Raw genomic sequence first — 144179 nt, forward strand, 5'->3', positions numbered from 1 at the left:
CGTGATTTTCTGCCGCCCTGTGCTTCACCGTGCTATCAATACTGGCATGAGGTGCAATTCCATGCTGGCTGTAACATGCATTTCTCAGGTGCCTAGTGATCACAAACATTCCTTCATATGTTTGTTGATTGTCTAAATGTATCCTTTAATGAACTGTTTGTGTCCTCTGCCCATTTTTAACTGCTTCATTTGTTCTTTATGGTGGATGTGTTGACATTTTCTATAAATCTTACAGATTGATCCTTTGTCTAACACATCTTTGCCAATTAATCCCCCTAGTTCTTTAAAAAACAAAAACCTCTTGTGGTGAAATATTTGATCCATGTGGCCTCAGTCATCAATTTTGTCAGTATGTTCGATAGCGTATCTAGGCCACACATGATGGACTTGATACTGAGGGTTCTGCTGGTCTGATGAGGTGCGCTTCACCAGTTTCCAGGCACTGGAACCAAGAATGCAGGTCTCTGGCCTCAGGTAGAGCAGAAATAGTAGAGATGGGGTAAAAATAAGGTGGCACAGGCTACTGGGTGGCTAAGGATGGGATCAGGCCATGTTTGTGGTCACCAGGAGGATGTGGAGAACAAGCAAGGATCCCACCTTTCTTGTCACAAGCCATCAGTGTGCCAGGCCACTGTCTAGATGAAATACTGTTGGCAAAATTCCAAAATGGCCAGGCCAGGTCAGGCCAGCTAACAATTCACCTGTCTGTCTCCTTTTTGGCTATGTTTGTATGTTTTCAATTTCTTCTCTGCACTTCCCTATCATTTCTCCCATAGCACAGGGCTCTGGAGCATCACCTCTGTTTGTTTCAGTAGTTCTCTGAGGTCTAAGTAGAGGGTCTGCAGAGCATGCCTCCCTAGCTTGGCATCTTGTGGAAGTCCTCCCAGCTCCTCCTTTCTTGCCTTCTGCTGCTGTGGGCAGGGGCTGTGGCTCCAAGTGCATTATACTCTGATGTATTGACACCTTCAATTTTCAGTTTATCGCCATGCAAAAATTTGGTCCAGTTGTGAGGAATTGTGATTTCTTTACATTGAGGTATAATCCGTACTATAATCTTTGATTTTTATCAAAATGCTTCCAGTACTATTTGCTTTCCATGTAAATGTTAGTGGATAATAAACCTGTGAATACATCTTATGCTAAATTCCACTAACAAAGGTCCATTGGTTTCAGAGTCTCTGTTAGAAGCAGATTGTTTACATTGGAGTGATCTCTTTTCATAGAATTATTAAGGAAAAAACTCAAACATGTTTAATGTGTCTGCTTTTCATGCTTTACCAATATACATGGTGATACTTTTGTTCAAAACTTTATTTCTAAATGATTATTATCACTGGATATTACATTTCTTTTGACAAAAATCTGGTTTTGCTGCATTATTTAACGAGCAATTAAGACATAGTGTTCTATTTGAAGCTTCAAGAACATGAAAAGTCCAAAAACTCACTGTTATTGGGTCAAATTTGACCCACAGTGACCCTATAGGACTGCAAATCTTTACAGGAGTAGAAAGCCTCACCTTTCTCCTGTGGAGAAGCTGCTGGCTTTGAACTTCTAATGTTACAGTTAGCAGTTCAACACATAACCCACTATGCCTAAGTACATCATTCAAACTGCTAACTTATATTCAAAGATATTGTCCCTCTCCCTGTGATATAGAATTCTAGCCTTAGCCAAGAACCTCAAAAGCATAATATCCCAGAAGTTTAAGCCATGCTATAAAAATTCAGGTTCAATTAATTAACACCCACTGTATAACCAGTTGATAATCTCCAAGATTTTCTTCCATCCTAGAGAAAAATCAATAAAATTATAACAATGAGTAAATATTAAAAAGAATTATCTAGCATATGAGGTCAAGAGGGGAAAGTCAAATGGACATGCCATCAAAGTTATGTTGGACAGGATCCAAAGAGCAACCCAGGATTAGCACATTTTATAGGAGTGGTTGGATTCTTCCAACAAATAAGTAACTTCTATAAAGATCGTTGTTCAAGTCTCAAGACTGTTCGATAGAAACAGCCACAGGTGTCCTTTGCTGATCCATCAGCCCAGAATTAGGGGAAGAGAAAGGGGACAGCTCCCTTCTGTCTACATGTTTCAATCTCAGGGGTGGGGGGTGTCCCTTAGCTCGACCCTTCTTATTCTTTGTATATGTTCCTGCTTCATCTAGCTGTGTTTTCCATAGGCAATCTGCTCCTCCCTGCCTCCCTGGATTAGCAAGGAGATTTCTCAGACTACTTCAGCTCCATGATTCCTTGTGACGTCAACTTGGCAGTTTGGTGTTCACAAAGTGAAATGTAGCGTGTTCAAGATGGCATTAGGATGATTTCAAGACTTAGGAAGCCCCCCAAAACAAACAAACAAACAGGGATCTGTCAGGAGTGCCTTTTGTTTTAGGAAATAATGCATACATTTCAAAGCTCACATGTTAATGAGGTGAAAGGATGAATAAAAATATCTGTGTTATGAAGTCCTAGCTTTTAAATACCCTAGAGTTTGTCCTCTAATCTTCTGCTGTTGTTAGTTGTCACTGTGTCTGATCCACTTCATAGCGAAGTTATGTACAACAGAATGGATCTCTGCAGACGAGGGGATTGAAAATACCGTAGGTTGGGTCATGAGCATTTAATCCTGCAAGTAACATACCACCAAAGACTTCACTCAGTAATTGATCAAACATAAAATCAAGATACATTAATGATTATTGAACATTGAAAATTAAAAGTAGGAAAAAAGAGGAAGGAAAAGTAGATGGAAAATATGAACTTGGTGATAGAAAGCTGGCAATCGCATGATAGAATTTTGCAAGAGCCATGACTTGTGCATAAAACATACCGATTTTCAACAAAACAAAAGGCAACTATACACATAGACTTGCACAGATGGAATACGCAGGAATCAAATTGACTGTATCTGTGGGAAGAGACACTGGAAAAGCTCCATGTTAGCAATTAAAACCAGGCTAGGGAATGACTGTAGAAGAGACCATCAAGTGCTCACGTGTAACTTCAGGATAAAGCTGAGGAAAACAAAAACAAGTCCACAAGAGCCAAAATACAACTTTGAGTCTATCACACCTGAAGTTCAAGAATATCTCAACAAAAGATATGAGGCATTCATTGGACATTAATGACAGAAGACTTGATAAACTATGGGAGGACATAGCTTATCATCTTGAAGAAACAATATCATCTTGAAGAAAGCAAAATATTATTAAAACAACAGGAAAGAAAGAACAGATCAATGTGAATGACAGAAGAGACTATGAAATTCGCTCATAATTATAGAGTAGCTAAAGCAAATGGAAGAAATGATGTAATCAAAGGGATGAATGGAAAATTTCAAAGGGCAGCTCAACAAGATTCAGCCAAATAGTATAATGAAATATGCAGACAGAGTTAGAAAACCAAAATTGAAGAACACGCTCAGCATAGCTGAAATTGAAAGAACTCAAGAACAAATTCAAACCTCAAGTTGCAATCTTCGAAGACTCTATGGGCTATATTCAATGATGAATGAAACATCAAAAGAAGATGAAAAGAAAACACGGAACCAAAAGAAACTAGTTGACATTCCGGATATTCTACTATTTGAGGAAGTAGAATATGAACAAGAACCAGTGGTGCTGAAGGGAAAAGTTCAAGCTGCACTGAAAGCATTCGCCAAAGCATTCGAGGAGTAGATGGAATACTCTGGACTGAAATGTTTCAACAATCTTGTAAAGCACTGGAAGCTCTCACTCATCAATACAAAGAAGGTTGGAAGGCAGCTATTTGGCCAACTGACTGAAAGAGAGAATATTTGTAACCATTCCAAAGAAAAGTGACCCAACAGAATGCTCAAATTATAGAACAACATCATGGATATTGCATACCAATACAATCTTGCTGAAGATCCTTCAACAATTCTTTCATCTTCCTTGGATCCACAGTCAACGCTCATGGAAGCCACAGTCAAGAGATTAAAAGAGGAGCTGCATTAGGTCAATCTGCTGCATAAGAGTTATTCAGTGAAACGCGCTGTTTGCTCTCTTCACTGCTTCTTCCATGAGCATTGATTGTGGATCCACACAAAATGAACTTCTTGACAACTTTCTCCATTTCTCATTATGCCACCTATTGGTTCAGTTGAGAGGATGTGGATCCCCCTTATATTGAGTTGTAACCCAGACTTAAAGCTGTAATCTTTTATCTTCATCAAAAAAGGCTTCAAATTATCCTAACTTTCAGCAAAGACATTATTCTAGGACAGTGCTAGTTATCCCATATGCCATATGTCATTTATCCCATATGGAAAGCAGGTGTAAAAGAACTCAGGTATTAATAAAAGTTTAGCTGTTTCTTCCTCTTAAGACCCTAAAAAACATTCCACAAAAGTAACACATTGACTATTGCCAACAGAGTCACATTCAGTACCCTCCTGTCAGTTGACAGACATTCACCAACTTCATCAGAGTTTCTCAGTCAGCTCCTCTCTTTTTTTTTAACCTGTATTTATTTTTGTAAGATTTGACTGACCTCTGTCACTTGTTTAGTGCCACAAACATTTACAGAATGCATTTTATCTACTAAACACATACCAATCAAAACAAAAGGAAAAAGACATATCTCTCAAGTATCACCAATCTTCCAAGGAAACATTTTCTCTTTATTTCTCCTTCCATCATTAAGGGAGATGACTGCACATAACTAATCTGGCATCAATAAGAACTAAATTAAAAATAGACAACCACTTGTCAGCAGCATTTGTCTGTCGGTTTGTCCTATTATTCCACCAAGTCTCTAACAGCCAGCAGGGTTACCCATGGTTAACAAGCTTCAATGGAACTTCAAGATTAAGAATAGACAAGGCAGAAGAAACAGGCTATCCACTTCTGAGGCATTACTGTAATAGCATAATATTGTCATGCACAGTGCAGACAAAATGATGGAATAGGCTGTCAATTTCTAATGGATTAGCTTATAAAATGTTATGAATATCAGTGAAATATTAGATAAAATGACAGAATATGATCCCCTCAGGTAGGAATTCACTCAAAGGACCACCTGAGAAGGGCTGCTTGCTCCAAACAGAATCAACCATAAAGATGTGGCTGGAGCAAAACTGTGGGGCCCTTCATTGCTGATGAGCGCAGCCCCAAATGAGAAGCAACGACTTCAGACATCCACTCCAGAATGTAAAATGCAGGCAGGATAAATTAGGAAAATACGAAGTTGTCAAATATCAAATGGAATCATTAGGAATCGATATCCTGAGCATTAGTGAGCTGAAATGAACTTGTATTGGCCTTTGTATCAGTACAATCATGTGTTTTACTGTAGTAGGAATGGCAAATTAAATGGTGTTTCATTCATCATCAAAAAAGACATTAGAAGATCTATAGTGGAGTACAACAAATGCTATCTGTGAGCGGATATCTACACCTATCATTGACATTTATGTACCGCCTGCTGAGACTGGTGATGCAAACCTTGAAACATTCCACCTGTTTCTTCAATTTGAAATTGATTAAGCATGCAATGAAATTGCAGTGGTAATAATTGTCCACTGAAATGTGAAATTTTAAAACAAATAACAAGGATAGTAGTTGGATAATATGACCTTGGTGACAGAAACCAAGCTAGAGATCACATGAGAGAATTCTGCAAGACCTTTAGCTTCTTCATTACAAGAATTCTTCTCAACAATTATGAGTGACAGGTGTACATACAGAGCTCACCAGATTGAATACATAGGACTCAAGGTGACTGTACCTATTGGAAGAGTTGAGGGAGACGCTCAATATTAGTAACCAAAGGAAAGTCAGGTGTTGACTGTGAAGCAGACCTTCAATTATTCTTTTGTAAGTTTAGTTGAAGAAAATTAAAAGAAGTCCATCAGAGCCAACATATGCCTGAAAGTATATCACAACTGAATCTCAGGAAATCCCAAAATACAAATTTGACACATTATACTCTCATGAAAAGCCTTGCCGCCTATGAGATAACACTAAGGACATTGTACATGAAGTACAAGTTCACTAGAACAACAGGAAAGAAAGATTCAAAGTGTATGTCAGAAAAAACCTGAAGCTTGCTCTTGAATATAAAGTAAGTAAAACAAATGGGGGAAAATTATTAAGTAAAAGAGTTGGATAGAAAATTTCAAAGGGAAACGAGAAAAGGGGGAAAATAATAATTATAATGAAATGTGAAAAGACCTTTACTTAGAAAGGAAAAAAGTCAACATATAACAAGGAGAAAAAACTGAAGATTTAAAAAATGGAAGCCATGAGTTAGTTGCAACAGTGAAGAATTCAATGGGCAAAATATTGAATGGTGCAGAAAGTATTAAAAGAAAATGTAAGGATTACATATAGTTACTGTTCCTAAAAACACTGGTTGTCATTCAAACATGTAAAGATGTAGCATATTATTTACAAGCAATGATACTGAAGGAAGACATCCAAGCTGCCCTGAAGCCACTACTCACAACCATTGAGTTGGTACCAGCTCATAGAGACCCAATAGGACAGGGTAGAATTCCCCGGTGTGGTTCTGCGGATGTCGCTCTATATAGAACTATAAATCTCCATCTTTCTTCCCGGATAGACTGGGGATGTCCAACAGCTGAGCTTGCGGATCACATCCCAGCATAAAACCACTCTGCACCAGACTGCAGTAATTGAGGGGATGAAAATTTAAATGCTTAAACAACCTAAGGAAGCACTGACACCACTTATTTGCCTATGCCATGAAATTTGGATGACAAATATCTGACCAACTGATTGGACAAAACAAAAACAAAACAAATCGATTGCTACCATCCAGTTGACTCCAAATCATATTGACTCTTTAAGACAGGGTAGAATTGCCTCTGTGTGTTTCCAAGACTGTAATTCTTTATGGGAGTAGAATGCCTCCTCTATCTCCCAAACTGACTAGAGGAGATTGATATTTACACTCATTCCCTCCAAAAGTGACACAACAGAATGTAGAAATTATTTTTTAAAAACAATAATATCACATGAAAGTAAAATGTTGCTAAAAATAATTCAACAGTTGTAGCAGTCCTTTGACAGAAGCTGCCAGAAATTAAAGCTGGATTTACAGGAGGATGTGACCACGGGACATTGTAGCCAATGGCAGATGTATCTTGGTGAAACAGAAAATACTAGAAAGATGCTTACTTGTATTTCACTGACTCTTCAAAGCCCTCTGACTGGGAGGATCATATATAACTATGGGGAAGATTAAGATAATAGGAATTGCAGAATTCCCCCCTGTGCTCATGTGGAAACTGCACATAGACTGACTGTCAGTCATTCAAACAAACCAGGGACTACTGCCTGGCTAAAAATCAGAAACACTATACGTGTCAGGGTTATATAATTTTATTACACTTATTTTTGTGTTTGCTGACTAAATAAACTGAGAAGTTGGCCTATATGAGGAATTTGGCACCTGAAATGGAGGGAGGCTCATTACGCTACAATATGTAGGTGAAACCACCTTGCTTGCTGAAATCCAGGCGAACTTGAAGCAATTGCTGATGAAGATAAAGGACTACAATTTTGAGTATGGATCCCTAGACATTGTAAAGAAAGCCCAAATCTTCATAGCTGATCTAATAGATAAGATAATAGAATGACAAAAGATTGAACGTGTCAAGGACTTCATTTTACTTTGGCCCACAGTCACTGCTCTTGGAATCAGCAATCAAAAACTCAAGCAATATGTGGTGTTGGGAAAATCTGATGCACAAGATTTCTTTAGCGTGTTGAAGACCAAGCACCTCACTTTGAAGACAAAGGTGTTCCTGACTCAAGCCACAGTCTTTTTCAATTGTCTCATATGCATTTAGAAGTTGACCAACCAATAAAGTAGATCTACTGGTGCACTTGAATCATGGCGTTGGCAAGGAATACTGAAAGTACCATGCACTATCAGAAGCACAAACACATCTGTATTTGAAGTACAGCCAGACAGCTCCTTGGAAGTGAGGATGAAGGGATTTCATCTCGCATGCTTTAAACGTGCTTTTTCTTGGTAAAGTGAAGAATCAAAAAAGAAAAAGATGCTCAAAGAGATGATGGACACAGTGGCTTCACCAATGGGCTAAATCATAACAATGCTTGTGAGGATATTGCAGAATTGGACAGGGTTTCCTTCTGTTATGTGTGGGCTGCAATGAGTCACACCCAACTAAAGGCACCTAACAACCAAAAATTAAATATTGGATGGGTAAGGCCTTCATTTAGTAAATATTCATTACCTAAGAGGTGGCATCAAAGTCCATGGAAAATTAAATTAAAAGCTAAAAATGAAAAATGTAAATATTCCCCTCCAGATTCCTTAGCCCTCAAACCTAAACAGTGGTCTGAGAGGCTTAAAGAAAAAAGGAGGAAAGTGACACTGAAGTGAACTTGGAGTCTTGTGACAAACAAGTTCACTTCAAACAATTAAAAATATATATAAATATTATTTCTCCAATAAATTCAAGACAATTTTAAAGAGATGACACCATGCATGTATTTGATCCTTAAAGAACTGAGGGTCTAAGGAATTTAACTATGTCAATGCAGTAATTTTACATTAGTAACTGAAGAAAATGGCTTCCCATCAAGATGTTTTAAATACTACGTAGCAAAAATAAGTCAGTTACGGTATCTTCTTGTTTCTGCCTGGAACACACATCTAAAGGATCTTTTGATTGCAATATTTTAAAAATAGGCACCAACAATGGCCGAAAGTCACCCTTGGCTGGTCTATTAGGCAAAAGACAAGATTGTGAGGTTGGGGACTATCTTATACTGGGTTCTTAAGAGAAGCAAAACCCGTCCCCACCCCCAGCCAGTCCTGGGGCTTTGGGGCTTGGCTCAAGGGAAGTCCCTCTGGAACATGGGGGTACAGTGAATGGTATGACTCTTTGCTGGGCATGCCTACACAGTAGGGTATGCTGGGCCCCCCTAGGGTTTCCCGTATGGGCTCCAATAAATTTGTTCCCTTTTGCTTTAAAAAAAAAGAGAGAGAAGCAAACCAGTGAAGCATCTATATGTACATAGTGAAAAACAACAACAAAGCAAAACAGCACTGTCGTAAAATCGATTGTGACCCCTAGCAACTCTGCATAAAGGTTTGGGGACTATAATTTGTGATGGAAGCAAATACCTTCATTTTTCTCCTATGTAGCAGCTGGAGGGTTTTGAACCAATAACCTTGTGGTTAGCAGTTCTACATGTATTTGAAAGTTCCACCAGGGCTCTATATGTACGTATACATCAAGTTTATATCAGGGTAAAGGATTACACAGCTGTATAAGCCAACAGTTCATAAGTCAGATGTTAGATTTGAGGTTTCTCCTGACTTGTTTAGCTGCAAGGGCTGGTGAAACCAAGATTGGCAGGAAGATGACAAGCTAGTAGCTACTGACATAAATGAATCTAAAGGTATCAGATCAGGATTGTTAATTCCAGAGTCAAAAGATTCCAAAAATGAGCAGGCAATATGGAAGGTTTGTGCCCAAAGAATTTGAGGTCACTGAATCAGATGAAGGAAAAGCATGCTAACTTTTCCACCGTGTCTGCATATACTGGAAGCAGGCCATCCCCTCATGAAGGTCTTATCATAGGGGATTCCTAGGACTTAACTGCTGAACAACAGAGAGTTCTAGCCTAGCCAAGTTGACACAAAACCACATCTGTCATAGGAACCTGGACATTAATCAATAGCATGGCACTTGCCAGGCGTCTGGATTAGTTATAAAGAAATCTTGGAAACTTCTGGGTATAACTGAGAGAGACATCAGGCAAAGGAACCAGGACTGAGCAGTTAAGTTGGGTAAAGCTAAGGCTATAGAAAAGGATTTGTAAATAATAACTAACATATAATGAACTCTAAAGAAACATATAAGTGAGTTTAATAAGCTGAATCCTAGGCCAAATGTTTGGGGCTTCTGTTTATGACACTTGACACATTGATTAACCTCTCCGTGCCTAGGTGTCTTCATTTGTGGAGAAATAACGCCTACCTCAGAATTTTTTGGTAAGGATTAGTGAGTTAACATACGTGCCAACTTTCAGCTGTGCATATATGTGTGTTATTGTTTGCGTTGATCCAAATCATAGCGAGTCAACTTACAAGGAAACCAAAACCGAACATTTCCAGGCCCTGCATTTTCTTCTTGGGTGTGTTCTTATTATTGTTAGATGCAGTCATGTCCGTTCTAACTCACTGCGATGCTATGTACAACAGCTTGGTCTGGTCCTGTGCCATCCTCAACGTGACGTTGGAGCCCACCGCTGCAGACCTCTGGGTTAGATCATGTTGTCAAGGGTCTGCCTCTTTTTCTCTGAAACCCTGCTTTATCAAGAATGATGTCCTTTTCCAGGGACATGTCTCTTCAGATAGCATCTCCAAAGGACATGAGGGGAAGTGTCTCCATCCTTGCTTCTAAGGAGCATTCTTATTGTACTTTTCGCCCTCTATGGTACTTTTGATATTCTGCGCCAACACCATAATACAAATGCAGTGGTTCCTTTTCGGTCTTCGTTGTTCTATGTCAAATTTTCACATGTCTATGAGAAATGTTGACTCTCACTGTTTTTACTGATCTCACTCTGCTCAGAGAATATTCAAAGTGCCTTATTGAATCAACCTTAATGAAATCGCTTTGGCAACTGAGACAAGGTGAAGTAAATCAGTTTATTCAACCCCGCATTGTTAGTAAGTGGTGGAGTCATAATTAGACTCAGCCTCACATATCCTTAGGTTATTTATCATGCTTCATCGAAATAAAATGTTTATTTATAAAGCACTCAGAAAAATGCCAAGTGGATATTTAAATGGAAGTTTTATAAAGGGCAACTGATTTTTGTCCAAGTAATTTCTCCAAATGACAAGCATATGAATATAAAAGAAAGTAAACTCAAGTCAACATTGAAGTTTACATTAAACATTTTATTTTCTATATTCTAAAAGTATACTCAAGAAATAAAGCATCTACATCCCAGAATGAATTATTTATTCTGAAAGAAAATAATTAATGAGTTTTTCTTTTTACAAGTTATTTCATTTTCAAACAAATCTAGTGAATATATTTTATGAGAAAAACATTTTAATTATTTTCCTTTTATATGCATGCTCTTGGATTGATTAATACTTCCTCACTTTCTTTAAGTACAATATTACACATGCAAAGCGGTGGTCTGTGAAAGAGAAGAAAAAGAGAAGAAATATCTATTAGTAAAACAGCAAATTGTATCTCCTTTGCATATAAATGCTAGAATATACTATGCCTGTGACTGGTTACTTCTCCAAATGCAGATAGTGGAAACAAATTTATAGAACTGTTTTAATTCTGCCTTATTTTACAATGTAGTAATGTCATAGAATCAATATTTATGAGAAATAACAACAAAAAGCTCAGTTTAAACCTGCTCTTTCCTTGCTGCTTAATTGGAGTATTTACAGCGTATGGAAGATACACTTTAATGTGGACAAAGTTAAACTTGAACTCATCCTTACTCACCGGAGAACTACTTCTACAGCCTTCAAAAAAGACTTGTGTAAATTACATAATGGATGCCTGTCAAAATGGCTTAATCTTCTTCAGGATTGCTGTTAGGTGCATTGGGAGTGGGCCATGCGTCATAGCAACTCTGGGTGTAACAGAAGCAAATGTTGCTCAGGCCTGTGCCATCCTCCCGATCACCGTTGCTGCTGTAGTTGCTGGAGTCCACTTTTCTAGCTGCTCTGAGTCCATCTTCCCACACAAGTCTCCCTGCGCCCCTCAAACTCCGCCTTACTCGGCAAGATGTCCTTTTCCAGGAGCTGCCACATCCTGATACAACGTCTAAAGAACATGGCTAAATTCTCACTATCCATGTTTCTAAGGAACATTCTTGTAATACTTCTTCCAAGATAAATTTGTTAAATAATCTGGGATTGCATGGTATAATTAATATTTTCAAAAACACATCATTAAAAGGCATTGTTTTCCTTCATTGTTCTGTATTCATTGTCCAGCTTTCACATGCATCAGAGGTGACGACAGGCACCAACTTTTGCTACCTACCAAACTGAAAAGTACTAACATTTGAAAGTGTTTTTAGGAGCCCTGTTGGTGCAATTCTTAAAACTTTCACCTACTAAGTGAAACGTTGTTGCTTCCAACCCACTAGCCAACCCAGGGGATAAATATGTGGCACTCTGCTTCCATAAATATACACAACCTTGATGGCCGTATTCTGTCCTATGGGGTTACTCTGCATTGGAATCAATTTGACAGCAGAGTTTAAAATATTTTGTATCTTGAAGAGACTACGTATTTATTATTTGAAGATTTCTGACAAGTCAAGTCTCTAGGGGGAATTAAGCATTTTGTTTAGCTATTTAACTCTTCATTAATGTCGTAAAAGGAGCCCGAATGCACAGTACTGCAACTCTGGGCTGCTAACCAAGAGCTTGATGGATCTACCAATCACTCTGCAAGAGAAAAGCCCCGGCGACCGAGCAATGCTTGAAGCCCGGGAAACCTTACAGGACAGCTCAATGGAGGGATGGGAAAGGCATGAAAAGGGAAAATAGAAGTAACAGTGTACAGATATTTCCCATAATTTAGGAAATAATATGAAAAGAAAAGGAAAAATAGGACCAATCAAATTACACAGGGGCTAGTAGTTCATCCTTAACTCAACACAGGTACAGCTGTAGCCCAGCAGACACAGCTCCCCCGTTTCTTTCCACTTCAGCGACAAACTACTTGAATACAACTTAAAAGTATTGAACTGACTCCTAGATGCTATTCCTTTTATAAATGAAGCAGTTTTCTATATCGACTGAAGTATTTCAAGCAATAAAATATAAACAGAATTCTTTTTAAGTATAAAGTTGGGTAGAGGATAACATAGGATATCTAATTTAGATTATACAACTAGAAATTTAAATGGCTATGTTATGAGAGTAAATACAAATGACAGTATTTAAATCTTCAAAGAATTTCTAGAAGTTGGCCCAAAATAATGCTTTTTAAATGATCAGAGATTAGTCTCTCTTTAGAATAACTACCTATGTTTGAAACTAACCAACCGCAAAACAAAAGGAAACACATCAGCATTTTTCCAAAACTAAGCAGTGAGTGGAGATAAGGCTATCCCTCTCTCAAACAAAGGCACAAGTTGGCCCTAACACGACACAGATTTGAACTGTCTGGCTCTCTTCTGAGTGCGAAGAGAACAGAGACCGGGACGATTAAGGAAGAACTGAGCACCTGGAATAGGGCGTGTTGCTCTAACAGAGAGTGAATATGCAGAAGCAGTCTGGAAATCGGGTAATAAATAAAAGACGGCACAATCTGGGTGGTTTAATAATAGAAACTTAGATTCGCTCTAAGAGGCATTTGGTGGAACCCAGACATCGCAGGCAATCGTGGAGAAGAAGGCTCAGAAGACAGAGGGGAGAAGACACGGCAGAACCAGGAGAGCAGCGGGAAATGACAGAGCAAGTAACTCATAGAGCAAGCTAGCTGCATGCTCTCAGGTAGGCGGCCTGTCGGTGGACCTCAAGGCAACTACCAGTGAAGCCAGTGAACTTGGTGACACTCACTCCAGCAGGTCGTGGACCTTGGAAGAAAAGTCTGAACTGCTGAAGACCCAAGGGAATGGGAAGTGGAGTCGCCTCAGTCACAATGAGTAGGGCCTTGACTTCTAATGACTCAAATGAGAGAGTCAGGGCCTCCGGGATTTAAAGGTGTGGGGCCATGTTGCTGAGTCAGAGCATCACTAATTTAGTTCTGGGAGTGGGAGTACCCTTCATGAGCCCTTGGGTGATGGGGAAAGAGCCACTCTCAAAGCTGGAGGCGGCAGGAATGCCAGGCGCAGAGGGCACGCGGATAAGGCTGGTGGGCACTGAGAGTAGGGTTGGACTAGTAAGGGACTCCCCACTATTGGGGAGCAAAATCAATGTCCCGGGGACCCTGAAAGGTGAAGCCAAAGTCCAGAGCTAAGTGACCTCCAGTTAGAATCCAAAGAAGGTGGCCAACACCCAGACTTTGTAGGGTCAGACTCCTGCCGTGGTCTCAGAGAGCAGAGGATTATTTCTGACCCTTGGAAACTGATGTGAATTATTCTTCCAGGGTTTTCATTTGCTTGGTGATCATGATTCCTTTGTTCCGTGTGATTGCTCTGTTTTCATGAAAATGTCTATCTTAAGCCTGCTCCATCATTATTCTTTGGACTATGTTAGCAGGATAAAAGACGACTTATGTCCTATATTTCACTGATGCAAAGGAATCTGACCCAGAGATGGGATTGGACATATAAATGATTTAAGACTTCTGATGTGATAGGATAGGATGAAAATGTGTTGCACTTGGAAAGGACAAGAATTTTGGAGGATGCCAAGGTTGGGATATCATAGATTAGATTGGGCTTCCCCAAAATACTCATGTCAACTTGGCTAGGTTATAATTGTCAAATTTTCAGTATTTTTGTAGTAGCGCTTGGAAAAGCATAAATAGCCTTGACAGGAGTGAAGCCATGTTGAGCTGACAGAAGCCATTGTGAACTATAAATGAACTAGCTATAAACCATAAATAAACTAGCTGATATTCGGGAGGCAGGCTCTGCTGACAAGTGCAATGGGCTGCACCCAAGGAAATGTATGGGAGAGCTAAGAGTTTGGAAGAACTAAGAGCAGTGATTGTTCAACTAAGAATGGCTAACCACAATACCCTGCTTCTGTACTCTGCTTGCTTGCATACCTGCACATTGCAAAAGTATAAAAAACCTTTGGAAAATTAGACAGGCCACTGTTCAGTCTCTTCTCAAGAGGGCTGATAGTCCCTGCGCAGGTAATAACACTTTTTCTTTTGAACTTGTGGCAGTCTGGGTTGTTTCTTTCTGGGAACGGAGAGTAGGCTACAACATTTAGTAATTATTCTTTCTTTGGTGGTCTGGTGTAATTATCATACGCGTTGTAAATTCTAATGTCTATGCTGTTGATGAGATAAATTAGAGGTAGTTATGTTAACGAGGCAGACTACAATATATACATTCAGGTTGTATCTTAACTCCATTTCTTTTGTGATAAGATGTAGATGAAACAAATGAGCCCAAATCAAGGTGACTTCAGTTCTACCAAGAAAGAAGATGCAGCTGTGAAACACTTTCTTTTTTAGACTAGGCTATGGTACCCAGAAAGTCCCCCACCCCAGGAAGATTGCTGAGGACTTCCCCCAGAGCAGACAGGGAAAGCCTTCCTGAATAGGAGCCTGGGTGTGTCCTGGTGATGCAATGGGCTGTGATTGCGTCATGCATGGGCCGCAGCTCAAACCACCAGCAGCTCTGGGGAGAAAGACTGGGCTTTCTACTTCAGTAAACAGCTACAGTCTCAGAAACCCACAAATCTTCACTGAGTCGGCATTGACTCGACAGCAGTGAATTTGGTTGGTTGCTTGCTTGCTTTGGGCTTTCCCAGACTGTGAAAGTGTAAATTTATGTTTTTAAAAGACATCCACTTTGGGTATTTTTATTGTCACAGCACTAGATAGCTAGCACATCCAGGTAAGAGCTGGCGTGATGGTAGAGGATTAGTCATTCGGAGACTAGAAATCATTTTCGGAGCACATGGTGGGTTTCAATTGCTGACCTTGCAGTTGGCAACCCAATCTTTAACCCACAGAGCCAGCAGTCAAGGAACACATGCTTCAGCAGACAGGGAGTTGGATATAACACACGTTTTCTGCTTTTCCCTCCCTCCCCCTATCCCTCACAGTAAAGGACATAGAGTGCCTGCTGAAAACCAGGACGATCAGCGGGTTCGCCACCATTTGTCCCAAACAATGCACAGCATCTGATGAGGTGGAAAATTGGAAAACAGCCCTCCTTCTCCTCAATGTCTCTCAGATCACCAGATAGCAAGAAACTGATTTAAAATGCAGACAATAGGCATACACACATATTCACCACAATACCCTTTATAATAGCCAGACCCTGAGAATAAAACTAGGTCATAACAATCAAGGAATAAGTATGTTAAATATTTCACAGGCTACATGTATTACATGTATAGATTATATAATGCAGCCATCAGTTTACAGTTAAACATTGTTTAGTTGTTTATAATTATAATCTGGAGTTGACATAACTCCAGGTACATTACATACAAGTGACCCATGTGTAACAGTGATCCTGGAGTAATTGCAGGGCATCATCGGTCTGGCAATTCCCACAGACTCTATTTGCTTTGCAATGTTTATAGTTAATTACAGGATTTACTTGTAAACTTGTGATCATGAGTTTGTGCAACAAAAATTACAGTTGCTTTTTTCAGTTCTAGGATTGTATATGAATTAAATTTCAAAATGTTTAACAAAATAATACTTGATTACATTAACTAATAACTCTTTGTTCCTATAAAAACAACAACACAAAATAAGAAAGAGAGAGAAGAAAATAAAAACATAACATTCCCAAGGTTAAAGATACTGGGGTAGAGAAGGTTTGATTTGAATCATTGAAAAGACATTTCTGAGTTGAGTGACATTACACATGTGATTTAACAGCCCCAGATCTCTCCTTTCTTAAGTGAAAGTGGGAGGGGAGAAGACTATCTCTTAGAGTTGTTGCCAGGATTGCAAAAAATAGTATTTAGAATATAGTAGCTGCTACGCCAAGTTGATTATTCAATTTGAAAGCAATTTACTAATGTAAAAAAACCTCAATCGTATTCCCACATGTTCAAAGTCATGACATCATCATCCGTTGGGGCACAATATATCCCTCCTTAAATCATTCCCAGCATTCAAAACAGACATCTTGCAAAATAACTCAAATTTCTTTGCGTACTAATTCCCTCAAAATGTTAGACTGAGTTTGGGGCAATGAGTTCAGAAGATACACGAGATCTTATTAGATGCAATTGTGATCGAGGCATTTTTTCTTTTTCCCGTACGTATTAGCCAATCCTGAGCAGTCTTATGTTCTAAACGTTCCTCATGGGTTAGCACACTGATTAACAGTTATTGCAGCAGAGGGTACTGTGATAGAAGTAATTAAAGAGAATGGATAAAAAGTTTAGAAAGGATCCAAGAATCAAATTGCTGCATGAACATAGGAGTATTTACATGGTTAAAGAATGGAACTTGTCGTTTCACAGAAGCATTACAAAAGAAGCATTCTCATTATTATTTCAGCAATAGAAATTAATCCACTTTGCATAGTTATTTACTGGGTCAATCTGTTGCTTGAATGGTGTATTTACAAAGAAAAGGATGATTAAGGAAAGCTAAATTTTCCAATAAGGAAAAGGAAGAACACTGAGGACACTGTTGGTAACAGCATCAAGCATGAGTCAAATGCATAACTTGTACACATTATGTCACTGAAAAATACATCTACGAAATTACAAGAATACAAATGAACTTCAAAATTCCATGGAAAAATAAAAATAATGAATTAAAAAATAATGGATTTTTTCACATATTTTAAAAGCCCCGTCATATACAAAAGGAAAGGAAACATTTCATAGCAAACAGAACTAATGGTAAAATGCATTTGTAATGTACATTTGAAATGTGCTTTCCTTCCAAGTTCGCTGTGCTCTTTATTGATTATTGGGTATTTATGTAATTACTCTAATTACTCACAGTATAGTGAAAATATATGTGCTGCCATTTTCATAATTACAACCTGAAAATTCTTGATTACACTACGCAATTATAGCATTACGATCTAGAATTATACAATTACTCTCTAGAATTATGCCACAACAACTTAAAGGAAAATTAAAAAGAGAATAACTTATTGTATCAACCATTTTAAAAGAGATTGGATAAATATAGTAAATATCATTTAAAACAGACATTTTAGAAGTAGTTTATGAATTTTAAAATCTTTTTATTTTTTGGTCCTGCATGAAGAATTCAGAAACTTTATATTTTGAAGAAAAAGACTTTATAAAATAAAAATTTTCTAAAAAATCTAGGCATCATAGCAAATGTGTAGTTAGGCAAAGCTTATTTCTAATCATATTCAAACCAATCCTCTCCACTTTTCTTATTATTGCTTTTGCATGTCTATCTAGATAAGATAGGCAGGATAAAAAATCTGGGGGAGAAAACAATGGGACAGATGGTTCTGGGGGAATATGGGAGAGGGGAAGGCAGGGAAAAGGAAAGGGGGTACCAACAAACTCAGGGACAAGGAAACAAGTGATCTAAAATCAATGACAAGGAGGGCATAAGATGCCTGATGGGACTTGATCAAGTGTAATGTAGCCAAGAGGAATTACTAAAATCCAAATGAAGGTCGAACATGATAGTGGGACAAGAGGAAAATAAAAGGAAATAGAGGAAAGAACTAGGAGGCAAAGGACATTTATAGAGGTCTAAATACAGGAATGTACATATGTAAACATATTTATATATTACAATAGGGAAATAGATCTATGTACATATATTTATATGTGAAGTATTAAGGTAGCACACAGACATTGGGCATCTACTCAAGTACTCCCTCAATAGAAGAATCTTTTGTTCTAAAAACCTGCTATTCCGTGATGCTCACCATCTGGACACGATTGATGATGACAAAATGGGTACATAAGCCAATGTGATGCAGTAGTCTTATAGTGCCTAACTATCAAAAGATATAGCATCTGGGGTCTTATAGGCTTGAAGATAAACACGCAGACAACTAGCTGAGAAGCAAGCAACAAGCCCACATGGAAGAAGCACACTGGCCTGTGTGATCCTAAGTTGTTGATGGGATCAGGTGTCAAGTGTCAAAGACCCAGAACAAAAAATTATAACTAAATGAATGAGGGGGAGGGCAGAATGGAGACCCAAAGCCCATCTGTAGACAATTGGACATCCCCTTAGAGTCACAAGGAAGAGATGAGCCAGTTAGGGCACAGTATAGCACCAACTAAACATACAACTTTCCTCTAACTCTTTAATGCTCCCTGGCCCCTCCCTACTCCATCATGACCCCAATTCTACCTAACAAATCTGGCTAGACCAGAGGACATACAACACAGGGAATCCAGGACAGATAAACCCCTCAGGAACAATTATGAGACTAGAGATACCAGGAAGGTAAGGGAAAGATGGGGGGAAAAAGGGGGAACCGATCACAATGATCTGCATATAACTCCCTTCCAGGGTGATGAACAACAGTAAAGTGGTTGAAGCGGTCAGTGTAAGACATGAAAAAAATAATTTATAAATTTTCCAGGCTCATGAGGGAGAGAGCGTGGGGGAGGAAGGAAATGAGCTGATACCAAGAGTTCAGGTAGAAAGAAAATGTTTTGAAAATGATGATGGCAACATATGTACAAATGTGCTTGACAGAATGGATGGATGTATGAATCGTGATATAAGTTGTAAAAGCTCCCAATAAAATGATTAAAAAGAAAGAAAGCAGTATTAAAAATATAATTGTATTTTCTTACTCTTATTTTTCGATAAAAGCATATATGATAATAACAGTAATTATTATTTAAAGGAATTAGCAAATAACCACACCTATGAAAAGTCTCTACTTAGGTATCAGGAAAAATTTACTTTATTTTCAATAAGGTCTCTGGGTGAGAAAAAAAAAGTCCATCATTTTCCTTAATATGGAATACATGCATAGTTACAATTTTGTAAAAATGTGTATAAACAAGAAAATTCTAATAAATTATATGGTATCACTGTTTAAGCAACTGCTAAAATTCTGGTATATTTTCTTTTCAATATTCATCATTTCTCCAAGTCTTTGTGTACAATCTAATTTTTTTATTAATAGCTTTTGGGATAATTTGCTCTTTTGAGACTGCCTAACACTTTATACGTGGATATTCCATAATAAATATTCTAATAGTCATTTCTAAAACATAAATTTATATTAATTCTTTCAGAATTCATCTTTCTATCAATTATTAAATATAATAATTGGTGTGAGTATTGGTATATTTTAATTAATTTTTCCGGTTCTTAGTCCATTCTTTTCCTTTAAAATCTATATGTTCTTTCTAATAATTGAAGTTTTCTTTTATATCTGCAATGATTTCTTCTGTTGCGTATTGCCTTCTCAGTCGTACCTGAAATCCACACTCTGAACCCGGATTTCCTCCCCTATTATAATCACCCAATCTGCTCTATTATTTATTTTCTCTCTTTTGACCTTGATGATTATTTTATACAATTTGTTTTTCTCATGCTTGATTAGTTATAGCCTTTAATGCTTTCATGGTTATACTAAATCGCAACCAAATCCCATTTTAACCACATTTTGTTGTCATATTCTTCACATTTTTAAAAGAATTATAGTTTTCTTAACTATCAGTGAGAACATTGAGACATGTTTTATGTAATTTACTTTCATTTCCTGTAGGATAATGTTAGTATGTACACCCTCTCTCTAAATTTTAATTGCTATTGGTCTTCTTATTATTGGGAATTGTTGTGTTGGGTGGGCCTCATGGGGTTTTTATGGTGGCTGTCCTGTTCACTTCTGCGTAATGATGAGAGAAGTAGGGAGGACTGGCATTCGCCAATGTACTCAAAGGGCTTGCTATCCTTGACTCTGTGTTTGGAACTAAATTCCTCTTTCTCTTATTCACTGAGTGCTGCGAGAGAAATAATCCGGCTAAGTTTCTATTTTTTGGCCAAAATTTACATTGTGCGCTTTTGCTGCTCCTCTTATTTATATTTCTATTACATTAGAATTAGACTGTATTCTCTGGCAAAATGAATCCCTTAAATATAAATTTCAAAAGCAGAGTATAAAATTAAATCATCTTTACCTAAATATAAATGCATATTTTAAATGTTACAGAAATAGGGAGTCTTCACATCTCTTTTATTTCTAGGAATAATGTTCATCTTTTTCTACCATTTGATAGGTAAAGTTTTTAATGTTTCAGCTGAAAAATGCTCGTATATTTTTGTATACTCACAAGCATTCCACAGGAGGGATAAGAGCAATAAAATTAATAACTTTATTGAATGACTAAATCTAATCATACGAAAAGTTAGGCACTTTACAAATATTTTCCAACTCTTTTGTGTTTCTATATGCCTTGTTAGTTGAACACACTTATCATATTATTTTTATTCTTCTTACTTTCTGCAAAATTGTTACTTACAGCATGCCTTAAAAATAATGAGGGTTCCATTACCGACCATCACAATCAAGGGAATATCCCAATAAAGAGAGTGGCACATGATTTCTTTTCATTTATCGGTGCATATATTTACACTGTCCTGTGTCTATTGAGTGTGAAGAAGCATTATGAAAAAGCGTGAGATGCTGTGAGAGCTACGGAAATGTCACCCACAGACACTAAGGAAGCACATGGCTATTGGAAAAGTGGTAATGGTAGACTTGCTTGAATCAGAGTTGTAGTAAACCTTCAATTTGTATAAAACACAATATAGGTTAAGAGAAACAAAACAAAAAACAACAAAATAAAATTTGCACTTAATGAGTCCACGATTTATAAAGAGCAAAGATCAGTTGATACATCTGAATTATGGGTTTGGTCAAGCATATTGGGTAAACCATGGATTTCCAAAGGCACAAACAAGACTGTTCTAGAAAAGCACAAACAGAAAATGCCTTAAGAGTGAGGAAGCAGAGACATCGTCTCAGATACTTTCTTAAGAACATGTTACTAAGAGAGACCCGTCCCTGGAAGAGGACATTATCCTTGGGAAAATAGAGCTAAGTGAAAAGAAAGGAGACCCTGAATGACATAAATTGACACATCAAACACAAACACTAAATCACATTAATGATTGTGAAGACAGCACAGAACTGAACATTGGTTCGTTCTGTTATGCATAAGGGCGCTGTGAGCTAAAACTAACTCCATGGCACCCAACCACATGAGTCAGAGAACTTTGATCATGATATCACAAATGTAAATATAGAAACATGGAATATTTTAGGCAATCTTCTAATATTCATGTAATAAATTTTCAATAAATATTCCCATACATGAGTACTTAAACCATTCTTTAACAAATCAATTATCTTCAGGTTAAAGCATTTCAAACCACACCTTTGCTTCCTTACCTTTCTGGATACGTGAGTGATCTTAGCATAAGACGCTGGATCATGTATTTGCATGTGGGACATTGCAGATTTGAGCTCTGGAAATATGTCAGACTAATGCTTGAAATATTTGATACATCATTATAAAACTGAGCAAGAACACTGACTTGTTGAACTTGATAAGATGATTCACTCTTCCTAAATAGAAAATATGATATGTTTAGCATATTAATCATTGGAAATTCTAATTTCTAAGATTCTATAGATCAGTACAATATTAACAGTGCATAAGAAAGATGTGTCATCTATGAATTGTGTGTTGAATATGCTTTAGAATAATTTAAACAGTAATTGAAAGCAAAATAACATATGGATTTCTATGTTGAAATATTTGGAGGATGATCTTTTGGGGGAAATGTAAACATCTTGCATTTCAGATGCAAACACATCACTCTCAAGTCCATGCTGACTCAAAGTGAGCCTGCCGGACAGAAGTGGCTCCCGGGGGGTTCAGAGAAGATAATTCTGCCAGGACTAGAAAGGTTCCTCGTTCTCCCTCTGAGCAGCAGGTGGTTTCCAACTGCTGACCTTGTGACTAGGAGACCATTGCAGAGCCCATCACACCAACAGGGGTCCCTCCTTTCAGACCAAATGACTAAATCACACATATGTCGACATTGAGGAATTCCTTTTTTGCTTTTAGTTTTAAAGATCTCTCAAAAACTAGCACAGTTCCTCGAAAGACTATGTTGAAATACTAGTTGTTGCTCTGTTGTGCTTTACCAAATATTTATGATCTGAAGAAAAACTTATACAAGCTTAAAATCAAAAAGAAATAATAAAGACAATACATGAAAAAACTGAGGAGCCAATCATGCAAACACCTTTCTCAAGGTCACACAGCTAGAGAATGCAGATCTGAGTTGTGAACTCAGTCTTCTCAACACGTGAATACTCCGCTTCATATCCCACCCCCAAGAGCCAGAATCATGGCATCTGGTAGCTGGGACGGACAAACGGGGCCTGCTGGGTAGAGTGGCGACATGCTGATTGCTCACTCGTCATCACCCCTGTTGGTTGAGGAAACTCAGGGAAAATGATAATAAGCTATGAGGGGGATGGAGAAGAGGCAAAGAAGTCATTTTAAACTCTGATGAAATAATTTTCTATTTCAAATAATAACTTGCTTGAGTAAAGATGACCATTTCACAAGCATTTCTCTCCTGTCTCTCCTTCCCCTCCCAAACCTCTGCCCCTTATTTCCTCTTCTCCGTGCCCCCCATCTCTCTCATGCACACAGTAACCACGAATGGTACACCAGTACACAAATACACCAGTAATCCTGTAACCCCATATTTGTCCTAGACTTCCTCCATCATAATTTCTCACAGATGTTCAGGGAAGGGAAAGCCAATGAATGTTATCAAGCCATTCAAAACCCATCTTCTGGGTATGACCATAAAGGTACCCCCCTCCCCCAAAAAAGAGGAACCTGATGAGGGTCTGGAAAGGAATATGAATGATTAAAAAGCAAACGGTAAGATACATATGGCTGCATAATTAAGGAGGACACCACGTCGCTGTCAGTTTGTCATACTGAGGTGACTATGGTGTTGCTGTGATGCTGGGAACAATGTCACTGGCATTTCGAATGCCAGCAGATGTCACCCAAAGTGAGCAGAGCTTCCTAAGAACACACTACAAAGAACAAATAGGTGTCCCCTTTGAAGGAAGTAGCCACTAAAAATGTGATGCATAGCACCCCAACATTGTTAGAGCTGAAGGGCGAGTGAATAGAAACAGATCATTGCCCATGATAGTGGCAGAGGATGAGCCCCTGTAGTCAGAAGGCAAAATATGACTGAGCAAGAGTGGCTTTCTCAAAGTCAAGTCTACTATATTGATAGGAACGGAGCACAGCCTTCAGGACCGTCATTGGCATATGGGGTACAGCACAAAGTTAGAAGAAACAGGTGCAAAAATAGGAGACATTTTGAGGATGCTGCAGAACTGGACAGTGTTTTGTTCTGTGTCTCAAGGATCACCATGGCCCCTCACGACAGCAACAGTACCAGAATCAAAGGGCGTTGCTGTGACGGTGGAGTCCTGGCTGCTTCATGAGTTATGTGTTGGGCTGCTAACCCCAGGTCAGTAGTTCGAACATACTAGCTGCTCCTCAGGAAGAGAGGAGACGTGAGGCTCCCAGAAAGATTTACGACCGTGGCAAACCCAAAGGGTAGGTCTACTATGTTCCATCTGGTTGCTCTGATTTGGAATCAACTAGATAGCAGTGTGTTTTCTTTTGGTGGCACTGTGAGTTAAGCATTGGACTGCTAATTTCAAGACGGGAGACTCAAACTCGCCACCCACTTTGTGAGTAAAAGATGAGGCTGTCTGCTCCAGTAAAGATGTACAGCTGCAGAAAACCTATACTGGGACCCTTACAGTCTGATAGACTGGGTGGCAGTGGACTTGGTTTAATATAATTAACAATGTGTTCCAGTTTTATTATATATTATTACATATTTCCTGTAGTAGATTTTTTAATGGTCTTGTTTTCAATACAGAAAACAAGTTTATTTAAAATGTTTTGGCTATTTTAAAAATAATTTAAATCCCAAAGCACAGAAAATAAGTAGAGAAGAGTTATCAATTTAAAAATAGAGAGCCATCAGCCTGGCTGAAATTATATTACCCTGAGAGATTTAAATGTATATGTTTTCAGACCTTCATGAGAAGTATGTTAGTTCACATTTTAAAATGAAATGCATCCATATTTCAGAACATTCCATAGAGCACATAATGAATGTAAAGCAAACCAAATCTCTTGATTTCATTGTCACCTGAAGAAGTTTGTCATATCAGTGCAAGGAGTGCAATCTGTGCACCTTTCCTGAAGTCAAGTACTTTCCAAGCCTTTCAAAGCACCCTCTCCCATTCCCTGACTGGCCCTGAATACATACCTCCCCGTTGAATGCTTTCTCGCATCTTCTCCATTGTCCCTACGGCGCCTAAAGATGGTTCTTTTCTAAAATATATTATTCAGAGTAATGCCTTTGCTCAGGTTCCTTCCAGTATTCTGTCATCTCATTCAAAACCACAACTGTCTTCTTCAGTTTGGGGCCTCATTATTTTGCAAAATGTACAACATATTTGTTGCTGAATTATATATGATGAATACGGAATTAATAAAAGAATTATATATCCATTGCTATATAAAGTTTATTTGGACACTGTAGCGCAGGATAGAATTATCACACAGGGTTTCCAAGAATGTGTAACCATGATAGAATTAGATGATCACATCTTCCTCCCACCAAGCTACTGTGTGTGGGTTCAATCTACCAATAGTTAGGTTAGCAACCGCTGTGCCACAAGAACTCTCAATTATCTGTAAACAGGGGTCTACAGTGCAGTGCATTATTTCTATGACTCTTCTAGTCGTAGTCGTTCTGACGCCCCTCAGATGTCTTTTTCCTGCTAAGTCTGGGTGAGAGAGGGTGGAGGAGACACACTGGAATACAAGATTAAGGCTGGGAGAGATTGTAACAGAATTAATTATGGTTTCCATCCTGCTGAATATAAAATAAGTCATCCCATAATCATAATAGGGAAGCAGGTGGATCTCACTACCACTAAGGGAGAAAGGACAGGAGTGGGGCCCATCTTCGGAGCCTGATATCCTTGTACTCTGAACCTCCTTTATCCAGGAAACAGCGGTGATGCTAACGGAGCCATAAAAAATGCCAAAACAATGGCAAAGGTCGAACCAGGAGCCAGGACATGCAATAGTGCAGTGGACTTGTGAGTGCGTGGAGCAAGTAGAGCTGAGTGTGTGTCTTTGGGCTTGGGGCTGCTTACGGAGAGAGGCACTTCTGGGCGTTTTATTGGAGAAGTTGAATTTGCTCATGTACAGAGCTGGAACAGAGTGCCTTTGTGTTGAAGTATGTAGTGAAGTAGCATGCCCTTTGGTCATTTATTGGCAGCCCTAAGAGAGCTTTGTGACATTGCACAAGCAGGGCAGAGGCTAAAGGACAGCTAGAGATGAGAAAAGGCTATCCTGCCTGAGTAATTGCATCGTAAGCTTTTGCAAACTATTAACTCGCTTAATAAACCCTATCATCATGAGTGGTCTGCTGAAAAGTAGAGAGGGTGGTGGGAGGAACAGCTGGTATAAAAATGTAGGGTTGAGGAATGTATGGATTGTGATAAGGGATGTAAGAGTCTCCAATAAACGTATTTAAAAAATTTTGCAGGGTGGGATAGATCTGACTTCAGCTTCATAGAAATCAATATTTGGCAGCTGATGCTGAATATTTCCCTTCACCTTTGTGAAGTTGGAGAATGTCATAGGTCACACCTCACTGTATTCTTTTGACAGGATGTCAAATTACTTTTTAAATTACGTTATCATTTCATTACACTTTTCACAAACTTTTTGTCTTCTATGCAGTTCTTCATGGTTTTAATCATTATGCTTTTGTTTAATAAAATTTCAACTTTTTTATTCATAGGAATTCATAGGACAAAATAAAATTGTCCCAGAGTAGTGGTTCTCACCTTGTGGGTCGCGACCCCCTTGGGGGTCAAACGACCCTTTCACAAGGACCCGATTCATAACAGTAGCAAAATTAGAGTTATGAAGTAGCAATGAAAATAATTTTATGGTTGGGGGTAACAACAACATGAGGAAGTGTGTTAAGGGTTCACAGCATTAGGAAGGTGAGAACCACTGTCCTAGAGGGGTTTTGTGGCTTTAATTATTACTTTTGAAAACTGTAATCAGAAATCGGTGGTTACATTTCAGGTCACCAATTTTATATTTTACAATTTAAGCTATTAGTCCACCATCTTACCTCTGATTTTTCTTCTCCTTCTTGTTTATCTTTCCTAAAGGTGACCAGATTGTAACATTGGTAAAGCGGGACACCATTGATAAAACTTACATCCTGGTGAAATAGCCACATGGCAGCCGAAAACTGTACCCTAGCTTGTCATGCATTCTTTCCAAAATCGGGACTTTTTTGAAACACCGCGGGACGCGGGGAAAAATTGTTAAAAATCAGGACTGTCCCTCCAAAAGCTTCCCTCCCTTACTCTCCCCACTCCCCACCCCATCTTTCCCTCCCCTTTCCTCCAACCTTTATAGCCTCCAAAGTCTCTTTCCTCTAACTTGAAAATCTTTGTCTTAGCAGATAACTGGGTACTTGTCTTTCAGAACCACTAGGACTTATTTGTATGACAACAGGGTTCACATACTCAGGCACAAGGTCCGCTTCACAGATGTACTCAATGCAGGTATTGTAAGTACCTAAATTAGAACGGGAGTAAAGTTTGAATCTACCAACCATACCTCCTGAATTTCCAACTATGTCACTATCAGCCAGTCAGAATTTAAACCAAACTTTACATCCTATTATAATAGTTTATATTTATTTAGTCATCAGACAAGCGATATCACTGAAACTTTTGGAAACACTTGCATAATTTCATGAATTTCTAATATAGCATAACAGTTTGGAAACTACAGTTTTCAGAGTAGCGGGTGTTTTAATATAATTCTTTAGTTTAATATACATATTTAAATTTGAGAACTTAGTAAATGTCACATATATATATTCAACTAGCTCAAACTGAGAACATTCTTTGTGATGATTTTGAAAACTCAAACCCACTGTCATCCAGTAGATTCTGACCCATAGCAAACCCATAGCACAGCATAGACCTGGAGAATAGGGTTCCCAGACTAAAAGTTTGTAGGGGCAGGCAATCCCATGTTTCTCCCACAGAAGAGAGACGAATATTTCTCCTGCAGAATAGCTCCTGAGTTTAAATCAAGTACCTCACTGCTAGCAGTCTAGCACGTAATCCACTGTATCACCAGCGCTTCTTTGATATGGTTAGATCACTTAAAACAAAACAAGTCCCTAGGTTACAAACGAGATCTATTTCTAAGTATGTCTTTAAGTCGAAATTTAGGTAATATATTTTACACACACACCACCACCACCACCACCCCCTACTAGTAAGAGTCAGGAGATCCCTCCAAGGAGAACCCTCTTAATCCAGGGAACAGCTTTGACATCTAAGGAGCAGCAGAGAGGGAGCAAATCAAGCTGGGTGCATTTAGGCAGGAGGGTGGCTTGTGGAGTGAGGTCCCTCTGGGTATGTAATTGGGAGAGCTGAGCTTGCTGTTCCTCTGAAGTAAAGTTGAGTGCCTTTAGGCAGAGGCTCGCTGGAGTGGGGTGCTTCTGGATACTTAATTCAGGGAGTGGGATTGCTGACCCACACAGCTTGAGTTGAATGCCTTCTGGTTGAGGCTTCATGCAGAATAGGATGCCCTTTGGGCATTTATGAGCCGACCTGAGAGAACTTTGTAACGTGTACTGCCTGTAAATCTATATTCTTTCTTAACTGCATTGCAACTTATTTACTTCCTTATTTAAACTCTGTAATCATGAGCATTGTCTGTAAGCTCTGTGGGAGCATAGTAATGAATTATAGAATCCAGATGATAAAGGAGAGAATGCTGTCTGAGACAGAACACATCTTAGAAGTCACAAGCTATTTAGTCACATCACTGAATATGACTTGACCTGAACATGTGACAAAGTTGCAATGCCACATGTTTGGATTAGAAGAACAATGGAATCAGCCAGTGGAAAAGGATCTCTCTAACTCTCCTATTCACTAACTGTCATAAAGAAATCAAAGTGGTTTTTTTTCACATTCATTATTTTCCTCAATATAATGATAGCATGCAAATACAATACCTGAGACGTTTCCAATATCTTATAATGTTAGAACATCTGGATATAGTATTTACATTCTGTTAATGTGGATCATCAAAAAATCAATCATTTAGTTTATGGAACAGGAAAAAACAACTAAATTGTACTTACTCATAAAGCCTTGGTTCTTCAAACATCCCAAACTCATTTAATAATTTAAATGTGATATAGCCATTCTGCATCGTTTTATTCAGAACAAGTATATTAAGAATGAAATAGTAGGCTATAAAACAAAATAAAGAATGGGTTCACTTACTTTTAATTTAGCTTTGGTATCTATATAAATATGCCTACACGACAAGCAACCCAAAAGCCAGACCCCTGCCATTCAGTTGATTCTGACTCACAGTGACGCTCGAGAATTTTCAAGACTAGGCATTTTACCAGGGCAGCCAGCTGCTTCTTTCTCGTGAGTAGCTGGTGAGCTAGCAATCCAAAGCTTACCTGACAGTGGCCCCAGAGCTCATATGCATACATGATATATCATATATAGGAACATTCAGAAGCATTGATTTGGCACCTGGGTAATGCATTTTACTTCTTAAGTGACAACTTTCTGCTAGTTTGGGGGAGAAATGTCAAAAGGAAGTAAGAAGTCTGCCGAAAAGTTCTTAGTCAGTACCAACAAATAAACCAAAATCTTAAAGATGCAAATTCACTGAACATGTTTTTTTTCCCAATAACACCCTTAAGGGGAATATGATGTAGTTCCTTAATGATCTGATGAATTGAGATAAATTTGAGTTACATACTTGTATATAATTCTAAATTTCACTGGCTGTTAAGGAATTATTGTGAGGCTAATTAGTCTTGTATTCATCTAGGGTGACACATGAGTCAGAATCACTTTGATGGTGTGTGTGTGTTTATATAAGGTAAGCCAATGTTTATATAAGGTAAGGCATTAGTAATTTTTTCACAAAAATTCCTACTAAAAATGAAAGAGTATATTTTTCCTAGGTAAGGATGCTGAACTTATTTCTATTCTCAATCTTTTCAGCATAATACAAGAAACCAGACTGTAAGTGGATTATCCCATTACCCGGGCACTCCTTCTCAACACAATTAATATTTAAAATATTGTGGTGATAAATCTCGATTGGAAAAATGAGTAGGCTTGGTGTTAAATGAAACTTCTCGATATCCAGGATGCTTACGAAGCAATTGTCCCCCAAGTGGCTCCTGACTCACTGTGCCACCACACGCTGTGAGGGGAGATGTGCGTCACATAGGTTTTCAATCTGATTCGGTAAAGCAGATCACCAGCAGTAGCAGCTGGGTCTATGGTTGGACACCTTTTTCTGGAGAGTAGTTACTGCCCAGGTTCAGACCAAAGAGTTTGTTCCACATCACATTTAAGAGTCCAGATTGAAATTTGTTCAGATGAGTTCTGGAATAGTGACACCTGAGATGTAATAGAATGCCCACCCCACCCCTACTGTCCTTGAGTACATCGAGCTGCAGATTAAAGTATTTAAATTTTAAAAAGAACGTTCAGAAAAAGAAAGACATAAACATCCATGATCAGAGAAGGAGAGAAATTAAAGAAGATAAAGAATGCTTGAAACCCGATTGGATATATGGCATAAATTTGGAGGTCCGTGTGTCTTCCTCCGGAGGCACGGGACATAGGACGGGTGTGCAGTGGCTGAGCTGAGCTGTGTAAGAGCGAGGGGCTTTCCCTCGTCTTTGAAAGAAAGTGGAACTAGCAAACTCATCACACTGGCTCTCTGTGAGGGTTCGATTAAAAAAGAAAGAAACAGTGGGTATTAAATAAACTGCAAGTAACGTGGATTCTAAATTTATTCTAGTCATTAGGTGAAGGACCCGCAATAATTTACTTTAAAAATCTTCCAGGATCAGTGTACTTAAGGCTCTGAAACCAAGTAAAGCTAATATATTTTAGGGACAATTTTGCAGAGCTTATCACTGAAATTTATCTAAATTAAAGGAAAACATCTTCATTTTGAATAGCACAAATATGGTTTTCTTTATTGTTTAATCCAGATTTACATTGAACTTTGAGATTGGAAAAAATAATAATATGGAAAATGTTGGAATTCAACTGGAAGAAAGGACAGATTATGTATATAAAAATATTAATAATAAAGGCCAAATAAGAGAACATCTTCAAAGTGCTGAGTATATTTGCAAAATAGAATTATCTACTGGGATGAATCTTCTTTCCAAAATGAGGCAAAATTTCATAAATTTTGTGAGAAAAAATACTGAAGGTGCATATGATGAAAATAGATTTAGGGATAAAGCTTACCACAGAAAGAAGTTGAACTGAGAAAGATTGTGGAGTGCAAACACTGTGTGAAAAATTAAATTGATAATTGTAAGTAAGCATTAAACTCCAGAGTGTGTACATTCACAATTAGTGAGTGTCAAATATAAAGAGGATCTAAAATATCAGAGTACAGTACTATTAAAGATATGACAAACATAAGATTCAGACAGTATATGAGGAAACCTTTTCTGAAGTAAAGTCTAATAGTATGTGACAATAGACATATTTATGTATAATATAAAAATTTCACCAGAAAAATGTAAGTCTTGAATCTTTTATGCATCAACAACCTCAAGTAGTCAGAAAATAGATGAAGTCAAAATTAATAAACTTAAAAGAAAAAAATGGCAAGGCTTCTATTACAAATAACTAACCCATCCCCTCAGAAGAGTGATCGAATAGGTAAATAATTATTAAAGGTATTGAATACAATCAATAACTATTATTCAATGAACTTAGAAGTATCTAACAATATGGCTTTCATTTTTCAAGTATAGATATGTTTGTGTGGGCATATGTTAAAGTCAAAAATCTCTATAACTATCCAAAATTAATAGAAGTTGAACTACATTTTCCAATCACAATGTAATATAAATACATCAAAAAGATACTAAAACATAAAAATCATAAGGTACTAGTATTAATTTTAAAAGTATTGTTAAAAATTCAACCAGTCACTAATTACATAAAATTACTTATTAAATTTCTTAACTAATTAAATAAAAAAGAAAAAAATATGGACTTCTAAACTTTTCAGAAATTAGAATAGATTGTCAATGAAGACATTACATAATAAATCAAAGGAGCCTCTTTTCTAATGGAGCGAATCATCAGGATATATAGAAATCCATACATTTTGAAACTGTTGTACAACCATTAACAATGTCAGCATAGATGGAAGAGAAGAGAGAAAATCTGAAAGGAAGGAAGGCTATCAGATCACCAAGGTCAGCAGTTCAAAGCTACCAGCCACCTTGTGGGAGAAAGATGAGGCTATCTGTCCAATTAATAAAAAGTCCTCTGAAAGCCTATAGGGCAGTGTTTACCCAAGTGGATAATGCGACCATTTTAGGGGTGCTGGAATGGCTTACCGGATCTGCAAAGCAGATGCCAACACTTTATCCTGTATTATAGAATGTATTACAAAAAGGACAAGGAAATAAAATGTCTCTGTTTTCAGTTAGGATGATTTTTCAAAGAGAAAATCCCAAGGAATTTATCTTTTTCAAATCCTAAAATAATAAGTGAGCTCATCAAGATTGTAGAAACAGATTTGACATAAAGAATCAATTCCATTTCTATATGCTAATAGTTAGCATGGAAGCACCAAACTAAGAAATGACGCATACATTTCTACTTATGCTGCTTATGTCTATAGAAAATATTGTTGGAGCTTTGATAAGAAATACATTAAATCTATAGATCAATTTGACATCTTTATCATGTTGAGTTCCAGTCAACGAACTGGGAGTTTACCTTTCCATTTACTTAGGTTTTCTTTGATTTCTTTCATCAGTATTTTACAATAGTGTAATTTTTTAAGCCTCAGAGTATCTAAACAATCTTTAAAAAGATTAATAAAGAGAACGGAATCCCCATACCTTGTATTAAGACTCACTGTTCAGAGATGCTAAATAGCCCTCTGGTGATGCAGCAGGCTACTCAGGACACCGCTAACCCACCAATGGAAGAAATGAGGCTGCCTCCACCCCTACCGATTTAAAAGCTTGTAAACTCCTCTGTCCTATAGGGCCCCTGTCCTAGTACTCGAGACTGTGGTGTCAGAAGTGGTATAAATATCTCAGTCCATGAAACAGATTAGAGACTCAGAAATAAACTTGCACAAGATGCAGAAATGATTTTTGGCAAAGGTGTTATGCTTTACGTGGGATAACGATGGGATAATTGGATAAAAATGCACACACACAAATCAATATCAAATAATTTACACTAGGGTCTTAGATGTAATCTCAAAAGTATCCAAAAAATGAAAAGGAAATACATTAGAAATCACCAAAACTTGAAATGTTTGCCCTGAATGTTTCATCCCATATTAGAAGGATGAAAACTGAGAAGTTGCAAACCACATTTCCAATAAGGATTGTATCTAGAGTATTAAAATAATTCTCAAAACTCAGTAGTAAAATCCTAATGTCAAATGATACAAGTAGACAAAAATAGGTATTTCTTTTAGAGTATGTACATAAGACAAATGAAGGGTAGTGGTCTCCTTCTGGACGACCATCCTTGGAAACCCTGTGGAGCTCAGGGCTCCTCTGAGCCAGATCTGCTACAGCGACAGCCGCAGGCAGCGGGTAGGAGGGAAACGATTTGCTATGTCTTTGGGAAAATCATACGCAAACTTTTATTAATTTGTCCAACTGAGCCTAACAAATCTTAACCATCCTTGAAAATGAAACATTTGCATGAGTGGAAAGAACCCATTGAATAAAATATGACCGGGTATGTCCTATGAGTCACTGGCTTAATATGCTAACAACTGTTTTAAAAACAAATTTAATTAATTTACAAACAAAATGTTTACAACTTACTGCAGAAAGGATTTTCGCCAGAAGTATCCATATACATCGTTGTCCTCAAAGATTTTCTTTCTATTCTTTCTTTTAATATACTTTTCCACCGATCAGCATGATAACCTGAGATTTGCGAAAAAGAAATAGGAAAATGGGCTTCTATCAAATAGCACATAAATATTTTAAATCCCCAAAGAAACTAAAGTGTCATTGTGTCATAGGAGTCCTAATTAGGCTTCATAGACTTTTCCATAACCTATGTGTCTATACTTATAGGTCAAGTATTAAGGTGGCGGAAGGACCTTGGGCCTCTACTCAAACACTCCCTCAATGCATGAATACCTTCTTTTATTAAATTGGAACTCTATGATGCTCACTCTCCCGACACAATGGCTGGAGCCAAAGTGTGTGAACAAGTAAATGTGGTGAAGAAAGCTGATGGTGCCCGGCTATCAAAAGAGATAGTGACTGGGGTCTTAAAGGCTTGAAGATAAACAAGCGGCCATCTAGCTCAGAAGCAACAAAGTCCACATGGAAGAACACACCAGCCTGAGTGAGCGAGTGGTCCCAAAGGGATCAGTTACCAGGCATCAAAGAACAAAAAAATCATATCATTGACTGCACACCTCCATGATAGGATCGCTGAAGACAAATGGGTGCATAAGCAAATGTGGTGAAGAAAGCTGATGGTGCCCGGCTATCAAAAGAGATAGTGTCTGGGGTCTTAAAGGCTTGAAGGTGAACAAGCGGCCATCTAGCTCAGAAGCAAATAAGCCCACATGGAAGAAGCACACCGGCCAGGGCGATCACGAGGTGCCCAAGGGACCAGGTATAAGGCATCATGCAAAAAAAAAAAAAAGATGTAAGTGTGTGTATGCATGTGTATATATGTGTATATGTATATATGTATGTATATATATGTATATATATATCATATTAAATGAAGGGGGAAGTGCAGAGTGGAGACCCAAGGCCCAAGTGTCGACCAATGGAGATCCCCTCATAGAGGGGTTTAGGAGAGGAGATGGGTTAATTAGGGTGTGAGGTAGTATCGATGAAGAACACAGCTTTCCCCCGGATCCTGGATGCTTCCTCCCCCCAACTACCATGATCCGAATTCTACCTTGCAGGGCTGGATAGGACAGAGGCTGTACACTGGTGCATATGAGGGTTGGAGGTACAGGGAATCCAGGGTGGATGATACCTTCAGGACCAAGGGTGTGAGGGACGATGCTGGGAGAGTGGAGGGTGAGTGGGTTGGAAAGGGGGAACTGATTACAAGGATCCACATGTGACCTCTTCCTTGGGAGAGGGACAGCAGAGAAGGGGGGAAGGGAGACTCCCGATAGGGCAAGATATGACAAAATAACGATGTATAAATTACCAAGGGCATATGAGGGAGGGGGGAATGGGGAGGGGGGGGGAAGAGGACCTGATGCAAGGGGCTTAACTGGAGAGCAAATGCCTTGAGAATGATTGGGGCAGGGAATGTACGGATGTGCTTTATACAATTGATGTATGTATATGTATGGATTGTGGTAAGAGTTGTATGAGTCCCTAATAAAATGTAAAAGAAGAAAAGAGAAAAAAATGATTATGGCAAAAAAAAAGAAGTATTTTTCAATAATACAAGGGCAAATTGAATCCTAGTGCTGCAAACTCATAGGAACTATTATGACAACTATGAAAATATTACACCATTATGTCTTCACATATTCCCCCACTAGGTCTATACCCATTTACATATGGTGTTTCCATCTGTCGAACTCTTTGCCAGGAATTCTGCACTCTCTGTTTTCCATTACACCATAACGTCAATTTTCAAATCTTTGAGGAACTCAAATCATGTTTCTGTAAAAAGGTCTTTGAGTTTGGGGAGCAAAAACAAATAATGAGGCAGTAAGTTCGGGCTGCCAGTAAATGAGTGAAGGTTTCCTACTGGCAGGTTCAGTGGCTAGTCCTCTAGGAGAAACCTCTGACACAATGTTCCTTGCCTTTTGGCATCAATGCAGTTTTCAATTTTTGTAATTTGTTTCCCTGATGATCCCTCCATACTATATTCCTTTGACGTTGGGGGAAATCTGTCAAGATTGCACCCCTGGAACTGAGAAAACTGGTCACCATACCCTAAGCTGCCTTGCTTTTCTGCCTTGATTTTAATCGGCACAGGGGTCCCCTCAGAAGTGACTGTTCTGTTTGGATGCCCCCTTTTCCCTCATAGGTACCTTAGTGAGACCAAGGCCTGCATGTTTCTGAGAGAATTTGTCTGCAGCCCTCACTGATCACAGAGACCGACTTAAACACAGTCGACTTGGCATAAACTTGTGCAGATTTCAACTGGAACCCGAGTAGTATTACTTCATTTACTAAGCCCAAACCCACTACTTTTGGGCCTGTTTGAATTCACAGGATTTCTGAGGCTATCCATCTTTACAAACAAATCAGACAGAGCCTCATCTTTCTCCCTCAGAGTGGCTGTGGGTTTGAACCACTGACTTTGTGGTCAGCAATCTAAAATCAACTCTTAAATTCAGAAATCACCAATAAAGACCAGTCCCAGAAAACATTAGCAGTTTATCCTATCCCATAAGAACCCAGTCCATTGAGAACAATTCTGCATATAGTTGTAAGCATTCAACATTGTAACCTTAAAAAAATAAAGCAAGTGTAGGAAATGGATTAGATAAAATTTAATAAACATTTAGCTCTAAGAGTACACTCCCTAAACTTACATATTTCATACATATTGAACTATTTATATGTGCTCATATACGTGTTGCATAGACTATGCAGAGCATCTTTTGTTGGTAGGTGCCTTTGGGTTGCATTTACACTATGTGACAGAGAATTATCCAGTGGGTTTTCGGGCTATATTCATGACTAATGCACATCACCGAGTCTTTCTCCCTCAGAGCCACTGAGCGGGTTCCAGCCAAACACCGCAGGGACTGTAAAAATACTGTAGAAAACAGAATTATCAAATGTTTCACTAATTTTGGGGGGCTTCCTCCCATGTAGCCTCGGTCACATGTGTATTTTCTCTATATCATATACTATATATACTTGAGTATAAGCCGACCCAAATATCAGCCAAGGCACCTAATTTTACCACAAAAACTGCATTAAAAATGTGCTGAAAAGCTCGGGTATATTATATATAACATATAATATATGGATATTTAGATACATTCATTAAAGGGTCATTATGAGTTGGAATTGACTTGATCTCAAGAAGTTTTTTAAAATTATAAATCCTTGTGTGTTCATCATGAATTACATAAATATAACAATTGTCAGGATGACACAGGAGCGGTTAGGGTTTCCTTCTGGTGCACATAGATAAGGCCACTGCGGTTCGAACCAACGTCCTCACACATCTCCCAGGTTATCGAGGAGAGATAGCTCCCTGCTTTTATAGGAGAGATCTCTCATAGTTTTTATAGGAGAGATCTCTCACAGTTTTTATAGGAGAGGCTTCAAAAATAAAATAAAAGGCACTGGAACCTCTCACCCCAAATTTCCCATTTCAATGTCACCTCCAACTTTAAGAAGGAATATAGTAACAAGAAGGCTGAGCTGGGAACACAGAGGTTTACCTCTAGTTCTCATCTGTGCCCTCCAGCAACGCATATGATTTGTTGACTAGATCAGTTTTTAAACCTTCGACATGAAGTCCAAAGAAATCGAATCACCCCAGATGTGTGAACACAAAAGGCTTATAAAGAAATAAATGGGCCAAGTCTGCAAACTGCCTGCCTCTCCTGGAGCGTCTCCATGTGTGTTAGTTTAAACTCCCCGATGAGGAAACTGGTAGCATGTGGTTTAACTCAGCCTTTGGAATTGCTGCCCACACTCTTCAGCCCCTATAGTTTTGAAACACTTCTGGGCAGATTCTTTTATGATACTGACCAGATGTTATCATGCTCATGAAATGCTGAAATCTGAGATGGTATTCTCCGCTGAGAATACTTAACAACGAACCTCTGACATTCCTTCCAGATTTAACATTCCATCTCTATATGGTGTGTGTGTGTGTGTGTGTTTGTGTGTGTGTGTGTGTGTGCGTGCACACGCACGCGCGCAAGTGTGATTTCCTACGGACTGCCTGCAACACTTAATTACTTTCACCAAGTTTTACTGATTTAGAACCTGTAGGCATTGTCTGATTGGAAAATATTTGTGATATCAAAAAGATAGCTAACTAGGGATTTACTCTTTTCTCTTGGGCCTAAGAATTCCCATTTTTAAAAAAAGTTCTGCTAAGAAAGTGCAGTCTTTCATTTTTAGTGAAAATAATTACACAATAGTAAATAAGATTTTTTTTGTTTATCAATAACAGGAATTACTACGAATTCACAGAATTTTCCCATTTCATCTCAAAGGTATTGATCAAAGTCTTCTCAATAAATGTATAAAAATATTTAGTAGGAAATGAACTATTTACATAGGTTGTTTCATTTGTCAACAAATATTTTACCATGAAAAAAATCTTTAAAATTTTTTTTCTTTTCCCTAATTATTTTCTTTTTTTTTCTCCTCTTTTCTTTTTTTGACATTTTATTAGGGGCTCATACAACTCTTATCACAATCCATACATATACATACATCAATTGTATAAAGCACATCTGCACATTCCCTGCCTCACTCATTCTCAAAGCATTTGCTCTCCACTTAAGCCCTTTGCATCAGGTCCTCTTTTTTTTTCCCCTCCCTCCCCGCTCCCTCCTCCCTCATGTGCCCTTGGTAATTTATACATTGTTATTTTGTCATATCTTGCCCTATCCGGAGTCTCCCTTCCCCCCCTTCTCTGCCGTCCATCTCCCAGGGAGGAGGTCACATGTGGATCCTTGTAATCAGTTCCTCCTTTCCAACCCACTCACCCTCCACTCTCCCAGCATCGCCCCTCACACCCCTGGTGCTGAAGGTATCATCCACCCTGGATTCCCTGTGCCTCCAGCCCCCATATGCACCAGTGTACAACCTCTGCCCTATCCAGCCCTGCAAGGTAGAATTCGGATCACGGTAGTTGGGGGGAGGAAGAAAAATGAAAGCATCATTTAACTTATTTCAGGAAATACTAGCACACTTACATGATTCATTTCCACAAAGAATTACATTAATTATAGCAATCTCTTACCTAGTAAAGGACAGGAAAGTTTCTTAAAGTCATCACAGTTCACACATAAACCAGCCTCGTAATCTTTGTATGAAGGACAAGGGAATGAAATAAAGTTGCAATGTGTTTCCAAAGATGCCATGAATAAGTAAACTGCCCTCTGGTGGTCGCATTTTAAAAATTCGATCCCTTAAGTATTAAAATCAAGCAAAATAACTGTAGATGAGTAAGCCAAATTCAAAAAAATGAAATATTAGGCACTATTTAATACCGTGTACCTTATGAATATTAAAGTGTTCACTACCATGCACAGTTTTATCAAGGAGCTAAACAAATGGTATCATTGAAAACTTAAATCTAGCATGTCTCTACATTAGATTTATAATTATTTTTTCTAATTAGTTTCAATAATTTAATAAACTATAAATATAGTACAATTCTTAACAATTCATTCACTAATTCACACATCTCTCCATTTTTATATCACACCTCTAGCATTTTATCCAATATCAGAGATGAAAATTAAAACTGGTGAAATTAAAATTGCATCCTGTTCCTTACTCTTTCCAATACCCCCATCCTTATACCCTTCACAAACTTGAGGAACTGCAGAGCATTTTAGGCAGGTGTTCCTTGTCTAGTTACCAGGAGGATCCTAAGAATACTTCTTGCTACAGTTGTGAAGTTAGCCAAACTGAACACTAGGAATGGTTGCTCAACCCTCTATACGGACAAGACAACCAAGTGTCCACAGTGTGTGAATCTGTATGTGTTGATAAAGTACTACGATGATGTGTTGCTATGGTTGATAGTTGCCTGTAAATTATCTCCGACTCCTGGCAAATTTGAGGTTAAATCTGAAGATTAAACTTGGATTGAACAAACATTAGCTACACATACTTCTTTAATTATTTGTAACTTCCCTAGTATTTTTAATAAGAATCTAAAACTGTTATATTACAATGCCATTGATCTCTTCAACAACCAATGGGACATCCACTGGTAACATGTATGAATTAGTAAATTACACCATTGTTTATCAATAACTTCAGGATCATGGGCAATAAAGATTAGATCAAAGTATTGTCACAAGACTGCGGAAGATATATCTCAATTTTCTTTTATCATTTAATCATAGGTAATTTATTCAAAATATTATCAATATACCTGAAAAAATTGATGTAGGACAACCAGGTTGTTTTTTTCCTCCATTAGGATAAAAATCAATATGCCCTGAGGGCTCTTTAATGCCTAACCCTGAAAATTAAAGGAGTCCAGAATTACAAATTACATACAACCAGGTCAACAATTTTTACATAAAACAAAATCACAAAAACTGCAAATATCCATTGAAAGTCATCCTTATAAAAGTTGAATTAAAGTAAAATAAAGGTTATAGAATCAATAAATGAGTATTTTCTGTTATCAGTTCTTAAAATTATTCATTAAAACAGTATTTCATTATTATAAACATTTATGAACCACAGTTGCTTGAGCTATGAATATATGTGACAAAAAATAAAGCACAAATCCTTCTACGGCAACAACCGGTGGGTCACAACCCCTTTGAGGGTCAAACGACCCATCACAAGGATCACCCGATTCGTAACAGTAGCAAAATTACAGTTATGAAGTAGCAATTAAAATAATTTTATGGTTGTGGGGTCACCATGACATGAGGAACTGTATTAAAGGGTGACAGAATTAGGAAGGTTGAGGACCACTGTTGGGAATTATCATCTGGTAGAGCAAGACAGATAACAAAAATATATATATTTCAGGTAATAAGTCCTATAAATAAAAATTAATTCAAATAAGTACACACACACACACACACACAAATACCATTAAGTCCATTCTGAGTCTTTGCGACCCATGAGTTTCAGAGGAAACCTGCCCTCCACAGCGTTTGCGAAGTTTATCATCTTTCCAAAGTAGATTGTCAGGCCTTGATTCTGAGTTACTTCTGAGTTTAGAATGCTGAACCTATAGACTCTTAGGCTCTTCCTCCCAGGAAAAAGTAGGTGAACTTAGACTCCATATTAAGATCAGAATCGTTTCTACTGTAGGTTCAGTCTATTGTCAGGCCATAGGCACAGGACATAGACACCTCTCACAAGAGCGTCAAGATGGATTGCCATATAGATTCAGGGAAGTATTGGATAAAATTAATCACCCAAACTAAAGAGAAAGGAAAGCTTAGGAAACAGAAACATAGAAGCAGTCTTATTAACGCTTCCTCCTAATTCAGCCTCAGCACCACACAGTTCTCATCCCCACACCCACAACACACCTACGAGTATGTAATCAACCAGTCAGAACACACTGATGACGTGCCCACTATGTGATCGAAACATACCAGTTTATGCACTGGTTGTGCTACCTCTTGACCTTATTTCTCCATCTGTAAAAAGGGGCCTAGTGAGAATTGTATGATTGATTCACAGGAAACTCTGCCCGAAGCATAGGACATACTCAGTAAGTAGTTTTATCAGTTTCAATCAGGAAAAGGTTCCAAGTCATCTATTTTACTTCCAGAAAATATGGTCTACTATACTATATCCCAAACTAGTAGTCCTATATACATTTTGAGGATGATAAAGGAATTATTTCCGTACACTTAAGAAAAAAGCGTTATTACCTGAACCAGAAATGGCATACTCTATTCTAATTGATATAGAGATCAATGAATGGGCAGAATAGTAACCTAGATACAGCGGGAAAATTAAGCTTAAAATGTGATCAAATTTTTCAAAGTGATAACTAGTGTGGGCATTAATTTTAATTGTTAATAATTAGATATGGGTCATCACTTCATCCACAACTGTAACTCCTCTTCCGCTTTCACCTATATGTTTCCTTCTAACTTTTACAGTGTAAGAAATGAATTCTTCAAATTTACCATTGGTGTCAGAATGAATGACATCCACAAACTCGGCATCAGTGTAATCTAATCTGCTATATGATGGTTTTCCAGAGAATTTTGGTCCAGCCGGGTCAAGACCTGAAAGGCAAGGAGGAAGATTTCAATCCATTAAATAAGGTCTACTACTGTGCTGATTAGATTACAAGTTTGCAATATTTTTACATTATAAACATTTCATTTATGTAGTTTCCGTTGATCCCTGTCAAAGAATGTATCTAAAACAAATGAAACAAGCTGAGCATAGTCTCACTATTTAAATAGTAATTACCAGCCTTTATTTATTTCAGAGATGCCTCAAGGAAAATATTAAATAAGAAATAACTAATACTCTGTTCAAAGGTAGAGCCGTGGTGGCACTGTGGGTTAGGCAGTGGGCTGCTAAGGTCAAGGTTCCCACCCACCCACCCACCATCGGGGTAAAAGAGGAGGCTGCCTGGTCTTGCAAGATTTGCAGTCTCAGAGACCTTATTAAGCATCGCTGTGAGTCAAAATCAAGTCAATGGCCGTGGTTTGGGGTTAAGTTTACTCCATTGGAAAGGGGGGTGGAAAATGAATAACATCTCCCTTGGATTCAGTGCCTTACTAGCTCCTTCTGGATCATTCTATACGTTTAGCGTAAATTTGAGGAGTTAAATGACAATTTAGGTTATGGGATACAACATACTTACGATCTATTGTTAATTTTTAGAACAGTTTTATTGGGACATAACCCCCATATCATACAATTCAAGAAGAGGTTTACAAGCATTACCACAATACATTTTAGAACAATGTCTTCTTTCTTGTGATCGTTTTTATTAGCTCCCAATTTCTGCCAGCATCCTCTACCATTTTTTAGTGAAGGTTCATATGCATGCATACACACACTTAGAAAAGATAAGTATATTTAAATCACATGGATTATGGATATTATTCCCATAATATTTCAAATCCTAAATAAAACTTCTAGGCTCATGGCCTTCTGGCGAGCATCAAATAATGGAAGTTCTTGAGGAGGACAGAAAAATTCAGTGCAGAGCCTGCGTGAGAAGGGGACAGAGCATGACTGTCCTTCTGCCGTTCCACCCCCCTGAGCGGCAGGAGAAGCTTGGGATCTGCAGCCACCCACAGCATCCCCAGCGCTCCTTCTCATAATACTAACTCATTGCTGTCAGTCTCTTCTGACTATTCTCTGTCCTCGCGTCTCTCACAAGAGCATGTAGCCTCTTTTTCCTCCTGCTTGAAGCATTGGTGGGTTTGACCACTGACCCTGAGATTAGAACTCCAGTGCTTACTTGACTCTGACTCATTAGCAACCCTGTGTGATAGAAGAGACCTGCCCCATAGGTTTCCTGCGGATTAAATTTTTATGGAAGAAAATTGCCATGTTTTTCTATCATGGAACTAAGGGCTTTGAACCACTCACCTTGCAGTTAACATCCAATGGCATTAACCACTGCCTCAACAGAGCTTCTCATAACGTACTCACAGTCCTCGAGTCTATTCCAACGCACAGTGACCCTACAACCCAAACTTGCTGCCATCGAGTCAATGCTGACTCATTGTGACCCCCTGTAACTGTTTGTGGGAGTAGAAAGTCCAGTGTTTCCCTCGTGGAGCTTCTGGTGGTTTTGAACTGTGGAGCATGCAGATCACAGCCCAGTGAGCAGCCACTACACCACCAGTGCTGGGGTAAAGCTGCTGCTCAGAGTTTCCTTAGACTGTAAATCTTTGTGGGAGTAGAAAGATTTGCTTTTCTTCTGCAGAGAGGTTGGTGCCTTTGAACTGCTCACCTTTTGGTTAGCAGCCAAATTCAGAACCTACTACACTACTAGAGACTGTCCTCATGATAATAGCTATTGTATATCAGGTGTTTATTTGGTATCGACTACCTTGATAACTGTTTGCAAACTCACTTACATGGAGTTGATTTTGACTTACAGTGTGCATGCAGACGAGAGTGGAATCACTTGCTATAGTTTCTGAGACTAAATCTTGACAGGTGCATGCAGCCTCTTCTTTCTTTGGTGGGTCGAACTGCCAACCTTGCAGTTAGTAGCCTGATGCTTAGTCCACAGTGCCACCAGGGCTCCTTTGATAAGTGCTTTTAATGTGTCGCATTTATATTCACAATAGTCCTGTAAGGTTTGTGACACCTTTGACAATCTTTGCAAATCATTCGCCTCCCTCTATTTCTCTTTTTCTCACTTAGCTGAAGATTGAAATACCCTTTATCATCACTTAAAATCATTGGAAATCTTCGGACTTTAAGTTCAAGATTTTTAAAAGTAAAGTTGGTTGGAAAAGGCTATTATTTCTTTAATTCTGAAATTTTCACCACCCCTAATAGGAAGCAAAGGAACCCCTGTCAGCATGATTTGGATAATGAGCCCCCTTGAGTACCGTTGATGGTTATGTAAATATGAGGGCGATTGGGATCCAGCAACCCTAAATCTCAAATACAAACTCCCCATTCTCCCTCTTAGCTTTCAGATAAAAGACCTAATAGAATTTAGACACAGCAAAGACAGCAGATGTGAAGTTAATTTTCAGTTAATACATGGTAAGTTAGTTAATACATACACTACATATTAACAAGGCATATAGTGTTAATACGCGTACTGTATGGGTGTATGCAGTATAAAGTACTATAGAGACCTGATAGTTAATATATTAATAAAGCCTTTTAGTTGAAGACTTTTCCTCAGTGTGTTAAAATAATGAGTGTCCTTAAATTCCAAGGGATACTTTCCCTCCTATTTCCTTGTGAGTATGCTCTGTTAAGAACTGAAAGACATACGTCAGTTGTGTAAAAAAGTGTCTAAATATTTGAATGGGAAACTACTCCCTCTGCAAAAGTTCACCCAAATATAATAAAATGTGTGTATCGGTACAAAAAAAAAGATTTGAAAAGACAGGGGCCAGGAAAGAAAATGTCCGTGGTCACACCGTCCTTGCTTAGGGCAAACAGCCTTGGCCTAAAGATTACACTCGGAATAAAATGGCTATAAATCCAACCTTAAAGAAAAAAAAGAAGAATTGAAAAGACTTTAAGGCAGTGGTTCTCAACCTTCCAAGTGCAGCAAACTTTTAATACAGTTCCTCATCTGGTGGTGACCCCTCAACCATAAAATTATTTTCATTGCTACTTCATAACTGTCATTTTGCTACTGTTATGAATCGTACTGTAAATATCTGATATGCAGGATGTATTTTCGTTGTTACAAATTGAACATAATTAAAGCATAGTCATTAATCAAAAAACCACTATGTAATCACATATTGTGAAATATTTATTTCTAATGACAAATAAATGAAATTTTGTCTTGAAGCATGGTGTAGCATGGGTAACAGTCTTCACACCAGGTACTCATATGTGGGCAATATTTCAGGATAGAGGAACGGTTCCTTAGGACAATAGGAAATATGTGCTTTCTGGTGGTCTCAGGTGACCTCTGCAAAGGGGTCATCCAAACCTCCAAGGGGGGTCGCGACCCACAGGTTGAGAACCACTGCTTTAAGCAGTCTAACAACTACAAGAAAGTATTAACACTTTAATATGATGCAATGCACCACCATCGAGTGGATTGGGACTTGTCAAGGCCCAATACAAGGTTTCTGAGGCTGGACATCTTCATGAGAACAGGAGATTTTGTCCAGTAGAGCAGCTGGTGGGGTTGTTAACTGCTGATCTTCAGGCTAGTAGCTCAAGGCTTCCCAGATAGCACCGTCAGAGTCTTTGAATGTAATGTAGAAATATATAAAATTATGAGCATAATTTCAATTGTTCAGTTCTTAAACCTGTTAAGTGTTAAGTAAATTAACTCTTAATGCTTAAAATTATACTAAGACATGAACTCGGTGAAAATTATTTTACCTGTTATTCTTCCAAGTCGGCCTTGAAATATCTTTCCAACAAATCCACTAATATGAGCCCCTAGGCTCATACCTATGAAATGAAAATTATCAAGAGATGCCCCATGGTTCTGAAATTGAAAATGTAGTGTTATAATTTACAAATCTTATGTTAATATTCCAAAAGTCATTCTTTTTTTCTGGTTTAATCAATTTCTTGGAAGGCTTTTATCATTTCAAGTAACTATATTTTTGTTCAACTTTTCTGTTAGATATCTAATATTTATCCATTTACCAATCTAATTAAAATAAAATTGCATGTGATATTGTGCTTTATGGAACCTAAAACTTTTCCTTAGAGAAGCATAATAATACTCACTCGCTGCCATTGAGTCAATGCTGACTCATAGTCACTCTCACTCACTTCAGAGAAGAAAAAATAAAACTGTCAAATTTTAAGTTACTTTCCCAGCTCACAAAATGGAAAATGATGGAGTCAGCTCTTCCAAGGCCATGTCTCAACAACTCTTGCACATGAAGCCCCAGGGGCCCTTACCCACCACCACACTCTGATGGAATTTAAGCAGTTTAAATTTCTTTCCATGTAAAAGACCTGTAATGTGTTAGCTGGAGATTCAAATGATTTCTTGTTATAATTAAAATTGAGTTTATTATAAACTTTGGAAACATCTCTGTTTTATTAAAACAAATACTGTGTTTTATTACACAACTACAATAATTTAGAGCTTATGACTTATATTTTGGTCATTTCAAAGTTCATTGATAGGCACTTTGCATTTGTTTAATAGATGATGACCAGTTACCATTGAGTCAAGTCTGACTCATGATGGCTGGGGAGTGCCAGAGTAGAACTGTACCACACAGGGTTCTCAATGACTGAGCTTCTAGAAGCAGATCATCAGATTTGTCTGCCAAAGTGCACCTGGGTGGTCCCATTCAGTGAACCATGAGCCATTAGCCATTTTTACTGCCAAAACTAGAGTTAGAAAAAACAATATTTCAAAAGAAAACATACAATATACTTTTGAAAGAAGCCCTGGTGATGTAGGGTTTCCATGCAGAACTGCAAGCCGCCCAGTAGGTAGTTCAACCAGCAGCTCCGTGAGAGGAAGATTGGGCATTCTTCCCCCAACTACAGTTACCGTCTAAGAAACCCACAGGGGCCACTAGGAATCAGCAATGACTCCATGACTGTGAGTTTGGTTTGGGGTATATTTTTGAAATGACATTTTTAATAAAAATGTTTATGTCGGTCTTAAAGCCACCCACTTATAAGAAAAGGAAGAGAGGTGGCTCTGTATATTAGCATATCAAAGAGGTAGTTCTTTTTTTCCCTAAAGTGAAGTTCTTATGGACAAATACATTTTCTTTAATTAATTACCACTCTGTGATACAGCATGCTACATTGTGCACTACGCAACCTAAATAATGCATAAAATTCCAAGACTTACCAAAAGTCTGTGAATATACTCACTCAAACTTAGAGCAACTTTCCGGGTGTTTTTCACTGCTCTGTTGTAAATTAAAGTTGTGGCACCGCGGTTCCAGTCTACTACAATTATATTTATATCTTCTTTATTCAACAAAAGCCTTAGAAAGTTTTGCATCCAGGATGGAGTAGAGCCTGTTGGTCTATATCCATGGATCAGCCAGACCGTTTTCTTCTTTGTGTTGAAAAGCGTGTTAAGTGAGTTATTTTGCTCAAAGAGTGGTTCTGCACAGTTTATGTTGCGTCTTGTGTACATCATCAAAATTATCTCCATTCTTGAGATGAACAAATCTTTGAGGGAATCTTTTACACTTAACTGCGTGAATTCAAGACATGGTCTCTTACTCTCTGGGGGAAAAGAAAAGTATTCTAAGTAAATACTGGCATACAATTTGATTCATTTTTCTGTTGTTTAAAGCAGAACTGGACTTGAAAGGACAAACCTTCAAAGACTTCATGTCATTAGCATTTCAGCCTAATTTATTGAGCAACTGCAAAGCGTAAAATACTCAAAACATTTTTAAAGCCTTTGTGAATAAGGATTTAAAAAATCACAGGAAAATATACAAATAAATTAGCTGATTAAAGTTAAGTATTATTTTATATCTGTATAAAATGTCATAAAATAATACCAATAGGTATGATTAAAACAATGAACATTGCTAATAAAGCATTGTGAACAAAACCCAGAAACTTAAATTATTATTTTTAACATATATATGTTAAGTAAGCATGTGTAATAATTATTAGAATATTACATTTCATCTTACAGTGATCAATACTAAATCTATACTTTAAAAAAATCAAAGTAAATAAGATGGAAAAGTCCATACAATATCCAATATAGTAAGTATAAATATCACAAGTTATTCATATATACGGATGAGAGGATATGTTAATACACTGTTCTTTGGAAATTCATATTCAAACATTACATAGGCAATATTAAAGATATTCTTGATTTTCTGTATTAAATTTAGATTAATGATATAAATTATATATTAAATGCAAAGACATTACTCACAGGATAATTTACTATGGCACAAGAATTTTTTTTTTTTTAAACAGGGAAGAGCGCGAACGCAGTCCCGCACTACCACAAATTATGCAGTCGAGTTTCCCACATTTGGGGAAATCGCAGGGGTCAGCACATCCGGAGTGCAATGGATAAGCCTCGTCCTGGGAAAACCACCTTCGTGATCATGGTGTCTCCCCTGCCAGGTAAGTATGGCACAAGAAATTTTAATGACTTTAAATCTTATCATGATAACACTCTCATTCATGTGTGCTGTTTATCTATCTTTATATATATATATATATATATATATATGTCAGAGGAGTCTTTGCATACTTCCATACATGCACCAGAGGAGCTAAGATATAAAATGAAACAATGCTACTTGAAGCAATAATTAGCAGTAAAATAGTGGCTGCTTATTGTGGGATTATAAAGAGACTTTCCCCAGCTTTGTCAAACATTAGGGGCTTTTTGCTAGCACATGGGTGGAGGTCAGAAGTTTAGAGATATGCTTCCTGAAGGCAGTCAGCCACCAGACTATGGTAGACCCCACTCCCTGCTGTTAAGGACAATGGGCTACTTCTCCTTAAAGGTTTGCTGGATTTGGTTCCTGTAGGTGAAGTTCACACCAATTGATAATGGTGCCAGGGAACAGATCAAACAGGCTCAGTGACATCCAAAGTTAGGCTGCCATCCTGAATCTAGGACCCGCCCATCTTGCCACATGTATACCCCCAATCCCTCCTCTTCCTATTGCTTGTATGTCCCTAGACCACCCCCTCTCATTACTGTATTATCTATAGCACAACACTTTCCTGTGACGCATGTCTTCACCTGTAATTAGGGGGCTTGCATGTCCCCAGATAATATAAAAGCCTTGGTGAGCATTAGCTATCGCTCTCTCTCTCCATGTGGACCACCAAGCAGGGCTGAGGAGAGCATTGCTAGAATGAAATGTGTCTGACTCCGTTGTTTCTCTCTCTCATGCTCTCTATGACTTTACTATGATCTTTACTTATTATCACTGTACACTTGTGCCTACCGGACCCGTAATGATGTGTTAGGGGCAGGCTTCCCCCTTGCAGCTTATTATTTTCGTTCTCATAGATTTAAGATGTTTCCATTTTTTATTGAAAAAAAGCACATAGCCCTCAAAAACTGGCTTGGAAGAGACCTAGCCAATGTACTCTTCCAGAGCAAGAGTGAAGGTGGTGAGAGAGCCAGGCATCACAGACTTTAGACATGTTACCAGGAGAGTTCAGTACCCGGAAAAGAATATCAGGGTGGTAAAGTCATAAGGCAGCAAGGAAGAGGAAGGCCTTTGATGACATGGCTTGGCAGGGGCTGCAACAGCAGGCCTAATCATAACAATGGCAAAGACGGCGCCAGACTGGGGAATGGTTTTTGTGTGTTTGTTTACATTTCTGTCATACACAGGGTTGCTATAAATTAGAACTGACTTGCTAGTACCTAAGAACAACACATCCCTATCCCAAGTTTCAGGGTCCCATTTCTTCCCAATCCTGTTAACATAAGTTATGATTTCTAGTCTGAGTATTATGCTGGTGTTGTAAGGCAACTATTAATATGATACCAGCTATTAGTATGATACCAGGTACCAGCTAATCCGTTCTAGAAGGAGCATTGAGATGTGATGCAGTTGAGTTATCAAGATGTATGTATATGTATGGATTGTGATAAGTGTTGTATGAACCCCTAATAAAATGTTAAATAAAAAGAAATAACTGAAAACTGATTAATCCGTTCTCAACAGATTTTTTTTACCCTAGCCTTGCCTTTTTATACAAAATATTACACAAAAATTTCAAAGTAAACAATTTCAGAGTTAAATAATATAATTTAAATAAGAAGCACCATATTTAAAATGTGTTTAACAACTGGCGCATCCCTTGAGACTGATTAGGATGTGAATCTGTGGACCGGATGTTGAGAGGAGGGATGGGGAATCCCCTTCCATCAAATCAACTGGTAGCTGCTTTTCAGGAGTTTGTTTGGTTTTTTTTCCCCTTCTTTGTCTGTTTTCACTAGGACCTGGCTGGCTTTCTCTCTGAAATAATCTCTCTGATGTCGTCTACTGTTGGCATTTCCTTAACTGTTTTCTAAAAGGGTTTACTCAATTACCATCAATAATATCAATAATAGTGTTAACCAGTTCCTTACCATGATGGTTCTTTTAAAAAAACTCTTTCTTAGGACTCGTGCTTTTTAACTAAAAACAGTACAAAAAGCCACAAAAAACTAAGAAAATTATAGTAACATGCTTGGAACACAGCCACAAAAGGTTTAAACAACGCCCTAAGAACAATGCCAACTAATGCCAACATGAACTGTTTTTGTTTACAAGAATCATGTGCGTCAGGTCAGACTCTGATGTTTTGTTCTGCTACCGATGCAAAACGTTCTCCATAAATGGCGTCATGATCCAATTAGGTTGAGTCTGGATGCGGTCGAGTACCTGGGTTCTGCTGGACATGTTTGCATGTTTGTTATAGTAATGGTTTGTGAGGCTGGTGATAATGGATAGCTTCAGTGTTTTCATATTTTTTCCTGTAGTTAATAGTTGCCATTTTTTAAATTTGACATGTTCATTTATTAGCTTTTAAATAAGAAAAATGGATTAAATAATCTTTGGTTAATTAAAATTTACATTAGTTTAAAATTCATGTTACCTGCAAAAGCTGAAGATATCTAGCCCAGCAACAGATTACATTTTTAATCTTATTTGAAGATGTAATATATTTATGTCATGGGAACAAGACTAAGTCTGTTGTAGTTAGAAATTCAGTCACAGAAGCCCAAAATTATATTTCCCTGATATAATCTAGGAAGATGGTGACTCTAGTAGTATTCCTGATAGAGAGACAAACTGAGAAAGAATTTGAAAAAATTTATGTTTCCAATGATAAAGTCAATGAAATTGTTGTTAAAATGCCAAAGACACATTGGGAAATAAGTAAATAAGCCTGCTAGGGAGCTCAACTCAATCTACTTCCATTATGCCATGAGCATACAGCGCAGTGGTTGTAAGATAAGAACAACAACAGAGAGATGGGGAAATACGGAGTCAGTGACATGGACAGTGTCCTGAACAACTGCTATCCAAAAACTGAAATCCAAGCACCTCCTTCAAACCTCTCTTGTCGTGCGGTACAGGATTCCTTCGGCTCTCATTGCTGAGCCTCAGTCTCTCCAAGGTTATGTGGAAGAAGTGGAAACAATGCGCCCTCCAACCTCACGATGCTCTAACTAGCTTTACTCTCACACACGTTGTCACACCTTAGAAGATGCCGCCACAGGGTCTACATATCTTTTGACTGCCAACAATGGCCATGGAAAGAACAGATGAACCTCAAAGTGTAGCCATAGAAGGCCACTGATTTCAGCCATCCTGGAAAGTTTGGACTCTTAGTTAGCTGAGCCTCCATTTAATCCCACATCTGTCCTAAAAGGACCCCACGGAAAACATTCTTGTTTCTCTTTCTCTATTTCTGAAAACAAAATGAATTCAGGAACTGCAGCCACAGAAGTTAACAATAGAAATGGTGACTAGTTACCTAGCTGAAACTCCATGCCAGGCACCTATTGTTTTTTTTTATTTGCTCTGCTTTTGTTTATTTTATATATAAAGAAATTGAATTTTACAGAGATGAAGTGACCTCTCGATGGTCCCTTAATTAAAAGAAACAGAACATTTCTGGCTTAGATCTGAATAACATGAAAAATTTTAAGCAAATTATACTGCGTAAACATTTCAGCAACATAAATAAGACCTTATCAGAAGTCCGTTTGTTCATTTTTTTACTCATGTGCAATTAAAAAAACCTGAGGGCTTTTTTGGGCCCTTGAAACCCCAATTTTCAAACTCTTGACCCACTGGATGTTGCAAAGACAGAGTTTGGTTGTGTGATCATAAGACAAACGAAGATGCAAAACTCTCAGTAAAATTGAGGACGAGCTGAATGGCTCAAAGTGTTAAGTGCTATACTCTCAACTGAAAGGGTGGAATGTGTCCAGAGGTACCTCAGAAGAAAGTCCTGGTGATCCAACTTCCAAAAGGTCACAGTCATTGCAAACCATACAGAGCACACCATATAGAGCACAGTTCGACTCTAACTCTCCTGCAGTGTCCCTGAGTTGCTTAAAATACTGGAAAAGTCATGACAGAAAGTAAAGGTCAAGACAAAAATATCTTTAATTGTATTATTCTGAAGCAATCAAAGCACATGTAAAAAATAGGAGTATTTTTAATGTAAGAAACCAAGAAACCAGTAACGTTCAGATATGCAAATGTTTGGAAAGTTGATGGAAATGAAGCTAACTACACACAAAATTAAGTGAGTGTTCAACAATATCTGTGTAAAAGAAATTCTCAAATCATGGAATTAAAAATGCACACAAAAATGGCACAGAAAGGTTGTTTTCTGTGCTTATTTTCCTGAGGCCATCTCCCAGAGATTCTGATTCAGTAGGAGCATCTGCATTTTTAAACAGGTAAGATGGTGTTTCTGATATAAATATAAGTAGTCCATGAACCACACCTAGAGAAATACTATGCCTGGAATTGACTAAGAAAATAAAAGGGAAAGCATAAATGGAAGAAAACAGTGAGTTGCTCTAACTTACATTATTTTGCTTTTTAATACACCAGACTACACAGAGCTTATCTCCTTTGAACTACATAACGCAGTGAGATAATACTAAAATTTTTACTTCTTTTTAGGAATGAAGACACTAAAGGGAGGGAGTCCTGGTGTGTAGAGGTTAAATGATAATTAAATGTTTGTCAGTTCAAACCTCCCAGAGACCTGGGGATCATCTCTGTGAAGAGTAAAGCAAGACAAAACAAACAAGAACCCATTGGCAATCAAGTCCATTTAAATCATAGTGAACCTATAGGATAGAATACAAGTTCTTAGTGCTCGACTGTACATCTTCATGGATGCATACAATTTCCTCTTCCATCCTTGGAGTGGCTGGTAGCATTGACCTGTTGACCTGGTAGTTACTACATGTTATAAAGTATATTTAGAATAGGAAAAATTTTTTTGAATTTTATTCTCTTTAACTGTGAAATGAGAAAGTTGAATTAATCCTTTTTAAATAGGTGACTATGACTCTATTTAAATAAGAAAATACTAAGAATGGGAAAAGAACCAGGGGAAAGGACCGAGGATCAGAAGTTTAAAGTCTAGGGAATGCGGTCTTTCTGTAGCCAATAGGGCTAGATGCTGCTCTGAACTAATTGCCAGGAGATAATCTGTAAATCCCTTAATCCATAAAGAAAACTATTCCCTGAAAGACATCCTTAAACCAAACCATAGTTTAGCTTACTTAGCAAAGAATGGAGTCTTGAGCATTAGGTGCTTTCAAAAAGTATTCATATGCAATCAAGTAGACAACATCTCTAAAAGGTTAAATGAAACACTGTACTTTAAGGTCATGATTATTTAACTTGCTTTTCAAAAAAAAAAAAGTTATGCGATTTGGCTCATGTTTCCATGGCAATAAAAAATCTCTAGCACTGATCTAAAATGCAAGAACTGCATTGTTAAATAACTAGCCTGCCTTGACTTGTTTGTTAGAAACACATTTATCTCTGGATCACCTTGAGAAGAATGGAAATTCCAGAACAATTCGTTGTGTTCATGGAGAACTTATACATGGATCAAGAGGCAATTGTGTGGACAGAAGAAGGGAATCATGCATGGTTTACAATCAGGAAAGCTCTACATCAGTGTCGTATCCTCTCACCATACTTATCCAATCTACATGCTGAGCAAATCATCAAAAGCCTGCCTTCTAGGAAGAAGACCGTGCCATTGAAATTGGAAGAGAGCTTATTAACAACCTGCAATAAGCAGATGACACAATTTAGCTTCCTTGAAAGTGGGGAGGGCTTGAAACTTGTGCTGATGAAGATCAAGGATAGCAACCTTCAGGACGGCTTATGACCCAACATAAAGAAGACAAAGCCTCACAACTGAACCCTGAGGTAGCATCATGCTACCTGAAGAAAAGGTTGAACATGTCAAGGATTTTGTCTGGCTTGCAACCACAATCGATGGTCATGGAAGCAGCAGTCCAGAGGTCAAAAAATGAACTGCGTTGCATCAATCTGCCAAACCGGACCTCTGGAATGGCAAGACCTCTGCTTACAGAAGAGATCTCACGATCTGCAAAGCACCCAACATCCTTACTTCCTGCTTCATCCTTCACAGAAACATGTGTTGGTCCTTATAACAACAGGTGTCTTTGAAGCAGTTTCTATAAACCAAACACTCTGCTAAGATAATATATCCCTATGTGTGTAACTTGAACAAATAAATTTACATCTGTAACCCATAATATAGTATAGATTTATATAGATATATATTCCCAGACTTACTATATATTTAAGTTATTACTAACTTTAATTGTAATCATCTATTCTGTGTGTTCATCTTATCATTAATAATATGTACTATTATATACGTAATACATACTACTAATAATATGTATCATTAATAACATGTAGTGTGGCAGCAGATAATTTGCTTATTTAATAATTATTGGATATTTATTCACAGGTGCTGAATTTATGTTTCCAACCCCCTAAGATAAATAAAACTCAGATTTGTAAAGCCAATGACAATAAAATGCAAAACTAATGTGAAATTTTTGAAAGAAGTATTCAGCTTAAGTCCAAACCGACTTGTAATATCTGAAAATAACACTCCTGTAGTTGGAGTTGATCTGAAATGTACTCAACTACTCTGCTCCAATTTTAATTTGCTTTTATAAAAGGTCCTGAGTAATCTCACATTTTGAAAATGCTGTATTATTATTCAAAGGAAGAGGTAAAACCAATGATTTCCATACTAATAAGTATCAAGTATGTTCTCCTTTATTAGAATATATAGTAAAAGAATATATAAAAAGAAAAATAAATAGCTTGAATAAAACATATTGTTATAAAACATATTATTGAAAGTTCAGCAAATTTTCCTATGCACGTGGGAGTCCAAGGAAAATGAAAGAAACCGCAAGAGTGTGTATAAGTTAACGATGATTTGAAGAATCACTGAAATATATGATTTCCTTAATTTTTTTATGTGTTGTTGTTATCATTTAAAACTCCTGTTATTTGATTTTTACTATTATCATATTAGAAGTAAACTGTCTATGGAGCTAGAAACACACTAGTAATTATATCTGAGAGTTCCCAATTTGAACTTTAGGTAATTACTAAAGTGCAAATAAAAACAACAATCTCACAAAGTCTGTCACATAAGTTTGCAGTATAAAATATATGACAATCACTTCTTAGGCTCTCATTCTCACTACCATGGGCCAGTCCCTAAATAGACAGTAGACCTGTTTCTGAGGATTTTACAAGGGTAGAAATCTTTACCGGAGCAAAAAGCCTTCACCCTGCAAAAGAGTTCCATGTGGTTTCTAACGTCTGACTTTCCGCTTAGCCATCCAACTCTATCATGTTATGCCACAGGGCACTTATGCATACATTTAGGGACTTCAATTTCTAACATTTATCACTTTCAAATTAAGGTATTACAATTATATATTGGCAATCCCTAGGTGGGACAAATTGTTTGGCTTTTAACTGAAAGGTAGGAGATTTGAGATCACCTTATATTACCTCAGAAGAAAGGCTGGCTAGCTACTTCTGAAAATATAAATAATAAAGTATATAAATTTATAAAATATGAATAATAAACTGCATGTCCTTTAGATTGTACATTTACAAAACTCAAAACAGCTCCAAAGTTGATAGCTCAAATATCCAATTAAAGTTATAACAAGAAATCATATGAATTTCTAGCTAATAACATTAAATTATACAATTATATCTATGTTATTCAAGGCTTTTTAAAAATAAGACATTTTAAAAACAAAGAATATTATCTACTTTTGCAAAAGTTCTACATAAAACTATTCTCCATGAATTTTTAATTTGTTACATTTTTATTATCATAATGTAGAACAAGTAGTTCTACTTTATTAACATAAATTAGAAGGTGATATTAGTAAACTTTATTACCATAAACCTGTTCTGCTAACCAGAGAAAAACAAAGTCTTCATATATGGCTATTTTGTTTGTTTAGCAGTTGATAATTCACCTGTGTAAAAATTCTCCTTAATAAAAAGGATAATTCAATATATGAAATTAAAACAAGCAATTTATTTAGTCATGATTTTTGAGTACTGAAATAATGCTTCTATTACTGAATTATTCAAATTTATTTTTGCATATATCTATTCTCTATCAGTATCTTATAGTAAAAAAGATGCTACTCATTGTCTGAAAAGCAAATAAAACCTAAACAGACACACATGTATATACAAATTGTCTTCATAAGTAATCTAATTGATACCACCCATATATTCTTGTACAAAGTTATAACAGCTCTCTCTATCCCATAATATCTACCATACTAATTAATTTGTGTGCAACTTTAAAAGACAAGTTAAATAATTAATAAGTATCTTACCATAGCTTGTCCAGCACATCAAACAGAGAAAAATGTATAATCTCATTTGATACAAGTTAAAAAAAATCACTTAGAGTCGCACAAAAAAGGTCTTGTGTAATTCATGAAGGCTTCTCTCTGGTAGGATTGTCACAGTCTGGTGAGTTTTAGAGTTCAGTTTAAAAGGTCCTTGACCTTTTGTTCCTCCTTCCTGTAGGAAAGGTGAGGTCATTTGTTTTCTTCCATTTGGCTGTGGTTGTAAGAAGAATTTTTAAGTCAGAGACTCTGTAATAAGTCACAAACAAATATTCATCTCCAAAAGGCGCATTTAAGGGAAAGGAAATGCTGATTATATCCTTCTTTATTCTTTTTAACCTCACAATTTCAGAAGTGGTCAGGGGGAGAAAAATGCGTGTTGAAAATCTGGAGGAAATGTCCTGTTATGAGATGCTGAAAATGGAGAGTCAGAAAAAGTGGTGGCTTCTGTTCATACTGTTATCAGATTACATACTGTTATCTTTTATATACCATAAAATCAATAATAATATCCATACCCATCAATCGATGTGGTATAACGCAAGACTCTTTTTTGTGTGTCCTTTTGCATCAGAAAGTGAAGCTCCGGTAAAATTCAAAATAACCTTGCCTTCCGTAGGACCACTGTTGTGGAAATAATTATAGGTTTCTGTGGGATTATAAAGAGACTTCCCCAGCTTTGTCTTCCCCAAAGATATGGCAAATATTAGAGGCTGTTTGGTAGCATATGGTAAAAGGCCAGATGCTTAGACATCTTCCTGAAGGCAGTCAGTTGCCAGACTACTGTCTAGGCCCACTACAGGTAGGTCCGCTCCCTGCTGGTAAGGACAATGGACTACTTCTCCCTTAAAGGCTTGCGACCATTAACCTGGTTCCTGTAGGTGGAGTTTACACCCTACTTATAATGGTTTCTATGGAGATCCAGAGAATAGGTCAAACCAAAGTTAGGCTGTCATCCTGAATCTAGCATCCGCCTATGTTGTCACATGGATACCCCCAATCCCTCCTCTTCCTATTGCGTGTGTGTGTGTGTGTGTGTGTGTATACCTAGATTGTTCCCCTCTCATTGCTGTATAACCTATAGTGCAACCCCTTCCTGTAATGTATGTCTTTACCTGTAATTGGGGGGCTTGCATGACCCCCAAAGCTACATAGGCCTGGGTTGGCAATAAAGAGTGCTCTCAGGCTCCCCTCTTGGCCTCTCATTGGCTCCCTCTCCTCTCCCATCCTTGCTCCCCTGTTCCCTTTTCCCTTACCCTCCTTCCCCTCCCTCTCTCTCCACATGGACCACCAGGTGGGGCTGAGGTGTGCATGCTACTATGAAAAATGTCTGACTCCATTATTTTAGTCTCACTTTTATCGCTCATGCTGTCTAGGACTTTAATATGATCTAAATATCTATATCTATATCTATCTATCTATATCTATCTATCTATCTATCTATCTATCTATCTATCTATCTATCTATCTATCTATCTATATATATATATATATATATATTAACTGTACAATTGTGCCTACCAAACCAGTGATTAGTTGTGGGGGGCTGGCATTTCCCCCCCACAGGTTTCCTTTCAGATGTTTACTTAATTCTTAGTTCTCTGCAATGGACTTCTGAACATAGAAAATTGAGTTTTTCTCAGTACATGCATTAGAAATTCCAAGTCATTTTGTTTCTGAAAAAATTCAGTATTGGCAAATTCCAAAGGTATTTATAGCGTATGTCTGTGGAACCTAATCAGAGAATCTACAATCAAGTGAGATGTTTATCTTTTAAAAAGCATGAAAGCATCAGCAATTATCACAACTTTGTCATTACTTTAATCTATTTGAGCTCTCAGGGACCCATTGGAGACTTTGTAAAAGATTGCTACCATGGCAATTGGTTTGTAGAACACCAAATTATCTAGGTACTTCTATATCACTTAGAGATAACAAATACATTTTATATTTATATCCAAAGATATAAATGAGCCACATCTTTTAAAAAAATGGGAAGAAAATTAATAGTATAAGTAATACAAACAAACATAATATACAGTAGAGTCTCAAAACAGGTATAAGATTACATCTCCTCCTTTTCCTTTTCCTCTTCCTCCTCTTCCTCCTCCTCCTTCTCCTTTTCTAACCTAGTTTTATCAGTGAGAGAGTTTGGCTTATTAATTTCCATTATATTAAATAGCAAAATAATGTATAATAACAAAATAGTGCATAAAATGCCAATCATTTGCAAAAGGCTGCCACAGAGATGCTGTAACTCATGGGCCCTGTTCCTCTGGTGAGCCTCAGGGATAAATTTTGTTACAGACATTAAAAAAAAACAAAAAAAAACAATCATTTGTTATGAAAGCATCTATGTATGCCTGTATTTAGTCCTCATCTATTCTAGAAACTATTTTCAGGCAGCTTATGAAATTACAAACAATGTGAACAATAATATGATAATGATAAATATAATAAAAATAAATTGTTTAAATTCTATGCACAAAACATGCTTCTAGATAGAATAAAATTTTGAGTTGATGGCGGTGGGTTCTGTGGATTTGGCTTAGATGAATAGTGGGATAGGTAGATATTATGTCTACTTGGGTAGGCCAGGTTTCTCCCATAATATAATCTAACGTACTGTGGTCACTGCATAATAGGATCTTCTGTGAAGCAGCCACGCAATTGTGGGGAGAATAGACCTCCTTCCTCTGGTCACAGCGTTCAGTGCAGATGTGGCCTGCTCTTACTATACATTGACATTATGTAGACCGTAGCTGACTTCTGCTGACTTGAATCCTGCATCTGGTCCATTATCTTCCTGTTTTATAGTCTGCCAACTCCTGTAGCCATCATCAGACTTGGTTCATTCAACCAATCGTGGATTCATTCAGATCAACACCCACCAGCCTGTGGCCTTTTTTCCTGTTAATCAGTCCCTGCAGCTATAAGAGTCAGATAAAGTCCCATAGATTTGAAGTAGACTGGACTTTACCCCTTCTACTGTGTAAACCATTTATATATATACATACAAGTGTCACTGGTTTTGCTTCTCAAGAGAACACAGCCAAACACATTTGGTACCAGGAGTGGTTCTAGGGAAACAAAATCATAAAGATGAGTTTTACAAATTGGTTCTCAAGTTTGTTAGGCCTAAAGGCACAGAGAACTTCACCTCTGCCTCTGTTAGAAATGAAAAGTCTGTCACTATTAGTAAAGAGATGCTGTTAATCCATGACATGAGGTAACAAAATCAGTACCCAAGGTAGCACCACAAAGAGATGAATTGTTTGTGAGCAGTCAGACTCTGAGTCATTGTCTATTTACTCATACATCTATAGTTTTGTCTTGATGAGATGTGTAGGGTAGCTGGTTGGATGGCACTATTGACAATAAACAAACTGGTAAAAAAAAAAGACATAAACTCAGACCTTCCGATGCCCAGCTCAAATGCCACAGAAAAGACCTCAAAAGTTCTACTGACACCATGAAAGAAAGCCTTATTTCTTTTAGTAGCTGAAAATCAAATCAAGTACCAGCCTGATGACACTTCCTTGAGGATGTGGCTTTTTTATAAGAGAGACGCTGAGGAGAATTAGCATCTCTCTTGGTTTTCTTTGCTTTCTCGATTGTCTGGATACTGCATCTGATTCTGGACTGATAGCTCATATAAGCCATGAACCCAGGGAATGGTGGTCAGTGCCCTGCTATGCTCCTGCTTGGGCCCATATACTTGTTTTACTGGTGTGGGCTACTTCTTCAATATAAATTTCCTTAGGGAATATATATATATCCAAAATTTTTCTAAAAAGTTAATGTATAAATAGAATGTTTTTAGAAAACTCAGCCTTACTTACTCCCCATCCAAAGAAAAGAAAGATGATGGAAATCTAAAGACATATGGAAATAATTAGTCCATTGAGCTAATGGACTATGTAAACACCTGTCTCTACATCTCTGAGAACACAAAGAATTAGATGGTGCCCAACTGCTTTTAAAAGGATCACATTTGAAAGTATAGAAAAGGGGAGGTGGATGGTGTAGAGTAAAACCCAAAATCATAAAAAGAATAAGGTTTACTAGTGAGACAGCCTTGGAGTCCTAAGACTATGGCTTTGAATGACCCTTCATGCCTAGAACTGATTTCATCACTATCACTCAGTGTTCAGCCAAATAATAGACCTAAGGGGAACGAAACCACCACTTGTTCAGCACTTTTTCATATTATGGTGGTTTTCACATTGCTATGATATTAAAGCTATGCCACTCGTATTTCAAATGCCAAAGGGTCACTCAAGGCAAATAGATTTCAGTGGAGCCCCCAAATTGAGAACAGACTGTGAAGAAGGAAATGGCTGTCTGTTTATGAAAGATTAGACCTGGAACAACTTAGGACAGTAGTGAAACATTGTCTGATATAGGCCAGAAGGCAATAAAAATAACACCAAGGACGAGCTGCTTCTCAAACTAGCGGTGGTTGTAATGACACAGAAGGAATACAGGCTTTAGGATCTTCATTTTCTCATAGGGCATTATTCAAGGTGCTAAGAAACTGCTGTACACATGGATTAATAGTCAGAAAGGGAATGTACAAGTTATGAATCTTAGAAAATTTGAAGTCATCAAAAATGGAGTGGAACACATAGAGATAAATGTCCTAGGCATTTGTGAGCAGAAAGGAATTGATATTGATCCCTTTGAATAGGACAATCATATGTTTACTCAACCAGAAATGAAAAATTCAAGAGGAGTGGCATCATCTTCTTCATCAGAAGAACATTCGAAGAACTATCTTGGTGTGCAATACTGTCTGTGATAGGGTCTCTTACACATACAAAAAATCCAGCTAATAAAACTATTTGAATTTACACACCAACTACTAAAACTGGTGATAAAGAAATGGAAGAATTCTACCAATTTCTCCATTCTGAAATTGACAAAAATGCAATCAAGATGCATTGATAATGATTAGAAATTAGAATGAGGAAGTTGGAAACAACAAGAAAAGGAAGTATGGCATTGGCGACAGAAATGATGCTGGAGATGGCATGATACAAAATCAGTGACTTATTTTGTTGAATGGCACAGAGGAAATACAATTCTCCTTATTTTCAGATGACAATACTATAGATAGCATTCAATTAAAGCATTGCTGGAACTAATTGAAAGAAATGGCGATGTAGAAGGCTATCAGCAGTACACAAAAATCAACTATATTCTTGCATCTTAAAGAAGAGGACTCCATCAAAGGAAATGAAAAGAACAAAAGCATTTACAGTAATTATTCAAAAGGTAAAATACTCAATAATGAGTCTAACCAATAAAACAAAAGACATACCCAGAAAACTGCAAAAACTTCTACTAAAAATCAAAATAGATTTACCTAGTTAATGTTCCATGCTTGTGAATGAGAAGACTTCATATAGTGAAAATGTCACTATTACCAAAAACACTATATACATTCAATAGTAATCTAATCCAACCTTGAGCATAATTCTTCAAAGAAATAGAAAAACCAATCACCAACTTTATCTGGAAGGGATAAATAAAACACTATAAAAGCAAAAACAAAGCAAAGGGCCTTTTACTGCCGGATTTCAAAACTTTTTTTAAAACAATCATTTTATTGGGGCCTTGTACAACACTTATCACAAAACTTCTATACAGCCACAATAATCAACATAATTTGGTATTGTGTAGGATAATAAAAGGCTTTTCTGCAGTGTGTCTCCCCCAAATATATGTCAGACCAATGACACTGCTTGCAACTAATGGTAAATGATTGTAGCCCACTCTGAAGCAAGCTGCTTAGAAGCTATTTCTCTGAAGGCATTCAGCCATCCAGAGCAATCAGACACTATTGCTCATCCCACCATAGGTGGGACTCACTCCTTCTGCTAAGAACAGTGGATTGTGTTTCCTGGAGAGCTCAGAATAAGTCAGGCCTCCAACTCAGTGACAACCAAGGCTAGGCTGCCATCCTGGATCTAGGATCACCCATCTTGTCACATGTGTACCCCTAGTCCCTCCTCTTCCTATTGCATGGACGCTCATATATCGTTCCACTCCCATTGTTGTATTGCCTATGGTACTACCCCTTCCTATGACATATATCATTATTTGTAATCGGGGGCGCGGAGAGGGGGAGAGGGTTGCACACCCACAAGCATAAATATGTCTTGGTTAGAAATAAATCTCTCCTCTCCTCCTGCTCTGACCTGACTGCTGAGACCATGGACATTCAGTAAAATGTGCCTGACTCCTTTATTTTACTCTCTCTTCAATTTCTCTTATTCTCTATGACTTTACTATAATCTTTACATATGATAGTCATACAATATGATAGTCATACAATACAGACCCATGATTGCTGTCAGGGGCTGGTTTACTCTGATAGTATTGATATAGGGATAGGTATATAGAGGAATGAATTAGAACAGAAAATGCAGAAATATATCCAAGCACCTACAGATGCCTGATATTTAACAAAGGAATAAAATACATTAAGAGAGGGAAGAGATAACCTTTCAATAAATGTACTGGAAAACAAATGATTGCTACCTGAAAATGAATAAAATGGGATCATATCTAACACCATTCACAAAAAAGGAAGCCAAGATGAGTTAAATATTGAAATATAATCTAAATATAATATCTAAAATCATAAACATCCCTGACACAAATAGGGACAAAATTAAGGACTCTAATAAAAGGCATAAACGCACCAAAAAGCAAAATGAAAAACACCCACATTACAGAAAACCAATTAGAGGACTGTGACTTCCTGAAATGTATGTATGTACATCAGCATACTTCATCAAAAGAATATAGAGGACTCAGAATTGAAAAAATAGCAATAATATATCAGGTAAAGGTCTAGTTTCAAAAATACATAGAAAACTACAACACCTTAATAAGAAAGCCACAAATAATCCAATGTAAAAAAAAGTGGTCCTAAGACAGGAATAGACAATTCACTAAAGATGACATCCAGGTAGCCAAAAATCATATGAAGAAATGTTCACATTCATTAACCATAAGAGAAATGCAAAGTGAAATAACAATGAGATACTACCTCACACTGACAATCCTAGCAAAATTCAAAAGCAAAATAAAACAAAAATACCCCAGAAAATACAAATGGTGGAGAAGCTGTGGAGATGGGAATACTCATAAATTGCTGGTGGGATTGTCCAATTGTACAACCACTATGGAAAACAGTATGGTGCTTCTTTAAACATATAGAAATAGAAATAAATCAAGATTCTGTAATCTCTCTGTTTGTATATACCCCAAAGAAATAAAAAACAAACATGATTAGGCATATTTACACCCATGTACATTACAGCAACTTCTGTAATAGAACAAAATTACGGAAATAATCAGAACCTCTGCCTGTGGAAATAATCAAAATTCATAAGGAAACTTTGTTACAAACACACAGGCAATATTATGAATCCTTAAAACATAATGTGAAACTATCAAACACAACATGGCATGGGCAAAATTGGAGGATGTTATGCGCACCAAAGTTAGTCAATCTCAGAAAGAAATATTTCATAGAATCATTATTATAAAGCAAACCACCAACAACAAAACAGTTTCACACCAACAGAAAAGACTTTGAAGACTACCAGGAGGCCAGGACTGGGGAGGATGGGGAGAGGGAAGGGACTTAGAGGTAAGGAGGGAGAATGATTGGTAGGAAGAAGAGGAAGAAGAAGAGGAGCAGGAGGAAGAAGGAGGAAGTGGAAGAGGAAGGGGGGAAGAATAATGGGAAGGGGAGGGGAAACAAGAATGAAAGAATGCGAGTGTCACACACATGGTGGGGGGGGGGGTGTTCCTGGGATACCATCATTGTTTTGATGAGATGACCTGTGCAATTACATGTAGTATATGTTTCTTTATATGTTTTATATTCCACAGATAAAAGGTAAAAAAGCTGTAATAAAAAGAATAAATTTTATGTTAGTAAAGACAGTCTTCAAAACCTTCCAGATTCCTTACCCATTAGACCTAAACATTAGTCTGGATGTTTCTATGAGGCAGGAAAGTAACGCTTGAACACTTAAATTATTTTCGTGACTCACAAGCTAGTTTCAGTAAACAAACAACCGAAGACACTCAAACTATTATACAATTAAAACTTGTGGAAACAAAACAAAGAACGAATGATGCTGTTCAAGCTGTACTGAAGGCATTAGGGGAAATCAAGCTTCCAGGAAAGGATGGCACAGCAATTGAAAGGTTTCAGCTGGTGAAGCGCTGGAAGCACTCTCTCATCTGTGTCAAGGCATTTGGAAAATGTCTACCTGGCCAACCAACTGGAATAGATCCATGTCATACCTTTCCCAAAGAGATGATGCAGAAATTATAGAAGTAATATCGTTAACAGCACATGGCAGTTCAATTGTGCCGATGATGATTCACATCTGTTGCCCCAGGATATCATCATGGAGCTTCAAGAAATTCAAGTCAGACGCAGAGGACTTGGCAGAGGATTACCGATCATTGCTGACATCAAATGGATCTTTGTGAAAGCCAAGAATACCAGAAATATGTTCACTTCTGTTATATTGACTATGCAAAGGCATTCAGTTGTGTGGCTCATAGCGAACTGTAGATACAGTTTTGAAGAATGAGAAGGTAGAATGTGTTGGGGTCTATTTATGCAATCCAGACATAGACCAAGAAACAATCACGCTAACCGAACAAAGGAATACCGCATGGTTTAATGTAAAGAAAGGTAGGTTTCAGGGTTGTATCCTCTCACCATATTAATTCAATCTGTATGCCCCCCCTAAAAAGATCCAAGAAGCTGGCCTGTATTATGAAGAACATGGCCTCAGGATTGTAGGTAGGCTTAATAACTACCTGCAATATGCATATGACACCGCACCGCTTGCTGAACAAGGAGGAATTGAAGCACTTGCTGACCAAGATCAAAGCCTGCAGCCTTCAGCATGCAACTTAGTGTAAAGAAACCCAAATCCTCAAAACTGAACAAACCTATTTCCTCATGATAATTGGAGAATAGATTGAAGCTGTCAAGGATGGAATCATACTATCAATTCTCATGAAAGAAGCCGTCAAAAAATCAAATGAGCACTGCACAACACCTCTATGAAGTACTGATGAGCAAGGATGTCACTTTGAGGGCTACAGCGTGACTTGATATTTTCTACACCCTAATATGGATGTCAAAGTTGGACATTGAATAAGAAAGACATAAGAAGAACTCATGCATTTGAAGTATGGTATTGATGAAAATATTGAAAGTACTGCAGACTGCCAGAAGAACAAATACATTTGTCTCAGAAGTACAGTTATAACGCTTCTTAGATTCAAAGAATGTGGCAAAAAAAATAATTGTTCATTTATTCACTGACCTTCCCGAATATTTCCAATTATCACACTCTTATTTTTGTCTATTCATGTGGTTATAGGACTCATTATTCTGAAGTACTTAATCCTATGTTACACTGTTATACATTTAGTATTTTTTTTCCAGAATAGGACCCTATTTTTATTTCTTTCGTTGATCTCTTTACATTTAGGTACAATCCATAGTAAAAGGGGTCAGTCTTTGTTTGATTCAAATCATTATTTCTTTCAGAAATGAGACCCTGTTCCCACCTCTTCTGTTGTGGTAGCTGTTGAATTTGATATAGTGTATCACTTTCAACAAAACTTTCTTTGCATTAATGATTGTACTCTCTAATTTCCACAATCTCTTGGATCTTCTAATTTCTTCGCAATAGAAGAGTGGATGTTTCTTGTATTTTCATCAACTTTTTGAAACATTTCCATTTGTACTCTGTCAATTCCTGGAGCATTTTGTTGTAGTAGTTGTTTTTGCTAATACCTCCAGTGCACTTTCCTTCAAAATCATTGGTTCTTGATCTTATTCTATTTCTTTAAATGGTTGAATGCCAACCATTTTTGCCAGTGTCTGTGTATTCCTCCCATTTGCTTTTGATGCTTTCTTCATTCAATATTTTACACATAGAATATTCCAATATTCAGATTGAGGCTTGACTCATCTTTCATATCTTTCAGTTTATAGTATGTTGAGTATGTTCTTATTCTTTGGCTTTCGAGCTCAATCTGTATGCACATTATGTACAATTACAATACTTGACCAGTGTCTTTTTGAGATATACTTGAAATTCTTCTTCAGTTCGGTCACTCCACCATTTCTTCCATTTGTTGTAGCTACTTTAAGATCTAGATCAAATCTCACTCTTTTGTTCTGACATCCACTTCTGTATTTTATTTTCTTCCTGTGTTCTTAGTGACCTTTAATATTCTTCATTTGTGATGTGTTTTCCATAACTCCTCTTGTCTTTGCTTGTCAGTGTCCGTCTGTTCTTGAGATGTTGTGGGCTATACTCTGTTTTATTTAGGCTCTATGGGATTGTTTGATTTTTTTTCAACTTCAGCTGAAATAAGCTGTTAAGAATTAAAATGACCTGAGGCATTGAGCAAATCTGCTGCAAAGACCTCTTTAAAATGTTGAAGAATAAGGATTTCATGTAAAAGACTAAGGTGCCCCTGACCCAAGCCTGCCTCAATCTCAACTGAGGAAAACTGGACAATGCCTAGGGAAGCCGGAAGAAGACTCGCTGCTTTTGAGTTATGGTGTTGATGAAGAATATCGCACATATCATAAACTGAGGCTTTCTACTCCTGCAAATGGTTTCAGTTTCGGAAATCCATGGGCCATTTTCATCTGTCACACAAGATTGCTATCAGTCTTGATGGCAGGGAGGTTGCTTTCAGTTTGGTGACTGTAACAAGGCTCTATGGAAGAAATTGCTAAAAATATGCTTTGGTGAAGAACACAGGCAAGAAAATATTCAGAAGAAGTTCTGTGGTATCATGAGGCCACTATGGGTTGAAATTGATTCAATAGTACCTATCAACCACAGGGATAATTTTATCTCGGTTGATTTTCCCTCTTCCCATTTTATTCCTAACACAGTGCTCAACACTGGCATAATTTGAAACTTAATCTGCCTTGCCCTTATAACTAAATTCCCATTTTTGATGCTTGCAGACGGAGTCATTCCATCTCTGTCCCTAGGTTCAAAGTGTATTTTTGCCTAATATTTCCTCATTGTTTTTCCAAATGTCCAAATGCCTGTTTGCTCCAGTTGGTTCAGCAATTTAATCATTCAAATGATGAACTAAAAACAGAGTGGTTTTATCCTAGTTGATCCCTAATCCACATACTACAGTGTGCATGTGTACATGGGCGACAGTGAACATTATGTAAATCACACATCCAAGATGGAGAACTAAAGAGAATGATAATGCAGATAGAGAAGAAGAGAGTAAGGAGGAGGAGAAGGTGAGGAACAGGAAAGCATGGAGAAGGACAGAGGCAGAAACAGAGTGAATGATTTAATGGAAAAAGAAGGAAAATCATTTACAGATTTATTAAAGTATTGAGTTTCTGAGAAAGGTTTATTCCTCCTTCCTTTCAATTCTCTTCATTGTTCTTAGGATTTTTAAAAATCTACTGTGGTTAAGTCTCAACTCTTTATCCGGGTACACAGGGTGCAAGTACTCCACGTGAACCTCCTACAAATTAATAAGGAGCTCAGTAGCACAGTGCCTCAGCTCCTGGCTAATAACGAAAAGATGGGGGGCAAGAACCCACCAGCAGCCCTCTTACATAGGAGAAAAAAAAAACCCAAACCCAGGAATCTGTCCCTTCAATATTACAGTGTAGGAAGTCCTTTGGAGCAATTCTATTCTCTCATAATGCATTGCTGCTATTCAGCATTGCCGCCACAGAATACAGAACCAACAGTACAAATGTCCATCCTCAAAATCAGTCGTCCTCTTCCTTACTGGCTTTGATGTTCAAAGGCCTTTATAGCCCTGGACCCACAATCTCTGTGGCCTTCTTCCTCACCTTCCCCAGGGAGCTCCACCAGAGTAAACTTAAATTCTAGTACTCTAGTGTATCCAAATTAATTATCCAAAGATAATTCCAGGAAAATGTATCCAAACGCATACATGTGCGCATTCACGCTTCCTTTCAGAAAACTTTAACAAATGATTTGATTATTTTTTATTTCAAATGATTTTATCAATTTCCTTTGGAGACAAATTAATCTTCCCGCACCACCTGGGAGTTCCTATAGTACATTTCAGACAGAAACCAACACTGCATGGAATGGATACAGACTCATAGGACAGAGCTGCCCCTGGTAGTTTCGGAGTCCGTAAGTAACTCTTTATGGGAGTAAACAGCCTCCTCTTTGCCAGCGGAGTGGCAGGTGGTTTGGAACTTCTGACCTTGCAGATCCCAGCCAAACGCTTAACCAATGCTCCATCCTCATTATCATTTTCCTTAAAGTGTTCCCTGACCAATCCGGTATCAATCCTTCTGGAAACCAGAGGGGGCACCACAATGGAGGGCAAGAGTCCCTGAGGGACACGTGCCCCTGTTCGCGTGGCCCACTCTCCCACGCTCCAGCGCCAACGGGGGCGGTCCCGCGGGACGTGGGCGTGGCCCGGGGCTCGGCCCCTCCCCCGACGCGCAATCCCGGTGACATCCACGCGCCCTCGCCCGCGCCGGCGCCCGCGCGGAAAAAGAGTTGGCGGGTTCGCAGCGCCAGCTCCATCCTAGGGCGGAGGCCGCAGGGATGTTCCCGTATCCGGAGGAGGAGGTGCACCGGACCCTGTTCGTGGGGAATTTAGAGGCCCGGGTTCGCGAAGAGATTCTGTATGAGTTGTTTCTCCAGGTACGACGGGGGCGGGGGCGTTGCCGGGGCGGGGCGCGTCGGGCCGGGGCGCAGCCTTGGGGCGGGGCCACTGCACCTCTGGGCGCCAGGGCCCCTCCACCCCCGCGCGCTCTAAGCCCAGAGGGCGTTAGCCTTGACGTACCTGTGACCCTGGGAGCGGCTGGGCAATGGAGTGGCGGAGGGTGCGCCCCCATGGTCACCCCCACTGCAGAGCTTTGCGGCTGGACCAGGACCAAGCGCTCCCACCCCCACACCTGAGTCCGGACTCCAGTGAGGACACTTGGGCCTTGGGTTCTGAGACCAGCCCTGCCACTGCCCGCTTTTCAGGTGATAAGCACTCCCCATGCTTTACACCTGCACCACGATCGAACCTTAGCTGTGTTTCACCACACAGGTGCGCGAATCAGTCCCATCTACCCTTCTGTGGCTTTGAGATTTTAAAGCCCTTTGGTAATGAGTTACTTTTGCTTCTGTTTGAAAGATGGAATTGGATTAGTGCAGCCAAGGTGCCTGTTTACTTGGTGCCCAGGCCTTTTGTTCTATGCCAGAGGCCTTCTGGAAACTTCCAGAAACTTAACATCTTTGTAATCTGTTCTTAGCCTGGAAGCTCCGCTGGGACCTGTTCACTTTGGGTGATTCTGCTGACCTTTGAAAGACCAGAGGCATAGCTTCCAGAATCAGAGCAACACATAAGCTACCACAGTCAGACAGACTCATAGACAAGTGGTGGTTTATTATATGTAGAGGCTTTGTAGCTTTTTCACTTATAAACAATACACCTACTTTAGCATCGTAAGAATATTCCCCTCGTTGGGAATACTTGAGATTACTAGATCAACAGACATGATACGTTTACTTTCCCTTGTAAGGATTTTGAATCTTATTAATATAAAAAAATAGCTTAGGATATCATTTCAGCTTGTTTGCAGGTATCTCAAATCAGTATTGAATTTTGTCATTTCTGGTTTTTTAATTTTTTATTATAGACTGTTATATATTGAGACAAAGTAATAAGTTAATCTTAGATTTATATGCTATTACTTGGTCTGTAAAATTTAAAATAAAAGTGGTAAAACTTTCCTTTTAATACTTGAAAATGTTATCTCTAATTTTCTATTTATAACACTATACATGCTTCTTTGTCAGCTTAGAAAACACCAAGAAACTGAGAATTATGTTTATTGTTAAGAAAATGCATTATTTGAAGAGATGTAGTAACAGCATTGTTCCCCATCTAAAACTGAATTTGCTTATAAGAAAAGTCTTTGGATTTATGAGAAAATAATGTTTACATTTCTTTATAGGCTGGGCCATTAACCAAAGTGACTCTATGCAAAAGCCGAAAAGGCAAGCCAAAGTCTTTTGGATTTGTCTGCTTTAAGCACCGAGAATCAGTGTCTTATGCCATAGCTTTGCTGAACGGAATCCGTTTGTATGGAAAGCCAATAACTGTGCAATATCGATTTGGTAGGTCCTGCTACTTGTGAACCACCATTATGATGTGAAACTATTTTATAACGTGTGTGATTTTTAGTTGATACTTTCAGAAATGTAAGCATGTTACGTATAATTTAAGACCTTATGGTCTCTTAATGTCTGTCTGAATAGATGTCTGGCCCATTATCCCATAATTTATGGAATTAATTAGTTTGCAAATTACCTTGCCAACCATATAGCATCTTTTCTATGTTGACATGTCCTGTGTTCTCTTTTAGTGCCACCTGCACATTATCTGTGAGTGTTTCTATTGACTCCTAGAAATTCTGAATGAATGGAGGACTTTAAACTCTAGCTTGTAAATAACAAGATTACTACTTTCCCTGTAATCCCTGATTTTGTGTCACTGCTGAAGTTTGGTATCAAGCATCTGTTTGAAAACTAGGATGGGCACATTAGTCTCTCTCCTAGGGAAACTAACCTGGACACTGTTCCCTTGGGTCTAAGCCTGCAAAAGCGTCCAGTGGCCCTTGCTTGTGGTAGAAGATAATACAGAAGATAGATGGCCTCAACACACCTTATCCTGACTGTATGTCAGAGACTGATTGCCTATGATTAGATATCCAAAGACTTTTCATGTTTGGGGGACTAATAGAGGCCCTGGTGTAGTCCTGGCAGTAGTTCTTGTTTCCTCCTCTAAATGCTGTTAGGCTTACTAATGCACCAGCTTTGTTTGGTTTGTTCATCTCTCTTGATGAACTAAAATAATAATAATAATAGTAAGAAACAATACCTTGTTGCAAAAGAAAATTGCTTATCTTGAGAACGATTGTTTTGTTTTAAATACCTTTTACAGAGAAAACTTATTGCAGCGTATTCTCACGTACTCTCCAGCTATCTGGAGCAGACTTGCACAGTTGGCCGGAATGTGTTCTGTTCTGACGCATCCTAGCCAGCTTCTCAGCATGCTAAGTAAAATTACACTGGCTTGTCGATGCAGTTTAGAACACTCAGGCCTCTATACTGGAGGCAGATAACTCCGATGGTCACCTATGTTGGGTGTAGAGGGGGCTAGATGAACACATTCATCTATAGAATGTAAATGCACTAAATGTACTTTGAAGAATACGTGAGAGGTCAAATATTTATACATATATCTTATATGAGGATGGCATTTTAAGGTATTTAAAATACTTTTAAGATGACACCTTATGTGAATATTCTGTCCCTTTCAGTTTTAGGTTATTTTGTGGTTTAATGTTGAAATACTAAAAACGTATAACAGAAAGTAATTTGTTCTTCTTCTTTTTAAGGGAAGTATCACACTGTTGAACCAACTAGTCAATGTTTTGAGAACTGTGTTAAGATAAATTCACATACCTACAGGTAAGTAAAATAGTTTTCACTAAAATAAGGCAAAAAAAATGTTCTTGTGCAAGATTTCTTTTATACATTCTGGACTATTCTTAAACCTGGTTACATACATTACAGGATAACATGAATGAGCTTGTTTTTTTAACCATGAGAAATAAGTATTTACATAGTAAAATGACTAGATACATTCATATGTATTGTGTCAGTCTAGGCAAACTAGAGAAACAAATCCATAGGAACTCATGTGTGTAAGAGAGAGGTTTATATAAAGCGTAATTGTACATCCCAACCCAGTCTAGCCTAAGCCCATAAGTCCAATATTAGCCCATATGTCCAATACTAATCTATCAAGTCCTCTTCAGACTCATGAAACACACGCAATGACACTAGGATGACCACAGACCAGGAGTTAGAAAGTCTTTGGATCCAGTGGCATTGTAAACATCTCAGTGCTGGCAGGGCTCTCTATGTGGCTTCTCCGGCTTCCGAGCACTGGTTCTCCACCTCAGGGCACTCGTGTAGTTCCATGTGTCTTGTCAGCTGCAATGTCTCCCAGGGAGTGTAATAGTGAGAGCATGTCTCTCTTGCCTCCAATGAGGAAATAATGCATTTCCCAGAATTCTCAGAAGGCTGTGCCCACACAGAAGCCTCATTGGCTATGATTGGATTGATAGGCTAGCCTCCACACCTACACTCTTAATGTTAACAGAATTATGGTACCACGAGTGGGGTACTGGAGAAACAAATCTTAAAGATGGACAGTAGATGTTTGTTTGACCTCTCCCTCATGGCAGTTTTTCTTCTTTAGCTAACCGGAGGTCAGGTATGTCCATGCAGTTTACTGGGTTGTTTTCTGGAAACAATATGGGATGTCAAAACTTTGATTATTTTGTTTGGTTGTAGTCTTTGGTTATTCCTGTTTGAAATGGTGACAATGAATGTTATTAATGTATATTTTAAGCTCACAGATAGAAATCATCATTTGAATTTCTCAGAAACATGCTGCTTAAGATAAATGGCTTTTGACAGAAGGTCAAAATGACTCACAGAGAGCCTGGGTCTGGCTTGATACTCTCAGAGGCCTAATCCCATATTTGTGTATAAGTAGAACAGTTTAGATAAGGATTTAGTTAAGCTCAATAAGGGTTGAACTAGACTGTTTTAAGAATGGAGTTTAGTATCTGATCTGCTTTGTTTATACTGATTTCTTCTGCTTAATATTGTGGATATAAGGATTTATAGAAATGATTTTTGAGGAGTATAAAAATAGAAAGTTTGTAAGCCCACTTGCCTTGAGCCACTAATTTGATCTTTAGATGGGTTTTGGATACTCCTGCAAATGCTCTGAAAGGATAAGCCCCCACCCAGTGCTTTGGAGTACTCAGGACATTTGCAGTCCAAGAGTCCTGCCTGAGTGCAAGATTGACAGATTGAAGAAAGAGGAACTCTGGACTTTTTTTTGAAATCTTGAACTAGTGGTTTTCGTCAGAAGCGGGGAAAAAAACTGGAACCATGAAGAAAACTCTCTAGGACTGAGTGTTAAAGGAAGCTTGTGGGCAGGCTGAAAATGCTTGTTAGGTGACCACCTGGATCTACTTGTTGAGTGGAAGTGGGAGAAATGCAGCAATAAGGAGACAGGTTGAGTTTGGCCACTGACACCCATGGACCTGGTTTACAAGGAACTAGAGGAGAAGATGAGAGTGGGTTGACTGGTCTGAAGTTCATGGCCTAGCCAGAATTTGTAATGGGGCCATGGTCTAAAGGCAAGGTGACCAGTGGACACTCTGGTGAGGCTAAGTGAGGCAGCCCACATTGAGTTGATCGGAACCTGACCAGAGGAAGAGATGATATTAGAGCCCGTGAACTGGTGCATGTTGCTGCAGACTTTATGGATGGCCTGTCCTGATTTGACTTTGTTTATGGATGTGGACTTCACAAGGTTCCATCTGGAATGAAGATTCTTTACATTGAATGGGATGATGAAGATATGCCCCCCAAAATAGAACACCTCCTGCTTCACAACAGCACCCTGCCCAGTGTTTCCGCACCAGTAAGATCGGGAGAAGCTAACAAAATAGGTCTTGAATTCAGATGGCTAAACTTCGATTAGCCACTTCATCACCCTGTGACCATGGTGAAATGACGTCTTCTGTGCCTATCTCTACAATGATAATATTTCAGAAGGCTATTTGGAGGCTCAAATTGTAAAATAAATGCCAGGTACTTAATGTACTTGACACATAAAATATTCAGTAGATGTTAGCTTAAAAAATGAAAATGGGGGTGGGGGATAGGTTTACATCTGTGTTGACGAAGAATTATGATTCACGTCATACATACGAAACTTCATCTTTTTGTCTCATTTGAGATGAAAAACATACTTGTTTTTCTTTAGGACTAGAAAATAACAAAATACCACTAGGGGTTGGGGAGAAAAAAGATGTAGAAGCTGACAAAACGATGATCCCTACTTACATTGGCTAAACAATCTAAAGCACGGAGTCTATGGTAGAAGATTCAATTTAAGTGTTCAATCCTTTATATTTTACTGGTATTACCTTATTTTTGTATTTGTTGTGTTATAAAAGAAATAGACTAGGTTAATGATGATGTTCTAGAAGTGACTGACAAATAAAGGTGGTGCCCATGTGATAACCTAGCCGCTGGTCTTCCTGCGAAATGGACTCCCTTGTACTTACTGTCTCTTATTCCCTCAGCTTTGATTAAATCATTCCCAATTGATGTATGTCCCTGTGCAGACTACTCTGCCCTAAAAATCAGAAACATAGTTATTGTAGAGAGCTGCTGTTATTTCCATCAGCGTGCTAATCTGCCACCACAGCTATGGCGGTAGATCGTGCACACTGAGTAACCTCATTCTGCCTTTCATTCACTCTCCTGTTTCTTCAGCATCCCTTTCCTCACACATGTTCTGTTGTCCTTGGATTCTCTCTTCTAATCTTTTGACTGAAAATGTTTTCCTCCTGCGTGTCTTATTCCCCAATTACTTTTCAACTTAGCATCTAAGAAATGACTACATTATATGATAGAAGCTGCTCGTTTGAAGGCGTGGGACATTCTGATCAACAGCTAGGGGCCTCAGGGCTATAACACTGGGCGCCTGTCTTGGTATTTTTTTTTTTCTTTAGGAAAGGTACTCTCTCAGTGACTTCCATGTTTGAACCTTGCCCGCTTATAGATGGAATCTGCCCCTCTCTTTGCTTCTTGTTATTCTCCCTCATTTTGCATCTGTCTGTGCAAATTATACTTTTCCCCACTTTACACTTACTGTTCTAAGGATGAGTAGTAGTAGCATTTAAATTATGGAATACTCATACCAAAAACAAAAAGAAATCAAATTTGTAGCCACCAAGTTAATTCCGACTCATAGCAACCTTACAGGACAGGCTGGAAGTGCCCCTGTGGGCACTCCGAGACTGGAACTCCTGATGAGGGTAGAAAGCCCCATGTTTCTCCCACAGAATTGCTGGTGGTTTCCAGTTGCTGACCTGGTAGTTAGCAGCCCAGCCCATAATCAGTACACCACCAGGACCCCTGAATGGTTCCTCACTTCAAACTACACCCAACCCACTGCCCTCGTGTGCACTCCAACTCACAGTGATCCTGGAGGGCAGGACCGAATTGCCCCTGTGGGTTTCTGAGACCAACTCTTTATAGGGAAAGGCCTCGTCTCCATGGAGCAGATGCTGGTTTTTAACCGCTGACCTTGTAATTAGCCTGATGCCTCACCCACTGCACCCAAAGTGAGGGGCTGTGGTCTACTAGGTTGTCCAGACCCCCTGACACCTGGGGGCTGACACAGTGGCTACAACAATGGGCGCAAGCATAATAAAAATGGTAAAGAAGGGGCGGAGCAGGTAGTATTTCATTCTGTTGTACATAGAGGGTGAGTATGAGTCAGAAGGGACTCTGGCACCTCACAACAACAAGATGTCCTGTGGTTGAATTCTCATCTTGCCTGTCAGAGGCCAAGTTGGTCTTCATGTGCAGCCAACACTCTTTTGTCAGTAGAGGCGTTCGTGTTGCCCTGAGCCCTGTGGGCGTAGTGGTTATGTACTGAGCTGTGATCTGCATGGTCGACAGCCCCGCCAGGAGAAAGACTGGGTGTTCTACTCCTGTAAACAGTTAGAGCCTTGGAAACCCACGGGAGTGGCATGGAATCAGCATTGACTCCATGGTAGTGAGCGAGTATTTTGCTGACCAGGCTTTAGTGAAACTTCCAAACTAAGGCATACCAGCAAGGAAAGCCTGCTGATCGACTGCTGGAAATCAGCCCGTGCGAACGCTGTGGGTTATGACAGCACCATCCCTACTGAGTAGCGGGATGTCAAGGGACTGTGCTTTGCTCCCTTGTCCCTGGGATAGCCATGAAACTAAATACAGCAGCAAATGGAGCACGTCAACTATTAAAGACTAGTTGATGAACCTAGCAGCACTTGTAACATTGAAAAAGATGTCTTAGCATCTTTGTAGAAGCAAACCTGAAATTTGGGATACTAGTTTTGAGGTTAAATAATCCCTTTTTGTTAATTAATGTGTGGATGCCATCAGGAAACTTCTTTATGTTGACACCATTAAGTTTCATCATTTATGAAAAAAGCATGGTTTTTAGTTTACCAGTAAACATGACTTCAAAGGTAATTGGAGGAAATTTCTTACCCTTTTTATAGAAGATAGATGATGAACTATACTGCTGGTAGTTACTGTCTTTGCTCAATAAATTTGAAGTGGTTTTTTATCCTTAATACAAATCTAAAATGGCTATAACATCTGCCTGTCTGCCAAAGACAACTCTAAATATTGAAGATTTAATATTTAGAACTTAAGGCACTGCTATATAAAACTACATAGTTATCAGCATAGTAACTAATTATTTGTGTATGTGTGAGGTGATGAGGTTTTAAATTCACCATAGCCGAACTTTAGCAGAGCAGCTTTTTAAAAAATTGTTTTATTAGGGGCTCATACAACTCATCACAATCTTTACATAAATCAATTGTGTACAGCACATTTGTACATTCATTGCCCTCATCATTCTCAAAACATTTTCTCTCCACCTAAGCCCCTGGCATCAGCTCCTCATTTTTTCCCTCCCTCCCTGCTCCCGCCTCCCTCATGAGCCCTGGATAATTTATAAATTATTATTTTGTCATATCTTTCCCTGTCCGACGTCTTCCTTCACCAAATTCTCTGTTGTCCATCTCCCAGGGAGGAGGTCACATGTAGATCCTTGTTATCAGTCCCCCCTTTCCAACCCACCATCCATGTACCCTCCCAGTATTGCCACTCACACCACTTGTCCTGAAGGGATCATCCGCCTTGGGTTCCCTGTGTTTCCAGTTCCTATCTGTACCAGTGTACATCCTCTGGTCTAGCCATATTTGTAAGGTATACTTGGGATCATGACCGTGTGTGTGTGGGAAACATTTAGCAACTAGAGGAAAGTGGTATGTTTCATCATTGCTACATCACACCCTGACTGACTTGTCTCCTCCCCAAGACCCTTCTGTAAGGGGGTGTCCAGTGGCCTACAAATGGGCTTTGGGCCTCCACTATGCACCCCCCCCTTCATTCACTATGATAGGATTTTTTGTTCTGATGATGCCTGATAACTGATCCTTTCGGCACCTCGTGATCACACAGGTTGCTGTGCTTCTTCCATGTGGGCTTTGTTGCTTTTGAGCTAGATGTCCACTTGTTTATCTTCAAGTCTTTAAGACCCCAGATGCTATATCTTTTGATAGCCGGAAACCATCAGCTTTCTTCATCACATTTGCTTATTCACCCACTTTGTCTTCAGTGGTTGTGTCAGGAAGGTGAGCATCATAGAGTGCCAATTTAATAGAAGAAAGTATTCCTGCATTGAGGGAGTACTTGGGTGGAGTCCCAATGTCCTTCTGCTATTTTAATAATAAACCTATAAATGTATACACATAGATTTATTTCCCCATCCTCATAAATATATTTGCATATGTGCCTGCCTTCATTTAGACCTCTAAAAATGTCTTTTGCCTCCTAGCTCTTTCCTCTATTTCCTTTGACTTCCTCTCGTCCCAGTATCACAGAGCAGCTTTTTTTCTTTAAATTAAGGACATTGGATGTATGGCTTTTAGCAGCTTATTGTTTCTTTTATCTTTTAACTAAAATGTTATTTTACCTTTTATCTCACCCAAGAAATGGAGAAGCTTTGGGCAGATCTCCAGTATCCACGCCATTCTTTCCAGGTAGCAATGCTGCTTTACCGCAAGAATATTTTCTCTCTCCCAGTGTGGTAAGTTTGATATGCACTTAGGTTTTGAAACATTTGTTCATCTAATCTAAACCCCAGAAAAGGCCAGAGTTTCCCAGAGCATTCTCCCACTGGGTGTTCTGCCTCCACAGTCAACTGGACTCCCAGCACAACAGGGGCAGTCAGCACATCAATAGAGGAGGGGCAGCCATGGGAATGCAGGGAAGTTTTAGTGATTCTTATGTAATATAATTACTAATAAACAATGTATTATCTTCACACCCCTTGTCACAGAGTCGATTATGGTTCATAGCAACCCTGTAGGACAAGGGAGAACTGCTCCTGTGTGTATCTGAAACTGTAACTTTATGGAAGTGGAAAGCTTCATCTTTGCCTCAGATGGCTAGTGGTTTTCAACTGCTGACCTTGACATTAACAGCCCAGCAGGTAACCACTATGCCATTGTCACTGGAGACATGCATTTTAATATATTGGATTATTTTTTAATTAAAGGCAAACCTATACAGAAGTTCTCAATCTACTGAGTACACTGCATGATTTCCACAGACTTTTCAAAATATAGTCCTGGCTTCAAAATCTTAATTACTGTGCTTATTATTTAAAAGGAACCTTGTTACTCTTTCTCCTAATTATTATTATTATAAGTGAGGTCAAAGGGTTTTAACAAAGACAACCAAAATTATGCACAGTATTGATGACAGATAAGAGAACAAAATAAAGGCTCTTTTGATGGTGAGGTGTAAATTTTACAGATACCAGCATATTTGTGTTGCTTGGATCAACTTGGCCATGTCAGTCAACTTTTCCTTCTCTAAGTGTTATGAACTATACATTCAGTTAAGTGTTGGGTTCCTAAAAACAAGGTTGACAGTTCAAACCCACTCGGTGCCCCTGTGGAAGAGAAACAGTGATGTCTACTCTTGGAAAAGGAGCTGTTCTATTTCGTCCGATGGGGTCCCTGTGAGTCAGAATTGACTCTATCATAGTGGGTTTGGTTGGTGAGTTTTATTTTCAATAAAATTAGAGTTAAAGTTGGAATGTGCTATAAGAATAAAATACACTCAAAATTTAATGTAACAAACAAAACTAATATTGAATATCATTACTAAATTTTTTATATTGATTACGTGTTAACATTTTGGATTTAATGGAATAAATGAAAATTTACTGTTTAACATTTTTTCTTTTTACTTTTCCTCAGAATTAACTTGGTAACAACTAGAAACGGCTAGAAGATTTAAAATTATATACATAGCTTTCATTTCATTTCATTTAGTAGAAAGTACTGACCTATATGGTAATCCATTTTGTGGTAAGGTACACCTTACCTTGAATCTTTATGTTAGCTATTTAAGAAAATGATCATATCTCTACTATACAGATAATTTAGTCAGGAGATATTGATCTAATGCATGCCAACTGTTAGCCTTGTATTATTTTAATCTGCAGGCTTACTTTTATAGATGAGATGTCTTTCTTCCCCACAGCAGTGGAATAATCCAGTGCTTCAGCTTCATTGCTATGAGATGACCACCCTACCACTTCCCAATAGCACTCCTGTGTCTTCTTCAGTGCACGGAGGTCCAGAGCCAGAGGCCGGACCCAGTTTACATGGGTGGACTCACCCACCACCAAGTGACTCTGACCTGTACCAGAGGGCTAAACGAAAGAGGCAGACCAGCGAAAGTGACGGTAGCACAGAAAACGGTAGAGAGAATGAAAATATCCAAACGTTTCAAAAGTATCAGAAGAAAAAAAGGTGCTAGTATGAAATTCAGATGCGAAATTGTCACTGAGCTTGCTTGAAGAAAAAACAGAATATTAAAATAGACTTTCTGTTTTCCACCAAATGGTTGAGTTTTATGGATATAATTCAAAAAACTACTTATCTAATTCAGAAATTAATTCTTATCTTGAACTAGAGTTACTTAAGAATGTACATGTTATACATGTTTTTTGTTTCTGTCACTGTATTTCTGACCCAGTGTCAACAAGAAATGCACTTAGAGTGGATTTCCGTACCAATGATGCTATTGTAACATCGAGTATTAAACAGTGTACACGTGCTTGTAAGGTGCCATGCTTGCCTGCATCATTGCCTAACATCTGCAAATAAAGATGGCTAGAATTAGAAGTGATGCTGTGGATTTTTCTGAAAGAAACCAGTTCATATATTTCATAATTACACATTTTTCCTACTGAACAATAAATAAGCCAGCCTTTCGTTTCTTTTACTAACACTTACGAAAGCATTTTATATTTTATGTTTAAGTGCTTTATTGAAAGTGTTCTACCTTATTCTCCTATCTCTGCCTTTATTTTATAAAACAAAGGAAAAATTATCATGGGACTTTGGATCATTCCCCTTTGCTATCATTGCATATGAATAAGGGCACTTTTCTCTTTACATTTTTCATTTCATGAAAATTAGTTAACTACGTCAGTATTTATTACCCTTCTTTTTTGACGGCTAGGTATGAAAGAGTATATAGGATATATGCTTGAAACTTTTAGTGAACAAGGGTATAGAATCATTTTATTAATATAAAATATTTAATACTTGTTGAAATCAAGATTTCATTTTCTGGTATATTTATTACAGAAAGTAAATAGACTATATCGGGGTGTAGCCAAACATAACCTGGAATTGTTTTTTCTTCAAAGCTAGGTATTTATTTATTTATTTATTTTACAAACAACGTTATCACTTTCAAAGTATTCTCCATTACACTTGATACAGTTGTCAAATCTGCAATTCCATTTTTGGAAACATCTTTCAAACTAATCTGTTGGGATGGCTGACAGCACCTCCCTCATTTTCTTCTATGTCATCAAATCGCTTTCCTTTCGTATTCCTCATTCACAGAAACAAAAAGAAGTCACACAGAGTGAGTCAGTTGAGTAAGGTGTGTGGGGCAAGAGAGACATGCTGTTTTTAGCCCCAAATCTGGTGCACTGAGATGACTGTATGAGCAAGTGTATTGTTGTAGTGGCAAAACCAGTTTCCCGTCTGCCACAAATCAGGCCTGTATTGTTGAACACTGTTACACTATCTTTTCAACCTATAAATAGAAAGCTTGGGTAACAGTCTGACTTGGTGGAACTACGAACTACTTCAAATGCACTACGAGTTAGTATTTTTGTCCATCCAGAACAAGGTTGATCATCATTCAACATTTCACCTTTTTTTGAAATGAGAACACCACTCATACATTTGACTTTTTCCCATCGTGCTGTCCTTGTCAGCTGTGTCAACATCACAACAGATTCTGCAGCATTTTTCCTGAGCAGGAAACAAAATTTCACAGCCTCATGCTTTTCTCTTAAATCAACCACACACACACACACACAAAAAACAAGGTTTGAAAGAAACAGCTTTTGTGAAAAAATTCACTGTGACCAAAGAGAACCTTCCCAGGTGATAACCACTGGGTGCACCAACTCAAAGCGAGTTGTTCGTTGCTTGCCTAGAGAAAAATATGCGCACAAAGAAAGCTCTGCTTTGCCTAGCGCAATGCTGGTGTGTTTGTTTGTTTTTAAGGTATCCCTTGTATGTAAAATAAATGCTCTAGGCCAGTGTGCTGGAATGAATGATGGGGAGGGAATGAGGCTGGTAAAGCAGATACCTATATTTTATCCTGTGTTCTGGGATATAGTACAAAAAGTTGTTCATGGCCTTGGAGGCACTGGGTAATTTTTTCTTTTTAAAGGCAGCAATCCAAATAAGCGTGGGGGACCTAATGATGCTGCTAATTTGATAGTTAAATACAATCTCTAAAAATGAAAATTATTTATTTACAGACCTCTCTGTAAAAAAAAATCTTGTAACGTCATTCAGAGTTAACCACCCAATTCAGTGGAAAGAGTCCTAGTTGGCTATTCATTTTCCATGTTCCATAACATTTCAGGAACAATGTTTTCAAAATAATAGGGAAAGTTATGCTTTCACAAGATTATTAAATAAACCTAACTTTGGGTTTTAATTATAAAAAGAAATAGGGTTCTAAACTGATATTTCTATTTCCTTCTGAAAAATATGCTAAACTAAATTTGGGTTGAAGTTATGGACCGTTTACTTCATGTTCCTAAATAATCCAACTGAAATGATGAGATTGATTAGTCAATAGAAAGAGAGAATACTTCCAAAACTGAATCACAAGACATTTTTCTCTAGTGCCTACTACATTTAGCCACCGGGATTCCCCAAGTTTCACCAGAATTTTTCTCACCAGACATTTTCTTTTCTGCCCACTTCGGGTCTTTATTTTACTACTGACTGGTTGCTTCAGAATTTTAACAGTTTCTGATCTTCCTTCAGGAACTCTTAGAGAACTGTTTTGAGCCCTCTTAAGACACTTGTATCCTTCAACCATAGAGAAGGACTCTTGTTAACAGGCTTAAATATAAATGAGACTGTTTAGTAGAACTATGAACAAAGTGAAAATATAAATGTGATACCAGTTAACCCAATACCCCCTACAGGGCGTCAAATTTTTTAATGTGGCTCCTGTAGCCTTACTCTCTAACTCCCACCAAAAGATGGTTTCCTGCTGCATCTGAGTAAGAGCAAGTGAGGGAATATCTGATGGGATTCAGTTGAGTGCATTTTCACAGGGTTCATTGTGATTGCCATCCAGCTGTGTATAAAATGAGCCATCTGAGAAGGAAGGGGCGGGGGAATCTCACTCCAGCAAGAGCTGGGAAGAGAGTGCTTCCTTGATTTCTGATATCCCTGCAGAGTGGACCTTCTTGAGCCAGAAGACAGCTGTGAGTGTGGAGGAACAACAGAAGAGGAGCAACAGCACCAGGCACCAAAGCAAGACAAAGTGGTAGACTCCCCAGCCCACAAAGCAAGTATAGCTGAGTGCTCTGGGGCAGGAGGCTGGCTTGTGGAGCAGAGAGTCTCTGGCCAGGTAATGAGGGAACTGGGTTCACTGACCCACAGGGCTGGCGTTAAGTGCCTTGGGATTGAGGCTGGCAGCAGCAGTGTGGCAGGCCTTCTGGGCATTTATTAGGATCCCTGATTGAAGAAGTCTATTCTGAGTATTTCTACTTGAATTACTGTTAACTGAAATTCCCCTTAACCTACACAATAAATCCTAAACCATGAACTTTCTGTGCGTTTGGGTTGCCACTGTAATGGAACAGAACCTAGCAGAGAAAGTAGAGTGCTGTGGGAGACAGAGACGTAACAGTAGAGAATGTTGTGTAAGACAGAGCCGTCTCATTATTTTATTTCCTTTGTTTTCATCTGGGTGAAAGTGAACAATGACAGACAATGCCCTCTAGAAATTCTATTTCACTGCAGAAAGATGAGAATTTATTTTTAGCCAGAGGTGATATCTGCTGTTCCATGTCAAGCCCCGATGTCATTGACTGCAGCCTCTCCACTTTGCCCTCAGTGGGATCTGCTGCTGTGCTTGCTGTGCTGAGGAGGACACCCTTCTTCCTAATCAGAGTGAATTCGATGTCAGCTGCAGATTAGGTGTTCTTATCTCCAGTCATGCCTAACCCACAAAAAAACACATCTGCCTGCTAAAATTGCAGTATCTAGTTCTAAGTAGAACCCCCCTTTAAGTTTCTTTCAACATCTCAATAAGTTTATACAAGGATTGAGAAACCCATATGCATACCTGCATTATCATTAGACAACGGGCATGTAAGGATGCAGACTATTGTATTTCCTGTGTTACAAACTATGACAAGGATTAAACTTGTATGGTCTCTGCTGTGCAGAATCTGGAGTCCGAAGGGGCTCAAGCACTGTACCTTGCTCGAGGGGATCAATAAGGTAAATATTATTTAAATGTCTATACAATACTTTGGGCCAAAAAAAGTGGTCATGAGTCTTTAACCAGAATCTCTTGTCAGTAATTATTTTGCTTTAAAATGTAACAGGCTTTTTACTATGGCAAACCTATCCTTAGTTCATGGCAAAGCCCAAGGCCATGTCATTTGATCTGACATATTTGCTTCAACTCCCACCTTCAATATATGTATGCAGGTGCAACCAAATTACAGGTTAAGCTCAGAAAATACTGAGATGAAGGAATTCCAAAATAGCAGGTTGAGGGTAGCATGAGATAAAGAAGTACAGGCAGTCAGACCGTTACCTTGATAAAAATTTCTGACCTTTCTCCCAAACTGCCTCCTCCATCTTCTGCCCACGGCCTCACCAACTGCCTGGATCTCAATGTGCATCCCTCTGATTCACCCCATCTGCGTGGGATCCACGCAATTACTCTGGTACACTGTAAATCAGGAATAATTGAGAACGTTATGAAAGAATTTGGTCAGGATACCACAATGTACTTTTCTGAAGAACATCAGAGATAGATTCACTGAACTGGTTCAAAGAACTAAATTTGAGCTCAAGAACTAAAAAGAGCAATTAACAAGCTTTCTTAGTTTACTGCCAGGCAGTTTGCTGCTTTGGGAGTAGGAAAGAGAGGAGAAGAGGAGAGAGACAGAGAATGAGTTTTAAAAGGTGAACATTCATAATAAGTGCTATTTATTTGAGGTCTGAAGTAGCCCCGATCGTAGTGTGACAAAGATGAAGAATCTAAGGTTCAGTTACCCCAAAAAGCGAATCTTTCTTCAGAAAGAAACTAGACTATAATGCTCTTCCAAGTTCTCTTAATGCCTTACAACATTCCTGGTACTACAGATTATTTGCAGGATCTGTGAGCAGACAATATTTTTTAAGAAATAGATGTTTAGCAAGATTGTTGGGAAGAATGAGCAAAAATTGATTTTCATGTCTAGCAATAAACTTGAACCTAACGGTGTGACAGGAGTGAGGGTATGTGTGAAAGACCCTTTCTTGGTATAAAAGTTAATCCTTTAAACTTACTGTGGGTAGATTTAATAGCAAGTTTACTACAATATTCTGTGGGGGGAACATCTTGAAGGTAAAACATTTTTATCTTAGGATCAGCTGATTGCATTCTATTTTCAGTGTGCCTCAAGTTTCGGTTAAATGTTAAGCACTAGTCGATTGTGAGTGTGCATGTCTGTTCAAGAAGAGAGGGGGAGCAGGATTATAGAACACAATATAACTTTTTGATACAAAAAGCTACTATTAAAGATTGTTTATATATTGTATGCCATAGAGGCATAAATGACTAAATCATTCATCATTCTTAAGCACCTTACTTTTTGTGTCTGCGTGTTAATTTAAACTTTGATAGCACTTGTGTAAAGAAACCAAATTTTCATGCGTGACTCTACTGATGTTTGAAATAAAGGCATACACACACACACACACAACAAGATGGTTACCCAGAGAGAGGGCAAGCTGCCTGTTGTTAGGTGCCAGAGACCCTGTGGACAACGAACAGACCCTGTGTATACAACACTGGCCAGTCCTGTGCCATCTTATCTCTGAGCCCATGGTTGCCGCCACTGTGTTAATCCATGTGCCCCACCCCACCCCCACGGGTAAGTTATTTTTATGCATTTCTTTTAGGTCTTAATATAATAAGAAAGGTTCCCCCCTATTTAAAAAAAATACTTTTATGGCGGGTTCGAACATCTCATCACAATCCATATATTCCTCCCATGTGTCAAGCACATTTACACATATGCCACCATCATTTTCAAAGCATTTTCTACTCACTTGAGTCCCTGATACTAGCTCCGCATATCTTCCCCCTCCCTCCCCCCCCCACCCTCCCTCATGAACCCTTGATAAGTTATAGATTATTATTTTCATATCTTACATCATCTGTCACCCCTAACCCACTTTTCTGTTATTTGTCCCCCCTGGGAGGGGGTTATAGTTGATCCTTGTGATCAATTCCTCTTTTCTCCCCCGAACCTCCCCTAATCCTCCTGGTATCTTTACTCTCCTTATAAACCCAAAGGGGTTTATCTATCCTGGATATCCTGTGTTTCGGGCTCTTATCTGTAGCAGTGTGCATGTCCTGGTCTAATCCGTTTTATAAGGTAGAATTGAGGTCATGATAGTGAGGTGAAGGAAGCACCAAAGAACTAGAGGAAAGTTGTGTTTAATCAGTGCTATACTGCACCCTGACTGACTCATCTCTTCACTGTGACCTCTCTGTGAGAGGATGTCCAAATATCTACAATGGGCATTGGGTCTCCATCCTATGCCCCCCTCCTTCATTCACATTGGGTATGGTTTTATTCTGGGTCTTAGATGCGTGATTCCTGATCCCTTCGATCGATACCTCATGATCACACAGGCTGGTGTGCTTCCATGTGGGCTTCATTGCTTCTGAGCTAAATGGCCGCTTGTTTATCTTCAAGCCTGTAAGACACCAGATGCTATATCTTTTGATAGCCAGGCACCATCAACTTTCCTCACCACATTTTCTTATGCATCCATTTGTCTTCAACGATTGTGTCAGGAAGGTGAGCATCATAGAATGCCGGATTATTAGAACAAAATGTTCTTGTCTTGAGGGAGTACTTGAGTTGAGGCATTAATCCATCTTATCAAAGCTGTTCCTCTTCTTTGCTACCCCCCTAATTTACCAAATATGATGTCTTTTCCCTCAAACTCGTATCTCCTGATAATCACATGTCCAAAGTACATGAGATGAAGGCTCACTATTCTTGCCTCTTAGGAACATTCTGGTTGTATTTCTTCTAAGACTGGTCTGATGGCTCTTAGCAGTCCATTGTACTTTCAATGTTCTTCTCTAGCACAATAATGTGAATGTATTGATTCCTCTTTGGTCTTCCTTATTCAGTGTTCAACTTCCACATGCCTACGAGGCAATTGAAACTATGGCTTGGTTCAGGTGCACCGTAGCCCTCATAGTAACATCCTTGCTTTGCAGCACTTTCACGAGGTCTTGTATAGCATATTGAGCCAATGAAATGCGTGATTTGATTTCTAGACTAGTGCTTCCACAAGCACCCACTTAGCAAGACAGGATTGTTGATTTGGTAGGTCTTGGGGGTCTAGTCTCAATTTTTAAAGTTTGGAAACCTGATATCAAATGCACATTTACTACAGATTTCTTCACACTAAATAATCTCAATTAAAAATCATTCCTCTTGCAACACATTTTATACTATGAAGATATTATTTTTCCAGTTTTCTTAGGCCAGGTTCTTTAGAGAATCGAAACTAGTAAAAGTATCTAATATACATAAAGTATTGCTACCAAATCAATCATAAAACCTTTATTAAACATAAATAACAATGTCAGATACTTTTTCTCAATATACCCTCCACATGGGTTTACACACTACTTAAAGGCAGTGTTTCCATCTAGCTAGCTCTTCCCTGCAAAATCCTTCACTCTTCAACTAACACCACACCGAAACAGCAGATTAGGCATTCTTGCGGGGCTCAAATCCTGCCCCCTGTAGATATTTTTTTGAGTTCGGTATGACAAAGAACTCTGTAGGGGCAAGAATGGAGCTGGAGGGTGGATAGGTAAGGTTTTCCAATGAAATTAACATAGAATGGGCCTGTTACTCTCAAAATGCACAGATGCATTGTCATGATGAAAACAAAAATCCTTTGATAAAACTTTCCTGCCTTTTCTTAACAATGCAGTTTTCAGTGTTCTTCAAATTTTATCATAAGAGGCCCCTGCGATTATCCTGGGTCCATTGAGAACATCTATCAATATTACCCTTTTGAAGTCCAAAAAACACAGTCACCATAATGTTCTGAACTAACTTCTCCGCTTGAACTCACCCAGCAGATCCTGGTGGGAACCACTGCTTGATGGAACCTTTCTTTTGAAGGCTATGAGGACTGAGACAAGTGTCCTACAGAGAGAACTTGTCTGCAGGCATCCACTGATCACAGAGACCTGTTTAAACACGCTTCGTCTGTAATAAACCCATCTATGTGTGAACTGCAATCCTAGAATTAATATTTTTTACTCAGTCTTCTATAAAGAAAGAGTTTTTTTTTCAAAGAAGTGACTCACACAAGTTTAGAGGCTGAGAAACTCCCAGTGTGTGGGTGAGGAGGGAAGCTGAAGCTTTAACTCGAGTGGTTGCAGAGATGACAAACCTGATACACATGCAGGTCAGGCAGGACACGGCTAGTCCATGCCTAAGTGGCAGTTTGGACATTTGACTATGGGCTAGATGTAGGATCTAGTGAGAGTAGCTGTGTCAGACCATATGTAGATAGATAGATAGATAGATAGATAGATAGATAGATAGATAGATAGATAGATGATAGCACGAATGTAGGTCACACCCACAAGCAAACTTCCCTTTCAATGGATTGCCTGTTTATATCAGATCACAAAATGGAAGATGATTACATACTATCTGCCAAACCATGGAAAAGCATGGCCGCGCCATGTTGAAACATAGCATTATCCATCACACCAGTTCAAATACACGCAGGCACATAAGTCATTGAAATTAACTACAACACAATTGTATTTGGCCATATGTATTATGAAGATTGGGAAAATGTCTGTGGATATAGTATATTATGTTGTAACCAAAAAAACCCAAACAAACAAAATATTATTTTAATTTGGTAGACTTTGACTCATGGTGACCCTATAGAACAAGGTAGAGTTGTCCCCTGTGGATTTCTGAGACTGTAACTTTTTATGGAAATAGAAGCCCTATCGTTCTTCCACAGAGTGAATAGCAGTTTCAAACTGCTGACCTTGTGGTCACAAGCCCAATGCATAGTAAGATTAATTTTCAATGGGATAAAATCAAAAGTATGGAATCACAAATAAGTGAGAATTTACTATGCAACAAAGGAGTTATTTCAAATACTTGGAGAATGAATAAGGTTATTTACTATATATCACATAATAAAATAAACAGTAGATTTTACATTAGAATATTAAGGAATAATGATAATATGATAGAGGATAAGCTGGGAAAATAGTCCTATTAATTTAACAAAAAAAGAATCCTTCTGGAGACTGTTACCAAATATTAGTACTACAAAGGAATATAATTGAAGCCTTGACCTCAAAGTGTAAGATCTCTAGATCAATAATATCTGCACACAATTGAAGGAATGTAATAGAGACACATATTTGTAATAATTATAAATGTCAAGTGGTTAATATTTTCTCTATCAAACCCTTTGCCATCCAATCAATTGTGATGCATAGCCAGCCTCTAGTGTGGGACTCCTCCACAGAGTTTCCAAGGCTGTCAGTTTAAGTCAGCATCCTGCCACATCTTTTTCCCATTGGAGCCACGGAGGGGTTAAAGTCCTCCACGTTTTGGTTAGCAACAGAAGTTTAATCATTGGATCATCCTGAACCCATCCTTCTATAAAAGAGCTAAGCAGTTGTCTACAGATGGGCATTGGGTCCCCATCATGCGCTCTCCTCATTCAAGATGATATGATTCCCCCCCCCCCGCACCCCTGCCTTTGGTGCTTGAAACCTGGTCCCCTCAGCCCTTCATGATCACACATGTTGGTGTGCTGCTTCCATGTGGGCTTTGTTGCTTCTGGGCTAGATGGCCGCTTGTTTACTTTCAAGCCTTTAAGTCCCTAGATGTGATGTCTCTTGATAGCTAGGCACCATCAGCCTTCTTCACCACACTTACATATGCACATATTCGCCTTCAGTGTTTATGTGGGGAATGTGATCACACAATGATGGTCCGGACATCCCTTGAAGAGGGATAGTGGGGAGGAGATGAGTCACTCAGGGTTCAGTGTAGCAATAATAAAACTCACAACCTTCCTCAAGTTCTTAAATGCTTCCTCCCCCAACTATCATGATCCCAATTCTACCTTGCAAACCTAGTTAGACCAGAGGATGCACAGCGGTACTGATGGGATCTGGAAACACAGGGAATCTGGGACAGATGAACACCTCAGGACCAGTGGTGAGAGTGGCAATACCGGGAGGGAAGGAGGGTTAGAAAGGGGGAACCGATCATGGGGATCTACATATAATCTCCTCTCTGGGGGATGGGCAACCTAAAAGTGGGTGAAGGGAGACGCCGGGCAGTATAAGATAAGATAAAATAATTTACAAATGATTAAGAGTTCATGATGGAGGGGGGAGCATGGAGGGAGGGGAAGGGAAAAAGGAAACTGAGCTGATTCCAGGAACCCAAGCGGAAGGTGAATTTTGAGAATGATGAGGGCAACGAATGTATAAGTGTGCTTTACACAATTGATGTATGTGTGGATTGTGATAAGAGTTCTATGGGCCCCAATAAAATGATTTTTTAAAAAGACCTAAGCAATATTGAACACATGAGTCCCAATACGAAAAAAAAATGAACAAAACTTATATAATCTATAAATGGGCCAGGAAATGACTAATAAACAAAAAATTTAACCTTTTAAAAAGCTTTATTTATAATGAAATAAAATTTAAAATAAACAAATTGCCATTCTTTGCTGATTATATTGGCAAATGGCAACTATTAAAATTCCATTGAAGGTCAGGTTGTTGGGTCTCATGTATGATTGGTAGCGCTATAAATTATCATAGTATTTCCACAGGGCAAGTCAGCATAAGAAAACTCAGGGTAATAGGTTTACTCATTTCTCAGATTTTAACACAGAATTCCCTGCCAACTAGGCCTGTTTTTTTTTTCATTATTATTTTATCGGAGGCTCATACAGTTCTCATGACATTCCACACATCAACTGTATCCAGCATATTGGTACATATATTGCCATCATCGTTTTCGAAACACTCACATTCTATTTGAGCCGTGGGGACTGTAACTTAGACCTGGTTTTATTTTGCACTAGATATTTCCATCACAGAATTTGAACCTAAATCAAAGAAGCTCAAAGGAAAGAAGGCAAAGTTTGTTTTAAAATGACTGAGGCTCGCAAGCGTTCTTGAATCAGTCTCAAAGATTTGATTACTCTGCTTGTTTTGTTTATTAAAGAAAAATGTTTTACCTATCCAAACTATTTGCTTATATCAAACAGTCCTGGCAAAGTAATCACCTCATAAGGTTAGTATTACTTTTGATTCATTTTCCCTTTTTTCTAAAATGAACTAAATGGCTACAAAATTGAAGTACCGGCACTTTAAAAATACATATGTTTTCATGCAAAAACCTGCATCTCCTGTGACAATGTAATTTGCATTTTTATCAATCATGCCAATTGAAGGATGAAATCGATATAATGAAATTGGTATGTTTGTGTTTTTGGACATAGGAAAGACCTTATATTGTGCTTTCTTTCTGCTCTGCTCTTTCGTTCAAGTTATAGCTGCTCTTACTTGAAATTATGTTTCTTCCTGCAGGTATTGTTCCAATTACCAAAACACGTGGCAAATCGGTTTTCAGGGCCATCACTACACACAACACAATGGCCTGCAGATCACATAGTCCTTGGTTATTTATATCCATTTAGACATGTTTCATCCTATGGAGAGAAATCCACTGATGTGACTTTGCTGGCATGTGGAAAGCAAGAACAAACGCCCCTGGAACTCAGAGAGTAACTTGTGTCCCTGTGGTACAGAGGGAGCCCTGGTCTCACTGGGGGTTAGGCACGATTCACCTCCTCACCACAGGTTGGCGTGTCAAACACATTCATCATTCCATGGTGAGGTCGTCTGAGTCCATAAAGACGTACCGTTTCGGCACCCTATCCCAGGGTGCTATGAGTCCGAATTGAATGGGGTGGGTGTGTGGTGCACGAGCAGTAGATAACCAAGGGTCACTGGAGAGAGACTTAAGATGATAGCGTTATTGCAGGTGGAAGTGCAATATCAGTGCTCTGCCAAGTGAGCATCTACATGAAAGAAATGGAATTAAAAATGGTCTAAGAGACTGTAGTGGGGGCACAAGACAGATTCTCAATTCAGAACTGCCCCCCAATCATTGCATCTGCTCTTCAGGCTGCTAGGGACACAGGCACCAGAACACCAGCCGCAGCAGCTGTCAACGGAGACACGTGCTGAGGCATTGTTTACGAGTTGAAAGGAATGTGGAAGCCTGGAGATTTTGCTGGTCTAAGCAAATCTACAAAACAAAGTGGAACCCTGGGGCCTAAAGCTGCCTCCCCACAGGCAGAGCCCCTGCTAGTTGAAAAAGTTTTAGTTCAATGTACAGCTTTCTAGTGTCAGAGATGGGAAATTAATAGGACAGTCTGGATTGCAAAGCAATGTCTGCAAACGTGAGCACTTTGCAAGAGGTAGCAGCGCAGCAGCGCCCGTTTTCCGAAAAAGGACAGGTGTACGTCAGTGGATGTTTTTCTCAGACAAGTAAAAAGTACATGCACCCACATGTGATACCATACGTCTCTATTATGTGCAGTCAATTTTTAATTTGAGTTAACAATAAGAATCAGCATATAAGTATCACTTATGCAATTAAAGGCTTTTAATGAGAAAAACAACTACTATGATCCCATGTTTCACAAAAGAGGGTAAACAAATGGTCAATGAAAATGTAACGACAAAAGCTCATAGATGAAATTGAGGCTATGCGCATTCTCTTCTTCTGCAGCCACTTAATTATTCTGAGCGGATAATTTTAGCATTTTTGATCATTCTAATTTAAAACACCCAAGGTGTGAATTTAATCTCATTTACAGGATAATTAAAGTGTGAATATCTTCACATTCTTTTTACCTGAAATACGCCTGTTCCAATGTAGCTTTCTCCCCCCACCGACCAGATGCATAGAATCCCCTTTTCTCATTATTTTTCCTTTGTACCATATCCCACTTGCTTTCATCTCCGCCCCGCCTTTGAAATAGTGTTGTGAACATTCTCATCTTTTCTCATCTTAAAGAACTCCTGCATCTAATCTTTCTCCCAACTGTCAAGAGGATTCCTTTACTTTGCTGTCTCAACACTTTAACATTCCCTCTGAAGAAACTTAGGCATCCCTAAAGGAGCTCTCCCCAAGGACTGCTATGGTATTGCGAAAAGTAAGTATGGTGATCATACAACTCTGTGGGTGCTATGGGCTAGATGTTAGACTACCAGGCATAGATTCTACCGTTGGAATTTTTGCAATCAATCACATTTTCAACTCCGAGCAAATTCAGGAAAAGAAATACAAGTTTTATTCTATTGTTCGGCACTTGAAAAGTTCTTCAACGTTGCAGATAATATCCCAGATATCTATGTATATACTTCTGTTTGTCAAAGAATTTTATAATAGCAAAATTTCCAGGAATGACTAGCTCAGGAGCATCCATTAGAGACAAGGAAGACAAGACTATTGGGCACAGCATCCAGAGTTCAAATAACCTCATCTGTTCTCTGTTCTCATAGTTTCTGGGCCAAAGCAAAACAAACAAACGCCTTGTGGTAGAGTTCATTTCAACGCATAGTGATCCCATAGGGCAGAGTAGAATTTCCCCTGTGGGACTTCTAAGTCTGGATTATGGTGTTGGCTAATAATATTATATGTACTAAGAATCGCCTGAACTGAATAATGAACAAATCGGTCTTGGAATAGGTACGACCAGAATGCTCCTTAGAAACGAGGATGGTGAGACTTCATTTCACAGGTACCAGGAGGGATCAGTCCCTGGCAAAGGGCATCGTGCTTGGTAAAGTCAGGGGTCAGTGAAACAGAGGAAGCCTGGCAATGAGGTGCGCTGACAATGTTGGCAATCATGGGCTGGAACGCTGGAATGCTTGGGAGGATCGTGCAGGTAGGACGTAGGGCGGTTATGAGGGGGACGCCACTTGATGGTACCCAACACCAATCTTGACCAAAGCAGACAACCTCATCTTTTTTAGGGTCAGCAGCTGAATTCTTAACCACAGCACCCCCAGTGCTTCTTGAAGATGACATAGCATCTACTGATTTGTCTGGATAAATATCTGTGGAAAAGGATTTAGTGTGTATATGAAGATATGATTGACTAATCAATCATTAAACCAAGTGTATACTGACACATGTCTTATTGCAAGATCAGGCACCTTTAATATGGTGTGCACTTTTTCCATAAAGTATTTTCGGAGATTGCCAAATGGTTGTTTTCATTATTGGAGGCAGCACCCATTTCGGGCAACCAGACGTGTAACATTACAAAACATTGCCAGGCCTCGTGCCATGTCGACAATCGTTGGTATCTTCATCCGTTGTTGCAGCTACTGTTTCAATCCACTTAACTGAGGGTTCCCTGCTCGCTGACCCACTACATTTGGCAAGCATGGGACCCTGTCCTAGCGACTGGCATTTCCTGAGAACACGTCCAAAATCGCTCTTGCTGCAGAGCCAGTTCTGACCTAGAGACACCCTATGCGAAACACTGCCTGCCCCAGCGCGGTCTTCACCATTGTGGTTATGTCTGAGCCCATTGTTGCAGCTAATGTGTCCCTCCATCTTGTGGTAGTCTAGTACATTAGAGAAGCAAATCCACAGAAACTCATGTATAAGAGAGTGTTTCATATAAAGGGTAAGTGCACATGAAGAAAACATCCCAACCCAATGCTGCCCAAGCCCACAAGTCCAACATTAGCCCATATGTCCAACACCAATTCACAAAACCCTCCTCCATTTCACAAAACACATGCCATGGTGCCAACTGCAGCAGGAAAACCGAGTCAGTGAATGTGTAAGCATGTCAGCACTGGCAGGGGTCTCCATATGGCTGCTCCTGCACCCAGGGGTAGGCTGCATGTGGCTTCTCCTCAGGGATGTCTTGCAGGAAGTGAGCTTTACACGCTGAAGCAGAGACCTGCTAAGGTAACTGCACCCTGCTGTGACCATCACAAAGCAAGAGACCCAAGAACCAGAAGGCAAGGCTCACTGAGCCATTTATCCCTCTGCCCTTCAATTAACCCCATATGTGTTTACCGGCGAGGTTGACACAATAAACTAACTCACATCTTGTTTAGTATCTTTCTCTTTTTCACTGATGCTCTGCTTCACCTAGCAGGATGTCCTTTTCCTAAATACACGAGATGAAATTCCACCAAACACCCTGGTAAGGAGCATCCTGGTTATACTTCCTGTAAGACAGATTTTTTTTTGTTCTCCCAGTAGTCCATGGTACTTTATATATACATTGGCAATTCTGTAATTGAAATGCATCTCTTCCTTGGCCTTCTTTATTCATCCTCCAACTTCCATATGCTTAAGAGGAGATTGAAGACCCATGCAAAGCATATGGCTTGGTTCAGGAGAATCTTAGTCTTTAAGGTGACATCTGTGCTCTTCACCACTTTTTAAAGGTACAGCAGATTTACCTAATGTAGTACACTGGTAGATTTCCTGACTGCTACTTCCAGGAGCCTTTATGGGGACTCCAAGCTAGATGGAATCTCAACAACATCAGTGTCCTCTCTGATTATCTACTGTTCCAGTCCTGGTTATTTTTGTTTCTTTCCTGTTGAATTGTGATGTTGAGTTGTAAAGTTCAAAGTAAGCAAATGGAATCTAGCTGTCCTCCCGTCTAAGGAACATTCTGGTACATTTCTTTGAAGAGTGATCTGGGGGTCCTTTGGGTAGTACATGGTGTACTCAACATTCTTCAGGAACCAGCAAAGCTACAATGCAAATATTTCCTTTCTTTAATGGCCTTCTTCCTCATTATCCAGCTCTTACATGCATATGAGGCAATCAAAAAGAGCTTGTCTTGTCTCAGACAACCTTAATCATCAAAGAATTGTCTTTGGTTTGTAAAATGATAAAGAGCCCTGTAGTAGTTTATTGTCAACTTAATTGGCCCAGAATTATCAGTGGTGTGGCAATAATCCCCATGCTGTGGGTTAATATATCGTCATCTCCATAATGGGATCTGCTATAAGCAGCCAATCAGTTATAAGATTAGGGTGGGATATAATACTATTGCATAAGTCACTGTTCTGATGCATTTGGAAGGAATATTCCTTTGGAGTGTGGCCTGCTTCCAGAATAAGTGGACATGAAAAAGCTGGCTTTGTGTTTTAATGTGTCTGGATCCTGCATCTGACTTATTGGCTTCACGTCTTCTGGAATTGAGTCAATAGCTTGCCTTATTACTTGAGAACCCTGAGAGTCGTCAGTAGTTTGCCATCTAATCTGCTGCCCCCTTACACATTTACCTCTACAGACACCAATGTGTCACTTTCATGCAAATCTTGGGTTCATCAGCCCCACACCTGCGTGAATCAGGAGATGCCTCCAGCTTAACATTTTACCTATGAACTTGGAACCTGCCAAGTTTGACTTGCCACTTCTATAACTGTTTGTGCCATTTCCTTGGTAGGTATAATGTTATATAATCTATTCCAATTCTTCACATTTCAAAACTATTATTTGATTTTATTTATATTTCTTTGATTGCTATGACATTAGAGAGTTAACTCTAATATCAGTCGACATATGGTATTTCACATTTTGTGACCTATTCATGTCTTTTGCTAAAATTCTACTCGACTATTTGATATTTTATCTTTTAAGATATTTATTTATTAAATTAGAATATAAGTGAAGCTAGGTTTTATGAGATACATTGGTATCATCCATATTATTTTTTCAATTATAAAATCAATTGAGAGGGACACAGAAGAATCTGTAGATGGTAGTAAATAGTAGCTTTATGATAAATCTGATATCAGATGCAGTTAAGTTGTTATAGCCAAATGAAGTTGTGAACACTGCCTCTCATCATGTGAAGCTCTTAACACAACCAAACACTGGACAAATCCGGATCTGCTGAATAGACAGATGTCCTAGGATGGTGGTATTACATGGCTCCAGTATAGCGTGTGAAGACACAGCTGAACCCCTACAATTTCCAGCTTTCTATAAATGTGTGACTTTGCTGACTACAGTGCATCTGACCTAAGGCTTGGCATTTTCAATCTCCTCGTATGTATGAAAAACCTCAACGATGAATAACAAAGACTGGAGAAGAATCTTGGCATCTGAATTATAGTGGTGCTAATGATGAATATTGAATATACCTGGATCACCAAAAGAATAAATCAATATTTCTTGGAAGAAACGCAGCCAGATTGCTCCTTAGCAGCATTGATGGCTACACATTTTCTCACAGACTGTGGACCTGTATCAGTTAGAAACAGCTGCCGATGAAGGCCATCATGTTTGGTAATGAAGAAGGTCAGCAACAACAACAAAGAGGAACCCCCTCAGGTGATGACGGGGCAGTGGCTGTGACAATGGGCTGAAACACAGGAGTGCTTGTGAAGCTGCAGCAGGCCCAAGCATCACTGTGAGTTAGAGCAGACTGGATAGCACCTAACAACACACACACTATACAAGTAGGAAATATGGACTGACATAAAATGTTTTGTGTTTTGTTTTTAATTTAAGGACCTCACATTTCCTCTACAGTGCTGGTTCTCAACCTGTGGGTCATGACTCCTTTGGGGGTCAAACGACCCTTTCACAGGGGTCACCTGATTCATAACAGTAGTAAAATTACAGTTATGAAGTAGCAATGAAAATAATTTTATGGTTGGTGGGGGGGGGGGTAACCACAACATGAGTAACTGTATTCAAGGGTCACATTAGGAAGGTTGAGAACCACTGTGCTCTATAGGGATACATAAGCAGCAGGCTCTAAATAATTGGGGGTCTATATTGAATAAAGTCATGAGAAAAAACAGTATACCCAGAGCTCTCCCTAAACATTCTAAGCTATTTGTTCTCTTAATTCATTGAATTTAACCATTATGCCAGTTGTTAAGATTGTCAATGCCTAACGGGATGGTATTGTCCCCTCTATGGGAAATGATAGCAGTCTATCAAATCAAAGCAGCTTACACCTCTTAAAGCCCACTCTCCAATCCCTGTCACTACTCTCTTGGATTTCTCCTAAGTCTGCTGTTGAGCAGATTACACCAACCCCCTTGAAATACATAAAATCAATCAGAACTCTGAAAATGAACCGTAGGATCACTCCATAGCTTAACTTGAAAATGCACCCCTTGTTTTATTTCCCATTAACCTAAAACTCACTGTTATAATTCCAAACTTGTAGCGAACCCTACAGGACAGACTCAAACTATTCTGCAGGCTTTGCAAGGCCGTCAATCTGTATGGGAGCTACCTGCCCAAATGTTCTTCCATGAAGTGACTGGTAGGGTTAAATCACCTACCTTAGATTAGCTAACAAAGTGAAGTTAGCTAAAAAATCAATCTTTCTTAAAATCTAAATGAAGTTAAATAAAACAAATGCCCACAGATGGAAATAAAGCAATCTTGTCTTTATAAGTTAAACTCCAAAGCCAAAAAAAATATCAAGCTAGTGTCTAAAGACAATACCCCCACCCCCACCCCACACACCCCCTAATTTTGTATTCTTTCAGTATTCGCCCAAGCAGTCCATGCCTGAGTGGAGTTTGGCTCACCGCAGTGGTTATCCTCAACTCATAGTCTATGTGAATTTTCCCAAGCCAATAAAAATGATCAGAGACCACTCTCATCAAAGGGTATATTATGGCAATACCTTGTATCATATCTGAAAGGGAAAGTTCACTTAATTATCCCACTTTCTCAGAGATATTTAGAACTTGCTGTCTGTTTGCGACCATTGGAAAGTCCCTGTGGTGATAACCAAGATGTGTTAGGTACCTTCTTCTCCTTATACCTGACACTCCAAGTCTTTGGAAATTTATCATTTTACTTTCTCTGTTCAGCCCTATTTCTGGTGTTCTTAGCCAGCCCAAAGGGTAGATTCTTTCTAAATATCTTGGTTTTTGTTCTTTTCTGTTTCTCTGAGGCACTTCAGGGTGAATTCCAACATTTAAGTGAACTGAGACTGTTAGCCATGTACATCACAAAAGAACCCCTTTCTGTATGATGAAACCAAGCACTGCTATCAAGTATATTCTGACTCACAGGGACCCTATAGGTAAGAGTAGAAGTGACACTGTGAGTTTTGCAGTCTTTATGGGAGCAGAACACCTCCTTCATCCTTGTTGGCAGAGCTGGTGGATTCAAACTTCTGGTCCTGGGGTTAGTCCGCTGGTGGATTCAAACATCTGGTCCTGGGGTTAGTCTCCAAAATGTAACCCATTACCCTGTCAGAGTTCCTTTCCTTAGGATGCCTGCTGGTGTGTGTATGTGTGTGTGTTTGTGTGTGTGTGTGTGTGTGTGTGTGTTTTAAGTTAGGATGCCTGCTGGTGTGTGTGTGTGTGTTTGTGTCCATATGTGTTTAAGTTAGGATGCCTGCTGATGAGTGTGTGTGTGTATTTAAGATAGGATGCCTGCTGGTTGTGTGTGTGTGTGTGTGTGTGTGTGTGTGTGTGTGTGTGTGTAAGATTCTGGATGGATACAGGAGTCCTAGTGGTGCGCTTAGTCAAAGCACTTGGCTACCGACCAAGAAGTTGGCAGCTGAACTCAGCAGTCAGCTCACAAGATGAAGATGGCGCAGTCGGCCTACACAAAGATGGACAGTCCTGCAAACCAGCTCTACTCTGTCTCACTGGGTCACCGTCAGTCCGAATCAACTAGAAAGTAGTGTATTTGCCTTTGGTTTTGATGTATGCTTTCATAATGGCCACCAATGTGTACTCTCATGAATATTGTATTAGGATGACCATTTCATCATACCCTCACCGGCATATATTTTGTTCCTGATCTTTGTGCTCTGTGGATGCTTCTATTGTCTTTTACTGGGGAAATGGGTCACTACCTTCAAATTTATTTCCAACTCATGACAACCACCCAGGACAGGGTAGAACCGGGGCCATTTTATTTTCAAGGATGTCCATTGTGATGGGAGAAGACCACATCATCTTTTTCCTGCAGAGTAGCTGGTGGGCTTGAACTGCTAACCTTTTGGTTAGTAGCCCACTACCCCATTAGAGCTTCTCAGTTAGACGCTTGTCATGTGTCCCTAAGATGGAGCTCTATTGAATAATCTGTAGTCAGTGGCATGGAGATGGCTCCATTTGACCTCCTCTGGCTTCCCTGTGGCCACGAGGCAGACCTCAGGCACTCTTCATCCTCCAGCCTTTACCTACTCTGACAGCAAGAGTTCCTCCCACGGCATCGGCTTCTGTGCTGGGTTCAATACTTCTCTGCTGTGGCCGCACAGAGCTCGCCATGAATACTCACACATGAGAAGGAGTTTCTAGTGTAGGGGACAAGCCAAGATCAGAAAACATAAGGGTGTTTATTGGCTATTGGATTTATGGGTTATTATGTTATTGGTCTACAAGACTACCTCTCTTCGGCCAGCAGGCAAGCCTCTCTCACGTCCATAGTTTCTCAGCCACCTGGTCCCTTTGCTTCCCCTTCCATGGGCCTGGCAGCCCCCTGGTTGCTCTGCCTCACAAGGCCGTCATTTGCTCTGTCTCATGTTCTCCTTGCCTTGGCCTCTCGCTGCAGCCTGGCAGGGTGGCTCTTGCTGGCCCTGGTCTCTCCCTGAGAGGGATAGATGAAATCCCATATATACAGCTTTAGAAACTCTCCCTGGGGTGGCTTTGCATTGAAATCCACTTGATGGCATTCGTTGGCGTGGCTAGTAGTATAAAAAGCCACTCAGTAACAACCTTAACTACTCTTTAGATAAACGACTTCCATGTCTCTATTTACTTGTGGGCAATATTAATAATGGGTAGTGTTATTGAATATTATTCTGTACCAAGCACTCTAATCATGGTACAGCATGGCTTTTCTTACTTAAGGATAGAAACTGGTTATAGTTTCATCTTCATGCAACAATAATATCCATGTTTCAGTGCCCATTTTCATAAAGTTCCACATTTGACCTTTCCATCATGAGGATGTAGATTTGTAAAGGAAAAACAAAACAAAAATCATGAAGGATGCTTTTGTGCCCTGGAACACTGCAATACACAGTATCTCCAGAAGAGGGCAAAGCAAGCCGTGTTGTTGGACTCGTGGAGAAAGAGTGCATCGACTGGAAGGCATTTTCTCTCAATACATGGATCATACGGAATGCTTTGTACATGGCAGACAATAAGATATTTTATGAAATTCCAGAATAGAAGAGAAAGGAAACACATTCTTTATTTGTGTCATCTCTATGTAGAAACTTCTTATTGCAGGTCACTAATTTGCTCTGCAGTCTGATACCCTCCATTTTAATTCGGTTCGTTACAGTGTACATACTTGGAGAGTGAAAGTTTGGGACAGGGAAGAAGGTGAGGAGGAGGTGATTAGGTATCTCAGGTGCTTAAAAGAGACATATTTAGCTTTGAATCACACCTTCTTTTCCTTTCAGGCTATGTGACATTTGGCAAGTCTCCCCACATCATTCTTCCTCTGCTTCAAAGCACCATTCTTCTCTCTCCACTAGAGGCTGCTGTTCTTCCTCATCTGTAGTGGTCATTCATATTTTAATGGATATTTTAAAGACCAAGTGCTTCCCCTCACATTCAAGGGTCCATTTTAAGGAAGTCCTTTTCTTGCTGCACCTAGTGAAACAGATCTGCCGCCGTGCCCAAGGGATTCCTTTTCCAATTCTCCATCGTATTTCCTGTGCCCTTTCATCATTTGTGTTGGTGTTTCTCATCCTCCTCTGAGCCTCTTCCACCAGACTGTAAGCTCCATGGGAACAGAGCTGGCTCCGCACAGATGGAGCAGCACATAGAAGAAGACACCTCTCCCTCACTCAGAGCCTCACTCCCATTCAGTCAGTTCTGGCTCAGCGACCCTAGAGGACAGAGTGTAATTGCTCCTTCGGGTTTCCAAGGCTGTACGTCTTCACTGGAACAGAAAGCCTCGTCTTTCTCCCTGGAAACCACTGGTGGGTTTGAAGGGCTGACAATCTAATGCATACCCACTACACCACCAGGGATCTCAGACACCTATATATATCAACCGAGTGGAAAAATAGGTAAATCATGGAGTCGCTTCAATAATCAAAAAAGATTATTCATTTATGAGTAGCCAAGTATAATTCAAAGTAGCTGAGTATGATGCAAAATGTTTTCAGGGTAATGTGTTATTTAAAGTGACAATGTCGGGGAGAGTTGTGTGTGTTTCTTATAGGCTTTCAAAGTAGCAGGACTGCTACGGCTTCTCCTGTACAGGGAGCTTTCTGGGAGACATTTTGCCTGCATCTTTGGTCCTAGTACTAGCAGGATGTCTATGACAGTCTCCAGAGCCTTCATCCAGAATGACGAGTGAGAATGCTGGTTGTCTTGAAGCCTCTTCCTCATATTCTTCAGGGTCCATGGTGGCGCTGTGGGTTGGGCTGTTCACTGTTAGGTAAATTGTGTCAACCCCCAGTATTCTGTGAGAGAAAGTTGAGTCTGTCTGCTCCTATAAGAACTCGTGGTCTAGAAAATTCTATCAATACGGTCCCCATGAGTCATAATGAACTCAACGGCAGTGAGTTTTTTGTGTTTATTCTTATTCTTTGTTCAGCAGTGCCCTATCTTCACAATGAACACAATCTCTCTTAATGGATGGTTAGCATCTTTCAATCAGTGCCCCCAACATCGGGTAGCCCCGTCAACAACGGAAGGAAATGCTGCCCAGACAGAACTTGCATAAACCATGGGCTTTCCTTCCTTTGGCTGATGTTTTGGAGAAGTATCTAGGTCTTTGTTTCTAGATGCTTATATTCTGACAATAACAACTGTAATGCTTTTATAATAAGCAGTCCACACCCCTAACAATATGCCCAGTGCCACTCTGAACCAGGGTCAGAGTTCTTTTAATATAGGCCTTTCTAGGGGATAGAGACGCAGGTTTCAAAGGGCTTGGGGGTTTGTCCTGGATTTCATCAATACCCCAAGTTCCTTCTTCCCACTGGAGGAACACGTTTTTTGTCCTTCTGAGTTTATGTCTCGCCATATCAAAAAGATGCTGGCACTGTCATTTCAGAGTTTTAGCAGTCACGATTGCCTCACACTGGAAAACACTGTACCCTAAGAGCGTGTGATTCGAAGTCTCCTGTGGGAATCCTTACTCTCCCTTAGCAGAGGAAGACAAAGGAATGTTGCCAGGGATCCTTTTGGGAGTCGCTGTTACCTGATGGGATGAGTAGCTTGTTAAATTAAGTGACCAGCAGATGGTGCTCAAGGAACAGACAACTTTAGCTTGCGTGGTCACGCAGAACGCTCACTGTATTTGCAGTGAGAAACAGTTTTTTGTCAGTCTACTCCCATAAGGATCACAGACTCGGAAAGCCTATAAAGGCAAGTCTAGCACCTTGCCGGGCTTCTCCGAGTCAGAATGGTTCAATAGCAGTGGGTTAGTGCTGGGTAGGCAGCCCTGCGCCTCTCTAGCGAGAACAACGAAGCATTGCCATCCAATGGATTCCAACTCACTCCCGCCCTGTATAGGGTTTCCTACCACATTGTCAGGAGAGACGGGTCCCTGCAGAGGGGCATCATGCTGGGTAAAGGAGGTGTGCAGCGAAACAGACGTAGCCCCTCGACGAGATGGGTTGACACCGTGGCTGAAAGGAAGGCTCAAATATAAGAACACTGAGGCTGGTGCACGACAAGGCACTGTTTTGCTCTGTGGTTCATAGAGTTGCCAAGAGTTGGAGCTGATTCGCTGGCCCTAAACAACTACTGCCTGGTCTGGATGAACCATGCTGTCCTCACCGAAGCAGAGAGCCTCTCCTTCCTTCTCAGTTTGCTATTGTTGCAGAAAGAAGGAAGCTCAAACTAAGCCCGCATAGCTTGAGTCACTATTTTTCTGGTACAGGTTTGTGGAAGCCGTGATGGCAGTGAGTTTGGTGTTTTGGTTTGCAATGAAATCAAAAAAGCACTATAGCATGCACTGCACAGGTAAAACGGAAAAGTCCAAACTAACGGTCATTGATCCAGTGGATTCCACCTCATAGCCACCATGTAGGACAGAGCAGAACTGCCTCCGTGGGTCTCTGACACTTTACATGGCTTCACCTGCTCATTTCCTGCGGTGCACCTGGTGGGTCCACCCTGCCCCACGTGTCAGCAGCCACTAAGCCAGCAGCTCTCCTTCCCTCACAACCCCACTACAGGGGCGCCTTCGCCACTGTGTCTCCTGTGGCGAGAACCCGCTGTGAATGGTTTCGGGTCCTCTGGATCATCCCTAGGCAAAAGGCTGCATTCTTGTTAGAAAACGAGTAATTGTTTTCTGTACGATCCTTGCCTTTTTTCCCTCATCTGTTTCATGGTAGCATCTGAATGCTTCCCGAATCTGTATATCAACTTTGGCAAAAACACTCAGCATGGGGCTTTCAAGCAACGGGAAGCCTCTGATTTAGTGAAACATGTGAATCCTTTCACCGCAATTTTTCTTGACAACTTCTGTCTCTCCTCTCCCTCGTTATTTATTTCTTCCGCAACATTTCTTTCCCAAATCCATCAAGTCCTGAGCTGTCCATCCCGTTCTTCACTATCTGTGCCCTCTTCCACATCAGCGGTATCACGTTCTAAATTCAGCTGTCCTGCTGCTGCACGATGTTTCACCAAACTCTTCCCTCCTACTGTCTGGAGCAAATGCTTCGAGCGTTCCCGTGACTCCGCAGTTTCTGTTCATAACCCTTGCCTGCCTTTTCCCATAGCACACTTCCAGGAAGACACGTTCCAGGGAGCCTGTTGGCCACAAATGCACTTTGTTGGAACACAAATACGTCTTAAGCTGGGGATGAGTTCCATTTACAAAGCATGCTCTCTTGCGCTTGCTCAGTGCCATTGAGCTGGCTAGGAGTCGGGGCCACCCTGTACTGCAGAGGAAATCTCCACCCTCACAAATGTTCGCATATTTGAGCACATAGAGCAGCTGACAGATTACATCAAAAGTATGCAAGAAACGCAGCATCCCCATGTAACTCCCACCTGAACAGCTTCTCCAACTATTAACGGTTTTCATTCCTGTGGTATCGCTGAAACAGCAGGTGAGCTAATGTTTGACTCAATCAAACCCAGCTCTCCCTGGCATTGAGGCAATGCCGATCCATAGCAATCCGATAGGACTCGGTAGAACTCCCTCCTGTGAGTGGACAGTTCTTAGGGGACTAGAACTCTTAGGGGAGTAGAAGGCCCCACCTTTCGCCCTTGGAGCAGCTAGTGGTTTCAAACTGCTGGTCTTGTGGTTCACTGTCCAATGCCAATGTATAACCCACTATGCTACAGGGTTCCTAGCAAGCTCATACAGGTAGATGATTATGAAGCAAAATTCATTGTTTACAGTAACATTAACTCTATGTTGGTCGGTCCTATGAGTTTTTTTCTTTCTTTCTTAACAGTTTTATGGGGAGTTAATTCTCATGTAATTCAACAATTCAATCACATCAAACGAGCTGCACAATCATGACTGCAGTTTTGCAACATTTTCTCCCTTCTTGTACCCATTGTTATATTTCCGCATCTCCCCTCAGCCTCCCTTGCCATACCCCCACAGAAACATGAATCTAGTTACTGTCTATAGATTTACCTATCCTGGATTTAGTTATACATAAAAATAGTTAAAACAACAACCAACGGACAAGAATAACAAATTAAAACGGAGTTTTAAAACTTCAATCTAAAAGAAAGCAGAAAAGATTTCAAACTAGAACAAATGTCAGTGGATCATAAGAGAGATCAAATGATAGGGTGCTAAATTTTAACCTCACAGCATCTGTAAAACTCCACTTTCCAATGCATTCTTAATGGTAACAAGGTATTCACATTCCTGGTCCATGGTCAAAGGGGATTCTCCATGGATTTGATCCTTCACTTCTTAAAAAAATATTACTGGTATGGATTGTGATAAGAGTTATATGAGTCCCCCAACAAAATGATTAAACAATATATTATTGAAAAAGCTTCAAAGTGGGTCTAAAGGGAAATTGAAAGATAAGATATTACATTTTGGGGTCCTATGAGTCAAAATCAACAGTTATTATTATTGGCCTATTATAATTATGAAATATGACTCATTTTAAACACATATCTACAATATTAAAAATGTACTATATAATTTGGACCCTTCATTTATAATACATTTACCTTTGCTTACTTAAATATTTTATGGAATGAACTTTCTATAAAATATGTTATGATGGTTCTATTCTATTTAAATGACAAGGTATATTTAATTAATTGAAATAAATTTAAATGAAGCATGATTTAATTCATTATTAAGACTTAATTTACTCATTATTTTCTATGAATGGCACGTCCTGCTACATTATGTTGATATTTACATTTAAATGTAACTTTAAAAAGAAATCATATTATAACTATTTGAAATAATGCATTCAATTATATATACATCTATTTAACAAAGGGCTATGCATTAAGCTGCTGACCACAAAGTCAGTAGTTTGAGCCAACAAATCATGCATGGAAGAAATGCTGAAAGTCTCAGGAATCAATTCGACAACAGTGATAGTGTTTGTCTTTTATAGTCAGATGTGTTTTGTTCTACTTACAAATGATTTTTGAAGACAACTTAATAGGTGATCTTGAGAGCAATCCTCTCTAACCACAGCTTTAGTGATATTTTTATACCTCTGGAACATTGAGCAAACATCAACAAAACCTTAGGAATGTACCTCTGAGTATACAGAAAAGATAGCATTGATTCTGAAGTTAACATATAGATATAACACCATTCCATCTCTACACATTTTTTCCCATTCAAGAACAATGATTCTAAAATTTTCTTGTAAAACTAAATGTCCAAGACTATAAAATAATATTGTGAAACAAACAAAAACCATGGGTTTTCAAAGGTAAAAAACCACACTTACCTGTTACTTTGTCAAACTATGGTCGATTGCACATGGCTGCGTTGCTGGAAGCTATGCCACCGATAATTCAAGGACCAACAAGGTCACCCATGGAAAGTAGGTTTCATTCGTGTGTCCAGACTTATAAGACTAGGAAGAAGAGGTCCAACTTCTGAAAATGTAGCCTCTAGAAACATTTATGAATAGCAACAGAGCATAGCCTGATGGGGTGGAAATAGTGCTCTGTCTGGGCCAGGATGCTCCGCGGTTAGGGACTGAATCCCCTGACCATGTGATCTGACAGAATGTAATCAATCAATCCCATGATAAGAGCTGCTGGACACCAAGTAGTTCCTCAGGCCAGCGCCCTGATGATATCTTTATGAAGATGTGGGCTACATGATATTTAAGTAGACACTCTAGAGAGCTTCACTTTTCTTGCTAGTCTGGGTTCCACATCTGTCACATTGATCTCCAGTTTGGGGGCCAACAGTCTGATAACCCTAGAAACTATAAATGACCTGCCATTTCACTATCAAATGAGTAGCCATTAAAGGCTGTCAAGTTTGAATTTGTTCCACTCTGTCAGCCATCGGCAAGATCTACTGACATCCGCTAACTTATGGCTCATTGTTTTTTCTTCCTGCTTCCTGGTACTCTGGCCACTTCCATCTGACTCAAAGACTTGAACTGAACTGTACTTTCCACTCCTAAAACTGTATGAGCCATTGTCCTTCAAATAAACGTGATTGTGTGTGTGCGTGTGTGTGTGTATGTGTGTACGCGTGCCAACATGGCACCTATAAGAAGATATGGGTGGAGTTTAACCTGTCAATCAGGCAGTTTGATGATCTCCTTTGGAGGTGCGACCTCTCTGCCTTCGCCTTCATGCCAGTGAGCCTCTCTGAGACCTGCCGGAGCCTTGTGGTGACCTGCGCCATTGGATCCACCTCTGTCTTGCACCCACTGGCCTGTGATTCCTGCATTCTGCATCATTGCATGTGGTTAGATGAGCCTGAAAAGGGACTTAAGGCCTGGTGTTGGACGTATGGACTTGAGTTGGGCAGGGCTAGCATGTCTTCCTGGTGTATAAAGCTTCTTGATGTAAAGTTCTTTCTTACACGTCTATGTGTGCCATTGGATTTGCTTCTCTAGTCAATGCGGCCTAAGATAATGAACTTCTCTCTATATATACCTACGTAAGTATCGCTGCTTTTGCTCCTCAAGAGAACCCAGCCTAATGCAAACCTCTCAGGTTGGGAGGCACTCAAAAGGCGACTGGAGAAAAGTGCATCCAAAAAGAGAGTCCACCTCAGAGCTAGAGGAACCAGCTCCGGGCGAGCTTGCTGGAGCAACTGAAGTGAACCGGCACTACCTGGGCCTCTGGCCCACGGGGAGGTGCACACAAGTCCTTTGGCCTTGCACTTCTCCTGACCGAGGGCTCAGCAGCCTGGAGGTGAGGACTGCCTCCGCTGGGTGATGCCTGGAGCACCCCCAACCCCCACCCCCTAGTGGCTGTGTGGTGGTCAGCCTCTGGTGCCTTCAGCAAACAAACCCTAAAAGAATTAGGTGGATGTTATGTGAGATTTAAACACGAGACCAGTGGTACCCAGAAGAGGAGAGCTCTACATTGCATTCAGAGAGCCCTGATTCAGAGGCAGGAACTGGGCGATGACAGGATTCAGATTGTGAGTCAGATGGCAGAGCTGGTTGAGGACTGGACCAGACAAGTGGGCAGTCAGGTGGAACTATGTGATCAATGATACCACGGCAACAGTGGCAAAACCAGCCAAGAATCAAAGAATGAGACTGCCACTCAAGCAGAAAAGCCCACGAATAAGAGTTCCCGATGACAGAGCAACAATGAGAATCGAGAGAATGCATCCAACTGTCGCGATGACCATGACATACCGTCAGCAGCATGGAAGCAGAAGAAAGTAAACAGGTCAAAGAAGAGGAAACGCTCTAATGGCCAAGCAGAGAGAGAAGCCTCTCCTGCAGACCTTCCCCTCGACCCGAATGAGCCTGTGCAATCAGGTCCCCCACGGAGAAATGATAGGCTGTGACAATGATGAGAGTCCCCTGGAGTGGCTTCATTTCTCATCCGTGGGAGTTAAGCATAAACCAAAGGGCAAGTAGGACTGTCCCAAAGGTAGAGAAGACAATGAGAAAACAATGGGCAAAGCCCTGGAGAAATCCAAAAAAGAAAGAGCTTACCACAGGTAGTTTGTGGACATTCATTGAATAGTGAAGAAGGAGTAAAAAGATGTGTTGTTGATGTGTAAGGATTGTAAAATGTGCATTTTAAAGATTTTTAGAAAATGAACCATTTCTTTCATAGGGGTGGCAGGGAAAGTTTCCCTTTGTTTTCGTTGGTACTCATGTATAAGAAGACAGTGGTCTGTGGATCAACATTTTAGAAACTACAAATAGAGGTTTGAGTTAAACTCTCGTGTGAGTCTTTGAGGGATTTCCCCCCCCCCCTTTTTGGTGACTTGGAAAAAACATAATATTAAAATGTGGAAAGAAAATTCATTTAGCTAATATTTTTTTAGAAAAATAACGTTATTACTTTATTTTTTAAAATACAGAATCCATGACATTGATGTGAATAGAGTAAAACTTTCAGGCCTTTGCTAATGGGAAATGTCTCAACATGAGAAGAATTGACTTTCAATAGCCATTCATAATTGGAAGGTGGTATATACCAAGGATGAACAAAGGAAAATTAGAAGTCATAAAAATATACCAGAACTTATAAATATTGATATAGTAGGCATTAGTGAGCTGAAAAAGGAACCCTGGTGTTGTAATGGTTATGCATTGAGCTTCTAGCTTCATGGTTTGAAGTTAAAAACTGCCAACTTCTTGTCAAAAAAATGATGGGGCTTTCTACTCCCTTAAAAAGTAGTCTCAGTAAACTCACAGGGACACTTATACCCTGCCCTATAGGCTCACTGTGAGTTGGCATTGACTGGGTGGTGGTGAGTGAGTGAGTGAGTGAGTGAGCTGAAATGGACTGATACTGCCACTTTGAATTGCAAAGTCATACGGTTTGCTATGCTAGGAATGAGAAATTTAAGAGAAATGACATCACGTTCACGATCAGAAAGAACATGTCAAAATCACAACTCTGTCTGCCATAGGATAATATACATAAGTCTCCAAAGAAGGCCAGTCAATACAACTACGTTATTCAAAAGTATGCCCCTACCACTCCAGCCAATGATGAAAATGCAAGCGTCTCATCAACTTCTTCAATCTGAAATTGATCAAATCAAAGTGTATTAGAATTCCTGGTGATTGGAATGTAGTACGTGAAAGTTGGGGAGGGGGTGGGTGGGTGGGAACAAGTTGGAATATGTGGCCTTGACAAGAGAAAGGCAGCTGGAGATACCGTGATAGAATTTTTTCATAACTAACTACCTCTTTGTTGCAAATATCCTTTTTTCAGCAACATAATTGACAATGATACATGCAACATTGAGATATAGAATACAGAGAAATCACATTGACTACAATTGCAGGAAGAAACAATGGGAATCTCAATATCATTAGTCAAAACAAGATCAGGGGATGTCTGTGGAAGAGACTACCAATTGTTCATGTGCAGATTCAAGTTGAAGCTGGAGAAAATTAAATCATGTCCACAAAAGCTAAAATACAACTATGTCCTACCTGAATTTACAGACCATCTCAAGAGTAAATTTGATACACTGAACATGAATGACTGGAGCTCAGATAAATTATGGGGATAACATCAAGAATATCCTACATGAAGAAATCAAAGTGTCATTAAAAAAAACAGGAAATGAGGAAAGCGTCAAAGTAGCGGTCAGAAGAGATTCTGACGATTGGTCTTGAAAATAGAATAGAAGGAAGAAATGAAGAAGTGAAAGAACTGAACAGAACAGTCCGACACGAGAAGAAAAAGTCATGCATTGTGAGGAACTGGGCAACGACTTGGAAAGAAATTCAGAAAGTGAGACCATGCTCAGCGTTTCTCAAGCTTAAAGAACTAAAGGGAAAAATCAATATTGAAATATTCTATGGGCAACATATGGAATAATGCAGGAAGAATCAGAAGAAGGTGAAAAGAATTCACACAGTTGTTATAACAAAAAAAAGTGATCAACGGCCAACCACGTCAAGAGGTAGCATATGCCTAAAAGCCAATGATACTGAAGAAAGAAGTCAAAGCTGCACTCAAGGGCATCAGCAAAAACTAAGACTTTATAGAAATTGATGAAATAACAATTGTAGGTTTCAACCAACTGACATAGCATTCGAATAATTTACTCTCAAGAAATTTGGAAGACAGCCTCCTGATCAGCCAACTGGAAGAAATCCATATTCATGCTTATTCCAAAGAGAGGTGACCCAACAGAATTTTCAAAGTATCAAGCAATATCATTAATATCAGCTTCAGGTTAAATGTACCTGGAGATACCTGGAAAACTGCTGCAGCGGTCCATCGACAGGCAGCTTCTAGAAATTCAAGCTGGATTCAGAAAATGAAGAAGGAGAGACATCAGTGCTGATGTCAGATGGATCAGAGAATATTAGCAAGATGTTTACCTCTGTCTCATTGACAATGCATAGGCATTTGACTGAGTGGATCATAACAACACATGGAAAACTTTGCGAAGAATAAGAGCTCCAGAACACTTAACTGTGCTCATGGACACCCTGTACTACACAGGACAATAATATGTCACTCAAATAGAACATGGTAATACTGTATGCTGACACCGGCAGGCTTCTCCCTAAGGGGCAGTGGCTCTCATGTATGCTCAGGAGAATCTTCCCATTCACCACCACCTCTTGGATAACCTGGAAATGTAGGCTGCTTATACTCCCTTCCCCTTATTTTCCCAAGTCCAATCATGTCCACTACCTTTCAGAGACTCAAGAGCCGCTTCCTGAGGAGTGCAAGCCTAGTCATGATCACTCACCCTCTAAGAGGAACAGATGTACCTCACTGAGGGCCATAAATCTAGTTAACCACTTCCTGCAAGCAACACATGCTAACATGTATAAACTTGAATATGCCCACCATCCCCTTCCCTGAAACACAGGTGATTTACAATTATATGCTTAAGCCTGGCCTGCCCGTCATTCCTTATGGAGGTGAGGCTGCTTATACCTACAGGTCCAAGCTCCACGACATTTATCAGATCCCTGAGATGGAAACTCTGGCCACCAGTCAACTAGCAGTGAGCACACAGAGCACCTGCTTCACCAATCAACAAGCTTGCTCCCAGGATTTACATCTTAGGTTCAGGCCAGATAGACACATTTGCTCACTAACAATTCCAGTCACATCCTGACAGGAAGCAGGTGGATCTCTGCTAAATATGAAACGAGAGAAGGTAATATCCTCATTCTTGTAGCCCTAGATGCATCTGACATGGCCCCAAACCCATGAATGCATCTGCCTTTTCACTTAAAACTATTGATACCTCAACATCCACTGGATACAACTTTATGCCTGTACAGTGGGCCTGTCCATTTGCATTGCCCTCTCCCGCGGTAGATACAGAGATGTTCTTCCCTGATCTCCAGACAATGCACTAATTGCTAATACCAACATTGAAGGGCCTAACAGTCCCATAATTACATTGGAAGTAACCTTAACACTCTACATGTGCCATTCAATATCAGAGAAATGCATTGCTTCTCTACTGCCCCTCAGTCTGGTAAGGGAAAATATTCAAGTCTGTCCACAGAAGGCGAAGCTAGGATGAGAACCACCACAAGCACTAGTCCAGAGAGCTAATTATATGAAATCAACAAAGCCCTGCTAATTTTCAATTTTCTTAAGACTTCTTCACAAGTAGCCACTGTGGTAAGCTTGGTAGCCACAAGTAGCCACTGTGGTAAGCCACTGTGGTAAGCCTCTGTGAAAATCTCTCAAGATTACCCACTTTGGATTTTGGAATCCTATAAAATAGTAAACCTAACCGTCTAGGTTAATCTTGCTGCCTTTAATTTAACTGGCATAGAAGATGCAATCAGAAACCATTCTTTTGATTGCCTTTCTTTAAGACACTACAGAAATGATACTAAGATAATCAAGTTACTGAAAGAATTGGTTTACAGTCATCCCCTAATCACAGACAGGGTTTAATATATTTCTTTGGAATAAGCTGGTGGATAAATGTATTGAAATCCTAGTAGCAATACATATTGAATTACTTTCACATTTAACTGTCATATTACTTTCATATCAATATATTAAAATATGTCTGTGATTAGTAGATGATTACAAACTTTCGAAAATCAAGAACAAAAAAAAAATTCTGAGAGAAACTCATGAAAAATGAAATAGCACCTTGCAAGGAACCAGTAAAACAGAGTTGACTTCTAAACAGAAAACATGAAGGCAAAAAGATAATAGAATGACACATATAAAATGATAAAAGGTAAGAGTTACCAACCAAGAATCATATATCCAGAAAAAGTATAAGTCTGATATAATTGTGAAACTAAACAAGTTTAGATTAATAGAAATTAAGCAAATTTGTAAAATCCAGATCTAACTTACACAAAATATTCGAGTCCCTTAGACAGAGAACCAACATCAAACAGCCACCTGAAATTAAAATACATTCTCCAGATTCCAACCCAGATAACGAAGCCCCAGATGTAAAATAAAGCCACAAAACTGAAAACAAGAAGTCAAAGATGTCAATATTTAAATGATTATAATTTTAAAACAAAAGAAGGGGATAAATGGTGCAGTTACAGATCTTCCATATGAAGAGAAAGTGAAAACAATATCAAGATATGCTTTAAACTTAGGAAGATAAAAGTAAACTTCAGAGTAATCACAAAGAAAATTAATAAACCTACTCACCAAAGTAAATATAATTAGAATGATTCAATAAACACAGCATCAACCATGAAGGATGCAAAAATAAATCCATAACCAAAAGAACTCTGCACATATGATTAAGTGAAACAGACACTGTTGATAACACACACGCACATGCATGCACACAACTGCAGCAGTAATTTAGACCTCTCAATAATCATACTGAAAATAAAGGGTCTATATGTACCAGTCAAGAGATAGAGAGTGGCATATGCAATTAAAAAAAAAAGAAAACAAACACAAAAATTCAGGACCCATCAAGAGACACTTTAGCAACTAAAATAGAAATAGATTAAATAATCAAAGGATAGAAAAATGTATCAAGCAAACAGTAATCAAAAAGAGCAGAGTGACAATAAAAAGTGTGTGTGTAACAAAGGACATTGTATAATGATTAAAGTGTAATAACCCCAAAGGATATAACCATAGTACATGTATGCACTCAATGACAGAGTTCCAAAGTACTTAAAACTAACAAACATTAAAGAAAAAGCAAATGATTTTATTTGAAACCAATGCTGCCTCAGGATAAAGGCACAGTGTTTAAGCTTCATGGGTCAGTAAACTTAGATCTCTAAGTGCCTAGATTACACTCCACAAATAAACCTCCTGTCACAAGGTTCTCAGCTAAACCTATTCTGTGGGCCAGGAATCCCATTATTCTGTCTCATGCTGTTTCTAGGCTCTGCTGCCTATTCTGATGTTCCTCGGATGCTCCTGCGGTGTATAACTCTGTCTCATGGATGGAAGAGGATCAGGGTACAGGAATATTGAGATCCAAAGGATGTGCTACCTCCTGGCTTTCCTTTCTTTCTTTTTTTTTTTTTAAGAGACAGTTTTAGATAAAGGGTAAGTGTACATTAAGTCAGCATCCCAACTTAAGTCCAAGCACATAATTCTGACACCAATCCAATCCACAAAGTCTTCCTCCATCTCACAAAACACACACAATGGTGCCAACTGCAGGAGGAAGGCTGGATTAGTGAGCGTGTAGGCGTCTCAGCACTGGCAGGGCTCTCCACGTGGCTGCTGCAGCACCCAGGGCTGCATGGGGTAGGTCCATGTGGCTTCTCCTCAGGGATATCTTGCAGGAAGTGAGTCTTGCCAGCTGAAGCAGGCTAAGGCAACTGCACCCTGGTCCGACAATCAGAAAGCAAGAGACCCGAGAACTAGAAAGGGGAGGCTCACTGAGCCATTTATCTCTCTGCCTTCCAATTAACCCCACATGTGTATATCGGCCAGGTTGGCACAATGAACCTTAGCGACCTCAGTGGTCTAGTTGCAGTCTTGGGATCTTTCAGAGAGCTCTTGGAATCCTCTAACCAAGTCCATGAACCAGTGGCGAAACCAGTAATTTTTTACAGAAACAGTGACGGAAGCATACCTTTCTTCCAAGGATCTGGTGGTAAGCTTCAATGTGAACACTGAGATTAGCATCTGATTGCCCACTGTGTGCTTCACCCCTAGACCTGGTCAGATGTGACTTTCACACACCGTATATCAATGTTTCCACCCAGTAATTTTGTGGGAGCTACAAACACTATGGCTAGAAAACCAATTAAAAAATTCACTTTAAAATATTTGTAAAATTGTAGAACTTAAAGTGAGTTTAAAACAGTCTTAGAATCAAATGAGAATAAAAACAAAACCTACATAAACCATTGGGACATAGCAAAATTATTGCTCTAAAGAGTATATACCGGAATAAATGCACACATTGGAAAATAAGAAAAGGCAAAAATCAATAACATAACCTAAAACTCCTACAAAAAGAAAAGTAACAGGAAAAGAAGTCCATAGCTATAAGAAGAAATTGAGGACAAAACTCAGAGCAGAAGTAAATTAAATAGAAAGCAGAAGATCAATAGAATCAACAAAATTAGAAGTTCAAGTTTCTTGGAAAGAGCCAATAACATGGACAGCCACTGAGTAAATTCACACAAAATTATCATCATGGTTCTTAAATTTTTTTTTCTTACTTTTAGTGGGGGCTCTTACATCTCTTATCACAATCTGTACCTTCATCTAGTGTGTCAAGCACATTTGCACATATGCCACCATCCTCATTTTCAGAGCATTCTCATCCCACATGAGCCTCTGATATCAACTTCCTAGTTCTTCCCCTTCCCTCCCCAACCCGTCCTCTCCCTCACCAACCTTTGAGAAACTATAGATTATTATTTTCATATCTTACATCGCCCCTCACCCACTTTTCAATTATTCATCTTCCTGGGAGGGGTTATAGATTGATCCTTGTGATGGATTCCCGCTTTCTCCCCACACCTTCCCCACCTTCCCCTAATCCTCCTGGTATCTCTACTCTCCTCGTTGGCCCTGAGGGGTTTATTTATCCTGGATTCCCTGTGTTGTGGGCTCTTATCTGTAGCAGTGTGAATGTTCTGGACTAATCCGATTTATAAAGTAGAATTGAGGTCATGAGAGTGGGGTGAAGGAAGCACCAAAGAACTGGAGGAAAGTTGTATGTGTTTCATCAGTGCTATACTGCACCCTGCCTGGCTCATCCTTTCCTGTGATCCCTCTGTGAGGGGATGTCCAATTGTCTACAAGTGGGCATTAGGTCTCACTCCATGTTCCCCTCCCACCCCTCAATTCACATTGGGTATCATTTTGTTCTGGGTCTTAGATGCCCGATACCTGATCCCATCAACACCTCATGATCACACAAGCTGATGTGCTCCTTCTATGTGGGCTTTGTTGGTTCTGAGCTAGATGGCCGCTTGTTTATCTTCAAGCCTTTAAGACCCCCAGACACTATATCTTTTGATAGCTGGGCACTGTCAACTTTCTTCACCACATTTGCTTATGCACCCATTTTGTCTTCAGTGATTGTGTAGGGAAGGAGAGCATCACAGAATATCGGATTATTAGAACAAAGTGTTCTTGCATTGAGGGAGTCCTTAAGTCGAGGCCCAATGTCCCTCTGAAACCTTAATTCTTAACATATAGGTATGAGTACATAGTTCTAGTCATAGTTCTATTCCCCTCTCATTATATATATATATGTTTACATATGTACATGTCTGTATTTAGACCTCTATATATTCCCTTTGCCTCCTAGTCCTTTCCTCTAGTTCCTCTATTTCTTTTTACTTTCCTCTTGTCCCACCATCATGTTCAGCATTCATTCAGGTTTAGTAATTCCTCACTCCTACAGTGCCCATGATTAAGCCCTTCTAGGCATCCTACACCCTTATTTCCATTGATTTTAGTTCATTTGTTGTTCTCTTGTCCCTGAGTTGGTTCTCCTGACCCCTTCCTTTCTCCCTTTCTCCCATCTCCCCTTCTCCCCTATTCCCCAGGAACCATTGGTCCCGTTCTTTTCATCTCTGAATTATTTATCCCGCCTACCTTATCAAGATAGACATGCAGATACATTAATAAATGCAAAAAAAAAAAAACCAGACAAAGCCAAATAAAACAAGAAAGGAAGTCAAAACCAACAAAACAATAACATCAAAAAACCCAAAATAACAATAACAAAAAGAAAGCCACTGACAAAAATGGAAAAGCCTATAAATCGTTCAAGGTCTATTTGTTGGTCTTTATGAGTGTTTTCCAGTCCAGTCTGATAGGGTGCCACCCTCTGTCTCCAAAGTCTATTTTTGGTATTCCCTGAGAGTTTCACCACTCTGCTCCCCCTGCTGCTCTGCTGCATGCCCTCAGTGTTTTGCCCCAATGCGATGGGGTCAGATTGTGTACTTTTCCCGCACCGTGTCTCCATTGGTGTCCCCTGCAGCACTATGTTTTAATGAGAGACATCGCGTCTTGTGGTGGGGCCAGCCCTATGGTCCTCTCTGTGCTTTGTCTGCTCTAAGCAGGAATATCATCCTTGGGGCTTATTGAGGAGGATGTCCTCTCCTTCATCTCCATCCCTTTTAGTTTCTCTCATGTGCTCTAATCCAATGTGCCCCTCTTTCCAAGCTGTAACCCCAGTGCTGTCCTTTGGAGTCCATTCTTGGGGGGGGGGGAGAGGGGTGTCCATACAGTTGGGATTGGAGCCGGCCCCGCAGATCGCTCTATTGACTCCCTGGTACATACAGCTATGTTTTATGCACATCTTGGCATATCAGGTTGAAGCCTGGACTCTCTCTCCCTCAGGTGAGATATAAATAATACCTCTCCCTTGGGTGGGTTAGTACCTTGCTCCCCCACTACCCATGTCTCCCTCCCCCCTTTCTTTCACCCTCTTATTTAATTGGCTGCCATAAATATCCCTAGATTGGGTTTGGTACCTTCTATAGTTGCTCGACCTCACCTCAGGGATATATGTCTATTTAGCTTTTCCCCTAAGACCCAATTTTTGCTCTTTTTTTTTAAAGCTTGCCCCAGTGGACTCATGTTGCACTTATCCTTTTGTGCTTGGCTTACCTCACTTAGCATGATTTACTCAAGTTCTTCCCATGTGGCAATGTGCTTGATGCATTCATCACTGCTTTTTAGAGATGCATAGTACTCCATTATGTGTATGTACCACCGTTTGTTTTTTTTTATCCATTCGTCTGTTGATGGAAATTTGGGTTGTTTCCAACTACTTGCAATTGTGAACTGTGTCGCAATGAATGTTGGAGCACAGATGGCTGGCCATAGTTTGTTTCTTGCCTCTTCTGGGTATATGACCAGCAGAGGGATTGCTGGGTCATATGGTAGCTAAATCGCCATCTGCTTTAGATATCACCAAATTGATTTTCCATAATGGCTGTACATACCTACGAGTCCACCAGCAGTGGATGAGAGTTCATATCTCACCACAGCCCTCCAATACTTGTTACTTTTTGGCTTTTCTAATTGGTCTATCTTTGAGGGTGTTAGGTGCTATCTCATAGTTGTTTTTAATTGCATTTCTCTTATGGCTAATGATTAAAAACATTTTCTCATATGTTTATTGACCATTCAGATTTCTGCCCCTGTGAAATGTCCATTCAGATCCTTTGTCCACCTCCTTAGTTGGTAGTTATTTTTTTCTTATTGTCAGCTTGCAAAGTATTGTAGATTTTAGTAATAAGGCTTTTGTCTGATGTGTCATTGCTAAAGATGCTTTCCCAATCTATGGGCTCTCTTATACTCTCTTGGTGAATTCTCTCAACATATAAAGGTGAGTTATCTTTAGTATATCCCACTTATTAATTTGTGACTCCTCTGTATTTGTATCCTTCCCTAATTCTGATAGGTTATTTATTCCCCAATTCCCTCATTAACGGCCCTAAGAGTTTTGGATTTTACCTCAAGGTTTATGATCCATCTTGAGTTTATTCTTCTGAATGGAGTGAGGTAAGGGTCTTACTTGATTTTTCTGCAGGTAGATATCCATTTTTCCAGCACCACTTATTGAAGAGGGCATCTGCTTCCCATTTGATATTTTAGGGACCTTTATCAAAAATTGGTTGTCAGTATGCTTATGTTTTTACTTCTGTGTTTTCAGCTCTTTTCCATTAGGGTGAATACTTGTCATAATACCAGTACCACACTGTTTTGACCACTGTTGCTCTAAAATAGGTGCTAAAATCAAGTAGAGCAAGCCCTCCCACTTTGCCCTTCTTCATGAGATGTTCTCTGCTAATTCTGGGCTTCTTCCCCGTCTATGTGAAGTTGGCAATCAGTTTTTCCAAATCTTTGAAGAAGGATGGTGATATTCATATCAGAATAGCATTCAACTTACATACTGCCATGGGCAGAACGGACATCATTATTATCTTCCAATCCAAGAGCATGGGATATTCTTCCATCGTTGAGGTCACTTTTGGTTTCTTGTAATGGTGTCCTGTAGTTTTCCTCCTATAAATCTTTTTTTTTTTTAGCCAGGTATATCCCTAGATATTTCTATTTGTTCTTGTTATTGTAAAGGGTCCTCCTTTTTAAATTGCCTCTTCTGCGATCTTGTCTGCTGTATATAGCAGTCTGACAAACTTCTGTTTTTTGATCTTGTATCCTGCCACTCTGCCATATTCTTCTTTCACTTCTAACACTCCACTTGTGGAGTTTTGGGGATTTTCAATATATGAAATCATATCACCTGCAAATAACAACAATTTTGCCTCTTCCTTGCCCAGGCAAATACTTTGATGTCTTTTCTTTGTCTTATGTTGTTATCTAGGACCTCCAGTACAATGTTAAACTGGAGTGGGGACAAGGGGACCTTGTCTGGTCCCCCTTTTCAGTGGAATTGTTTTCATCTTTTCTCCATTGATGATCATGTTGGCTGTTGGTTTTTCATATACATCTTGTATATTAAGGAATTTTCCTTCTATTCTTATCTTCTTGAGAGTCTTAAACAGGAATGGGTGTTGGATATTGTCAAATGCTTTTTCCATATCTATCGATATTGTCATGTGGTTCTTATAATTGTTCATGTCAATAAATAATACTAATGGTCTTCCTTATGTTGAACCATCCCTACATTCTTGGTATGAATCCCACTTGGTCATGGTGAATTTTTTTTTAATGCTTTTGTATTCTATTGGCCAGTATTTTGCTAAGGATTTTGCATAGATGTTCACTAAGGATATTGGTCTGTATTTCTCAATTCTTGAAGGATCCTTGACTGCTTTATATGTCAGTGTAAAACTAGCCTAATAGAAAGTTTGCTTTTTCTATCTTCTGGAAGAGTTTTTGTAGGATTGGTGTCAGTTCTTCCCTGAATGTTTGGCAGAATTCTCCTGTAAAACCATCTGGCCCAGAGGATTTTTTTTTTTTTTTGGTAATCCCTTGAAAACCTTGTCTATTTCTTCTATTGCAATGGGTCTGTTGAGGTTCTTAACGTCCATCTGTGATAGTCTAGGGAAGGCTTGTTTTTCTAAGAATTTGTCCATGTCTTCAAAGTTGTTGAATTTATTAGCATACAAGCCTTCATAGTACTGTGTAATTATCCTTTTGATTTCATTAGTGTCCATTGTAATGACCCCTGCTTCAGCCCTCATCCTTGTTATTGAAATTTATTCCTTCCTTTGTTTAGGTTTAGCAGAAGTCTATCAATTCTGTTAATCCTTTCAAAGAACCAACTTCTGTTGCATTAATTTTTTCCATTGTTTTCTTGCTTTCCCTCCCCTGTATCTCAACTCTGATTTTCATGAGATTTTTCCTTTTTCTATTAGCAGGATTGTTCTGTTGACTCTGTTGTACTTGAAGTTTAAATTTTGTGCCAGCATATCATCCACGATTCTCTCTTCTTTTTCCATGTATGCATGTATCACTATCAGCCTTCCTCTGAAAAATGCCTTTGCTTTGTCCCAAAGGATTTGGTATATCATATTTTCACTCTATTGGTTTCTAGAAACATCCTGATTTCATCTCTGATCTGGGCCAGTACTCATACCTTATGCAATTGTTTTCCCATGTTTTCTTCATCACCCTTTTGTTGCTTTCCAGCATTATGTAATAGTGGTTCAGAAAGAGAAGTCTGTATAATTGCTAAGTGCTTGAATTTACTCAGGTTCAACTTGGGTCCCAGCATGTGGTCTGTCTTCGAGTATGTGCCATCTGGGCTTGAAAAGAATGTGAATTTTTTGAATATGCATGGAAAGCTCTGAAAAAATGTCTCAGGTCTAGTCGTCCAATTGTGCTGTTTAGATCTGTAGTCTCCTTGTGAAGTTTCTTTCCCTGTGATCTGTTTTGCTTTGTTTTTCCAGAGAGTGGTGTATTAAAGTCACCTACTATAATTGTTGAATCTGTGATTTCTTTTTTCATCTTTTGGAGTGTTTGATTTACAAATTTCATGGGTCTCTCATTGAGTATGTATATATTTATTATGCTAACTGATTCTTGATATACTGTTCCATTGAGCATTATATAGTGCCCCTTCCTGCCTCTTGTTATGGCTTGTATCTTGAGTTCAATTGTGTAGGAGATTACGATTGCTACCCCTGCTTTTTTTACATTGACATATGCTTGGTATATTTTTATCCAGTCTTTTATTCTCAACCTGTTTTGGTCTACAAGCTTGAGGTGTGTCTCTTGTAGGCAGCAGATCGATGGGTTATGTTTTCTAAACCAGTCTGTTAGTCTCTGCCTTTTAATGGCTGAGTTCACTCCTTTGATATTCAATGTTATTACATCCACCGGTAGATTCAATGATGTCATTTTTACCTTTCATTTTGGGTATTTTCATACCTACTTATATTATCAGTTTGTGTTGTATGTGTGTGTGATTCATTCTTGCCTTCTTTCCACTATTGAGCTAACACTATCTTGTGGATTTTTTCTTTGTCACACTCGAGATGGAGTTGTCGATGTGATGATCTCTTATTTATGATCAGTAAGAGTCCATCTTCTGGCCATATTGTGTTGGCAATGATCTTCTGTAGGGCTGGGTTTCTTTATATGTATTCTTTGAGTTTTTCCTTGTCTGGGAAGACTATTACTTCTCCATCTATCTTAATAGATAATTTAGCCGGATAGAATATTATTGGGTTTGTGTTATTTTCCTTCAATTTTTGGAATATGTTACTCTACTTCCTCCTCTTCTTCATAATGTCAGTTGATAGGTCTTAACATATTCTTATTTGGGTACCTTTATAAGAGATCATTTTTCCCTAGCTGCTCTTACGAATTTCTCCTTTTCTCATAGTTGGATAATTTAACTATTATGTGTCTTGGTGACTTCTTGGGAATCAGACTAGCTGATGTTCTAGCAGCCTCCTGAATGGTTTCCTGATTTTCATTTATTAAGCTGGGGAAGTTTTGCTCTAAGAATTCCCTCACTATTTTCACTGTTGACTTCTTTGTTATGCCTTGTTCCAGTGGTCCAATTACTCTAATATTGTTCCTTTTCATAGCATCAGACATGGCTCTCAGATTTTCTTCAGCTTCTCTGATGGTCTTATTTGACAGTTTTTCACATTTGTTGAAGTCTGCCTGGTTAACGAGTAGGGCACTGGTACGATTCTCTGTCTCCTCAAGTCTGTTGGCAAAGTCTGTTAATTTGTTACTGGATTTTGTTATTTCATCCCTTAGGTATTTCCCTTTGGTGTGTTGCCTTTATCCCCTCTATCATGTCATCTGTTTAATGTATTTCTTCCCTCATATTCTATATTACTCCAAGCAGCATTCTGAAGATTTCTTTCTGTGGCAGATCAATGTCTGTGTGTTCTATACGTGTCATTAGGTTCATGACTTCTTCCGACATTGTCTTCTGTTTCTCCTGCTTTTCATTGAGGCTGTTGGGGCTGGTTGCTGTTTACATGCTATTTTAGAAGAGTCCGGCACCATCTTTCAGAGCCAAAAAGCACTGGGCTCTCTCTTGGGGTACTCATATGAGTGCTTCTACAAACTAACTGCAGTTAGCTGTACTGGGTTCAAGCTACTGCTGTATCTTCCTGTGATTTCACTCTTATCCTAGCCAATCAGCATTCCATTATTTAGAATGTGAGTTGGATATTCCTCTCGTGAGATGCTAGTTGGATGGTTTGGGCCCATGGGGATGGTGTCTCACTGGCTGATCTCACAGGAAGTCATATTGGTGTGTATCACAAGGCTTGGGGCACCTCAGGTAGCATATGGTTTTCCCTCTGTAACTGGATTGCTGCAGAGGGTGTGTGGGTGTACTCTCATTGGTGTAGAGCACCATTGATGACAGGTAGAATTACCCTTCTTGGAGACATCACTTTGGAGGTTGGGCGGATGTTCCCAAAGCAGCATGGAGCACCATGGATGGTGGGCAGGCATTCCCCCAGGCACTTATAGGGCCTTGGGGCGTAGGCAAAAGTTCCCCAGCCATTTGAAGTGGAGACCCCTTGGCTGGTGGGGTCTGGTGGAGGGTGAGTGTGATTTCCCCAGCTGCATGTAAAGCCAACAAGTGCAGGTGGGAGTTCCACCAGCTGGGCCATCAGAGTTGCTTTAGGTGGAGGGGAGTGTCCTGGATACTGGTAGTGGTTTGTGAAAGGAAAGAGAAGGAGAAGAGAAGAAAAAGAGAGAAAGGAGAAAACAAAAATAATAAATAAGCTAACACACACACAAAATGCAAATACAAAAAAATAGTCATAAAAAGAAAACAAGAAAAAATAAAAACTGAATATGCTGAGACTATGTTAGGAAAGCAAGAAGAGAGAGGAGGTAAAAAGAAGAAAAGCAAAAGAAGAGAGGAAACTAAAAATACCATGTATACTCGTATATAAGCCGTTTTTCAGCACACAAAAAAAGTACTGAAAAACTGGGATTTGGCTTATACACGGGTCAGTGGTACCCCAGTGAGGGCAGCGTCTATGATGATCTCACACCAGCTGAAGCTCTGCATTTGGATACAGATGATGATGATGAATCCAGTTTTGAAGGATTTTAACTCTTTACATTTTAGCTTGCTTGCTGATTGAGCTCAGGGAATAGTACTCGTAAGGTATCATTGTTGATACCTTATTGTTTTTGTTAAACCTATTTTCCACTTACTGTGCTGGTTTACTGATGTTAAATGACTTGTTATCCTTTTATTTATGTTTTTATTTAAAATAAATATTTAAATATATTACCCCACTGATTTCTCCATTTTTAGTAATTTTATTTTCATTTTTTTTATTATTGAAACTCATCAATAGCTTCTGCATTTTCCACCCTAGGTTGATACTCGAGTCGATCAGTTTTTCTGGTTTCCCAGGTAATAATTAGGTACCTCGGCTTATACTCGGGTCAGCTTATATTCGAGTATATACAGTAGATAAAGAGATAGCTGAACCCACTGCCATGCTGTGTAGAGCGCAGCCTTGTGATGTGTGCAGCACTGCATAGGGGGGCAGGCTGGACCTCTCCCTGCTGGGTGGGCAGAGTTGCCCTTGGCAGAAGGTAGGGGGCTGGAAGCCAGCTGTGGCATGTGGAAGGATAGAGAGGGAGAGGGGAGAAACAGAAAAGAAAAAAAGAAGAAGAGAACAGAAAAATGAGAGAGAAGAAAGAAAGAAAGAAAGAAAAAAGAAATAGAATGAAGGGGAAAAACACAACTGTGTTTGCTAAGACTGACTGTGATGGTAAAGATAGAAGATAGAGAGAAGAAAAAAATAGAGTAAAGCTGAATCCTGATGACCTGTACATGGGGGTAGAGGGGTTTAAATCTTGCCCCAGGGTGGCAGGTAGGAGTGCTCTTTTAGTGCAGGGTTCTACTAGAGCTGGGTGGAATTTCCCCAGTCAGCAAGACCACTGTAGAGGCCAGGCAGGTTTCCTTAGCATCATGGAGCACTGTAGAGGGCTGTCGCAGCTGCCTTGTGCAGGGTGCAGTGTTCCCACAAAGGGCAGCCTGGAGTTCCCCCTGCAGCTTGGGTGGAGTTGCTGTAGGCAGAAGGTAGTGGTCTGGAAGTCATCAGTGGTGTATGAAAGGAACAAGAGGGTGAGAAGAAGAAAAAGAAATAAAAAGAGAAAGAACAAAACAAAAACAAACTGGGCTGACTGAGTCTGATTGTGGTAGGAAAGGTAGAAGGCAGAGAGAATAAAGAGAAGAAAAAGAATAGTAAGAAAGAGATAACTGAGGCCTGATCACCAGACTGGAGGAGATCAGTCTGGAGGAGTTCCAACCCTGCCTCAAGGTAGCGGGGTGGTGTGCCTGCTTGGTGTAGGGTCCCATATATGCTGGGCAGGATTATCCTCGAAGGCAAGATCCCAGTATAGGCCAGGCAGCTGTGCCTGTAACTGTGTTATGTGCTGGAGATCACTGGTATAGCTTCCTTGTGCTGTATGCAGCACTATAGTGGGGTGGGAGGGGGCGGGTGGAGTAGTGGGCGAGGGGTGTTCCCTCAGCCACATGTAGGGCCCCAGGACAGGCAAGGGATCCCCTAGCCACTCTGAGGACAAGTAGGACCTCCCCAGATACACATAGGATTACTGAGGGCTCATAGTAACTCCACCCACCCCCTTGGCTTGCAGAGTTGCCCTAGATTGTGCCACATTGGCTGAAGCCGTTTATTTTCCCCCTCACCGCTACCCCCCTAGAATTGAATTAAATTAATTTGGCCCCCTGGCTCTGGGCTCTGGGTTTGTGCTTGATAAGATATTCTCAAACTGAACCTTGCTCCAGAGGTTCTTTATTATGTTGAAAGCCTCCAGACTCTGAGCTAACTGCTGGCATTCCTTAGCAGGGGCTCCTTATTATGCTAATGTATTTTTAAAGGACTCATCCTACCTGTTTGTCTTGGAGTTAAACAATGAGCCTGGGATTTCCAGTTTTTACCAAGAAAATATTTTTTCTCTGTTTTATATGAGTGTTCTGATTTCGGGGCTGTCACACTGATCCCCAGAGAAGGAAATCGAATTTATCAGAGAGGTTGTTTTCTTCTGGGCCAACTAACTGAATTTGCACCCTGGGCTATGACTACCTGCTTATGTCTGCCCCACCATGATCTGACTCAGGTCAGTTTCCTGACGTCTTCTCAATTGTTCCAAATCCATGGCTACCCACACTGACCCTGACCCCTAGGCAATGAGCTCAAGGCTGTTTACAGCCTGGGGACGGGGTTCTCTTCAAGTCAGGGATTATGACCCCTTTTGGACATCAGTCTGGGGACATCCTGCTCACTGCCAGACTAAGGTGTTGGTAACTGCTCCATCTGGGGTCCATGAGCCCAGCCCACCGAACCTAGAGTGTTTTACTGTGATTTGGTTCACTCTGTGAGTGAAAATAAAAAAGTGGGGTTCAGGACAGAGCCTAGTACCCTGATTCTAATTTTAGGACTCCATCTCCCAGTCTCCTTCATCTTACCTCCCAATTTTCTGGTCTAGCAGCAGGGCTCCAAATGGGGAAATCTAACTGGATGTCATCTTCTTTCATCCCATCATGGTTCTTAAAAAGAAAATTGGAACATAAAATATGCCTTACAGTTCCCATCTTGTGATGAATGCAGGTATTATTTTTCTAAGCATGAATAAATTCATGAATAAAATAATTATTTCTAATGTAGTATGTCAAACAAGATTAACATAATTGCTTAATTATATTAAAATAATATAATGAGATTATATTATTTAATGAGATTGTTTCATCCATTTCAATGAAAAAAATAACATATTAAACAAAATATGTTTTCACTATTACTTTCTTTTTGTCCTAAACAGGAAACAAGGAACTTTGGCTTTGTAATTCTTAAATCAATTTTCAATTATTAGTAATCATTTTATGGGGCATAGTAAATTTATTTTTGTGGGAATATCTTATAATCAAGGCAAGATAGTCTCTTTGTAGTCTTCGAAGAATCCAAATGCTTTCCTGACTTCTCTGTGACTCTTGAAGTGCCATTTTGAAAGCCAAATTAATAAGTTTCTTTTTTTTTATAACTCATCCTTATCCCATAAAATCACCTTAGTTAATGTTAATGCGAAGATAATAACTATATTCTTGTGCCACATCCACCCTTTCTTTAATATATAAAGATTGATGATCAGTCTTAAGTACAAGAATTTTGGCCAATGAAGGAAGGAATGAAGTAAATTTGCACACAGCTTATCATGACCTCTTTGTAAAATTGCAAAATACACATGGTTTATTGCTTCTACACCATGAACTTTGAGAAGACTCATTTGCATATCTCTATTTTTGGCTAATTTCCACTATCTACTGTCCCGAATACTGTATTTAATTATATCTAAAACTCCCATGATTCTTATACTTCTTATTTTTCCATGGATCATAAGAAAAACAATACTTTTAAGGAAACTACAAAATGTTTACTTATCAATTAGATGTGTTATTTTATACATCATTAGGGACTTTTTTTTAAACTTTGACAGTTCTTATTCTATCACTTTTGAGTATGTGAGGCCTGGTGATTTAGCGATTACAAGTTGGGCAGCTAATCAACAGGTCAGCAGTTTGAAATCACCAGGCACTCCATGGGATCAAAGGCATTCTATTCCTATGAGGAGTTATACTTTTAGAAACCCACAGGGGCAGCTCTATTCTGTCTCATAAGATCACTATGAGCCATAATCAACTTTGGGAGTGAGGGTTGTTTTTTGTTTGTTTCTTTGTTTTTGTGCCTACGTGAAAAGCTAATACACACACACACATCAGTTAATATATTTCTAATGCTGATTCCCAGTCAGGTTCAACTTTTATGAATCTCTTTCCAATCAGTGTTGTTGAGGTTCCATTTCTCCATACAATATCATCTTCTGTGCAATCAAGAACTTTAGCGCAGGTGATTTTCTGAAAACTGACAAATAGCAGTTCTGGTGTCATTCAATTTACACAAACCTGTATCAATTTCATTGCCAGGGTTCTCTTGAAATCACAGTTCTTGCTCTCTTCTCTCTCAGATATTTGCTTCAAGGTTCCACTCTCAATGAGGTCTTCCCTGACCGCTCTCTGTAAAGAGCACCCACACCTTCCAGCTGCCTTTCCATTTCTGCTCATGTTTACTCAACACTGACATCAGTCCAGTCATTGTGTTATGTGTCTATTATCATTCCCCCAAACACACTAGACTAAAAGGTCTATGTGAACAAGATGGTATTAACAGTCTTTTTCTTCCCAGAGCCTAACCCAGTACTAACCCCATATTTTATTTTTGGTCTTAGATCCAAGCAAAGGCAACCTCAGAACAAACCATTTTCCAGGACTGTGCAATCCACACAAATGGTTGCAGTTTGAAACATTGTAATCTGCAGGGTTTTCCTTGGAAGAATTTTGGAAGCAGATTGCCAGTCTCTTCTCTCTAGTCTTAGTCTGGGTAGAAAAGTGAAACTTCTAAATATGGCTCTTTTTCCCATGCCTCTGTATCTCTCAGGTCATCATTGGGTGGGGTTATATAAATGGAGTGCGGGGAAACACTAATGGAGGGGACTGGTCCATTTTGGTTACCTTTCCCCTTCTGATAGGTATCTTAGAAGCAAAACAGAGAGAATTCTTGTACCATTGAGTCACACGAGTTAGCAGCAGAACATGTTCCAGATTCCTGCCTCAGGTTATGGCAGGCAAGAACAAAGTCACCAGAGGCTCACCATGGAGGCCATGGGACAAAACAAAGGAGTCACACTAAGATCAAAGACCGAGACAAGTAGACCATGAGACAGGACAGAGGAGCAGGGCAGACACTGTGAGATTGTGAGGCAGCAGTGCAGGTGGCCTTCCTGGCCCACAGAATTAGGCTCTAGTACCATGTGGTTGTCAGAGATACTGGCCTGCTGACCAATGAGAGGTGTTGCTGCGGACCCAAGACTGTGTCCTTAATGGTTTATGATTCTAACTTTTGCTAACCTAGTAACTTCCCAAATAACAAAAACTCACTGCTACTGAGTTGCTGCTGATGCAAAGCGATCCCAGAGGATAGGGTGGAACAGCCCCTGTGAGTTTCTGAGACTCAACTCTTAACAGGAGTAGAAAGCCCCCTCTTTCTCTCCCAGAGTCCGTTGTGGTTTCAAACTGTTGGTGTTGCAGTTAGCAGTTCAACTCATAACCACTGTTCCCCTGGGCCCCCTCAGCTTCCCCAAGAAATCCCTTTCATCGTAAGTATTGCTGGTGAATTCTGTGTGACCATGACAAGGGAGTATCAAATTCAGCAGAGAAGCAGGGTGTCATGGTAGGAAACTACAAAATGTTTACTTATCAATGAGATCAATTAGATGTGTTATTTTATACATTGTTAGGGACTTATTTTAAACTTTGGCAGTTCTTATTCTATCACTTTTGTGTAGGTTAGGCCTGATGAATTTAGCGATTACAAGTTGGGCAGCTAATCAAGAGTCAGCAGTTTGAAACCACCAGTGCTCCTTGGAATCAAAGAATCAGATTAGAGTGAAAGATTGATGGAGAGTGGACCAAGTCTGACCTCTACCTTATGGCAATCGGCCTTGGGTTTTGGTAAAGATGAATTATCTTCCCTTCTATTGCTTGAAGAGATCAGTTATGGCTTCTGTGTCATTTATTCATCTAGTAATTACAATGAAACCTCGAAAGCATTAGAGCAACACACAGGCTCATTGGCAGAGAAGTGGTGACCGTGGATAAAGTGCAATGGCCAGACAATGCATCAAGGTCTTCAGCATGAAGGTCAAGTTTTCTACCACTGAGCCCTATTGTTGCTACCTTATAAAAGGCACTCAATACATACCTACTGAATAAATGAATATTGACCTAGACCGTGGAAGAATGAAAAACCTATATCTAGTTCACAGGCATCTCTTTCCTTATGAGAGATAAGACATATCTATATTTAGAACATTTCTTTCCCTCTGAATCTGATTTCATGCTAACAAACTCTAACCCTGATTTTGGACACAATACTAATATCCATCTGTACCCAAGCTGCTGACACCCTGTGCCTTTAGGAGTTCTGTCTTTTTCCATTCTGAATATTTTAATGCCAAAACAGCTTCTGGTCAGCTCTTGACTGGTCAGCCATGTGACTCTTTCCGGGCTATTTAAATTCCACCATGCTCATGAGTTTGGTTGTGAGGACTCAATTAGAAGTGGAATGTAAATACCATTGCATGGCATCTGACACAGTATAAATGTATGCTAAATATTGGTTATTATTACATTTTGATAATAAAACACACCGGGCCCTGCTCTTCATTTCCAACCAGCAGTTGCCCTTGAGTTGATTCTGGCTCCCGGCCACTCAAGCTGGGCAAGAGAAGAATTGACTTCCACAGGTGTTAATGTGGGCGATCTTCTGCCATGCTTCTGGGTGAGCTCGCAGCGCCTGCCTTTGTGTGAGTTGTTCAGGACACACTGTGTGTGCCACCCCCTGTGTCTACATTAATTTAATTAAAAATTCTTCAATTCTATTTCAGATGCCATATGTCTGCAATGTACAAAATTAAACACATGTGAATGCATGAATCTTAGCTCATGAAATGTTTCTATAAATAACAATAGGCACTTTATCCCATCAAATAGTGATTTAGGTGAAGGAACAAAAATCGATGTAGAAATTTTTGAATGGGTATGTGATTCGCTTTGTTCATTTTCACCAAAAGTAAATAAAACTAATGACCAATTTAAAAAAAACAGGTGGAGGTGCAAACAGCTGCAAATAGGCACAAACAACTCTGTTGTAGGTTCATCAAAATCTATTTATGGGCAAAATTTCTGGTTTCAAGTTGTTAGTGTCTTTGTGAGAAGAATATAAAATGAGCCCAGAGAAGGCCTGAGGCTTTCTCCCATGCTGTTCCTTGACTGGAAATGTTTTGCCTCCAGCTACTCTGCGGGCCAGGCTTCCATTGCTACATGGTGACCTATTACGTGGGCCTTCTCTACTCGCGGAAAAGTGGCACCTGTCTAAAGTTATTCTTCTCTACCGTCAGATCCAGTTCATTTTTTCATGGCACCGTGAAGTTTGCAGTTATTTATTTCTTGCCCATTTCATCACTGGTCTTCCATTAATGTATAATCCAGCGAGGGCACGGACAATTAACTTAATTTTCACTCGTCATCAGAATGCCCGGCACATAAAAATTAGTCAATTGATAGTTGTGGGAAAATTTATTAAAGAAGAATGCAATGGAAATTGAAGGAAATTCCTTCAATGATTTGGATTTTCATCTTTGTTATATTGTATGCATAGAACTTTTGGGTCACAACAGAAATGTTCACAATTGAACTATGATTTATTCATGCAAAAAATGAGTAGATTTGTAGCCTGTCTCTCACATTAAAGAATCAGTGATTATTTGAAGCAAAAGGAAGGTGTGTCTGCTTGTTGTAAGGGGAAAACAGATCCACAGAATCTTAAATTTAAGACACTCTTGTTTTTTCCTGGCCTTCCTTTTCATGGTAATACTAGAGAAGCCACTGAAAGTGATTGACCTGATTTCTTTCTCTGAAAGTTGGTGTATTTGAAATCCACCCTGAGAGCCCTGTAATATTTTCTTCTTTTACATTAAATTCCCTAGTATTGATTTTTTTAACTCTATAATGCAGCACGAGGAGCTTACTCCTAATGCATCAAGTTAGCAGGTGACTGCTCTTTCCACTAATGCTCTTCTCACGTCAGGGTTGCAATCAGCTTCCCCTGAAGAACAGTCATAGACTGAAGAGTCCACAGTTCTTCCAACACTGTCGAACCCAGACGTCTGTCTCTTATTTTCAGATCCCTCTGAGTTTGGACATAGCAGTTACATATTGGGCTGTGATCTGGAAGATCAGCAGTTTGAAACTACCACCTGCTCTGTGAGAGAAAGCTGGGCTTTCTACTCAAGACTTACAAAATTTACAGGAACTTTAGTCAGTATTGACTTGATGACTGAATGAGTGAGATCATGATGTGAATTTAATATAACCAAAATAGTTATTAGTAAAAAATATCTAGTTATTCCTGTAAAAGTCAACACCAGCCCTTTCGTTGTTCAACATCATTGTGAAGTTTAGAACAGTGGTTCTCAGTCTGTGGGTCGCGACCCCTTTGCAGGTTGAACGACCCTTTCACAGGCGTTGCCCAATTCAGAACAGTAGAAAAATTAAAGTTATGAAGTAGCAATTAAAATAATTTCATGGTTGAGGGGGGTGTTCACCACAACATGAGGAACTGTATTAAAGGGTCGCAGCATTAGGAAGGTTGAGAACCACTGGTTTAGAAGTTCTGAGGCAATTCACCTGTGTGTACTTTTGAGCAAGAATTGGTAGATTTGGGAAGACACGTCATAATTATCATCTTTACCTGTGTTTCGAATATGGGGTCTCTAAATTCGGTTGAACCCTAAATTTAGGATTTTCCGGGAGGACACTAACTGTACACTCATCTATAGACCAGGGGCAACCCTCCAGAAACAGACTTGTTAGCTTTCTCAGGTGAGAAGTACCTTGGTCCTTGACTTCCCACCAGAAAGAATGTGTGCCGAAGCCTGGTTTGTGCTCCACGTGGTTCTTATACAGGAGAGGAGCAGTGTCAGGCGGTACAGTGACTGAACACAGGAACACCCACGGCGCTGCGCATGCATGAGGGGAAGGAGGGGAGGGGAGGCGAGGCCTGCGTGGAAAGGAGAGAGAAGCAGCGGACAGACAGAGACCAAGGCACAACCTTACGGAACCGGGAAGGAGTGGCTGGAACAGAGTGGGCTCCAGGTTCTGCTTTTTTGGGGCCTTCCGCTGGGAGTTGTGGTTGACGGTGCTGGTTAACCCCATTGGCTGAATTAAGCCCACCTGGCCTAGATTGGGGCCACCCAGGTGTACCGCCCACCTAGGCAAACCACTCTTTTCTGGCTCAGAGCCTGAATTTAGCATTCCTTTCTGCCCTATTGGCTTCCATCTTCCTGTAGGGAGCCCTCTAGGCGTGGAGAGGAATAACCCCAAATCTGGTTTCCTACCAGATTATTTTTTCAAAGCTATGTATTTAATTTTATTTTACAAAGCATCCTTATCACCTTCAAAGTACTCCCCATTACACTTAATACATTTGTCAAATCTGTGATTCCATTCTCAGAAACATTTTTGAAACTCATCTGTTTCCGATCTGAAACTCATGACAGCACCTGCCTCTTTTTTTCTCTTCAACTCTTCTACATGGTTAAATCACTGTCCTTTCGTGTCCCTCTTCATTCACAAAAGCAAAAAGAAGGTGCACGGAGCATGGCCAGGTGAGTCAGGCCCATGGGGCAAGAGAGACATGCTGCGTTTTGTTTTGCTTTTTGCCCAAAATTGGCACACTGAGATGGCTGTGTGAGCAGGCGCATGGTCATGGTGGCAAAACCTGTCTGCCACAAATCAGGCCTGGTTTTTTCTCACACTGTTATGCAATCTTTTTAGAATCTCTAAATGGAAAGCTTAATTAACAATCTGACCTGGTGGAAGGAATGTCAAATGCACTATCCCCCTCACATAAAAAAAACAAAAAACCAACAAATGAGCATCTGCTTTTGGGCGGTACCCCCTCATATAATAACCAGTGACATCCCATGTTATACTTCATATATTAAGTACTTAGAATGTGTCATGCTGTGTGTTCAACATTTTACATTTAATATTTCATTTAAGGCATTTGACACACTCTGAGGTAAAACAGTAGGAAATAAAGCTAAAAGTCATTGTTATCTAAACGATTCCTGCTCATAACAATCCTGTGGAGGCTGTAAATCTTTAAGGGGCCAGATAGCCTCCTCTTTCTCTCGCAGAGAAGCTGGTGGTTCTGAACCTTTGACCTTGTGGTCAGCAGGCCAATGTTTAACCAATAGTGCCACCGGGGTGCCTAGGAAGTCAAGCTATCAAATGACAGGTGTATAGGTGGATTTCCCATCAGATGTTACGTCTCACAAAAGGGCAAACTCGCCTTTAAACAGCAGCACTTGGTTGGCAGAGAGCAGACAATGCTATTCAGTGTGTTACCTCAAGGGCAGCTTTTGAATTGCAATCTGGGGACTGACTGTTTAAAAACAACTCAGAAAGACGTATCCTTCATGAGATGCCCAGGCCTTTGACCTTGTACTCTCTTAGCCTCACACTCTTCTCTGTCCAAACAAGATGATCCAAGTGGCCCACTCATCCGGCCTCTCATGTTGTGTGTCCTTTTGATGGATGGTCTACCCCGGGGCAGTTCAATCATTCCTTTGATTACGTCTACTTCCGCACTGGCAAACGGATCTGGGAAGGCCGTCTCAGGGTTGTGCTCCTTCGCTGGGCTTCAAATTAAGTTTTCCAAGTTAGAAGAACCTTAAACTGCAGACTTTTCAGATATGGTGCTAAAGGTATTCCAAACGCCTGCAAGAATACAGGATAGTCTCATATACTGAGTACTTACAACGTGCCATGCTACATATTGCAACATTTTCCATTTAGTATTTAATTTCATATTTTTGATACCCTCTGAGGTAAACAAATAAATGTAGGTGTACTGGTGGCCTAGCTGGTAAGCTCTGGGTTGCTGAATGAAAGGTCCAGAGCTCGGGGGAAGATGAACCTATCTGCTCCCATAGGATTTACAGCCTCAGACACACTTGATGAATGGATCCTGACTCGACTACGGTGACTTTGAATAAGGAAGTGTAATTAGGCTGAAGCAACTGAGGTTACGAAACAGCGGGCTAGTTCTTACTCTAATTTCACACAACTAGCAAATACAAATTGACATCCAACCCTTTGGTCTATCTGGAAAACATTCATTCATCCTAACACTCACTAATGAGGGCTACTGTGAATATGTGTGTATTTGCTTGTATGTATGTGGATACATATGTGCAAATACACACACGTATGCACACAAATGTACTTTTTGAAAAATCCCACTTTGGTTCCTTTGTCAAGAATGTTTTGAAGCCCTATTCTATGTTCTTATTGCTGTTGGATATTGTTGAGTCCATTCCAACTCACCGTGACCTGTTGCAGAGTGGAGCCACACCCGTGGGTTTTGTAGGCTCTAATCTTTCTGAACCAGGGGATCCGGGTGCCATAGTGGGTAAGGCTTGGGCTGAGAGCCACAAGGTCTGCAGTTTGAAACAGGAATTTTACCATTCTAGTAAAGCTGCTACAGAGGAATTGATATCCTTAAGTGTCTATATTTACCAATTCATTTTAGCTTTAAATGTAATTCTTCTCCTTGAATGTATGACTTTTCCTGACTTTGAAGACTAACTACATCGGAGATTTTAGCTGTTTGTTGTCCATTACCTCTATGTGTGCTCATAATAAGCAAATAGAAAAAATAGCTAACAAATACTTCTAGACTCGAGCAACACCTAGTCACAAACCTAAGCCCTGGTTGTGCAGTGGGTTAAGCATTAGGTCAATAACGGCAAGTGCAGCAGTTTAAACGTATTAACCACTCTGTGGAAGACGAGGCTGTCTGCTCCTGTACAGCCCTAGGGGACCATCTCATAAAAGGTGTTCCTGTCTTTGACCTTCTACTTCGCCAAGCATGGCATCCTTTACCAGGGACTGAGAATATGGTCAAAGTATGGGAGACAGTCTCACCATCGCTGATTTTAAGGATCAATCTGGCAGTACTTATTTCAAGAATTGATGATATTTGTACTGATGATGCAAAGACAATATTGGGTAAAATGAATGGCGATTGGGTAAAACTAATGGTTTTTGTGGATGAAAGTAAAACAGAAGTACCAGGTGTTCATAGTGATGGAGGTCTTTTCCTCCCTACCTTCATATCAAATTTAAATGTGTGTATGCACACATTTTATTAAATCTAGACTATGTCTTTTTAATATACGGAGCGAAGAAATGGAATCATGTAAACCACAGCTGCCACTAGCATTAGCCCAGAACTAGTTGATGCCCACTGATCTCTCTGATTAGAATCCTGATGGAATGTCCTGGATAGAAAGGGATGGGGAAGATCAGAAAACAATTCAATATCATAAAGAAGACCAGACTTGCTCGACTGATAGAGGAGGTCAGAACTTCTGATGCGGTAGCCTTAGACACTCTTCAAGCATAAAACAAAACCCAGCCCTGCAGATTCACTTTCAATCAAACCATAAACAAACGGGCCTGTGAAGTGAAAAATAACAGCAGGCAGGCAGGCACTCCTCAGGAGAGTTAACCACAGGAGCCGATCAGGAGAGCATTTCCCCTGAAAGGAAGCTCAGAAGGCAGGAAGGAATATGGAGAGGAAGGCTGGGAACATGTCCCCGAGGCAGGGAGGGACAAGAGCGCTGGTAAGTTGCGGCTGTTGCAGTGTTTGTGGCCCCCTCACAGTGTGCTCCGGCCCTCTGCATGCTGTGAAACAAGGTGTGTGTCGGTAATTGACAGGAAAACTACCTTGCCCTGTGAACTTTCAAATGAACTACAACACAAAGTAAAGGTTTCAAAAAACAGTGTTCCTAGAAAGCAAATGTTCATGCCTCAGTAGTGAAAACGCATGTAGGGCTGCATAGACTCCCCTAGATAGAGCCCCTACAATGACTGTCGGGTTAAAAAAATAAGGGTGCGAATTACATGCAAGCACGTCATAGCCGCTTGTACCAATTTTATTAGGTTCACATTAAATAGCACCATATGTTGTTCAAGGACAAATAAAAACCCTCGATAAATGTAACGAAGCTGAATTGTAAAGATACATATTACTTACTCCATATAAATGATTTCTGGTGGAGAAAAATGGATTGAAAGGCCATGGTGTAAGGTAACAGGAATAAAATAAAAAGTGGTTTCTCACAAAACAATTATAGAGCACCGTGAGCGGAATAGTATTATTAACTCAACTTTTTGGCCAACGTCCTTGCTTTATTGGCCCACCAGTGTTGTACAAGTTTTGTTTTAAATCATTTTATTGAGGGTTTGTGGTCAAACGTAAGAACAACCAAAACAACCTCTTCCCAAAGAAATAAAATAGCCTGCAGCTGTCTTGAAGAAAGAATCCTCTCTTCTGTCAAGGCAACTACTCGATGCAGGGCTATTTATTAAAAGCAGGCAGCTCTGGCTCGCACCTTCCCTCGCGTCAGCCTCGGGGAGTCTGACCCCGTCCATGAGATTCGACGATGCTTATATTTCTTGTAAAGCCTCACAGAATACCGGAAAGGACAAGCACCCTCATAATAAACCTTCTCAAAAGGCCAAAATAATCTAATCCTATGACACTAAGCATGTCCCACGTGTTACTAAATCTGTACGTACTTTCATTTCACCTTTCCATAATTGTTGTGGTGGTGGAAAAGGAATGATATATTTCACAGTTCAGTTATCCTGAAAATTCTGCGAGTCAGCCTGCTAACTTTGCATTCTTATTTTACATAAGATTTGCTTATGTCAAGGTCAATTATTTTATCTTTCATAAAAATACTTTATATTCTCTAGGCACACAGGAATATTTACCAAGTTTTCCTTAACTTAGGAGGGAAGCAATGCAAACTGTCATTTCTTTCTTGAGCCTTCTTGCTTTCCCTTTCATGAATAGTCTCAGCTTCTTCAGATGGGAGAAATGATATGAACGCATTATCAGGCTAGCCTCTCCGGTTAAATTACAGATAGGAAGATGGAATATGAGATGTCCTACAATGGGCATTTGGGTTTGTGGACAGTTCTGGAAGGAAGAAGGACAAAATTTCTAAATCCTGAGTTCTGACATTAATTTCTCACTAACATTTATTTTTAAATGGAATGTACAACTTCATTTTGGTATTGGGCTAGACAAAACTGATCTAAAGAGAGAGACTACAAGGTTCTAACATTTTGCCAGGACTTCAATTCCGTCACGTGATGTGTGGACTAGTTATCATGTAGAAGTTGACCGTTTCCTCCCAAGCTTACCCAGTGTACGGACAGCACGGCACAGCGTCCGATGTCATCTTTGATCCCCTTTCTCCAGAAACCTTGACTTCTCTTGTCTTAAATTTCAATCATACCCTGTAATCTTTTGCATTAACCCCAAGAGCCAGGCTTCAAATTCCTTAGTAACTATCCCTTGTAAGATTATTACATTGCCTTACCTTTATCCCTAATATCCAGAGTTCCCAAAATTACTCCTTGCGTTGCTTTGAGTTCTAAATAAATTAGAACAAAATGCTTTATGAAGAGCAAGGCACACGTGTTCAAGCAAAAATCATTATCAAGACAATGTTTTAGTTATCTTACTCTGCTGCAACAGAAATGTCCCAGAGGATGGCATTCACAAAGTGTGTTCTCTCACAAGGTAGAAGGAAGTAGGGCCCCAGCTCGAAGGGAGGGCCTCTCCCTGTGGTTCTGAGAGAATCCCATGCTCTCCCTTCGGCATCCATGGGCCCAAGGTTCCTTGGGGATCTCTGAGTGCCTGGACAGCAATCTTTCTGGGGTCTGTAACTTCTCAGTGTAGAGATCCTAGGATCCACAAGACTCGCCTCACTTAGACTCTATTGTTCTCTCCTTCTAAGCTGGTTTCTCTCACTTTCTATCTCTTATAAAATAAAAGGGGATGCAGGCCAAACACTTTCTGCGGTAAATGGCTTGGGGGTTCCTAGCTGACATCCCCTGGCTTCCCTAGGTCAAAAGGAAGGGCTCAAGCCTGCCTGCCTGCGGAATCCTTCTCTTCCTGCTATGACACAAGCCCTCCCTCCCACATCACATGATTTTCCCTGCTGAGTTCAGTAATGCCTTTCAATGGCCACACAGAACTAACAGACACTATGCATAATAATGGTAATTAATTAAGAAAGTTAATAGGTTACCACAAATCAGGATCAGTAAACCTTAAGGATATAAGCACTGATCTACAGCAAACATTTCTCCTCAGCTCTTACCTGAGGCTCGTTCTGATCCTTAGCCTCTAGGCCACAAGAGCCCTTGGTCTCTACCTCCACAGAGCAGGACACGCCCCACCCCCACTGTGCTGCTCTGTGTCACGGTGCCAGAGTCTAGGCACTGCGCCACGGGCTCTTCCCATAGCTCTGGTGGATGGGTCAGAGAGGGATCTGGAATGTGCTCTTCTGATGGTCCTAGGCTTTTCCCTCTCCCTGGTCCTGCTTCAAAGATTGCTCCCTCATATAGTGCAGGGGAAAGATAATGCAAACAACGTCATCCCCTGATTTCATGTTACACACACCCTATTTGCATAGCCTCACCCAATGCTTTGATAGGTGTTACAGAAACTTGGGTAGAAGAGCCATACTAAGGAATTTCACTCCAACAAACTCTCTTTGCACTGGGTTAGGCTTGTGGCCTGAGGGTCGTATAACCTCCCCCAATGGCCTTAAAACGTATTGGTTGAACACATTAGATCAACTCAGAAGAGATGACTACATTAACTATCAAATTACAATATCATGGTAGCCAAACCAGTGAGGATTATGGCCTAGCCAAGGAGGAGCACATTTTAGGGGAGCACAATTCAATCTATGTGATAATAAAAATTATGTGAAGCTGTTTAATATATGACATGTAAACCGGAATACCATTGAGACCTTCCAGTACTATGGAGTCCATTCTAACTCATAGTGATCCTGGTCAGGGCTACAGAGACTGTAAATCATTACAGGAGCAAATAGGCTCCTCTCTCTCCTGCAGAGCAGCTGGTAGGTTTTGAACTGCCCACTTTGTGTTTAGCCATCCCATGCTTACCCCACTGTGCCATTTAGACTGTGGTTGGGTGCCATCTATTTACACTGGAGAATCAAAACTTTGCAAAGTTTAAAGAGCTTCCAAATACTGTAATATACATATTTCCATGGAAACATTGTCAAGACAGTGTATTTATATAATATCAATTTACCATCAAACACAGCTTCAGGTCTGAACCTGGAGTGCTGTTTCTGAAACATGCATGTAGATAATTCTGAAGAGGCTCACACCTAAGGCAAAACTACCTTATTACTTCCTAGCCTAGTGTTCCACTTTAGGAAATCGGTCTCCTCAGGGCTTCGGGTTCTAAGAAAGACCTCAGGGCAAAGGTGACAGCCTCCTTGGCAGCCCACCCGCTTCCTCCTCGAGGACCCTGGTCTCTAGTCTGTGGCGATGCATATTGGCTCCTCCCTGCGGATCTCTGGGCACACGGACAGCAGATAAAAGTGTAGGTTCTGGGGGAGAGATGGGGCGGTGTTTCATGTCCAGGGGAAGGAGACAGGTGAGGGGGGTCCTGGGAAGTGGTGTTTCTGACCCCTCAGACGCTGAGAAGTGGCCTTTGTTTTAAATTCTAGTTTTCATAGCAATCGCATACATAATAGCTTCCAGACAGTCTCACGTTCGGTCCTGCAAGTTTGGACAGCCGCCAGAGCAGTGTGGAACCGGAGTCAGCACCCTCCCAGGGTTGGTAACAGCCAGAGGGGGGAAAGAGGCACCCTTCTTAGAGGGAAATGCATCTGCCTCATGTCGCCGAAGGTGTAGACATATGTGTATAATTCTCCTATCAGTGGGTGAGCCACTAGTTTCTCCGGTGCCATTCCGAATTCGTGGCATAATGGGATGCTGACATGTGGGCCGTGGCCAGCAATTGGGCACCCTCCACTGTGGCGGGCGCCACATTCCCAGGGGCACGTGCTTCTTTCACAGTCTGAGGCATGTGCTAATGCTAACCACGTTCTGGGAAACCTTTCTGCGGCTGTTTATCTTAGGAGCTGCTTCTAACAAGAGGGCCATTGGCTTCACTTATCCTTTTACAGGACATGAGTTAGAAATAGCTTTTAACACAAAGCCCCGGAGCTTTATCAAGAAAACAAACACAGAAAAATGCAAAACACAAATTTGAGACTCGAGGGACCTGATTCTAATCCTGCCTTTTGTTAGTAATTTGTTAGATGAATATTACTGTTTCATCTGATCACATATAAAATGAAACAATAAATTTCTTTGAAAAGTAAAGCATTATCATTATATATCCAGAACTCCTTTAAAAAGTTAAAAGACATAGGGGCTGAGTAAATCTTATAAATGTGAAAAGGCTCTACCAGAACTATATATCTTTTTTTTTAACTTTCTATTAGAGGTGGCAGTTTAATTCAGGCAAACGGGATTAACATCACTAGTCAGATACAAAGGCGGCTCCAAAAGTCAGAAACAGACTGCCATCAAGTTGATTCTGATAGTAAGTCATACAACCCTGACCCTGTAGCACAGGGTAGACCTGCCCCTGTAGGTTTCCAAGACTCTGTATGGGCGTAGGCAGCCTCTACAGGGAGTAATCGCAAGGGATTTTATAAAAAACTGAAAGTATACTCACCCCAAACTTCTGTTTGTGTCTCTTCTAGGATTTGCCCAACGTTAACTTTCTTCCTAACAGTATACTGTTCAATCCACTTCTTCCTGAAAAATTAAAAAGTTCTGGCTGGGATTTCTGCTGATATTGTATAAATTTATTTTAGTTACATATACCAGACATATATTATAAAATAAACTCTGAGTTATCAATGCCAGGAGAAAAGAACCCAATAATCAACCAACCCATTGCCACAGGGTTGCCCCTTTCAAAGCAAGAAATCCGAACCAAACACCAACAACCACTAATTCCATCAGCTTGATAGAATAGTCATCTGCTTATTCACACACTAGAGCATTTCAGCCTTAAATCCATGGGAATATGTCATTTGCTAGAGGCGAGTGTAAGGTAAAGCCTTAAATCTTCTTAAATCTGCTAGAGGTGAGTTTAAGGTAAAGGCTTGTTTGCTTAGGGGGTTTCTATACTTAGTTCTTGTGATGTGTCCTGGGAAGGGTGCTGTGAACCTCCAAAGGACAGTCAAAAGTCCCAGTATTTTATAGGACACAGCTCGGGTCAACAAAGGCTGTACAGAAGCAAAGCCACTCAAAAGTATCCAGTTAGGTACATAGTAAGGGCATATTTTCCCCCTGGGGTCTATTGTTAAGTGTTTGTTCCCGGTGGGAAATTTTCCATTTGGCTTACTAATAAAAGTGCAATTGCCTTCTCTGAGCCATACATGACCCCCTCCCTGCAATTTGACTTGCATTTTCGATGAGGTCCACTTATTACTCTTGTAGGAGTGGCTGTGGACTCGAGGTTCCCTTAGCACCATGTTTGTTGTATGGCAGCAAATGAACAGGCTTCTCCCTCACCAAGCCCCTACTCTTGAGAAACCGGAGGTGAGGTCAATTCTCTGTGGATGTGGATTTTAAGATTTACTTAGAACAGGGGTGATATGGGCTCTAGGTAGATGCTCTACCTCTTTGTTTGGAAGACCAGCTTAGGTGACCTGACCTGACAGCAGAAGCCTGCTATCCGTCTCGGAGTTTACCCTTATAGCAGTGGACTCACACAATATTGTTCCCTTTATGCCTGACTAACTTCACTCAGCATAATGGTTTCTATGTCCATCCACATCATGAGGTGATTTACTGCTGTCTTTTTTAGGGATGTGTAGTATTCCATTGTGTGTATGTACCAAAGTTTCTTTATCCATTATTTTAATGATGGGCATTTGGGCTGTTTCCAGCCTTTGCTATCACTGTGCAATGAACATGGGAGAGCATATGTCTGTTTGTGATCTGTCCCTTACTTCTCTGGAGTATGTGTCCAAAAAAGATATTGCCAGGTTACATGGTGTTTCTGGTCCTGATTGTGTTAGGTAGTGCCATATTACTTTCTATAATAGTTGTGCATATTTACAAACCCATCAGGTACATCAATTGGCTTGTTTGTCTTTTCAGAAATGTAGTGAGTCCAGGCAAAAACTGCTTCTTCGGTACGATGACACAGTAGGAAGGAATATTACCAAAAAATGTGTAGTACACCAAACTGAGGGAATTATAAGACGAGAAACTGGTAAATGCCATTATTTAATTAGGCATTTTCCTTAAGGTGACTTTGATTCTCCTTCATATTATTTATTATAGAGAAATCAGCATTAGTAAGTGTTAAACAGTTCCTCAGAAAAGACAGGATTAATACCTTAACATGGCTGTACTTTTTAGAATATTTACCCCTATCAGTTCCAGGAAATGGCAGAAAATTGATTTTTTTTTTTGAGCACTAAGAGTATATATACCAGGGCACATCAGAAAGTTAAGTGGAAATTCCATTACTTTTTAATTCCATGAAATGTTTGAACCATCCTCATATGTTTTCTGGTTTAATTCTCACCTGAGTCCTATGTAATATAACTTACTATTCCCATTTTCCAAAAACTGAGGCTCAGGATGAGGAAATAACATATCTATAAAGACACACAAGGAGCCCTGATGGCGTAATTCTTATGTGTCGGGCTGCTGACTACAAGGTCAACAGTTTGAACCCACTAGCTGCTCAGCAAGAGAAAAACAAGGACTCAACTTGATGGCAGTGAGTGAAATGGATTCCTGGGTAAAAACACAGTGAGTTGATATGAGAAGGTATGTTAATGTTTTATACTTTATAATGTTTTATAATGTTTTATACTTTTTTCATTGCCGCTATAGTTTTACTAGTCAAGTTCTCACATATACCTGCATATTTTACTATTGATGGCGGGAGAGACTACTGGGAGCACAATTAATAGTTTTTATAAAGTAGATAGTCTACTGTATCCCACAGATGAATGTTTCATTAGTAATGCATGATGAGGGCTCAAATACATTTTTACTTTAAGAAATAGCCATAGTAGCTGCTAGCCTTAACAAATGCATTAAATCATGGTAAACAACGAACTCACATTTTCTAATTTTATTAATATAGAAATTCTCTTTATTTTTTCTTTAATTTCATTCAACTTTTAAAATAAAATGAAACTACATTTATTGTGTGATATTTATGCCTCTATTCTCAATATGGTAGAAACCAAATTGCTCATTCCTATCTGAGGCATGTCCCCAAGTATAGATGAAACCTTTAAAGGTTGTTGATTGTGTACTAGAAGCAATGCACTATGATTACTTTTTAAAAAAGTAGATATAAATGATCTAGCCTCCATCTTCCAGAAATTCATAGGATACTTAGGAAAATTACAATGCAGACCATTAATTAGTATATTTTAGTTGACCAACCGCTCTCTTGCCACTCCTCTGCCACTTCTGTGGTATGATCGCTTTGTTTCCCTGGGTTCAGGGAGGTTCTATGTGCCGGATTCTCAGGGTCCAAAGGACTTGCTCTACTCCTGACGTAGCTCTCTCTTAATGGTTGTGAGATTCCCCCCAT

The 144179-nt window shown here is 39.5% G+C and overlaps 2 protein-coding genes, 1 non-coding gene and 2 pseudogenes across 3 annotated transcripts; 3 read left to right on the forward strand and 2 right to left on the reverse strand.

The window, feature by feature from the left end:
- Positions 1-11070: 11070 nt before the first annotated feature.
- LIPI (lipase I) lies at positions 11071-56603 on the reverse strand. Its single transcript, XM_075543448.1, has 10 exons — positions 56558-56603; positions 46991-47376; positions 45541-45649; positions 41661-41762; positions 39926-40015; positions 38780-38842; positions 33661-33765; positions 28927-29038; positions 22046-22222; positions 11071-11188 (listed from the first exon to the last, which is right to left on the reverse strand). The coding sequence occupies exons 1-10, from the start codon at positions 56601-56603 to the stop codon at positions 11113-11115; spliced, it is 1266 nt and encodes a 421-aa protein (XP_075399563.1). The 3' UTR covers positions 11071-11112.
- LOC142442101 (U1 spliceosomal RNA) lies at positions 48094-48257 on the reverse strand. Its single transcript, XR_012783349.1, has one exon. It is a non-coding gene; the product is annotated as a U1 spliceosomal RNA (small nuclear RNA).
- A 2177-nt stretch (positions 56604-58780) lies between the features above and the next one.
- Positions 58781-58885, forward strand: LOC142442140 (small nucleolar RNA SNORA5; annotated as a pseudogene).
- A 10288-nt stretch (positions 58886-69173) lies between these two features.
- RBM11 (RNA binding motif protein 11) lies at positions 69174-80531 on the forward strand. Its single transcript, XM_075543450.1, has 5 exons — positions 69174-69315; positions 70620-70782; positions 72066-72138; positions 78322-78418; positions 79885-80531. Exons 1-5 carry the CDS (start codon positions 69217-69219, stop codon positions 80161-80163), a joined length of 711 nt encoding a protein of 236 aa, XP_075399565.1. The 5' UTR covers positions 69174-69216; the 3' UTR covers positions 80164-80531.
- A 26432-nt stretch (positions 80532-106963) lies between these two features.
- Positions 106964-109136, forward strand: LOC142440619 (inhibitor of growth protein 1 pseudogene; annotated as a pseudogene).
- Positions 109137-144179: the final 35043 nt, after the last annotated feature.

Source organism: Tenrec ecaudatus, chromosome 2, assembly GCF_050624435.1.
Source record: "Tenrec ecaudatus isolate mTenEca1 chromosome 2, mTenEca1.hap1, whole genome shotgun sequence".
Taxonomy (NCBI): Eukaryota; Metazoa; Chordata; class Mammalia; order Afrosoricida; family Tenrecidae; genus Tenrec; species Tenrec ecaudatus.

Bases quoted from the DNA above. Each gene is read 5' to 3' on its own strand.
- LIPI (XM_075543448.1), bottom strand. From the start codon at position 56,603: ATGAGATTATACATTTTTCTCTGTTTGATGTGCTGGACAAGCTATG. The intron at 47,377-56,557 runs GTAAGATACTTA...CTTTTCCCCCAG, and splicing joins GATGTGCTGGACAAGCTATG to AGAGTAAGAGACCATGTCTT. The intron at 40,016-41,660 runs GTAAATTTGAAG...TTTAATTTTCAG, and splicing joins CATTCATTCTGACACCAATG to GGTTAGGCATTAAAGAGCCC.
- RBM11 (XM_075543450.1), top strand. From the start codon at position 69,217: ATGTTCCCGTATCCGGAGGAGGAGGTGCACCGGACCCTGTTCGTGGGG. The intron at 69,316-70,619 runs GTACGACGGGGG...ATTTCTTTATAG, and splicing joins TGTATGAGTTGTTTCTCCAG to GCTGGGCCATTAACCAAAGT. The intron at 70,783-72,065 runs GTAGGTCCTGCT...CTTCTTTTTAAG, and splicing joins AACTGTGCAATATCGATTTG to GGAAGTATCACACTGTTGAA.